This window comes from Opisthocomus hoazin, chromosome 4, assembly GCF_030867145.1.
Source record: "Opisthocomus hoazin isolate bOpiHoa1 chromosome 4, bOpiHoa1.hap1, whole genome shotgun sequence".
NCBI lineage: Eukaryota > Metazoa > Chordata > Aves > Opisthocomiformes > Opisthocomidae > Opisthocomus > Opisthocomus hoazin.
The window spans coordinates 83,321,250-83,465,428 of NC_134417.1; the positions used below are offsets into that span (position 1 = coordinate 83,321,250).

The 144,179-nt window shown below is 40.3% G+C and overlaps 1 protein-coding gene and 1 long non-coding RNA gene across 2 annotated transcripts; both read left to right on the top strand.

The window, feature by feature from the left end:
• Window positions 1-25,509: 25,509 nt before the first annotated feature.
• Window positions 25,510-90,779, top strand: VIPR2 (vasoactive intestinal peptide receptor 2). The gene is made up of 13 exons (XM_075419749.1): window positions 25,510-25,668; window positions 28,697-28,799; window positions 41,970-42,077; window positions 45,844-45,941; window positions 64,324-64,421; window positions 68,890-69,031; window positions 71,919-72,069; window positions 72,963-73,023; window positions 74,316-74,385; window positions 79,516-79,607; window positions 82,857-82,986; window positions 83,073-83,114; window positions 84,808-90,779. The coding sequence occupies exons 1-13, from the start codon at window positions 25,618-25,620 to the stop codon at window positions 84,979-84,981; spliced, it is 1,320 nt and encodes a 439-aa protein (XP_075275864.1). The 5' UTR covers window positions 25,510-25,617; the 3' UTR covers window positions 84,982-90,779.
• Window positions 90,780-101,146: 10,367 nt separating this feature from the next.
• LOC142361196 (uncharacterized) lies at window positions 101,147-108,212 on the top strand. Its single transcript, XR_012763807.1, has 3 exons — window positions 101,147-101,215; window positions 106,641-106,706; window positions 108,134-108,212. It is a non-coding gene; the product is annotated as an uncharacterized LOC142361196 (long non-coding RNA).
• The last annotated feature ends 35,967 nt before the right edge of the window (window positions 108,213-144,179 follow it).

A 144,179-nucleotide genomic window follows, 5' to 3' on the forward strand; every position in this document is an offset into this window, starting at 1 on the left:
TCGCTTCATGTTTAAAGGTATAGTTCAAAAAATCGAGGGCGCAGACTCGAAGAGGAATGGTCACGCCTCGGAGGTGGGTAGCCTTCGGGATGGAGGTGTGTTTTGGTATTAAAAGGACATTAAAACGAGCAAAGTTCACAAAAGGATAGCACTTTGGCAAGGTTTCGAAAACCTGTTGGCTCAGGGGGCCAGATGAGCTGCTTATCAGTTCTAGACAACCATTTCTTTCCACTTTATCATCACGGAGCATGGCCACAGAATCTCCACTCTGCTCCATCCTCTATGGTTTGTTGCAGGGAGTTGCTGTGTTAGTGGATTCCTCGCATGCCTGCTGCAGCTGTGTCCCATCCTCAGAACTCCTTTTGATTTTGTGCTTTTCGTCAATGGGTGAACAATGCTACGTTTTTCATATAAACTTTAATTTTCAGATGTAAAACCTTAATTTTACTAATATTTCCACACGTGCACAGGTGGTATGATGAGGTCCACGAGACCTAAATCTCACTGGAGAACCTAATACTGAACTCTCATTATTGCTGGACTAATGAATGGTGCCAGCTGAGCTCGCTCATCCCACACAGAGTGGCAGCTGATGGTAGCAACATGTACGCCTGTCCTGCCCTGTGCTTTTCACAAGCTCTTTTTGGCTCTGGTGCCAGGGTGCTAAGGCTGGAGCCTACAAGCAGGCAGAACCCACCTTGTAGTCAAGCACCTCTATGCTCGGGGTGCAACTGTATGATCACCATGATGGCTATTCCGTCACTATTTTCTTCCTTATACTTACACATATCACCCCATTTATTTTTCGCTTGAATTTCCTTCCTTCTTCCCTCTCTCCGCCGCCCCTCCCTCCCTTCGTCTTCCCGCTCTCCTTCACCTCCTCCTGTCCTCTCTCCCTGTCTCCTGTCCTCCTGTTTCCATGAGTCCCTCTCCAGGTAACTGTGACATGCTTTAACACAAAGCAGCATGAAAAGCATAAGGGGAGTGATCTTTGCTCGGATAGAAATACCCATACGCTTCTTTCATCCCTCATCTGTTTTCTCAAGCTCCCAATTCCCAGACTGTACATTGCCAGGATGCTGCAAAGCAGCACAGCAATGCACGGCCTTCGCTGCCCACCCAGAGCATCTCCCTCCCATGCTGGGTTGGGAGCACTCGTCCACGCATCTGGGGTGGCTGCAGAGCGTGATGAACACAGACGAGAGGGCCTTTGCTTCGGATGTGGTCCGTCATCCCTTTTCTGAATCTCCACCCACAAACTTCTCTTCCCTTGCTCCTCTTAAAATTATTCTCACAGATAGCTCTGTCTTGGGACTGCTCAAGCTCACCATGCTCGAGAGGGAAAGACCCTCTCTTTATACGAAGTTTATGCTGGTTTCCTCTCCATTTCACTGCTTACATCCTGATGAGAAAACAAGGTCTGACAATCACTTATGGACCCTCCGTTATATTTATCACAGGAATATTTTGGCCAAAAGACCTTCCCAGACCTTCCTCATGTCACGTCTGAAACCAGAGCTGTGTAAGCTGAATGATGAGCACAATCAAGAGCTTGTGTGTTTGCAACAACCTGGTGGACAAGGGTGCCAGTGGTGAAGGACTGCTGCACGCTGGAGGGGTGGCTGTGCTGTACTTCGTTCAGTATTCTCCTGTTTGAGAGTGAGTCGCCGTGTCTTTTTCTACCCAGTTCAGTTTTGTGGGAAGAAACATGTTATCGTTTTGAGCTGAAGGTTGAACTACGAGGAAAGGGAGGCTTGAGCTAGGACTTGGTGGTTGTCTATTTTGTGGCCTTGGGTAACAGAGGAAAGTGGCTCCCTGGTAGCAGCAAAGCATCAATTAATATTTAAAGGTTGTTATAAGGCGTTATTTTCTACAGTCACCTGCGACTGAGGAGACCAGAAGTGTTCTGTCCTGCCCAGTGCAATAACAGTTTATCTCCCAGCTATACCCCCCACACACATAAAAACCCGTGGAAGGTTGCCTGACTGCTGTGACCAAGGGACCATGTGAGGTGCTGATGTGTTTTGTTGGCTTTAGACAGGCACGGAGGCTTCCTGCAGGAGGTGACATCCAGTCCCTAGAGGATGATGTACATGGGTCATGCTGGTAGGCCTGAAGGCCTAGGATGTCAGAGAAGTTCTCCCCATGCTGTCCTTCAAAAGAGCTGGGACCACGAAGGAAAAGATTTGTCCCTCTCTGGCTAGTAGTCTGTAGGGGCAGACAGGCCCTTGGAGGTACAGTGGGAATAAGCGGCATCACAGACACTGAAGTTCAGTCTGGCTTCCTTCTCTCCCTGCTACAAAAGCCTGGCTGATCCTGTCAAAGGCAGGAGGCTGTACCTGCTATGCCAGGCTGCACTGCAGGTCACGGGGTGTGCAGTGTGGAGACGAGGGGCGTAAGCGCTGCAAAACCCTTGCTGGATGGTAGAAAGGTGGTGGGATAGACGCCTTTCTGGGAGCATCTGTCTGCATTTGATGTTGATTTCATTGGGACTGCCTGAAGCACTCTCACCAAAATGTCTTAAAATTTCAGTTTGTAGGTTACTAGAAAGCACTGTAGAAAGTCCTAAGCAATTAGGCTCTGGGCATTTCAGCTTGAAACACAAAATTAGGTAGTTAGATTTTGACCTTCGTCTCTACGTCCCTACAAAGGGCTAATAATAATGTAGCACCTCAGCTGGGCACTGTGGAAATTAATCCATCACATTTGTGAAGTATCCAAATACTCTGAAACTGAGCACATCACCACAGCCGTTGAGAAAATTGACAAATCTCTGTTCTGAGGAGGGTTTGCATAGCTTGAATTAAGTAAGATCTCTAGGGTCACATACTGAATAAAAATAAAAGGAAATATTATATAGCCATGCACTGAATGAGGCAGAGACACTGGGGGGAAAATATGATCATGTAATGAAGGTCTGAATCGTAATGCACACGCCAGAAGGCCAACAGAAAGTTACAGGCAACCTTAAGTCTTCTGTTCTGAAACTTTTGAATGCTTGGCTTTGCAGCTTTGATGAAACATTTTTTTTTCATGTCCTTCCTTCCTGGCTTCCTTCCTTCCCTTCCCTTCCCTTCCCTTCCCTTCCCTTCCCTTCCCTTCCCTTCCCTTCCCTTCCCTTCCCTTCCCTTCCCTTCCCTTCCCTTCCCTTCCCTTCCCTTCCCTTCCCTTCCCTTCCCTTCCCTTCCCTTCCCTTCCCTTCCCTTCCCTTCCCTTCCCTTCCCTTCCCTTCCCTTCCCTTCCCTTCCCTTCCCTTCCCTTCCCTTCCCTTCCCTTCCCTTCCCTTCCCTTCCCTTCCCTTCCCTTCCCTTCCCTTCCCTTCCCTTCCCTTCCCTTCCCTTCCCCTTCCCCTTCCCCTTCCCCTTCCCCTTCCCCTTCCCCTTCCCCTTCCCCTTCCCCTTTCTTTCCATTGAGGGTCAACCCCAGCCGGCAGCTCAGCCCTGCACAGCTGCCCCCTCGCTTGTTGCCCCGCGGTGGGATGGGGGAAAGAACTGGCAGGGTAAAAGTGAGAAAACTCGTGGGTTCAGATAAAGACATTTTAACAGGTAAAGCCAAAGCTGCACATTCAAGCAAAGCAAAACGAGGAATTCATTCACTACTTCCACTGTCAGGCGGGTGCTCAGCCGTCTCCAGGAAAACCAGGCTCCATCACACCTAACGGTGACTTGGGAAGACAAATTTCCTAACTCCAAATGTCCTCCTTCCTCCTCCTCCCCCCAGCTGTTATTGCTGAGCACGGCGTCATATGGCTTGGGGTGTCGCTTTGGTCAGCTGGGGTCAGCTGTCCCGACTGTGTCCCCTCCCAGCCCCCTGTGCACCCCCGGCCTCCTCGCTGGTGGGGTGGCTGTGTGAGCGCTGCTCAGCGATAGCTGAAACTTCCCTGTGTTATAAGCACTCTTATGGTCACAAATCTAAAACACAGCACCATATGAGTTGCTATGAAGAAAAACAAATCTATCCCAGTCAAACCCAGTGCACTTTCTTTTTTATTTTTCCTTTCTTTTCCTTTTTTATTTCCATCCTTCCTTTCTCCCCCTTTTTTTTCTCTCTTTCTAGTATTGCATTTTCGAATGTAGTACCTTTTCCATCACCATGAAAGTGACTTCTGCACATATAACTAACAACTTTTTAGAAGGAAAATACTTCCAAGCATCTCAAATTGACTGGATCGTTCCCAGCTTTTTAGAGCTTGGTAACATCCAGAAAAAAAACTGAACACTCAGATGTTTTCGCTCTAACATGTGCTGAGCATGTGAGTCATCTTTACTGTGCACTGAGGTCCAGCAGAACTTGGATTCAGGACTTAGAGAACAACAGACCAAAGTGACAGTTCAGTTTGTTGGTTTATGTTTTGGAAAGGAAGAAAACTCCTAAAACAACAAGAGAGATTTTGGGTTGCTGATCCATAGAGCTACACTAAGTGGCTTAGAAAATATTTCAAAACTATAATTGCAACCAGTTGCACAGTGCCAACGGGCAGAGTGATGAAAAGATTAGATAATATTGTGACACTGAGGTATAGGGTGGGATGAAAAATGCACTTGTACCTTGTAAAAATCTTGGAAAAGGAGCTCATAAAAATGAGCTCTTTATAATAAGCTCGTTTGTGCAGTGTGACCTGTACAATTACCTCTCCAGTGCCTGGCCAAACAGGCAGGCAGAGCCAGAGCACCCCGTGCCCGCCGTGAGGTACGCCAGGAGCACACCCACGCTGCCGCGGGCTCTTTGCCGGGCAGTCCTGCGCAGGAGACAAAGCACACTCGTGAGCAGCCATTTCAGAGACCACTGCCTCTGAGCAGCAAAAACACAGCCCCAGCCTCCACCCTCAGTGTTAACAGGTACATGTAGAGAGTGTCTGCTTGCTGTGTGGTCACTTCATTTGTTTTTGCCCGCAGTTCTTGAAAGCACGAGTCTGAACGGTGCCCAGCAGCATGGAGCCCAGTGCTGGGGCTGTCATGGGAGGTCTCTAGGTGCCACAGTAACACAATAACTCGCTGTTAACTTTAGAGCTCTGTTGAATCTTTCTGCAAATGTTTGGCAGCATTTGCAAACCACTAGTAATGCTTCCTAAGTATTAAAAGCTTCCATGCCACTGCAAATGAAGCACCTTATACCGAAGGAGCTGGTGAGAGCTCAGCAGTTCTCAAAATCTGCATGGTTTATTTAAATGATTACATAGAAGACTAGCTCTTCTTGTCCTGTCTTCTTCCCGTGTATTTTTGTGAGCACTTTAAGAATATTCATGGTAGCACAATAATAACTAAAAATAAGGTTCATATGTTTTAAAACAAGAATAGTCTCTTCTTAATATAGATAATCTGACTTCTATACAGGTGACTAAAATTCTTTGTGCAATTCCTTCACCAAGTCTCATTTCACCTACAGCATTTATTTAAAAAAAATCTGATCAGACTAACATTGTTTTTATGTAAAGATATCTATCCCCTTCTTAAATGAACTATTTAGTAGATGGTTATTAGCACTGGTCAGAAAATACTTTTTCCACTGACAAATAAGTTTGAGGGTGGGGGTGCGATTCCACTTGGAAAAGCCAACATAGAATTACTGGAGAAATGCATTTCAAGTACATTTTGCTCTTATTCTTTTCCATAAGCCAGGTTACCTGCTTGAATTAGAGCTTCCAGGATGCACTGTGGACTTTATTCTACTCAAAAGAAACATATAATTGGAGAAAAAAAAAAAAAAGGAATATCAATTGCAATGCAATTCCAGTTCCTGGGTGGCAATATAATGATTGTACCAAAGCCAAAATATTTTTCATGAGAAATTTATATTCAAAACTATGTGTGAAACCAAAACATGGTAACAAATACAAAAACTGTATATGACAGATTATATTTGACCAATATAATTTTTTCTCAGTTAAAAATACCAAAAAAATACACTCTGTTCAAGGCCACAGAAGACAGCTCTATGACTGACAGCCAGAAGTCTTCCAGTTTTGCTTGAACGTTAAAGTAATGTATCATGTTCCAGGGAGTTCTTCTGCCTCTGAATATCAAGAAAAAGGAGAAAAGCTTGATGTTGATGCAGAATTTTGGAGACAGATGTTCAGTTTCCTCCTTCACAGACTTCCTATATAGCTCTGGCATTTGGGTCTCGGTTGCAGCAAAGGCTCAGACAGCCTGACACTGAGCCTCACAATGCTTAACTACCAGGTTCCTGCTCTCCAGGGTAGGAGTCAGCCACACAAAGGTACGTCCTAGTTCTCTCTGGTGCACAAAGAAAGCACAAACAGGATCATGACTGGCAACACACAAAGCAGCAGGCTGCCTGGAATAGTCAACAGGCTAGAGCGAACGTACTTTGAATTCTACCTCACGCTAGGTCCTTGCTCAGGGCTGCAGAGAGGTGCATCTCTTAAGACAGAAATAGTCCAGCTAGTTCCACCACCTGGTGTGCCAAAACTCTTTAATAATTGTTTGGGAAATATGAATGATTTTTATAGCTGTTATTGTGCGAATGATTTTTACAGCTGTTATCATGCTCACTGCTACTGTTATCTCTGAGATCCAGATTTAGTTCCTTCCTCTGCTATATCTTTCATATCTCTGGAAGTATCCTAATCAGCAACTCTCAGCTATTGTATGGCCTGGGACTTTTTTGTTGCCCTAGCAAAACCCTACAGCTTTGCATAAAGAAGGGGTTAATCGGGTAAGAGACAAAGCCCCTAAAGGTGAGCCTGCCATGGCAGGCTAGCAGCTGGGGGGAAGAAGCCCCGCATTTCAGCCCCTGCCCTGACCACTGCTCATGCATCCTAGCCGAGAGCTGTTCTAAAACACAGCAGCGGTGTTCAGGCAAAAGGCATAAACAGAATTCTGGGACTCAGGACTGTCTTTTGAAAATGTTAACCTGATGAATAAAAGGGGCAGCTTCTACTTGTGCTTTAAAAGAAAGAGCAGACGAAATGGATTCATTTACTGTGTTTTTCTTCAGGTTTCCAAACACAGGGGCAACAGATGAAGATCTGTCTAATTCATGAATCTGGAATGGCCTTTGCGACAACGTCTCTACAAGCAGCTTACCTCTGTTAAGACCAGAGATGCTACGGAACATTTGCAGAAGTAAAGCATCGCCCATAATCAAGAATGCAGAACCTGTGAGGTTTTGACCCCTCCAACAGTAAGCAATAGCTGAGTCGGAGTTTTGAGGATCACAGTTCTGTACTTGCCCTCTATTTTCCACACAACTGCTTTTTCCTTTTGTTGTTATTTCACTAGTTATTCTTTTGTCGTTTAATCTGTTTGTGTCTCAGTCTCTCATCTATGAAACCAGGGGGATGGGCCTACCTGGACTATCAGCTGAGCTCTGAAAGCAAAGGCTGTACAGATTTTGAGTCACTGTAGCTGTCATTAGGATCAGACAGCTAAGGCAGATGCTTTAAATAAAGCTAAAGGTAAAGGTATGCATTCTTATAGCTGTATAAATCAATTCTCTCACTTAAAAAAGGTCATATCCAGAAAAATATTTTTGGTTAATTCCATTTTTTCTTTGCTTACAGTGGACTTTTACATGCAATATAGTGTACTGAGAACAGAGATTTTGCATTCCAGTACAACCCCCCCAAAGACATACCACCCTAGTTACAGTGGAAAGATAGATACTAAGTTGCCAGATACTTTATGAAAGTAGCTGAATCAAAAAGGAAAAAATTCCATCAGCCTATCAATCCCCACATGGGAGAAGAATGCAGTAATATTTCAGGCCTTGCTACAAAGAAGAGAATTCATGGAAGACAGAAATGTTCAAAATATTCTAACCATGGGAAAAATCTCAGTGGGAACTTTGCCTTATTAGGCGCTGATGAACGCTCTCCTCCCTTAAGATTTTTCTTCCATGTGAGTTCCCTGCACTAATGTTCTCACTTAAAGCTAAACACAACTCCTTTAAAAACCTGTCTTCTTCCAGTGGTTCTGCAATTACTTTTTTTGTGGTTGACACAACTTAGATTTTAAAATTCTAGGAGCCTATACTTTTCCATAGAACAAAAATTTTGTAGTTTGGAAGATCTGGTTGCCAGTTTCAGTAGCAAGTTTTAAGCAATTAAAACAATTATATTAGATGCTTATGGAAAACCTCAGCTCTTCCTGTAGGATTTGCTCTGCTAGATAATGCAAGCTAAAAGACAATTTCCTCTCTATGTAGTATATGGGGTTTAATGAGGTTGCAACTGAAAAAAAAGCTATATCCCTTTTATTCTAACACGGGTAGACTCTAAAGTCTGGAAAGATTAGTAGAACAGTGACATATCATAGATCAGAAGTGAAATCCCAAGACCAAAGGCAGGGAAACTAGAGCTATTCAGAATAGAAGGATTTTCTCTCATGCTAATGAAAATGTTCTAGGTTTTCATGGTTCTTTATTATTCGTTACTTAACTTCAGGAACTGAACTAACTCTTTTAAAAAATATTTGACATTCATCACATTTGAAAATAAGATATTAACAGATTACAACAAACTTCTTTACTTTCTCAAAACAATGATCCAACAAAACAAGATAAGACTTGATATTTATGGGATTTTTAAAGTTGGGGGGTGGGGTGGGGGACAAATCAACCCCCCAAACAATCTTCTACCCAAATCCAAATCCCTATTTTTTATGAACAGTAGGTAGCAGATGTATATCAGCAATGTGATCGCAAAGGGCTCACTGCCTTAGGAAAGCAGGTACATTTTTAACAGATTACATTTAAGAAAGTGGTTCAAATTTCCAGTCAAGTATCTCCAGTAAACCCCTTCATTTTAAATCTTAGTATGGGAGTTCATGAGACATGAGAAGTTTTCTTACTTAAAAGGCTGAGACCTCCGTTGATACATGGTTACAGGCTGCAACTGAACAGGTGTTTCTCTCCATGTTCAGCAAATGAAAAGTATTATAAAGAAATGTATATACAACTATGAGTCTAAAATGAAAATTTCAGGGTAATACTCTAGAAAACGGAACTATGAAAACAGTTGTTATTACTAATTTGAGGTCAGCTGATGTGAAACTGAAATAACCTTTATCAAAATTACGTTGACATGGTATTTCAACAAGTTCATACCATCTTTTTCATCCAGTTATTTTAATACAGCTTGCTTTCATATCTTTATGCATTCCGGGTCAGGAGGTGGTGGAAGATATTTTACTAGCTGGGGTGGGAAGTGGAGGATATCTTACATACCAAGTTCATTCACATGTGTGCCTATGCATATACAATGAAGTAAAGAAATAAAAGGCAGTAAATGACAGATACTACAATCTCATTTTGGAAACTGTTAAAAGAAGGTCTACGTTTTCTTTAATTAGTTATTGGAATATACAAAAAAAGAGAATAATTGCATATTTCCTGCCCTGTTGGTTTTCTGGGGAAAGCAGTAACTGTATCTGTTCAGGTTTTCCTCAATATTTTGAGCAGATGCCACAATTTAATCTCAAGGAAATTTTAAGTGGAACATCACTTCATTTTCTGCAGCCGAGGAGACCAAATGCTGCCTTCAGGCTCAGGAGAGTGGAATTCAGCCCCTGGCCCATGGACTGACCTCAGGAAAGCCACGTCATCTCTCTGAGAAACCTCAGCTTCGCTGCTTGTTTGGGCTGGCTGGAGTCCTGTGAATGCCATGCGTGGAGGTACAACTTCAACATGAGAAATGACAAGTGCTCCCTTGCAGAACAAACTTTTTCTGAGAGATGGGCTAAAGCCCCATGACGTAAAGGAGAACGATGCTCCCCTGCACACTGATTGGATACCTCAGTTCATGGCTCAGGAGCAAAATTAGCATTTTCCTCTCAGTGGACTCTGCCCCAGGGAGGTCCAAGCAACGAAGTGCCTGCCTGAGACCCTGAGCTCCAGTGCACCTACTAGAGTGACAGAGACGTCTTAGGTCACAGATGTGTTTTCTAGAGGGTGATTTTGGCAGTTCAATCTCATAGTGCTGGCTGTCGCAGTTCTTCTGAGATGTGACAGTTCCCCACGTTCACTTCAGAGGCACTACAGAGAGAAGAATAGAAGTTGTATTGGAGGTATTCAGAAATAAGAATGACTTGATCAAAACTTTTGGCATAGCATAAGTCTACTCACAGGCATATAGACTGGGGAGAGGTCAAGAAGAAAACCAAAAGATCCTAAAAGATCTTCTCCTAAAGAGGAGGATCAGAGATTAAAGTAAAAAATGAATTCTCCTAGAACTGCTATCTCCTACGCTGGTAAGCCCCCCCTACAGAGTGCTCAGTGTATTCAGTACCAATTTGGAGGCATTTCTTAAACTTTCTTATGAGACATATTGCACGTAGAATCACAAAAGAGAACCTGAACTTTGTCACTTTGCAGTCAGACTTATTTTAGACAAATAAAACATTTTAAAGGGGTGCCTTTTTTATATGAATTAAATAGACTACTATATAGCAAATTGCTAAAATGAAAATTTTGCAATACTCATTCTGTCATATCTTTATTTGAAGTAGGTGAGTGCAGATGCAGCAGAAAGGGATGATAGCCATCCAGTGGCTAATATTTGGTCCCATAATCAAGCATCAGTACCAAAGCCTTCAGAGTATCTGGACTATTTCACTTCATCTGGAATGAGGAATTGGAAAAAAGGCTGTGCTAGCATTCAGGAATCTATTTAATTTTCTTTGACCTGATACCCAATTACATGTTTTAAAATCGGGGGGATAAATTCTCCATTTTGTGTTTGTGGATGGAACTGGTTTATAGCTGTTTATCTGATTTGTTTATAATTCAGCAGAAATGATTTGGAAATTAGATTTATCTTCCAGAGAAATTATTATAGAGGAATGAATCAGTTTGGAACAAAAATAATAAACAAGTATATGTATTCATCTTCGCAATAACGACCTTGCAGAAAATGAATTTGTATTTCTGTTTCTGGGTAATTCCAGAGAAAACTTTACTAAATAATGCACACCTTATTACTGAAATACCTTTTGTAAGTGTAAGTATTTGGAGTTAACTAGTTTGAGCATTTGTACTGGGACCGAATCCAGCCTTGTGGTGCTAAGGCTGCTCAGTCTTCACCTAGCAGCACATGTTTAGGATGGGATCCTACAATCGTAGCCAAAGTCTAGAAACACATTGACACATGCTTTTGGAAAAATCGCAGTCTTCCAGAAACATGAATAGGAGCTGGCAACTCTTCTCATCAGGGCAGTCTGCAAGTACCAGGATTGAGCCTAGAATTTTCTGAAACACATTTTTCTTTTGTCCACTAGCAATTTGTGTCAGGGCTTATAATAGGACTGTGTCCTTTTAAAACTTTCCTTTTAGCCATTCTTTGGCCAATATTTTTTAAACTTACCCTCTGACAGATTTTTCTTGATCTAAAAAAAGAAAATTAATGGTGAGAGAGATCTGGATAGTCTTTAGAAATAACACAATCAAAGCCGGTCATACTGTCATAATGAAGATTAAAAAATGACCATTAAACAACATCCTATCATGTATCTTAAGATGGCCCTGACATACAGTGTTTCTACAGGAATTAGCACAGTATCCATACACACCTAATGAGATTCAAGGAAGCAAACAGTTCTTTCTGTGTGCACAGTTTTTTCCAAAATACTCCATAACTACTTTGATGCAGTAGCCATACCAGCTCAAACTTGTGAGCGACGTTAAAGTCTGTGATGAAGTATCCCACATTCCCATACCAATATGGCAGCAATTGGTTCTTTCTATCAAGCTACTTATCAATCACTGCAGAAAACTACATGTTCCCAAATAGCTAACTGGCGTTGCTGAAATGGTTACCTCCCATTTATTGGTAACAGCAACCACAAGAATCTTTCTGAGGATGACATTCACACACTATCCCAAATCATTGATGATATTCATGTGAGGATAGCTTCCCTACAGGAGACAATCTTTGGGGATATGTGTATACACACAACCATGCTCTTCAGCCAGAGACTTTTCAGTTTGAACAGTACCTGCAACAGATGTTCCTCCTTTCTGTGTTCTATACTCGAGCTGGGAGGAAAACTGATTCTCCTAAGTGTTTTTGCCTGTAGTGTTACACTTCAGAGTATCATTCTTATCTTCCTCATGTACATTTACTATTCTTTCCCTCTGCCCCTTTGCAAAACAGTATATTAGTTTTCTTTTAGAGAGGTATATTGTCTTTTTTCTTTACATTCTGCCTTTTTGTTCCCTCACTTTGTAATGTTCAGCCTGTGTAAGGGGTTGTGTTAAATGGACGTTTCTTGTATTTGTTTGGCTTAGGAGCACACGCTATACCACAGGAATATCATATTTATGCTGCCAAGAACTAACAAAGAGCATCTTGGAAGATCTTTCAGTTCTACCTCTGACACAGGCAAGCGATGCTGTAGACAGTAACTGATTGCTAATGCAAATTTTGTTTTGGAAGTAGTGAAACACTGTGGATTGATACATTGCAAGTCTTTGGAGCTCCTGTTGTGGATATAACTTTAGACTTCAAGGATGAGGGGATGAGGTATGTTGTACCTGATCAATTTATGGAATAAGCGGTGTAAGGATCAATTTATTTGGCAAATAAAGTATCAATCAAAATGGATCTTTTGGTGCTCACTAGTTTGGGAACACAGTGTACCATGGACTTGGCTACTACACATTGCTAGTTGCTGTTTCTACCCTTTGACAAAATCTTTTGCAGTTGATAAAATTTCAGCTTTCCATTTCCTTACAATTAAGTGGACACCAAAAAGTGCCTAAGCAAACTTAAAATGGTAAATATAGTCTCATAAAAATTATTATTAATCTGGCCTGTCAATAAGAAATAAATGTGCGCTTCAAACTAGTAAAGAAGGGGTTTACACGCTTACACAAAGTGTATAAAAATCCAAAGAGCAAATTAAAACTAAAACTAATGTGAAAAAAAATTAACTAAAAGGCAGAGTTTTGATGTTGAGTGCCCTTCTCCTGTTCTTTGCTTCTTTATCTTTCAGTTTCTTCTCACACATTTTGGGTAGAGCTGTAGAGGAGTTGAGTAAACAAGGATTATTTGCCTCATTTGTTCATCTCCCAGGGAACTGCTTCTAATCCCAGATTCTGCGCAGCTACAGATTACTGGGGATGATTTTGAAGAAGGAATTTCCCCTCTTCCTGTTAACTACTTGCAGAAGAACCAGCAAACGTACAGTAAAGATTTGCTCATTTAAACTGCTGGAACTTACAGTCTAACACCATCAGGACTTCTACACTAATCCAACACCCTGTCTCTGACAGCAGCAAACACCAAACATGTAGAGAAAAGTGTAAAAACAGGACAAAGACAGTTGGTCATTCATAAATATTCTCCCAGAACCCAGTGATTTACATTTAAAGTATTTCCTAAGCCAGAGGCAATATCTTTGTATTTAACCATCTGTGTTTTGTTTTTTTTTCTGGCAGTTCATTCAGTGTCTAATCTGTACACATTTTCAGGAACCCCAGCATTGTGTGAAAAAAGTAGCTTGGCAGTTTAGTTTGATGTCCTAACTAGATTTGTATTGAGAGAGAGTACCAGCAATATTTCATTACTCATCTCCAGGCCACCCAAACACGTCCCCTGGAATACCGTTTAAAAATTTGTACCATATTAACTCACTGTCAATCTGCACCTAAGATTTAAGTGAGAAATTGCACACTATTGTTAGCAGCTCAGTTCTTTCACTTGGGAATTCCTTTAGGATCCTTTGGGAATATTGTCAGACCTGGCAGTTACTCTTCTTTTTGTCTGTTTGACAGAGACTGATTTTCCTGAAACATCACATATAAGCAAGGCTCTGCCAAGGTGAGCTTTCTAGACTCCTTCACTGTGACCACAGATGCAAAGAATCCATTTCATTTTTCATCTATGACTAATCTTTTTTAAAATGTTGATGTACCTTGATCTTCTATTGGTTATATTGACGCTCCAGCAGACTTGCTCCTTCTGATGTGTTTGAGAAAGACTTTAGTATTAGTGCTGATGTCGTTTGGAAGCTCATCTCCTGTCCTATTCTGCTTTTTCACATAAAATATGTGAAGTTTTATGATCTTTCTGGTTTTCCTCATTTGGGCACACTTTCAGCTTTTGAAAGGTTCTTTCTTTCTTCTAATAACTTCCCCTAGCCTTCTGTTCAGCCATGCTGGATTTCATTTTATCTTTCTACGATCGGATGCACTTGCCCTGAATTCCAATACGCTGTCTTTCAGTAGTCTCCTTGCTGCTTGCCAGGGTTTTATCGTTTGCCTACCCCTTATACTGAGCTTCCTCCTCTGTATGTAATTCTTCATTTTGAAAATAAGAATAAGAGGAGTGGAATTCTTGTTTGTGTATCTCCTACCACAACTGAAAATTAAATCAATATCTAGGTCTTATTCAGAGACATCACTTATCCTTTAACCTAAGAGGCTCAGAGGCATCATACTCCATAGAAAGTGACAGCCTGTTGAGTACCATCCTATAGACCTCTCCATACTTTATCATCCCATGAACATTTATTGCAGTTCATCATTCCATGAACAACCTTCTATTTCTTCAACTTTGTGCTACCTCCTTGAATTTGATCCTTCCCTTATGCATCCTTTCTGCAGCGTCATGTCTGCATCTTTCTTCCTATCAGCATTAACATATTCAATGCACTCAGTTCTTGGCAGAATGGCAAGTCCTTCATATTTTAGAGCAGCTACAAGAAAACAGAAAAAAATACCATTCATTTTCAGAAACACATAATTCTTTCCAGAAATAACAGAAAGGCTTTTAGTTTCCTGGTGACCTCTATGATCAATATATTCAAAATAAAGTAGTAATGAAGTTGCTGTGGCTATTGCAGTCAAAATCATAGCCGCTGGGTATTTTGAAATCCAGATATTAACTAAGGATTGCACTGCCCAGGTAAGCTAGCATCATGGCATGACAAGCCGGAGCTGGCGAATGACCTTAAGAAGCTGCTGAGATAAAAAAGAGTGAAATTACTACCATATGCTATCTAGTGTCCAGCCAGTACAAGGTGGACAGACAGTAGCGCAGAAAGGCCAGGTGACAAAACAACTAACAGTGAGAACATGAGTAAATGACACTTTGAACCTGAGCCCTGTAATTCATCATCATACTACAACCAAAATGCAAATCAGCAGCATAGGGTGACGACTAGCAGTTAAGGGACAGAACTGCAGCAAAGACTTACAGGATGTGTGAGGTGAGGGCTGTTTCAGTAATGGAGAAGAAATAAATGAGTAACATCAACATGTGAGTTTAGTCTTGCATGAAAGCTGGTGTTAGCATTTGATCTCACCATCTTTCATGTCTTCTTCTGCCACTACGGACTGAGATACTTCTAGTGAGTAGATGCAATCAGTTCAAGCATAATGTAATTTAGAACCCATTTGCTTTTGAGCAGTCCGTGCAATCAAAGCTCTGTGATGAAAGCTGTTTTTCAAATAAAAAACATCAACATTAAAGGTTTGTTACCAATCGGCATATGCAAATGCATTTAGAAATAGGGGGAAAAATTGGAATGACTAGAAAGGGTAAGCACACACTGTGTGCTCTCACTATGTGCTATTTGGACAGAACTTCAACATTTTAATCCAGTCTTTAAAAAAAAAAATAAGGTAAACCTTAAAAACTGTGCAGACAATTGCTCATAATCATCTTCTAGGACATTCTGAGCTTGTTCCTTTGTTTTGGGTTCTTGTCTTGTTTGAACTGCTTTGTGCCCTGTGTCATCACTAACAGCTGTGGGAGGAATATGTAAAATACCATTAAATTTGGAAAAATAGGACATTACATCCACTTCAGTCATTTAGCTCCAATGTAAATCACTGCATAAGGTGCAAGGCAATAAAGAAATAAAGACTGAGCACCATTGTATTTCCATAGCCTGACCTTAATATTAAATCCTGTGACTGGTGAGTCAGTTTCTGTCTGGTATTTTGACATTTGCCTCTCACTAATCATTCTGCACAATTCAATTAAAAACAGTATATATTAAAGCAGAGAAATTACATCTCTGAGGATTAATTTTGAAGTTTCCAACCCAAAATAGCATTGCGACTGGGAACAAGTTGAACTGGCAGTTCAGTATGGGAGACTTGGTTAGCTAATTGCTGACATATTTAGTTAGTGTATATCATTCCTCAATAGCTGAGGTGCCCCACACTATAGCCAATATAATATACTTAAAAAAGGAGGACACCGTGCCATCATTTCTCTGATGATCATAAGCCCAGCCAGCTATGTGCTCACCTCAAAACCAGCAGTGTGACCTACAGAAATTTTAGGTTTAAGCAGTATTAAATATTTAAGCAAGATTTCACAGCCAAGTGCTTGATTGTGTTCCCAGCTGAAGCCAATGGGACTGTTGTCATTGATCTCAAGGTGAACAGCCTCGGGCCGCAAATGCAGGGTTAAGGCTAACAAGCCAATACTCAGTTTCTATTGAGGGTTCAATGATTCCAGTCTGAGCTTCCTCAGCCTCCACTTCAGCTACACAAACCCAAGGACACTCAACATCTCTCTAGAACTAGAACAAGCAATTTTGGCATTAGATTCTGAGGACTTAGTTAGCTCTTGTTAAAGAATGGTTCAGGAAATAGGGGGCAAGATCTGGCCCACAGACACACATTTTTACAGCAAAATGTAAGCATCTAGGGCCTACAGGCACTTTATTATGTCTACACAAAGCCGTAGCTGTTAATATCCATCTTTTGCATAATACCACAGCAACAAATACACCTTCCCGGGAAGTGGGAATGTAGGTTTCCAGGGTCACATAAGCCTCACAGGATTAGAACATACAACTCCCAGCTGCCTGGTCCACCAGCTCTCTGCTCAAAGATGTCCTCCAGGTGTCCTCTTGAAGCTGGGCTGTTATGCAGCCCTGAATCTGGCTGTCATTTTCTATCCATCTAGTTCTAACAACTTTCAGACCAGGTAGCAAAGATGTAATGTCTAGAGAAGGACAGAGTACACATCTGCTCCCAGTATTTCAAATTGCAGACAGACACCTGCTCACCCGAATGCCCATCTTTCTTCACCCACTAACATAGAATCATAGAACCATATGTTGGAAAAGACCTTTAAGATCATCAAGTCCAACCATCCACCCAACACCACCATTCCCACTAAAACATATCCTGAAGTGCCACATCTACACGTTTTTTAAACACCTCCAGGGATGGGGACTCCACCACCTCCCTGGGCAGGTTGTTGCAGTGCCTGACCACTCTTTCAGGAAAGAAATTTTTCCTAATATCTACTCTAAACCTCTCCTGACACAACTTGAGGCCATTGCCTCTCGTCCTATTGCTAGTTACCTGGGAGAAGAGACCAACACCTGCCTCACTACAATCTCCTTTCAGGTAGCTGTAGAGAGCAATAACGTCCTCCCTCAGCCTCCTCTTCTCCAGACTAAACAGCCCCAGCTCCCTCAGCCACTCCTCGTAAGACTTGTTCTCTAAACCCCTCACCAGCCTTGTTGCCCTTCTCTGGACACGCTCCAGCAACTCAATGTCCTTTTTGTACTGAGGGGCCCAAAACTGAACACAGCACTCGAAGTGCGGCCTCACCAGTGCCGAGTATAGGGGCAAACACTAGCAGCCTGTGTCACAACTGCCCTGCCTTTTCCTGCTTTTCACACATTTTCTGTTTAACTTGGGCATCTGAAGTGGGTGGTATTGATTTTGTCTATGGAACATTGCTGTGGATTACAGGGGCTTGTTTTGTCAACATGTATTTCTTTTACCCTCCTGTTGCGTGGGAAAATTCTTCATGCAAACTTCAGTAATCCACTCCTGATTCAGAGTGTCATTTGGATCACATTACACTGGACGACTAGGCTTCACTCAGTACCTTACGCTGTTGATTTTTTCTCTTAATGGAGACAGATATTTAAGAGTGTTACAAATACTCCTAGATTACCAAAAAATGAAGAGCCAAATTTATTTTTTTTAAATTGGCCTAAAATGTACTTTATACCAAGAACAGGTTCCACTGAACAAAAGATCTTCAGAAAGTAGAATCTAGTAGAGACCTTCTAGCAAAATTTATGGTTGTTTTGAAAAGCTCCAAATGGAAAAATTTATCCAAAAGATAAATATTTGTATTTCTGCCAAAAATAGTAATTTTTTTGATGGAAAATAGAAATTTTCCACAAAGGTGGGCACTTTGTACATAACACAACTTTTTCTGTGTAAAAATACAAAAAATCTAGCAAGCAGCTTTCTGTAGAAGAGTCTTTTTTAATGGAAAAGTTTGGAGAGGAACTATTTATCACAAAGTAGGATAGGGGCTTGGAAAAGACCTCTAGAAAAGCCTGGTCTACTGTTTGTGCACAGAGCCACAGTACAAAATCCTTTTCACTGGCTGATCAAGTTTTGTCTCGAAAAGCAATTTCTTTCTTTGCCCTCACTGTTAAAATATTTGTCCAGAACAGCCACCTGGATATCAGTCCATGCATTTACTCTCACCTAGGCTAATCCACCTGCTTTTCTGCCAAATTTCTTTTACTATACATAGTTCCTTTCCTGGTGACATATTTTGTCTCCGTTTATATTTTAGCAGGCTGTTGAACCAAGCGTTCTCTGAAATCCTTAGGTCATTATTTGTTTCCTCTGCGCCTACTGGATTCACCTTTCTTGCCTGTGGATTGCTAAATTTACATGCAATGCTCCAGCTAAGATCCAACCAGTCCTTTGCGTGCTACCTAGCTTCATTGCTTTTGTAACTCTACAGCAAGTATCTCTGCCATATGTCCTAAGATCACATTTATTTTTCACAGCCATGTCACATTAATACTCATATTTGCCAGACACTGACTTGTACACACAGGACTTCCTGCTATTGCCCTTTAGCTTGTGGTGTAAACACTTGTTCATTGTTCTTTAGCACAGGACCTTCCATTTTGCTGTATTAAACTTCCAACTTTTTTCTAGCACTTTTTTCAGTCGATGCAGTTCTTTAAGATATCCAGATACTGCTCACTATTGACAACACCTTGAATCCTTAGGAAATTTTGTTTTCTCAAAAACAAAAATCATTACTGAAAATAGTAAAGCGGGACCCTAGTCTTACGTCTGAGGAACTTCACTGTTATTTCCTTTTATCCTCCTATTTCTACATCAGTTTTATTTGTCAGGTTCATTTAATCACATTTTGGCCAAATAAATTTTTCATTAAGCTCCATCACTTCAATTTAACTAGCAATTTATATGGCACTGTATCAAATGCTTTACTGACAGCTATCTAGAATAAATCTAGTGTCATTTCTTTGTGTAGAAAAGATGCCTTTGTAAGGGAAAGTATTAGATTAAGCTGGTACTGACTCCTCTTGATAAATATTTTTATTTTATTCTATTTTTCATTTGTGTTCCCTTCTGCACTTACTCTTCTCTACTTTTCTAAAACCTTGCCTGTCACTCTATCAGTTCATTTTTTCTGCAGTTTTTGAGTTTGATCTCCAGAGTTTTCTGGCAAAGTCTATCTTTTACTTTAAATTGTACAAAAAAATTATCATCATAATAACTAATCAATACAAAACCCCTAAAACTAATGGGGACAATTTTCCCCTAATTGTATCAGAATAAAAAATGCTTCAAATTTTTAGAATAAAAAGATTTGATTTCTTCATATCCAGTAAAAGACTCAAAAATCACTGATCAAACTTGAAGCTTTGTAGTAAATCATAGCTAAAATGACACTAGCCAAATATTTTCCACTATGCCAGATACTGAAATCATTTGTCTATATTTAAATCATAAATTTAAAAGATCAGATTCTACTTTATCTAAACATATGGATGTAACAGAATATCTATTAATGTGTTCAAGAAGTACTAATGAAAAGACCTGCTTATAATGGAAATATGAAGAATAGAATACCCTGGCCAAGAAATTGGAAAGGTTCATTATACTGAAGGGACTTCTCTCACTCTTTGGAATTACAAAAGAGCTGAGAGTCTTCTAAATTTGAGAGAGAGAGAGCACAAAATTGCATACTTTACACTAAGCACTATAGACTACGCTCTGTGTCTTTGGTGAACAATGTCCCTGTGCCATACCCTGACAGAAGACTTCACAGTTACAGACATCTCCTTAAACAAACCATTTAAAAGTCTGTGAGTCCTGAGCTTAACGTACCAAGAAGAAAAGTCTCTTTCTTTTCATAGAATTTCTCTGTATTTCTAATCTGCAGAAACGTATTTACGAGTAGCCAAGCTACTTGCACTTTATAGAAAGATCACGCCGAAGTGTTCTTCACATCAGTATGTTGTTGGTTAGGAACATGTGCTGTTCGGATACATTTGGTATGCTGATGTTAGTAAACTGCCATTTCGCAGGCCAGAGCACAAAAGCAGTTTGTGGAGCACTTTGAGCATTATCACTAGAAGACACAAATTCAGCTACAGCCTGAAGCTACTCTTCATGCCTACAGACAGCAGTGCACTGTTGGTGATGCTGAAATGGAAGGGAATGAAAAAGCTGAGGTGACATGTGAGGACAGCCTTTCCTTAGAAAGCTCTCCCTCTGCATGGTATTTCTTCTTTGTCAAAGAAACAAGCATAGGGTTCAAGAGATTATGTAGACATAAGACGACCAGTAACGACAGCAAAAGTTCAAAATAACTAGGAGGGCTTTTTGAAAACCTGGTGAAACTGCAGATAAAAATGTTGATGAGTTTCTTCTGTTTATTCAGGACATCTGCATTTCACCTTCTCCTCTTACTGCAGCTACTACAACATTTGGTGCAGGAGGATCAACTGTTGGACAGTAGCAACACTGTGCTGCTTCTCAAAGGGTGGTGGTGTAGCCTGTCATGGTTTAACCCCAACCAGCAACTAAGCACCAGACAGCCGCTTGCTCGTTCCCCCTACCCCGGTGGGACGGGGAAGAGAATCAAAAGGATAAAAGTGAGAAAACTCATGGGCTGAGATAAAGACAGCTTCACAGGTAAAGCAAAAGCCGTGCGCACAAGCAAAGGAAAAGAATGAATCCATTCACCACTTCCCACCAGCAGGCAGGTGTTCAGCCATCTCCAGGAAAGCAGGACTCCATCACGCATAACAGTGACTGGGGAATTCAAATGCTGTAACTCTGAACGTCCCACCCCTTCCTTCTTCCCTCCGCCATTATATGCTGAACATGATGTCATGTGGTATCGAACATCCCTCTAGCCAGTATGGTCAGCTGTCCTCGCTGCATCCCCTCCTAGCTTCCCCTGCACCTGACAGGCCAGCAGGAGAAGCTGAAAAGTCCTTGATTACTTAGCAACAACTAAAACATCAGTGTATTACCAACATTCTTCTCATACTAAATCCAAAACACAGCACTGTGCCAGCTACTAGGAAGAAAATTATCCCAGTCGAAAGCAGGACAGAGCCGTATGTCCCCTGGAGCCAGCCCAAGGTCTGAATTCCCATTGTCATGAGCAGGACACACACTGTTTGCCCCACTCAGGCCTGGCACCTTCTTTGTTTTGCTTCCATCTAATCATTGAAAAAGGCTCAATAAGATCATCAATGTTAATAGTTACTGGTGCTAAAACTTTGGGGAACTTTAATTTTCGCCGATACAAAAGATCCAAACAGCACACACAGGAAAGTCACAACTGCTTTTTTCTTGGAAACCCTCTCTAACGTCTATTTCCACAGCTGATGAAATCTCCCCTTAAATATTCAGAGTGCAGAAAAACAAAAGCCTGACAAAATACAGGATGATATTAGAGAGTGCTTTTGGGAGATTTAGGCATATTTGATGAAGACCTAGTGTTAGCTAAGTGTGAAGACTTAGGAAGGGCATCCCTTTTGCAATGAGACAGTACAGCGTTCTGCATACAGTGAAAGCAAAAAATTTTTCTGCGGTCTAGAAAGCAGTACTCAAAATATGTGAAATAGCTTGAGCAGCTCGAGAGATAGCCACCTTGAAAGAGGCATGTTGTCCAAGATGGCTTTGTACACATGCTTTGAGGGAAATCCTTCTAAGTGTTTCATGCAGTTCTGGTACTTTTGGCAACTGTGTGCTATGCATTGTGTAAACAATAACTGTTAGATGATTGAACAAATTGAAATCTTCTTTTAAAAAATGAAAGCAATGTTTTTTTAGGCTTTCTACGTGTGACAAGAACATGATTTGTAGATCAAATACAAATTGTCAACACATCTTGAACTCCACAAACAATTTAAGTAAGGATTCAGCTCAAAGGGGATTGATGTTATTGCTTCAGTGTGGAAAACTGTCAGCTGCTTCTCCACAGGCCTGACCAAAATCACATCAGCTACTTATTGTCAACACCGTGTATTAGAGGAGTCTGAGGAGACAGATGGCTGGGCAGAAGGTACTTGTTATTTATAACTCTCCTGGCACGTGCCTTTCCTTGGTAGGCAGGCTCTTCCAACAGCTGGAATTGGAGCGAACCTTTTGGCTGCCGCAGTTGCTGTGGCAGCAGAGAGCCTGCAGTACCTCGACACCGCCTGCCACTAGGTCCATTACCGGCCGCTGGATTTTCCATTTCCGCTTTTACTGCGCTCTCTATAACACCCAGGCTCTGGTGATCCAAAATAATATCTATTTCAGTCAAACTGCATTTTCTTTTCTACCACCTTTATTGTGAAGAGGGGATGAATTTCTCTCCATGCTCGACTCCATCCTTTTCCTCCCTGTCTGTGCAGTACTTCTGTGCCTCACGGATACCTCCACAAAATCTCTCTGTTCTTTCCTCTGAATTTGACAGGCACTCTTGGAAATGGCATCAGGTCTACACTGACTGTCTAAATTTATACGACTCCTTGGTTCTTTCACAGCCCTATCCATTCTTCGCTGCGTAAGATTATCAGTCTCATGCATGTACATCTCTATATATCAACAGCTGTTTTAGTTTCATTCTTTTTTCCCCCCTCAACAACTGTTACAACAGGGTACTGAACTGTGCGCTGTTTAAGCCAAAAGAACGTGAACCACGTTTTCTGGGCTTCATCTATCAATAAATTGTATTCTTTTCAGGCAAAAAAACCCACTTAACTTTATCTAAACAAAAATACTAGTACTTGATGCATCTCTTTCATCTGTTGTCTCTTTCATGTCAAAGAGTCCTTGGGAATAGCCACAGAAGAAATGGCTGGGAAATAACAATATTTTTCTTTTTGCCTTAATATACTGATTTGTTGAAAACAAAACATGCAAAACTCAGACTCTGAACAATCTTCTGATGGAATAGACGCCAATTTCAAAAGTTCTTTACCAGTTCTGGGACACGTGGACTGCCTACTACCCAAGATACTAGTTTCTGTCATTCCGCAGAAGGAATAACGATGACAGTTCCCAAGACTGTTTCTACACAGAACGTTAACACTAATTTGTTAATTGGTTTCCCAGGCTAGTCAGCTTCAATAGCCTAATGAATCATTTGCTCGGAGAATCCAACAGTGAGTTTTGGTGTCTGGCAGCTGCTGTGTCCTCAGCTGCTGGGGCAGTCCTGATGGTGGACAGCCTGCCTGACGGCTCCTCTGTGCAGGGACTGCTGTTGGGCTTACTGCTGAGGAACCCGAAGAGCCTTGGTGCGTATAAATATCACTCACGAGAGTGACTGGATTTAAAGACTGCTTTCACAGCAGAATGCCAGTCATCATCAAGTGCAAGAAATAACTTCTAAAGAGACAAGACAGACTTTTCCAAAGCCTTGCAATAATGATAGGACATCAGATTCCTGTAAAATACAAGGTTAGAGAAATGGTTTTGACATTGCTATTTTGGAAAGACCTATAGCTCTTAAGAAATGGCTAAGAGCACCCCCAGACTGCACGTGTCAATAACCAGGAACCCAAAGAGGAACCCTGGACACTGGCCTCAGGAATCAGGAGGGCTGCATGGTGCAATTCTCCGTTTCCGGGAGGTTTGGCCTGAGACCCTGCCCGGGAATCTCAGGTCTAGTGGCATAAGGGAGAGGGACTTTTCACAAGGGTGTGTGGTGATAGGGGAAGGGGGAATGGCTCTAAGCTAAAAGAGGGCAGATTTAGATTAGATATTAGGAAGAAATTCTTCACCATGAGGGTGGTGAAACACTGGAACAGGTTGCCGAGAGAATCTGTGGCTGCCCACTCCCTGGAAGTGTTCAAGGCCAGGCTGGATGGAGCTCTGAGCAACCTGGTCTAGTGGAAGGTGTCCCTGCCCATGGCAGGGGGGTTGGAACTAAGTGATCTATAAGGTCCCTTCCAACCCAAACCATTCTATGACTCTATGATTCTATAACCAGGTTCTTCTCCAGACCAGCTGTTTCAGAAGTAGGCGCAAATTGGCATTGCAGTCCACCTGTCACATACAGATCAAAGCCAATCCAAAGGGGAACAATTTTCTGTTACACCGAAACAATATTTTCCATATTTGATCACACGCCGTCCTACAAGAAGTTTTTCTATGTTAATGCTTCCCTCTGCTCTCAGCATGCAGGTTGTAACACTGCTCATTACGGTTTGTAGTATTTATTTTTAATGACATAACAGAGGTTATAATCAGGTCTCTCTTCTCAATATGTTAAAAGATATTTGCAAATGCATTAAAAAATATGAAAATTCTCCTCAGCTTTTTCCTAGAAGTGTCCTTGGTTTTGCTCGTAGCTGGCTATTTTGGGTGACATAAGGCTATTTCAGAGAGTCTTATGCTGCCCATTCAGTCCCTTTTAATATATAGTACTTAATTACAGCACAGGGGAAAGACAGTGGAAAGATGACTATGATTTATTCTCATTCTCAGCTAAAAGCCAGCATATAAACTCTGTGTTTTCTGTAACAAAAGACATGGGCTAGCATGAATGTCACTTAATTATACATTTTATAAGCTTTGAGAGGCAAAACTAAGATTCACGCCTGGTGTAAATCATACGGAGTTGCCTTAAACTGTCAGTCCCCTGTTGAGACCTTGAGAAAACCAGCTGGGGTGGGGGGGTGGGGGAGAAATATTTTGTAATACAGCTGCTGATCTGCCCGGCGGTGAGACTGGCCCTGCCAGGGACCGCCGCGCCTTCCCCACACCTGTGTGCGGGCTTGCGGGTGCGTCTGCCTCGGAGGGGCCGTGCCTGGCCACCTCAGCGCCTGCCCGGGCAGACGGGACCCCAGCGCCGACACCGGCACCGGCACCCAGCCCCTCCGCCGCGTCTGCAGCAGAGGAGAGGAGAGGAGGGGGCTCCTCCGGCACCTCCAGGCAGAGGGACAGGGGTGAACGCCCCCCACAACCCGTCAGGCGCCCGGGCCGGCGGGGGAGCACCTGCGGGGCGCGTCCCGGCTGCGGGGACCGGCCCGCACCTCTCGTGGGGGGGAGCACCCGCGGAAGGGGGAGGGAGGAGGAGAAAAGGGAGCCAAGAAGAGGGGCTGAGGAGCAGCGGGAGGGGAGCGAGCCGGGGTCGAGAGGAGGAGCCGAGCGCGGCGGCGCGCAGGGACTCGGCCGGGCCGGGAGCTGAGGGGCGGCCGGGGGCAGGCGCGGGAGCCGCCTCCAGCCGCGGGGCGGCGGCCGCCCGCGGGGCGGGGGGGCTCGGCTCGGCGCCCGGCGGCCCCCGGGCCCTATGGTGCCGCGGCGGGACCCGGCTCCTGCTCGGCGCCTTCGGAAGGGGCCCGCGGAGCGGCGCGGGGCAGCGGAGCCCGCCGGCGCCGGCACTCGGCGGGCATGAGGAACCTGCCGATCCTCCTGCTCTCGCTCTGCTGGAGCCTGGGGCCGGTAAGTCACCCTGCGCTCGGCTCCCGGCCCGCCAGACCGCGGACGGGGTGACACCTCCGGCTCTTCCCGCCGCCCCCGTCCCTCGGGTGCCTCTGCGGGAACCCCCCGGGCTGGCGGTTCCCTCGCAGCTTTCCCCCCGTCCCCGGAGCGGGAGCCGTAGCAGGTGCGGAGACTTCGGCCCCCGCCGCGCTCCCTTCGGGAGACGGGCGCTCACCGGGTGTCCCCGGGCGGCGGTCCCGCAGGGGAGGGGGCTCCTGCCGCCGCCGGTCCCGCAGGTCGGAGGGGCGGGGGCGCCGCCCCGCAGCCCCAGGCGCTCCTCAGGGCCGGGACGGCTCCGCCCCGGCGGGGCAGCGCGGGCCGGGCCCGGGACCCGTCCCCGTCCCGGCGAGCGGCGCTGAGCGGGGCCGGCGGCCGGCCCCTCGTTCCCCGCGGCTCCGGCTTCCCCCGGCAGCCGGCGGGCACCGGCAGTTTGCGAGGAGTTCGGGCAGGGCGCTGCCCGGTGCGGCCGGGAGGGAGGGGAGGGTCGCCGGCAGTCGTGGTGGGGGAGAACCTGCCCGAGGGATTCCTCTGCACTGCGCGCAGCCGGGTAGCGGCGTACAGAGCGCTCGGAACGTTAAAGTCTTCACATGTGGGGCATCTGCTTTTAATGTCTTTGTATTATCAAGCGTTTCTACACTTGTTTGTGGAAGTCTGTAACTTTGCTGGAAACATGATTTATGAAAAATAAAATCTGCCCTCTAAATTTTTCCTTTTTTTGTTATTGTAAATTTACAATAACAGATGACTTCCACCAAAAGTCAGGAAACCATGCTGAAGGTGAATGTAAGCTGCTTGTCAGAAGAAATGTTTTTCCAGTCAAATTGCTGGTCTGGGTGCCTTAAAAACCGTTAAGCTACTGGAAACGCGGAGAGACTCCTCGCTGGATTTCCGGCTAACTGTGTACCTCTGCCATGTGCAGCACGGCACTGGCAGCTCTGTGCTCAGTGGTTACAAAGGGTAACCTACCCGTGGTAAAGCAGAGGAAAGGGTGGATGAGCACCGGCCCCGAAAGGGGGTGAGTGCCCTCGAAACCCATTCTGGGGTTCTTGATGTGTTTCGGGATGTAGTCAGTGCCACATAGTCTTGAACCCTAACTCTCTTTAGCTTGGTGAAGTACATCTGAATGAAACTGGTGTACGTATTAGAACAAAGTATATTACAGTTTGACACGCATCCTGGGTTTGAAAACTAATGTGGGGTTACCTTTGGGTACTAACAAATTTATATTCTCAGAGTAACCCTCGCTATTAGATCACCGATACCGACAAACTTGCAATTCTTTTGTAAGTATGAGACAGAGAAGTCACTTATTCGACAGGTTTCTTAATTGCAGTAGCTGCTTTGATTTACCCCTCATTTAGTTAATGTTTCCACTTACTGGAACCTACCTTTGCAAGACCAGTAATTATAATACTTTTTGCTGAGTAGGAGATCTACTGTCAGTTACCGAATGTTTGCAATTGGAAAAAAAAATATTAAAAATCTGTTATGTGAAAGGAAAATGCAATGAAAAACATTATGTATACATGGGACTTTATTTTACACAGGAGCTATCTGAAAAGTAGGTAATACATAACAAAATAGACATTTCTATTTCTGAACTTTCTATTATAAGTGCTAGAAATCCTAATTTATTTCACTTTAATTCACTTTAGAAAGAAAAAAAAATCTGCCCTGAAATCATGTAATGTCAGTAGACAATATGGAGAAAAGATGGGGAAAAGGAAGTAAGGTTCTGATGTTGTAGATGGTGAAATGAGACATGTGGAGAAGAGACAGATTTTCGTGATTTTTCATAACAGCTTGTGCTGTTATGCTTATGGCTATTACGCTGTATTTTTAAAAGCTGCGCAACTGACTTGCCTGCAAGGAGACAGCAGAATAACCAGGTTCTCAGTCCTAACTCTGGCTCCTAGGTTCTGGGTCCATGATCACAGCTTGATTAATTAAGTATTGCCATTGAAAAAAAATCACATTTCATGAATCAGATACTGTTAGCAGATTCTGCTATTAAATGTCTTGTAGAAAAAGTAAGAGAGAGAAGGGGGGAGAGAGAAGGTTGGAGAAGGACCACTCTTGGTGGTACAAGCGTGGGGATGACTGAAGTACAGCACAGTCACGTTTCATTTCATTACCATGTTATTTCATTCGAGCTAATCTCACTGTCCCTTCGGCTCTGGGGCATTTCCCATTTTCCCATTTGTCACCTACCGCAGTCATGTCTCCCATGCAGTCTCTTATGGACTCTGCATGTTTCCCTCTTGGGCTCTGTCTGCCCCTGTGAATCCAACGGACTTCAGTAGACCTTCCCAATGTCTTGTTTCTCTCCCAAATACTGCTACATCCCCGTCTCTTCCCATGGATGTAAATAAGCTTTTCTGAAAACCAAGGAACTGGGGGCAGGGCTATAAACGAGTAAAGGCAATAGTGCTTTCATTTTTAAAGGAGTGGGGTATGCTTCCTGTGTAGCACTTGCTTGAATCAAATAATCGGGGCCTGCAGGAGGTAAAATACACATGGTGGAAAAGGGAAGAAAAGCAAAATTTACCATGTCAAAGAGAATGCACTTTGATCGGTTTTCATGTTCTGTGATTCGTATTAAACTTTCAGCTTTGTCACTTACTATGAAAGCAAAAATAAGCAAATGTGTTTACTTGCTTGCTTCAGTTTAGCTCTCAGTTTTTCTGCAGGAAAAAGTCTCACGAAACGATATAGGTGAATGCACTAGAAAGTTAAATATTTTCTTGTAAATGACAAATGGCCTTGAAATACTACAGGAAGGAGCCAGTGAATGCTTATTTTAACATTTTATTTTGAACAGTCGATGTGTGAGAAACTAAAATGGGCAATGACTGTGTCTGTAAAATGCCTAGCACATGCTGAGGCAAAACCAGTGCCGGTTGTGGATTTCATTATTGGTAGCTGCATCTTTCATAAAGCATTGTAATTGGTGTTTCAAGACCCTGGCCTGTTTGTTAATTTGACACAGGTGAATGGTGTCCATCCAGAATGCAGATTCCAGCTGGAGATTCACAAGGAAGAAACAAGGTGCATGGAACTTCTGAAGAATGCAAAGCCAGTGGACTACAAAGGTAAGAAAGGATAAGCTGTAATGTAGAGTCAACTGGAGCACACAAGATTTTCTCCCTTTACCTTCTTTCCTGTTGTGGTTGCGGTTGCCGAATTTGTCTGTACTGTGCTTATAATTTTATGTATTTTAGAATTTAGGCAGATTTTGCGTTAAAGGTACAGCTGCAGCAAGCACGTTGTGAGAGGTGTGCTAGGTGCTAGGCACACACTGGGTAGAATGCTAAATGGGAGCAGATGCATTCTCATGTTTTAAGCTGTTGCTGCTAGTGTTTTCTGACTGGCAGAGAAGTTGCAGGCTGGTGGTGACAGGACCAGCAGAAAGAACAAGTGTGAGGAAAACTTGAAAGCCCTGGATCCAAGCATGTCTCTCTAGCTATGGTTGAAAGTGAAGTACCAGTGGCAGGAATGATCTCTGGGTTTCCCAGGCAGAAGATGTTTCAGACAGAAGATCAGATTCACCCCCAGAGTACCACAGAGTCATGCAAAGGAAATAATGGACAGTAGCGTTACATTCAAAAAACAAATTCTCTCTGTTACTTTATTGTCTTTATTTTCTCCCTACATAGGAAGATAAATATAGAGCTACAGATATGGCTAGTTCTAATTTAATAGAAGAGAGAAGGAAGAGCACATGTAGTTTATTATTGTTTACTTTAGATTTTACTAGATTTCCTTGTTGCATTTTCATAGGAGTGAAAATTATGAATAAGATTCTGAAAAAAATGACATCTTTCTTGTAAGTTGGAGCTTCTGGTAAAGCCATTTGCTCAGCAAGCAAGATATAAAGGCGACAGATAAATCCAGACAGCCAAATGAAAAGCAAATCTGTAACATTAAAGTAGCTAGGGCGGAATTTCGTTAAAAGTTTTTGGTTTTTTAGGAAAGCTGGAAGTGTGTATTTATTTATTTATTTTATTTTTTAATGACAAAGATATTAATCATAGAATCACAGATTAATATTTTATGATTAGTTATCTTCTGAAAACCATGTGCCAGAACTTGAGCTGAAGGCAGTCTCTACTCATCTACTGGTGAAAAGGTAAAAGTGCTTCTTAGAGTGCTTCATTTGTGTACGTTACCTGCCCAGCGCTCCTCTGGCAACATGCAAAATATTGGAGGGAAGGGTGGGCTTTCAGTGAAACAGAGAAAAAGGGGAAAGAAATTTTAGATCTGAAGGCAACTGAACATTTTTCAGTTCAAAATACAATTTTGGCTTTTACAAAGCAATGTCAAATATAAACCTAGTAATTAAATTTTTGTTGTAAAATGATCATTAAGTGGCTGGAAGTGTTTAATTTCAAATTAGTTATACAAGGCCCTAAGCCTTATCGATGTCCTGCCTTTTGGTATGGTAGTCCTGGTATGTAGTGTCTCAGAATAACTGCTTGGAACACTACAGCTCTGCAGTGCGGTTGTTTTCCTTTGACTGAACTATGTGCTATGTAGTGTATTTGTTTTTTCATATTTGGTCTGTTTTGTATGTGCTCTGATGATTATGGTACCTCAAGGACCTGCCATCTGCAGTGCCCTTTGAGCATAAACAGGAGTCCCAACTCACAATGATTTCTCCACCTCTCTTCTTGATTTAAATACAAAACTCCCTCAGTGCATACTCTAATATCAATTAGTATACAATAAAATAATTAAAAGGATCATCAACAGTTTGTATTTTAGTATAATTTCTCCTATTGATTAATCCAGATCAGTAATTAGAAAAATTATAATAACAGTGAATAATTTACATGGATATCTCTCCAAGCAAAATCTTACTGGAATAATTCATCTACATTTAGATTTTTTTTTATTCACATGAGTGGTGAAGAGAGACGGCTGTTACATAAATAATACTAGTGTGAAGCCAGATGGAGAAATAATTACTAGCCCAGCTTAATGAATTAGATCTTGAATTAATAAATTCACTAATAGCTATTATACGGCTTTGAAAGTCAAGCTTTCTTCAAGATCCACTTTTGTGATCCAGATGTTGGGCAAGGGTATCCTTGTGATGCACACCAGTTTTGTGTTGGGTTCCCTAGGGGAAGAACGAAGTTTGCTGTCAATATTTTCTTCACAGCCTCTTTTCACCAGAAGAAGGGTGCTTCCTGAAGGCAAGCTGCTGTGTAAGAACTTCGTGTCTTGGAAGGAGACAGTGTTCCTCACAGTGTTGATTCAACCCTGCAGGTAGTGATAACACAGCAGTGGAAGGATTTATACATTTAATTGAATGCCTGGCTGAAACGAAGGAAAAATCCATTTTGTAGGAGACTGGAATAAAGCCCCTGTGGTAATGAGCCTTTAAGAACTGTATACTTAATGTTATAGGAGGATTTATCCTATGTTTTGTGTTACAGATACTTTTACCAAGAACCTGTTCAGAAGAGCCTACATTAAATATATGTATTTGCATTTCCAAAAATTTCCATTCTCTATGTGTCCTTATTTTCCTAATAAACTATCTGTATTCATACAAAGATGTAGGGAGTATTTTGAACAGAGACTTGCAGATTGTCGTGGTGGTACACTGACTGCTGATAAAGAAGAATTACTAATGGAAATTGGCAAGCTGGAACTAGTCCAATTCCTAGGTCCACACCTAAAACTTGTAGTACACTTGAAACATAATTCATTATAATAAATCCACAAAACCTATTTCACATTTTCCTGAATGGGAAAGATGGTTGTACAGCCCTTGTCACACTTTTCTAGCTTTGGTATGTGCTACTTGCCTCACAAAAGCTATAACGAAATCTAGTGAAATGAAGGTTCACTAAGATTTTCCACTGGAGGCTTGTGCCTCCATTACAAAATCAGTGGAAATTTTTTATTAACTTCTTGAGCACCTGAGAAGCCTTCACACCTCTGTGTAACATGCTCCAGAATTTGGCTGCCGTGCTCAGCTACTGAATTTGGAAGGATCCAAATTTTATGGAACTGGCAGTTTCTCCTTTGGCGTAGATGGTAAATATGTATGGAATACCTTATCTAATACTTCTCAGCTCCCAGTTAGGGAGACATAAAGGAAAGATTTAAAGGTGATTGTGATATTTTTTCTTTTTTACTTAATAAAATGATGTTATAGTCATCTTTCCTGAGCTGCCTCATAACATGGGCTGAAGAATTTCACTGAATAATTTGTGTAGTGGACCTAAAATCATTGACTATGAAGTCTGTGAAGGACTTGCTCACTTCATGGCTTCATAAAGCAACAGTGTGTTTTGCAAAAGAAACACTGTATAAATACTGTGTAAATATCCTTTAAACAATGCTAAGGATATATTAAAACCACAGAACCCAGTTTGTCTAAATTCTGCTCATTTGCCAATGTCAAGCTGTGAGACATCCAGACTTCCTGCTTTGCACCCTTCGGGGGATTTTCAGACATTAGCACATACTCCTCCATCAGTGGAGAGCATTGCGTTCCATTTAGGGAAGAAGGTCACTCTCCAAAGATCCGTGGCAGTGTCTTCCTCTCTGTAGTGCACTCTAGCAAATCTAGTTGTTTACATTATGAAGACTGTATTAGCTTCCATCCACATTTGTTTTCTTCTTTCCTCCTATAATTTGACACCCGAAGTATAGATGCACCTTAGCTGGAAGCGTAGGAGAGGATTTTTTTTTTAGCACTGTCATTTTTAGAGGGCAGATTAATTCCATTCTAAATAGCTCATAATAGCTAGAGACTTTGAGGTCCATGTGGGAAAACACTAATTTATCTTTTACCTACTACGCGTGGGTAGTCTTCTTAAAAAAATAGAAAGCTCCCAATAAAAGTCATGAAAAATACATAAAAAATGGCCAACTGCAAATTTCTGTCTTTTTTCAGTGTTTAGAATTTTAACTTATAAAGTAATCGATTCATTTCTGTTCACCTTTAAATGAAAAGTGAAATCTTGTAGTCAAAAATGTTAAAACTCAGTCAATAGCTACAGGGCTCTACAACAGAAAGTTCCAAAAAATCAAGTCTAGGTTGCGGTTCTTTTTTCATTTTGGACTGAGTGGCTGCACGGTTAAGTAAGTCCTTTTGGTTTTTGCTGTCCAAAGTGTGTTTTTGTGAGACCCATATGCCAGACAACATTTTTAATTTTAGATATGGCATCTTAACTTTGAGGAAGAGATGTAGACGGAAAGAGAAATGGCTCTGGAAAGAATTTCATAAAGCTCTCAAAGAGAGGCTTCATAATGCAGCTAGTAATGGGAAATGAAACCAGACAGGACTACCAAAATGATACTCTCACTTATTCATAAATTTAAAGGAAGAGGGACCAATTTCACTCTGTAATCTAATCTCCCAAATTAGACTGCCAGTAGGATTTCACTCAGTGATTCCAGCACTAAGCTCATAATGTTGTGGATAAAACAGACCACATCTTTCTGAAGGCTCTTCGGAAGAGTGGGATGAATATTCAGATGTTGGACCCACAGCAAGTTGTCCAGAAGTTAGTTTATCCAACTAATCTCTGCTGTTCAGGCTGTTTCTCCAGTAAGAAAGGTGCCTATTTTGCATTCTAAACCCACAGGTACACTTATGTGGGAAACTGACGTTTAGTTCAATTTTGTTATGAACTCCGTGAGTTGCGAAGTTTCTTTCTGCATGTCAACACACACACATGCAGCTCTGTATCGCGCAGAAGGAAGGACTGACTGTGAGTATAACTAAGCCAACCTGATGATCACTCTCTCCTCCGCATCAGTAAATAGGAGACTTGAACAAAGCCAGATGAGGCCTTTCTTTTGATACGGTTCTGCCTTTCTCAGTCCTCCCTATCTCTACAACGTCTTCGATCAGTTTTTATTTGGTTTTGCAGCTGTTTTCTCTGTAAAATGAGTCAGTAGTTCAGACTGCAGTGTTGCTTAGAGTTATCCAAGGTAGCATTAAAGGTAGAATTAAGTGAGATAGTGGAATCATGGATCTTCCTGTCATGCAGCACCAGTAACACTTGGCAGGGCAACTTTAGCTTTGTTGAATCTCTGCGTTGCTGCTTTTCTAGCTGTGGTGCGGACCTGCTGCTACTTCTTGGTTCACGTGTTTTTGAACGAGGGGTTGCTTTGAATGTTTGTCTGGTTTTGGCTTCCATTAATTGAAGTGTCATTGTTAATGACACCACATAAAACTGTCCATCCTTGTGGTGTTGGATAACATCTGGGCTTTGTGGAAGTTATCCTTAATTACATGAGGGCAGAAGAGAGGCGGAGCTGGCTCGTCTTACAGGGAGGCTGGGCGATAGGTGAGAAAGAACCCTGAATGAAAGGAGGTATGGGAAGTGTAGTTACCTACTGAAGCATGAGCAACAGGAAATTAATGGCAAAGACCAAGAAAATGTCCTGATCAGCCTCATTTCAAATCTCACAGAATAAAGGTTAGTAAGAGTGACAACAAACTTTCTTGGGAAGAAGAGAAATAACATGTGGCCACAGATACATTCTACAACTTTGAAGGTCTGAAATTTCTACCCCTCCCCAAAGGTAAATAGAAATTCAGCAGTAGACATTAATAAATGGCATTTGGAGCCCTGAAAAAGGAAAGTGCGCAGCCATAAGTGAATTTATTGTATTTTTCAGAAGATTCTGAAAGAAATACTGCCCCGCATAGTTTTGCGCTTGAGCCCTGATCAAGACAGCTGTGGCCATGGCATTCTACTCTCCATGACAACCAAAGTTCAAATACCACAAGGAAGCAAATCTTGAAAACCAAAGCACTCAAAGAGTTCCAACTAATACAACAAATAGCATGTGGGTTAGACATAATCCAGACTAACAGAAATATACGGTCCTAATACTTTACACAAACTTTTAATATTTTGTAGTGGGGTTTATCTGAACAGGAGATTGATATTAAATGGTATTTTATGAAGAATGTATGGCGTGTCTAAATTGGGGCAACATGAGGATGAAGGTACCTCTTACACTTTAGATTGTACATCTATGGATATCCTTCCAATATAATAGAAAATGATGTTCTTATGGTATGTTTAGAGTGCTGTCCAGTCATACAAAAGTAAACGCTGTTGTCCCCAAATAACATTTTGATTAATTGGAAAGCAGGTTTTACTTGGTAGAAAATTTGGATGGAAATTGTTTTCTTTTTCAGAGAGCTTTTTTCAAAGTTTTTAGCTGGCAACTTCCATATTTCCTCACAGTACCCTGAAAATATGTAAATTACATTAAAAAATAAAATTGGCATGTAGGTTCTTGGTTCTCTGATGGGAAACTGTGCTTCAGCAAGGAAATGAGGCATTTCTTCTGAAGTGTTTCATGCAGTGAAAAGCCAGTAATACCCCAAAAGTCTCAGTAGCAGTATTTTTGCCATTCCTGCTAATAGGACTGGCTTGTAAAAACCCATAAACTGCAAACATGTTGCAGGAATATGAGGTGAACTCTACTGGTTTTGTCATTCTGTTTAACTAGTTAAATCTGGTGTAGACTGTGGACTTCCCAAATTCTACTTGCTGTTCATCAGTAGTTTTTGTTGATCTTTAATTAAAAAAGTTTACATTTATGTTTGCTGAGTATTTCTGAGTAATCAGAGCTTGTATACACTTTATACAGTTTCACAACAGTGCTGTAGTTCAACATGGGCATATTGTTGTTGTCGAGTTGCTTCTCGACTGCCATCATTTTCACACCGCTGCAGGCCGGCAGCTCCTTGCAGAGGGGCACTGGGGGCCCCTGGGCAGGCAGGGCCTGGCAGGGCAGGCAGAGCCCGTTCCACTCCAGCCAAGGCAGGCATGGGCAACCCCAACTCCGGGCATCGCACAGCCCCTGGGGTGGGGACAGCCAGGGACATCAGCCTGCAGGAGGGGGCCAGGGTCTGGCCTGGTGCGGGGAACCGGGCCAGACACTGCCGCGGGATGGGCGGGCAGGACCATGGTGGTGGATTGGGTGAAGCCACGTGCACCCACAACATGGCTGAAGGCCCAGACCTGAGCTTAGATGGGAGCCTCGGCAGGGGCGTGAGGCTGGACGGGGCCATTGAGGCCTGTTAGTACACTCAGGGCCCTGACAAAAGTAGAAGGCAAATAAGTTTAGCAAAGTAGCTTGGAACAACAGTGTGCTTGCTACTGTCTTATTCCTATTACTGTTTTAAACAGTTCTGCTGTGTGTTTGCTTTGCTCCTAGTTTGTTAGCTCGCAGTTTCTCTAGCACCTCTTTTCTTTCTTATGACTTGTGTGAAAATGCAGGAAGAATTTTAGTCTGTATATATTCATAAATTCTCATGCAGCCTAAACTACATGCTGCGGCGTTCAGACCTACAGTCCAGAAAACCTTGCCCGTGAGAGGTGAGACTGCTTCTGCTTTGTCGAGTACAAAAATCAAAATGTTTCCCCATTTGAAAAATAAACCCTGGAGTAGCTGATAACTTTCTGGCTGATTTTCAAAGCACTTTCTCTTTGTTTTATGTATCATGCATGCCTAGACATTTTAAAAAACGCTAAACCTCTCTTCGAATTGTCATTTTTAAAATCCTAATGCAAAGTGCCACCTGGTGGTGAATGTACGGGTGAGACGGATGTGTGAACACAACTTCCAGGACAAACTCAGTGTTACACATTGTTATAGATGAAGAAGCACAGGTGGGTAAGCAAAGTTGTTGCTCAGAGACTGGATCTCAGCCAGCAGGACAAGGAACGTAATGGCGATACTTATGTAAGCTGAAAAAATGAGAAACAAAATATAGTTTATAGTCTATTACGTTTCCTTTCACTGTAAAGTATCTGCAAATGCATCACAAGCATTAAAGTCCAAACATTCAAATAAAGTAAGTGATCTCATTGAAACTAAGAGTAGCATCTGCAATATCACGTGGAGGAATGGGAGGGAAGAGCAGTAGAGGCGTGACACCGTGGCCACACTTTTGAGCGAGTCATTGAGCAAAGGTTTTCTGGGAAGATTGGTTGCTTCCTTGGGTATGCTGTGAATGATGCCCCAGAGAAATAAATGATGCAAATAAAGAGGTTGAAAAGAGATTGTTATATGTAGGATGCAGGGGGGTTCTTCTAGACAACACAGAAATAAAGATGAAGAACCTATGGTATTTTGGGTGTTTTTTTGCTAGCTTTATTAATAGGTAAAGAAGGAGGTAAAGAGTATAGTAGTAGAGATGCACAGGAATAGCTGGGGAGCTAAGGCAGATCAAGAGCTAGGCTGGTTTTATATGTGTACACATCAGGGTGAAAGGACAAAAACATTCAAGGCTTGAGAATTTATTGAAGCTGGATGCAAACAGAGACTAAATTAATGAATGAACATAAAAAGATATAAATGTACATTAAAATACTTCTGGGTACTTAAATTTATTTTTTTAAATATGATAAAATAAACATTGGAGCAATTTAAGTTTTATTTAAAATGTGAGATATTTTCTATAGAGTTATTGGTAGAATTGTTACTAGAACTAAAACAGTGACAGTCCAGAAATCCTAACACTGAATGAATTAATGGCTAGATAGAGAGTAGTAGAGAGTAAGTGAGCAGAGAATAAAATATCAAGCTTGATCAAGCTAGATATTCTATGTGCAGAGACTCATTTAACATAGCATTTATCCCACCTTCATTTTCCAACAGTGTAGGTACCTATAGCACTGTAGGCTGCTATATAGTCACTGTGGAGAAACAGGCAATTGTTGGGAACAATTAATCTGGCCTGTTTTCTTGTGGTTTAGAATGAAGTGAATCATGCTCTGTCACCCTCTGACAATAATTCAGATGTCATTGTTGTTGTAAAAGAATACTATGGTGGGTAAAGAGCAGTAGCTACATGAAGACCTGTGAAACTCACCAAGGTCTCCAGATGTGCCACATTTTGAATTTCCAGAATCGGTGGGAAATTAATTGCTAGTTTCAGTTGTGCACAATTAAGCTTGTGCTGTGCAATAGAGATATGTTGTTGTGGTGGAAGAGACAAATTGATGCAAATGTAGTAAGATTGTTAACTGTATCCCACCTCAGCATAAGGGTATGCTTTGCTAACAGAAGAAAAAAGCATATAACTGCAATATTGTCAAAAATCTGTAGTAATAAGAGGAGGGGGAAGTGAGGAAAGGTGTGAGTTGAAAGCCCAGAAAAGTGCATATTGTTTAACAGATGTACTTCTAACAGGCTCTAGCAGCGCACCAGAAACAGAAGCACACTGTAGTCATTCAGTGACTATAAATACCTCCAGGACATTTCAGCAGTTTTCTCAACTATCCTGTACCGTAATAAATAAGCCTGTAAATATACATAAATTGAGGCTTAATGTTCTTCTTGGAATTCTGATGACAGCCACTGAAGTTTCACTCTCATGATTGCTGATGCATCTGAATGTAGTCTAGAGGTAAGACATACGTCTTTTCTGTTATTTCATCTATTTGATTTAGGGAGTCTGAAAAAGTATCATTCTCTCCTGTGCTATAGATGCCTGTAAGGTCCTAAAACACTGAGTAGAAACTGAGGTAAAAAAAAGAAAAAAATGGATTCCCCGGAAAACATTAGTGACTTGTAACATTTTGAATGTCAAAAACTTGTATACTGATTTTCTTCCTGCAAGCTAGCTTCAGGGCCTGATACAAATTGTGTTGGCTAATTTTAGTGAGAATAGGACTTGGACCTCTGTTTTTCTGTACAATATTTCACGTAAGTGAAGCTGAAGTAAAAGTTTTGTGATTTTTTTGTGGAAAAGGTGCTGATCAAGCTCTGAAGTCCATGTTGTTCAGCTGCCTTTTTAGCAAAACTTTAGCCCAGTCCACACAGCAGTGTAGCAAAAATTTGTAAAGGCTTCCAAACTGTTTGCAGATTGCTGTAGCAAACCCACCATTTTACAGAGAGTATACTCAACAAAGGGGAAAATTTGTGAAAGTCATCAGCTTTTAAGGGTGTACGTGAACATTTTCATGACTCATCTCAGCTCTTACTTGTTAGTGGAAACGGGTATGAACTACAAAGGTCTGAAGTCGCACAAGATGCTAATTATTCTTGTGTACTCGATGGCTTGTTTATGCTGGCTCAGGCAGTACATCCATCAAAGTCAGAAGAGTTGCATTTTGTCGCTATAATTCTGAGTGCTGGCAGATGAAAAAATAGTTTCTTTGTCTTGTATGTCACATTGCTGTTGTTGTTTGTGGCTTAAAATCAGTTGGAAAGGAAGCATGACTTCAACTGGCTGAAGTAAATATTCTTTTACTTTGCGTAAGCCCTGGTGTTGCATCATAGAGATGTAGGACTGGATTTTAATCCAGTACAGCAACTCGGGAAGCACCTAAGCATGTTGAAGTTTCATTGACTTCAAAGGGTATGAAGATGACTTGCTCAGATGTAAACCTCTTAAATTATATACACATGGCCAAGTCAACATCACTTCAGAAATATTATTACTCATGCTAAAAGAAAATCCACAACTGCTGGAGGGACTAGCAGGTAGTCAGGTAGAACAGCATAGAATAACACTCATGAGTTAATTCTTAAAGAAATGTATGAACCAGTTGCAGGGGCAGATACACTAGAAGGGACACACTCTGTAGGATCATCAGGAAAAAATGAATTATTATGGAGTTCAAATAATATTACATTCTGGGTCAGTTGATAAAAACACTCATTCAAGAGGTAAAGGCCATAAGCCTGAAAAGAGTGAATTGTCAATGGGTACAGGAACTTCTCAGCCAACTCTGGAGTACAGATAAAAAGAATGCCATTTTCACAGCTCCTAGTCCTAAGTAAATCTCCCTTACCCTAAGGTAAGGCTAACAGAAGGAATCCAATGTATTGGTCTAGGAGTCAAAGTTACTGAAGGAACCAAAACAATTAGTCCTCTTCAGGTGGCTGGAGGACTTGACGGGCTGAGGTTAGTCACACAGTATTAAGCAAATAAGGGTGTGAATGATTGAAGACAGGTACCTACACTCTATATTCTGCAGCTAAATCAACTTCAGTCTCTCTTGGGAAGAAATAAGCATTTTTTAGGATGAAATTCTTCTGACTCATTTTAGGTGCTTGCTTTAGAAATTTATTAATTTAAACAGGAGTTGGCAGTGCATGGTTACGGAGATGAGATTTAGCTGTATACTCTGCTATGTTAGCAAACTGGGAGACCAAGAGAAGCAATTGTCTGTCTCTGGCTCTTGTGAGACTGCATCTCAGCACTGTGTCCAGTTTTGGGCTCCTGTGTACAGAAAGCCATCAGTTGGCTCAGCAGAGAGCATGGAGATGGCACTAGAATATGCAGCATATAATGACCGACTGAAAGCTGGGTTTGTTCATCTTGGAGAAGAGTGATCTGATTACTGTCTTCATCTACCTAATGGACTTATAGAGAAGATGAAGTCAGGCTCTTCTCAGATGTGAATAGAAAAATTCAAACAAAAGACACAACAAGAAGCAATGGAAGTGACCTGCAGCAAGGGAAATCCAAATCAGATGCATGGCAAAATTCTTTGTGCAGGAATTGTGTGTGCGGGTTGCCAAGAGAGCTTGTGATAGACTGGCAATTTGGAATCTCCAAATCTCTTTGGAGATTTTTGGTGCTTGACTGGAAAAGGCATTGAAGTGAGTATGGGTGAGTGCGTGAGGTAATGAACAGTAATACATTTGTTGCATACCTCTTAGGAGGTTGGTACAAGGCAGTAGAGAATAAGGCATTACTTGTTATTTATCCACACAGTGTGAAGTGTTCCCATAGTAATCACTTTTTTTTGACATAATCTTTCTGATTATAGAACTGATGCTGCATTTAGAGGTGTATAATCATAACAGGAGTGAATAAAGACCTAGTCCCCATGAACAAGTCACTCCTCTGGAGAACAGAATTTTGCTTGGGAAACTGCATAAGGATGACTCTGTGAATTGGTGACCACATGCAGATTTTAGACCATAATCCTCCTCTCATCTTCTTTTTCGTCTCCAAGCCCTATTCTTCTGTAATGCGCTCGGGATCCCTAGTTTAAATGTACTTTGAAAGAAACTTAAATGTTGAAAGTAGGATGCTAGTAGACACTTTAAGTCAACACAAGCTGTCCAAGTTTAATTGCGTTAACATGGTTTAACACAAATACAGAACTTTTAAATATTCCTTTTCCAGTTTCATTTAACTCAGGTGGCTTGTTTTTGGGCATGACCTCATTAACATGAAGTAAATAAATAGTGAATTGCTAATTGCTAATACTATAATTATTCTGAAGAATATTATTATTCATGGATGTGAGCAGTTTCTAATCCAAGTTTCATTTTCTCCACTGAAAGGAACAAACTGTCCCCGATACTTTAAAATAATGTTATGGAGATAATGCTGTTCGGATAAAAGTTTTGTTTCTCTCTATGTGTTAATTACAAATTTAGATTGTCAGTTGTCAGTTGCCTCATTTGAAGACATAAATGCCTAGAATTTTGCACATGATTTTTTTTTTTTTGAGATAACTGGAACTGAGATAATATGACAAACATTTCCTTAATTCTTTGTACTCATAATTCTTCATCAGGCTTATATTCAGAAACCTTCATAACTCTTTCCTTGGCTTAGAAGGCATGCATTGTAAGTAGTCAACTTTAAACAAATAGAGCATCGTTGGTCCAAGTGCCTATAGCAGGCCGCAGGAGGATTTATGCTCTTTCACAAGGTACTGCTTTTGAGCCACATTTATATAGACATCAAGCATGGGCAAAGCCGCAACAAGTAGTTATTCTGTACTAGTAACAAGTTGTCACTAGTGCAACTATAAAACATGCGCATAACGTTTTATGACCTCCCTTCTTGAAATCAATATACAGGATCATTCTTTGTTCAAATCTCTGTTATTTAGTTTAGGAGAGGTGATTTTGTTAGCCCATGTCCTTTGTTCCAAAAATTCTCCAGTCACGATGCGCTCCCACCGTATTTGTGATGCTGAGTCCAATGAATTACTACTACTTTTTTTCGTGTTTTCTGATCTTTTCTTAGCATGATCCCATCAAAATGACATAGTTTTAATGAGACATTTTGCAAACAATGTATTAAGTAGCATAAAAATAATGTGGTTAATCAGCAGACTCTTATGATTCCCTTAACATTTTCATAGAAAATACTATCTTTGCAACTTTCTTGAAAGAGTCTAATCTTTCTCGAACTACTCATCCACAGCTTCCACCAAGTCTTTATAAGGTAAATACAGTAGGGTGATTCAGACCAGACTGAGCTTTCAAGTTGGTTACTGCTGGTTTTGTTTCAGGATGTGTTGGAGTTTGGGATAACATCACCTGCTGGCGTCCTGCGAAGATTGGAGAGACTGTCACTGTCCCTTGCCCAAAAGTATTTAGCCTTTTTTCTGGCAAACCAGGTATTTCATTTTAATGTGGATTTTTGCTGACCTCTCTTTTGTATTTTATAACATAATATGCTAAAAATGGGAGGTGGGGAGGTGTTGCAGTTTAAGGTGTTTATGTTCTTTTTAAAGAGTTTAAATAACAGAATCTTAACAGAGCTGTGCATGATACATCGTAAAAGGACCAAATAATTGTCTTTGTGATCCATATAGTGTTCTTTGAGACAAATACTAACTATATCACTGATATAGTGATACTCATCAAGGCTGAAGACATTGCTTGCTCTTTTTGACCAAATTTTGTTAATTATTAAGTAGCTGAGCCTGACTGACTTTTTAACAGTTGCCAGCAGGTCACATGCAGGTTGTTCCTTCTCTGCTTAGGAGGGGGGCTCTGCCTTGCCTTCATGAGAATAACGAGCCAACATTAGCACATAATATCTAAAAATAATCACTGTTGCAATTTAAGGTAGTTATTATGAAACCTTTTATTGGGCTTTTAAAAGAACTTGAAAAAACCTCATCTGTGTCTCAGATTGCTGAAACATTTAACTGTTTTAAGTCTACTGTCTCCTGCACCATCTTGTCAATATAATATTGACATATAATAGACCACAATACTGTGGCTTAATTTTGCACTTTGGGTTGTTAGTGGGGTTTTAAAAATAGATGATGCACCCATAGCATTTCATAGATGTATCTCAAAATGCAGCAGGAAGAATATTATCCCCATTGCTCAGGTCAGAAAACCGTATCATAAAGAGCTGGTGAAAGGCACAAAACTTATCACAGTGATCTAATTCTGCTTTTGAGGTCTCTATGGAGAGCTTTTTAACAATATTACTTTTAACATAGAGGCTACCTTGCGGTGTGACTAAAATACCTTTATTCTCAAAACAGTTGATTAAGTCTTGTTCCAGTAAAAAGTAGCTAACTAAAACAGTCTACAGGTGAGCAAAGATTTTCATTCCTGGAGCTGGTGAATCTTGATTAGCTTATCGTCAATAGTCTAAACAGTTTATAAGGGGGAAAGTATGTGTAATCTTCACTAAATCTTGTGAAGTCTATAAAAGTATTTAAATGACTCGAAGATATTAAGGTATTGTCATAAGACAAGGCAAACTAGTAAATATAAAAATTCAAAATCTGAATTAAATCACACTGCTTCTGTCTGTTTGCCAAAAGCTGGAGCATGCACCCTCTCTCTGGAGTTTGGATGTTGGATATTTAACAAATGTTAGTATCTTATATTACAATAACATTTTAAGTTTCCTATTAAAAACTGCAATTAATATTTAAGTCTGAAACCTTCACAATACATTACAACTCTATGGCCCTTGGGCATTAAGACTGAAAGATCACTTCCTTTTTATAGTTTGCTCTAATTTTCCTGTATACAGCTTTTTTTCATAGCTACCTGTTTAATTCTTGCTTGTGGAACTAACAGGGTAGGGTTTTAGAGGTACTGGTTCAGTTAAGAGGATTTTTTAAGTCTTGTCTTTCTATGATTTCAGAGAAGGAAAACAGCAAACATCTTGCATCGCTGATTCAATTAAGATCTAACTAAGTATCTCAGCACCTTTATAATTTGATTATGCTCAGGAATATATAATTTATTTAATTCATACACAGTATATTTCAAATTCACTTGGTTCTTATGGCAAGAAAATATAAAAATATCTTTCAACAAGAAATCTAACTCGTTTTACTTAGCCAGATTTGTGAGATGTATGTTTTAGTTTTTTTCAGGGTTTAAGAGGAATTAAATTTCAACTACAAGATTGTCTAGATTATGTTACTTTTTATGGAAGTATTCCCAATCAAAAGCAGGCTTTTAAATACCATCAATTCTTTAAAGGATTTCTTAATTTAAACTGGAAATTAAAAAAAAAATATTCTTCTCATCTTTGCAACTTTTGGACAACTGGCTCTTAATTTCTTCTGTGATGATCAAGGTTGTCGTTTAAGCATACAACATAATTAATTCTTAATTGAATATTAGTCACTTTATATTAAATTACTTTTTATTGTAAAAACAATCATATTATCCTAAATATTTTTTGTATTATACATGACAGTGTAAGTATATGAGTATCAGAAAGTTATTCTGTGAAGTTTTGTATTCAGATGTGTGTGTCAAATTAAGTTATAGGTTTTAAGGAGGTTTTTATAGGTTTTAAGGAGGTTGCCATCGGAAATATTTAATTACATGGAAAGATAGTGTAGAAATAAACAATGTCTTCCACAGAACATTGCCTAACTGTCTTTAAGTTAGAAGGCCCTACAATACTTACAGAAGAGAACACTTCAGCATCTTGAGTACATAGGGTCTTTTTCTTGCAAAACTGGCTTTGATGTAATTTGTGGTTCTGTTAAGACATTCCTCTGCTCTGCCTAATTAGAGAATCTTGACGTACTTTTAAAGTGAAGACTTTTCAGAGTGTATAAATAGGTTACATTTTCTTTAAAAAATGCCATGTCTATGCCAAATGGCAGAAGTGGTCCTGTTCTTTGAGGAGACACTGTGGTTTGAGGTCAAGGTCTTGTTATAAGCTAGAAAGATTTTGTTGTTGGTTGATCAACCATTTGTAGGATATTTACAACTTTCCACTGAAGACTTTATACAAAGAAGAAATTCCAGTAACCGATGAGCAAGACTAAAGTCACAAAACCTTTAATTTGGAGTGTATATAAACACATTTGGTTATTCTTGGCCAAAGTTGATCTGTGACACATAAGTTTGTTCTTGTGTGTTGGAAAACAGGCATCTTTAACTCAGTTAAAGACCAGTGGTAAACAATAAACCAAAGCAGTATGTTATTATCGATTTCAAGTATCATGGATATAAAAATTGCTGTTAGAAAGGTGAGGGGAAGTTGCTTATGATTTGACATTGTAAGAGTAAGTTATAATAATTTAGTGCCTATACTTTATTCTGATGTCAGACTTTTCAGTTTTCCCCTACGGAAACTGTTTTATATTGTGTGAAGATGGTTCATATTAATTACATTAAGGAGCAGAATCATGGGTTGCCCCCATCTCATCTGTGTGACTTCACCTTGGAAAAAAAACAATTACTTCTCTCAGTTCCAACCAAAAATCCTTTCTGAAATTAATAGATGTTCAAAATTCCTTTCGAATCATACTTGCACATCTCCTGTACCTTCCTTGGTCTACATAGTTTCAGTGATTGGTTCAAAGAGCAAGATTCAGCATGCATATTTATTTCCTTGTTCTTCAACCTATCACATTATTTGGCCTTTAAAGTGCATTACCAACTCTACCGTTCATCACCACAATATCTAAGAGCTTTTATAACTCTTCAGTTTAGCATTTGGTATTGCCTTCTCAGAGAATCTTAAACAGGAGGTTAGAACAACTCTCACTTAAATTACTTTTCTATCAAATTACTTTACCACAAATTATCCCCTTTATAGAGCAAGATGAAAGACTCCCTCCAGAATACTTCAGATAAAAGAGCAAAATATTTCAGAATTTTGCACATGTAACTGAAATAGCTGTTACACCAAGGAGGAAGGCTGCCATCACTGCTTGGAAGTACTTTTGGTTTTCTTCACTGCAGAGGCAACTCAGAGCAAGAGTAAAAGCCAAAGCAATATGAATGAAGAGCACATCAAAGGAAATGGCTGGGTAGCTGTAACAGGAGTGCTAGGAAATGCAGCATGTTAACAGAGAATGACAAAGTTAGGTTGTCTAAAGATTCATCGATGAGAAGACTTTCAGATCTTTCTGATTCAAAGTCTCAAATTTTGCCTTACAGGAAATATTAGCAAAAATTGTACGAGTAACGGATGGTCAGATATTTTTCCTGACATCTTAAGTACTTGTGGATATAATGACTATGAGGATGATTATAAGGTAGGAAAAATACTTTTTCTATTCATTTAGATACTGGTGTTCAATACAGCTATCAGACATCCTCTGCTTCTGAATAATTCCCATTTTACTCTATCAGAATTAATGGAAATCTGTAGTAATTTCTGGTAGCATTGATTGCCATATGCTTGGATTGCAAATGTCATATAAGATAAAATCAGAAATGTAGAATTCAGTAACTGTTTGAAACTCAAGGCTATAAACAGTTGGTAATTGCAGTAATGTGTCTGTACTTCTAATATTGTGGTGTTACTGGACTTATACACAGTATGTTTTTCATTGTTGTGTTTCTAGAAGTTTCTATTATAACAAATCCTAGTACTGTAATAATCTGTTAACAACACATTCACCACTTGATTGCTGGTATGTGTTTAAGTAAAGCAGAATGAATTCAGGTCATTAGATTTCTTGCCAATTGATATTGTACCTTCAATTGCGTTAGCAATACAAGTGGTTCAAAAAGCTATCAAGATATCTTAAATACAGTATAAATGGAAAAACTAATTTGTTCACTTTGCAGATTGTATTTCTTGTTCTTTCTGTTGAGTGAAGTGTGTTTTCCATCACACGTTTTACCTATTTTCTGTTTGTTTTTTCTGCTGAGGCTAAGAGAACAAGATTTTGTTTACAAGGATGAGCTTATAGTGCAAGTAAAACTCTTGTTATCATGAACAGATGAAGTTCTCTCATGAATAAAGATACTTGGCTGGTTGGGTTTTTCTGGATGTTAGCATGTATAGAATAGCTCTAGCAGAACTATTCTGTCTGGTTTGCAGAGATGTGTCAGCGTTCTAGCTAAGACGTGCAGTTCTTGCCATCTCTTTCTGTGTTTAAAAGCCCAGGCATTACTGTAGTTGAAAACAGATAATAAAGAAAATGGACAGAGTATGTTGTTTTCCCAACTTTTCTGAGGACGCATTCTAAAACACTGGTATCATCTGACAGCTCGGGGATGCACATGCATTACTGCTAAAAGAGCCATTTTAAAGCACGGTCATTCAACCCAGACGTTGTCGTGTGGAGTGAAAATGTGTCAAGACTTAAAAGTTCAAAGTAATGAAAGAGAACATTTCAAGTAGTGAGAAGTATTTAATTAGCAGATGAACTAGTATAATAGAAAAGCAGTTCTTGTTTGACACACTCATTAGTAATTTGTAGAAGAAGGAAATGCAAGTTCACTGTACTTGCAGGAATGAACCTAGAGAAACTGGAAATAGGAAGTAGTAGCAAGATTTACAAAAGCCTGGAAAAGAGCAAAATGATAAGCCAGTGAGGAAAAGTATCAGAAGAGAGATGTGGAAAGCAAGTACTGAAAAAATGATTAACGGAAGTACAAAGGGGAGATAGAATATCATAGATATCTGACTAGATAGTATGGAGAAGAAATGCGTAGCATGTTGCAGGGAGGGAAAGGGGACATGCAAGCTCTGATTGCATTTCAAGCAACATGGCCTGAGGGCCCTGTCCTTTTGTCTCAAGTACCAGTGTCATTGCTCAGGGAATATTCTTTGCCTGAAGATCATAAACTGGTTGTTTCAGTGGGACAAGACAATAGTTCTTTTCTAACTTTAAAGCTGATGAGTCAAAAAGTGGATACAATGCTGCTGGCTTGTCAGAAGATAAGCTGTTCCTGTGCAAATATTACACATTTTTTAGTTAAAGGAAGGACAGAAATTATCAGAATAAATCTGAAAAGGGAAACAGGAAAGCATATGTTTAAATTCGTCTCTTCATGGAAGACAATATAAAAAATGCAAGTATCATGCAGTTGTGAGATTCAGGAGGCATTTCAGGTTCTGCATCAGCAACTGTTACACAGAAAGAAGGTGTTTTCTTGAATTCAGATCTTAGAGGTCAGTCATAGCACCTCAAAACAAAAAATCTTTACTCAACAAAAATCAGTATATTTCATTTTTATTTGACCTGGAATTTCAACAAAAGAACTAAAAATGAAATCCCAAGTATTTGGATGCAAAATGTTTTGGACACAAAAATATCATGCGACAGTATGCTTTGCAGGTGATGTGTGAGATTGCCTTCAAAGTTACAGTAACTAAAATGATCATATTGTAGGCAAGGTGGCAAAATACTTTTCTTATGGTAAGTTTTAAATTTTCTTCTGTGTGCTTTCTCTGAAGACAGTGTTAAAGGAGTGGGTAGAAACTGTTTTTGGTGTCAGTTTGGTGCCTGCATCTTCACTGCTGAATGAATTTCCATTATTCCATTCAAATATTTATTGCTTTTTTTGCTGTCTTTTAGGATATGGACTTGTATCTTTACTTCAAAGGGGACTTCTTTCTATACATATATTATATTTATTTAGCATCCATACAAACAAACATATATATCTCTCCAGATAGGCATCTATTTGGGGCAATTTAGAATATTCTAGAGAAGGCTTAAAAGGTAGAGATTGGTGAGCAAATATTGAACAGGCAATTTATCAAAAGGTACCAAATTTTTGTGCTGAAATTACAGTGAAATGAGAAAGCTTGTTTAAAAATACCGTAAACATGTCATCTATTATTTCTCTGCCAAGTGCACAGATATTGTTCAGTGTGACAGAACTTGTCTGCTTCCATAGTTTGCATTGATTTTACTCAGAGTTAGAACATTCAATTTTTATTCCATGTCAAATGGTATATTTGCAGGTTCTATAAAAAGAGACGATTTCCTTAACATTTTGAAATTGACTATAAGCTCCTGATACAGCCCCCTTAAATGGAATGTTTTACTGTATGTTAGATCTTCTGTTAGTATTCTTTAGTGCTCCTGTCTGTATTTATAGGGGACCAATTTGACAAGTATGACAGTGTCTGAACAATCTCTATGTTGTTATCACATCAATTTGTGGATCTAAACCTTTATTATATACTTGCAGTCTCTTTCCTTCATTACTGCTAATCTTCAAGATTGTTTCAGATTCATCAAAGAAGTGTCCTTTTTTTTCCTTTTATATTTCTGTGGATGTCGTGGCAGCACAATGGGAAAATTAATAGCTTGATTTGACCATGCTAAAAACACACGTCAAGGTGTGTTAACCCAGTCCAAGCCTCACTGCAATCTTTCCTTTCATGTGGACATATTTTGACATCTTCTGTCTAGAATGAACAAGCTAGAGATATGTCCTAACTGTCCTGTATTAGGATATTAAAATCTCTGTCAACATTATTAATATACGGCAAGATGCCTGATGAATGTAAAGGACTGAAATGTGTCCACTTTACTTACAATAACGACTGGGTCAGTTAATACAGTGTTGCCTAATCTTAGCGTGAATTGGCCTGAGGTTTATTAGACCACACAAAAAACTATATATACAAGTTACAGGCTGTGTGATTTGAATGCGTATCGCCAGAGAATGACAAATTCATGGAGAGAAAGATCCTCAGGGCTGTTAAATGTGGTGATACTCTTGCAGCTGTGCGTAAGTAGAAACGTCATCTGTGGAAGAAGTATTCCACAGTTTGACCCATTTCCTGAAGCATTCACTCTCAGGCTGCTGTCAGAGATAACGTCCTGGGTGTGCTACTCACTACCCAGTACGGATACACTACCCAAGACAAGTGGAGGCAAGGCAGTGAGGTCAGGACTGACACAAACAAACACTGTCTTGCATGTCTGTAGCTACCCTCAGAAAACAGACGCATTACTACTGTCTGTGAGGTGGATCACTGCACTGGACTAATGGATTGTTTGTTTCGAGTCTAAATTGAATCCTTCCCTCTCAACAAAATGTAATGCACGGCAGCCATCTACCAATGCTTCTTCTGTGTGCCTAGAAGTCATGCGGCATTTATTTACATTACAGTCTACATTTTTCATTACTTGATGCTACTATTGTGAAGAGATACTTAAAGCAATACTGGTCTCCTCTTTTTTTCGGTAATGTTTAGGCTTAAGGTGAATTGAAGGACAAACATGTCAGAAAAGGGATATCATCAATTACTTGCATAAAGATTTTTAAATACCATGAGGAATACCAATTCTGTTACATATATTTTTAGTAAATTCTCTTTTGCTCTGCACCGTTTTAAAAAGTGTAGGCATGCCTGATAAAAAAGTAAATTGTCCACAACATGTAATCCATCTCTTTATCTTTTTTTATGTTTATTCTCTTAGAAGTAAGTACAAGAAGATTTTATAAATGGCTACTGTGTTGTTCATTTTGCAAAAGGAAGGAACTAGGGTTCTTTTATCCACTTCTATTTGGATTTACTCATTTCAGTGTTTCTAAAGAACTGAACTCGTTTGCTAGGCCCAGTTCTGATTTCAGAGTGTTTGTGTAGTTTCAGGTTTTCTGATATGTTCTTCTAGTATGAATATATGGATATTATGGAATGTACTCTGAAACATGTATCATGAAATTGAAGACAACAAATTTTACTTGTAAATAGTCTTATCTGTGAATACTAGACTCTCTTATATACACTATTACAGCAGTATAGTGGCCCACAGAATAAACAAAATGAAGTCTCACCTGGGATGATAATGACCATAAATACTTTAGTAATGTTGAATTATATTTTCGGTTAAATGAATGAAGAGGTGTGGGTTTTTCTTTTATGTAAAGAATAACATCTGGTCCATAGTAAAACTCCTTTGGACAAAGAATCAAGCCCTAACCTTCCTTGAGAGCGTTTTGTCCTGCAGCACTGAATTGCCCTCTCACCTCTAGAGGTCCTTCCAAACCAAGGCTGAGGGTGAAAGAGCCGCTGGGTGATCCTCAGCTTGGCCTGGGCAGCTTCGGTGCTGTGTCTGTTCTGTAAATAGCAGAAGACTTCTGTCTCCTGAACTTAGTAAAAATAGCATGACACTAACTGTGAAGGAAACATTAGCAGAACAAGGCGCCTGTTCAAAGAAAACAAAACACAAATGTGTGTAAGAATAGATTTTACAAAAAAATATATTGAAAATAGCACTAATTACACAAACTTGTACAAATCCAATTTATTTTCTTATGTATGTTTTTTCGTACCCTTTTAAAACCTGCTAACATTAGGTAGCCACAAAAAAAGAGGAACCATATTAGGATTAGAACTTTATAGTCTAGAAATCACTTACGGATTCTGTAAACATTTCCATAGAACTGTTCTGACAATCCTAAGCCACTGATTTTTGCTATGCCTAACCACTTATTGACTTCAGTTTAGTGATTGTAATTTGAATATTTTCCTCAAAACTTTTAAATTAAATTATGGGATTTCAGTTTTGGAATCAGTATTGCTCAGATAATCATGTGATAATTTTGCAGACACCGTCTGTTTTTACTACTGTTGTGAAAGCACTGTTTTTGTTAGACTTGCAGAAATTTCATGTCATTTCAATTCCATAATGGCATTTTAATTTCATATGCATGACTCAAATCAGTCTACAGTTACAAGATCTAAAGGGGTTTTGATATTTATTCTGTGTCAAAATCTTTTACAAATGTAATTATAATTTAGTTTTAAATTCCGTTTTGGTCAATCCATACCTTCTTTGGACTCACTCCTGCCAATCTTGCAAATTTCTTATTAAGTTCCAAGGTTAAAGCTGAAGTTTAGTTGAGAACTGGCTAATCATGGTTCACATAGAACAGTAAATGAGAAATAAGATACGCCCATCTTACATAAAATACATTGATTTTTATGTGCTATGAGATTTGGTATTGCTTTGCCTGTTTCTTTTGCAGCAATACAATATAAAGAGTTTGTTTCTAAAAGGTACTACATAAAATACAGAGTAGTGACAAAGATTTAATAGCTATAACTAAGTCAATATTAATCTAAAGTAATTTCCTGGTTTTCAACTACCACAACACAATGCAGAATTTAATTCTTTGTCTTTATGGGAGTCGTGTGTATATTTAACAAACATATTATTTCAGGACACCATTTTCCAATTTATTTGATGAGTCACTAAGAGTTATAAAGGTCTTACAGGCATATTAAGACACTTCTATTTACGCTCATACAGGAAGTTTAAGTAGCACCGTGATTGTATCCACTTTGATGCTGAGTCTGATAAAGTGCTTCATGCTAATATCTAAGACTTTTTGCTTGTTTTTAAAAATCACTACACCTGAATTTAAATAATTATATTTTTTATATAATGGATTCAAAATGTAGTAGTGTTTACTTAGCTTTGGAATAGTTTGAGAAGAAGGGTTAATTTCTGATCAGTAGAAAATTTTAAAACATTGAAGATTTCTGACCATTATAATACTAGATCAGTAAAATCATAGAATCATAGAATCACAGAATTATAAAATGGTTTGAGTTGGAAGGGACCTTATAGATCACTTAGTTCCAACCCCCCTGCATGGGGAGGGGCACCTTCCACTAGACCAGGTTGCTCAAAGCCCTGTCCAACCTGGCCTTGAGCCCTTCCAGGCCTGGGGCATCCACAGCTTCTCTGGGCAACCTGTGCCGGTGCCTCACCACCCTCAGTGTAAAGAATTTTTTTCTTATTTCTAAACTAAATCTACTCTCTTTCAGTTTAAAGCCATTAACCTTTGTCCTGTCTCAATGGCCCTCTTAAAAAGTCTGTCCCAATCTTTCTTATAAGCCCCCTTTAAGTACTAAAACGCCACAATAAGGTCTTCCCAGAGCCTTCTCTTCTCCAGGCTGAACAGCCCCAGCTCTCTCAGCCTTTCCTCACAGGACAGGCATCCAGCCCTCTGATCATTTCTGTGGCCTCCTCTATACCCGCTCCAACAGGTCCATGTCTGTCCTGTGCTGAGGGCTCCACAGCTGGATGCAGGACTGCAGGTTGGGTCTCACCAGAGTGGAGGAGAGGGTCAGAATCAGCTCCCTCACCCTGCTGGCCACACTGCTGGGGAAGCAGCCCAGGATACAGTTGGCTTTCTGGGCTGCGAATGCACATTACTGGGTCATGCTGAGCGTCTGGTCAACCAACACCCCAAAGTCCTTCTCGGCAGGGCTGCTCTGAATCACTTCATCCTCCAGCCTATATCTGTGCTTGGGATTGCCCCAAGCCATGTGCAGGACCTTGCACTTGGACTTGTTGAACTTCATGAGGTTCACACAGGTCCACCTCTCCAGCCTGTCCAGGTCCCTCTGGATGGCATCTCTTCCCTCCAGCGTGTTGACTACACCACTCAGCTTGGTGTCACTGGCAAACTTGCTGAGGGTGCACTCAGTCCCACTGTCCATGTCACCGACAACAATGTTAAACAGCAGCAGTCCCAATACCGATGCCTGAGGAATGCCGCTCATCACTGGTCTCCATTTGGACATCGAGCCATTAACTGCAGCTCTATGAGCGTGACGTTCCAGCCAATTCCTTAACCACTGGGTGGCCCATCCATCAGATCCATGTGTCTTCAATTTAGATAGAAGGGTGTCATGCAGTGTCAGTGTCAAATGCTTTGCACAAGTCCAGGTAAACTGGTATGAAAGAAGGAAATGTGCTCATTAGCCACAATTTCATATGTACAATAGAGAATAATTAAAAATCTGTGACAAAATAATGACAAAATAATTTCAATTATGTACTTATTTCTTATTGGCTTGTACTTTGAACAAAATGGCCGTGGTCAGTATTAAGATAATGTCAAAGTACTCTTGGTTGATTAGCTTCAATCCTGACTTACACCTCCATGTAGCTTTTTCATGTTCGTCCATTTGGCAGATGAATGGCCAGCAGATAGAGCCCTGCTGACACTGACAGCTGTTGTCCTGGACTAAAAATCCACAGGATTCTTGTTTTGATTTTGGTCAGACTATTTGTTGTAGGGGTCAGGCATGTGTACAGAATGCCAGAAACATTATTTTAAATAGTGTGTTTTTTCTGGAGGAAGACAACGTTTTCTGTTCTCCCTAGTGGGTAGAAGTGAGGAGAGTCGTTTTACATGCAGGCTGCCTGACAGTTACTCTCCAGTTCAGAGCACATAGCTAGAAGCTAAATCAAGTGCAGTTACATCAGTGTGGCTGGACAACTGATGCTTTATTAGAAGGTTCTTGCAGGGTTTCACCTTTTTTTCCTTCATTTAAGAATTCTGAAATTGGATACTAGCAAGACAGGTCCAATTTCAAAAGATTTGGTCAATGGAGTTTTTCTGAAATCAAATCTAGACAGATTTTTCAAGACAGTACACCTGCCATGCAGGTTTGTTTATAGACAGCAACAATTTTGGTAAGTTGATGAAGTTTAATGCAATTTATGCATCTATAGCCACAGTTGGAGTTATTAGACAATAGTCCAGCTCCCAACTTGAGTAATGGGGTTTTTATGATGCGTTAAAAAATTGACAAGGTGAAGCAGCTTTCAACTTCCAATGCTATGAACCTAGTAAATATAGCTGGTATAGTTCCATCTGCTCCAAGAGGTGACACGTGGCTTATATACAGAGGGCGTGACTCTTGGGAGAGTGTAAATACAGTGGCTCCTGAGTTTCTTGCCAGTGCTATAGAATTGGCCGTTAGACGCTTTCTGAGGACTGAGATCATCTCAGTTGCAAATTGATAATATCTGAAGCATGAGAGAACTGGAGTAAAGGATGGGAATCCTTTATTACCTTCAGGAAACTTCTGGACCATTTACCATTCACTTTTGCAGATGCTTTTACTACTGAGTGGAAATTCACTCCTTACACATAAAAATAATCTCAGAAATGTTGTCAGATAAATTTGTGTTGAATTCTGAGACTGCCTGCAAATCCATTTCAGCTGCTTTCATTCTCTTTGAATGTTTATGAACAATTTTTTAAAAGAACATCCTTCATTTTTTTTCTTCATATGTGTCATGGATTAGCCTGGCTGGATGCCACGTGCCCACCAAAGCCACTCTGTCACTCCCACTCCCCAACTGGACAGGGCAGAAAACATACGACAAAAGGCTCGTGTGTAGAGATAAGGACAGGAAGAGATCACTCACCCATTACCATCATGGGCAAAACAGGTTGAACTTGGGGACATTAGTTTAATTTGTTACCCATCAACTCAGAGTAGGATAACGAGAAATAAAACCAAATCTTAAAACACCTTCCCCCCCAACCCTGCTTTCTTCCTGGGCTCAACTTCACTCCCAATTTTCCCTCCCTCCTACCTCCCGAGCGGCACAGGGGGACGGAGAATGGGGGTTGTGGTCAGTTCGTCACACGTTGGCTCTGCTGCTCCTTCCTCCTCACACTCTGCCCCTGCTCCAGTGTGGGGTCCCTCCCACAGGAGACAGTTCTCCATTAACTTCTCCAATTTGAGTCCTTGCCATGGGGTTCACTCCTTCAGAAGCAGCCTGCTCCAGTATGGATCCCCCATGGGGTCACAAGTCCTGCTTTGGGCATCCTCCTGCTCTGGTGTGGGGTCTCCCAGGGCTGCAGGTGGAGATCTGCTCCACCATGGACCTTCATGAACTGCAGGGGGACAGCCTGCCTCACCATGGTCTTCATCACGGGCTGCAGGGGAAAAATCTCTCCTCCGGCACCTGGAGCACCTCCTTCCTCTGTTTTTTCACTGACTATGGTGTCTGCAGAGTTATTTGCCTCATATCGTCTCACTGCTCTGTTCTGCTGCAGTTGCTGTTGCTCGGGGTTTTTTTTCTCCTTCTTACATTATCCCAGAGGCACTACCACTGTTGCTGATGGGCTCGGCCTTGGCCAGTGGCAGGTCTGTCTTGATGCCGGCTGACACTGGCTCTGTCTGGCACAGGGGAAGTGTCTGGCAGCTTCTCACAGGAGCCACCCCTGTAGCTCCCCCTGCTACCAAAACCTTGCCATGTAAATCCAATACGGTATCATTCCTTTTTTTCTGTTTATTTGATGCCTTTGCAAACTGACAACCTCCAAAGTGGTTAACTCAGCAGCGTGATGGCAGATCATGGTCTAGCCAGGCCAGTCAAGAACAGACTCAAAAGGAACAATTTGTCCACTTAACCATGAGAACCAAGGGGTTATGAATTAGATATAAACTCTCCAGGAAATGGTGGAGGCATTAGTACAGACAGGTCAGTCAAAAACTTTGTGCAGTGTACTTTGTTGGTAAAACCAGCAGATAGTGTTTTCTTCCTAAGGAAAGGAGGCCATTAGTCAAAAAATACCTTTCAATGATACTGCTGTGTCTCCCTCTACCTATCTGAGTTTAGATTCACATCTCAGGAAATCAAGGGTACAAGTCAAAAAGGCAAGTTATATGGTGAGGTATTAAGAGGAGACATAGCTCTAAGACATTGATTGCAAGATAAAAAATGTATTTGAGAAGGGCTTTTAACTCTTCATGTTTTTATCACAGCTTTTCCTCAATTGCCACATGGGGATGCTATTAAGAAACAACAGATTTGAAACAGACATCTTGGTTTTCTTTTACATACTATAAAATCATTCTGCAGTACTGTCTTCTGCAAGATGCCCTTTAAGAGAAAAGCACAGGATATTTTGAACAAAAACAACATTTGGAGTTTACAGCAGCTAGAATTGGAGCTGTACTCACAATGTGCTCTGTGCTCATTTTAGGTCTGGTGAGGGTGTCAACTCCTTTTGACCAGTGTCTCACTTTAAATGGGTGTAAATTGCAGCAGAAGCAAAAGAAAGACTAATTTGAATTGAAAAGACTAAGGCTCAAACTCTGGCTACCCAAAAACTTCAGTCAATTTAACTATATGGTTTTGAAGTAAGCTGAATTGATGAACATCGTCTTTAAATTTATTTGACTATGTTTACTTGAATTACCTTAGTTTCTTACTGACTTATAAAATATACATCATCTGCGTGCACATGTGTCTGTATGTACATATTAAAGCCCCTATCTATTGAAAGAATGGTGCAACACCATTAAAACTGATTAAAATCTACAATTTTTATATACTTCTGTGAGAAAACAGTATTTAAAGCACAGCTTAATCAGTAGCTTCTGACACTTCACCTTTCAGTAAATTTCCTTTTAAAAATGCCTCCTCCCTCACTTCCCTGTAATTTCCCTGTACCAAGCACTGTTGGGTTCTTTTTCATTAGTCTGTAGTAAGTTTGAGATGCATGCTCATTGTTGCACATTGGCATCACTAGGACTATGTGCAGTTACCACTAATAGTGGTCACACTACCAGAGGCTGCTAATGTACGGACACATCACATAACATAACTGAGATTTTTGAACAGTAAGCAAAAAATAAGTACTTTTATGTGACTAGAATTAGCACCCAAATGAATTTAATCTGACTAGATTGTACCTATCTGCATTTAATCCGGACAGCCTATGCCTTCTCTGTAGTTGAAGGAGATCTAGTCTTTGGAGCCTGCATGGAAATCATATTATCCTAATTTCTTTGAATTGCTACAGCCACAGCAAAGCACATTGATCATAGTGTAGAAGAGTCTGTTCTCTTCCATTAACTCCCCCTCTCTCAGGGGACAATGACTAATTCTGTGGAGTTCGCTACCTTTTAGAAAGATCATATGCCACTCTTACATGTCTGAAGCTAAATGAGTCTTACCTTATTCATTTCACCTGGTTACCAGGAGTTATTATAAAGGTTTTAAAAGAATACATTTTTTCTTCATTATATTATTACTGAGAAAATACACTTGTGGTATCAGAAATCCCATGAGAGTTGGACCTCAGTTGGAAAAATTCCGAATAAAAGTGAAAGCAAATGCCAGACTTCAAATGTTGGCCTTCAAAACATGATGGAAAAAAAGAGGGAAAAGTCTTAATGGAAATAAAAAAACAAAGTTCTGTAATGCTTTTACTGCCTGATGGAAAGCTGACCAAATCAGTGGAGAAACTGCTGGGACAGAGTCATGCTGTCTAACTTTAGACATCTGTCATATGCACCTACACTAGTCTCTCTGTGTTCCATTTGTATTTAATGAAAAAAATGTAGGTGTTTTTACTTCACTATCCTTCTAAATTATTATAGATGCCTGCCTTAGGATGACATGAATAGCACTCTGCTGCTTCTATTTATTGGTTATAAACAGAATGATGGTACCTAGCTCAGATGTCCTCATCCCTGCAAAATTCTGTGGCTGTTAGTGCATCTCTCTCTCTACTGTACTGTCCTGCACTGTATTCTAACTTGTCTTGAGGCAGTAAACAGGAACTCTGCATTCCTGGGCATGGAAAACATTTGCAGGAAGGCAAAACTGCTTATCCTAAAATTAACTTTATAGAGATCTCAAAAAAAATTATTCCACAAAAAAATTGAACAAACGCTCAGTTGAATTACATAAACCAGATAAATTTCAGTGTTGTTACTCCATGTAATGGATTCCAAGAAAAGAGGAAGTAATACTGAGTTCAGATTGTTCTTGACATGAAGCAACGCAGAACATATAAGCAGAATCAAGGCTTTCCCATGGGAACACTGGTCTGACTGCAATTTCCCAGTAATGACTTCTGGTCTAGAATCATTCCTATAAACAGCTTCGTGCACCCCATCTGAAGCCTGTATTGACTGTGGATCGTTAGAATCTGTAATCTATTGATTCTGGGTTCTCAGTTTATGGAAATATAAAAGGTGTTGTGTCTAGGACAGGAATGAGGGAAGGAAAAGAAAGTAGGAGCAGTGCAATTCATTCTGAAATGAAGATGGGCAAAAATATGGAAAAAGTGAGCAAAGGCATTGCAGACTAAACATGGATATAAATTTTATATACTTGGCACCAAACAATTTACATATTTCTTTGACAAAAATTTCCGAGGCAAGACAGAAATTAAGGAGAATATGTAATCTCTCTCTAGATCTGGTATGCCTGGGCCTTTTAAAGCGTTAACATCGTAAAAATACAATACATAAGTGAGAGAACAGTATGATAACACAAGTGGTGACTGTTTTATAAGCAGTGAACTTGTTGAATTGCAAATAATTGCATCACAAGAAATGATCAGAAGACGAGAGATTTGTTCTTACCTGTTCAGAATAGAAGCCGATTGTGAAACCTTTCATCTTACACGGCAAGTTTTCTTATCTGGTGGGAACTGACTCAGCTGTATTCAGGACATCAGAGCAGGTGCTGGAACAAATTTCTTCGGTCTTTCTGTCGTGTTAATGCCAACACAGTCACCTACATCAAATTCTTTCTAGTTGTTTACATTCACATGCTTACCACGTATTTTAAAACCTGGAAGGCTGAAATTCAACTTGCAAATCAAAATTCCTGTTATATACTTGAGATGTAGGTGTCTAATCACTAGTGTGTGGAAACAGGGCTTGATGTAATTACCTAAACATAGGTATCTAGTGCCATTTGACTCACCACTTCCAATCCAGCAAAGAGGTCTTTAGTCACATCTGCCATGCAGGTGTCTTGGATACCCTAGGGTATCTCAAGTAGCACTAGATGACTACGTTTAGGCAAGCAGGTATGGTCTGTTCATTATGTCAGTGGAACTTGTGTTGACCAAATAGTGATGTCTACTGAAGGGTCAATGGACTGTCTCTCTTGACTGCTTTTTTTCAGCTCTTCATTCCATAAGCAGTATCTCTGGCTGTGTAAGGAGAGAAGCTAGTATGTCTGTTGCTATGAAATTCAGAAGTTGTGCAAACCTTTTGGTAATGTAAAATGTTGTGTGATCTTGACAGATGAGGACAGATCTCTATCCTCTCTTACTTGGTGATAATTAATCATCCATGATAGCCAGCAAAGCTGTTCTTACCTCATGTACTGATCTGAAACCAGCTGGTGCTAGATCTGGCATGTTCATTTCAGTGTAGTGAGTTTGTAGCTTCACTGTAGTTAGTCTCGCCAATAAAAAATGGCGATTTGATAATGGAGGTGTTATTGCTTAGATATTTTATAGCTAGAATGATGTTATTCTCTATTTGGTTTTCCTTTAGGTATTTAAAATGAGAGAATGAATATCAATAATTGAGGTATTCTATACTGGTGAGCAGAGTGCACACTTCTAACTTGCATTTAAGACATTAAATGTAAAGGTGCTGATACAGCTTAACTGAATCATTATGTGTGATAGTAAGACATGTAGTATGTTTGCATTTGTGTATGTTGTACAGCCTGGATTAGTCACTCAGAACAATAAGAACATATACTCATAGTACAGTCTTTGAAATTCACTCCCTGCGGTAGATACAAAAACCCTCTGGGTGAATTAATAATAAAGGATGTTATGACTCATTTTTGAGAAATTAATGTTATATTCAGTGTCAGGTAGAAGCCAAGGACCTCAGTAATGAGTTCTCAAAAATGTCAAACATGTTCAAGATAGCTACTTTATATTGTTGAAAGGAAACGTGCAAGTTGAAATTACTTCTTATAGGTGCCAGACAGTTTGATCTCTCATGTAAATATGGGATAAGTAGTTACTAGCAACAGAATTATATAATCAAAATTGCTAATAACTGTATTGTAAGCTAATTGTATTTTATTGATTCAAATATTTGTATGGATCCCTGCATCAAAATAACAACATTACTAGTACTGTCAGCTTCCTAGTAATTGCTGTGTATCATATGCGTGCAGCGTTCTTTACAGGATCTGCAGAAAAATGGGTTCAGGGCTGTTACATGTTAACTCCAGCCAGCAGCTCAGCCTCGCACAGCCACTCACTCACTCCCCCTCAGTGGGATGGGGGAGAGAATTGGAAGGGTAGGATAGAGAAAGCTCATGGGTTCAGATAAAGACATTTTAACAGGTAAAGCCAAAGCTGCACATTCAAGCAAAGCAAAACGAGGAATTCATTCACTACTTCCACTGTCAGGTGGGTGCTCAGCCGTCTCCAGGAAAACCAGGCTCCATCACACCTAACGGTGACTTGGGAAGACAAATTTCCTAACTCCAAATGTCCTCCTTCCTCCTCCTCCCCCCAGCTGTTATTGCTGAGCATGGCATCATACGGCATGGGGTGTCCCTTTGGTCAGCTGGGGTCAGCTGTCCCGACTGTGTCCCCTCCCAGCCCCCTGTGCACCCCCGGCCTCCTCGCTGGCGGGGCAGCGGGAGAAGCAGAGAAGGCCATGATGCTATGTGAGCACTGCTCAGCAACAGCTAAAACATTCCTCTGTTATCAACACTGATATGGTCACAAATCCTACAGGCTGTTATGAAAAAAATTAACTGCATGCCATCCAAAATCAGTACAAATGCCTAACCCAAATATCAGCAGTGAGTCAGCCAAGAGAGTTTTGAATGAAGCAAGGTAACGGGAGGAAGTTTAATGTCTATCCAGAGAGAAGTAATCTTAAGTCTGGAGTATAGAGACCATGGTAATTGCAAGAAAAGCATACAGATGAGTCAGTTTAGTCATCTGTTTAATAACAAATGCATGAGTTGGCATGTGTCAATCTCACACACTTCTAGTGTCAGGAGTTATTTCTTCTCCTTAGGCAAACCTAAGACTGTCTTTGGAGCAGATCTTCTAATCAACTCATAGCACACTTTGGCCACCCAGCAGCAGAAAGGGACCTCACAGCTGCTTTACAATTTTCTAGGACAATGAGAAACTGGAATAGGAGGGACGAAGTCGTTTCTACTGGGCACCGTGAAGGGCCAGGACATAATTTACATTAGAAGTCCTGGTTTAGGTGCTTTCCTTTTCATGGCTGTTAACAAAGGCCAATGGTTACTGTAGCATGTCAGGATTTGTTAAGCTACTTGGTAACTTCCAGGATAAGAGTGGTGTAAAATTGTGCCTGTGTCCACTCTTACCAGGTGTTACGTACACAGCTTTAGGGTACCTGCAGAGACCCCTGTCTCTGCTCTGCAGTAATGTGATGTTGAACTTCACTGTTGCTATTGAAAGTGTATCTCTGCCAATCAATTTTTTCTGTGAAAGTGAACAAGAAATCTTCCATTCAGTATTTAAACAACACAGATTTATTGTCATTGCAACTTCTTTTGCAAATGACATTTGGCTCCCTCATATTTACAATATTTACATGGTAGATGTTAAGAATTTTTGATTTACAGGCCATTCAAACCTCTGTTTGTGCACTGGGTAGAAATATACTTGGTAGAAATGGGGTCCGCAGATACCAACAAGATGATAACACATGGAACATGTTGTGGAACCGCTGTGCATGATTTCTAAGCTTTACACTATATTTACAACTCCTGATGTGCTCTAGGTCAGGAAGTAAAATTCCTTCTCCTCCAGAATACTGTTGATGGGGACATGAGGCTGCCAAATTGTGAAGTCATTTAAGTCATTTATCAGAGCATCCTTTTTCTACAATTTTGCAGAGCAGGTCAGGTTGAATAAACGAAGGCGGGTGCCCAACGTATTTGCAGTGTTCTTGGTGCCATGGGCTGTTGTAATTGCTACTGAGAAACTGTTCCCGGGAAATTGCCTGGACAGTGGCTGATATTCCTTTTGCTATGACAGAAGCCAAATATGAGAAGCGTAGGGGTGGTCTGCAGTGCTTGTCTGTAGGCAAAGTTTTTAGAGCTGTCCAAAAATAAGCAAAACTGGGAGTATAATTCTGCTGTTCTAGCAGGGAATTGAAGGGAAGTTCTTCAGAACTGATTTTGTGTGAATTTGTGTTAGTTTTGAAGAAAGGGTTTTTAGAATTGCATTTGAAAACAATTCTAGAAACATTGTTCAAGAAACATTGCACTACTTAGAGTCCTATTCAGAAAATCCATGTGGAAAACCAGGATCTTTTTGGGGTATCCGTCTACATGCGAGCATTTGTACACTCTTACTAGCTACACCTGAATAGGTCACTGTGGGGCCTCTTCATTGATCTGTAGAAATATATGCAGTGAAGTCCATGTTGACTGCTTACATAGATACAAGAAGCACTTTCTAGAAGGCCCTGTGAAGAGACCCTGCACTGCCTTAGATGTTTATTCTTGCAGTGTAGACATCTAACACGAGGTGAAATAGAGCCTACGATTTATGCCCACAGAGTCCCTAGGAATGCAGTGGGGCTTTGCAAATATACAGCTGACTTTATAGAGAGCACTAAAGTAATACTTTAGGTTTTACTATTTTAACCACCCAGGGACACCAATTTTTTTTAAGAAAAGCAATATTTATTCAGGATTTTATCCAAGGAACTTTCTTATGGTCATGCTAACGGCACTGTAAACTTCATTAAGTCCATATTTTCCTTCTTTATCTTTGCAGTAAATGAATATTATGTAAAGCAAACAAAACATTAAAATATCAGCACTGTTGTCAAAAATGCCATCACAGCTTACTTCTGTAATTAAGAAAATAGATTTCTGTTTCCTGTGACACCTCGTATACCACTTTTAGCTCCTAACATGCACAGTGGTTGCTGTGAATACTGTTAAGATCTATGGCAGTTATATTTCCTGTATTTTTCCCCTTTAACCGTAACTATGATACTGCAGTTTCAAGATTCTTCATTTTATTTGATATTTGTTTTGGTCTTTTCCATGTCTGTATATTTGCTAAGTGATTGTCCAGCTAATTTCATCATGAATCAGGATTGCTAAAGTTACCTCTTGGCCTTCTAAATGCTACAAAAGTAAATATATTAAGTGGTTTGCTTTTCCTTTTGCTATGTTTGTTTATTTGACCATATTGCTTCCTTGCTACTTTTTACATTGTTCGAGAAGGTGGATGATATAACCATGCGCACTGAATATTGAAATTTTGTTTTTTATGCATAGCACTTTCTACACTGCTATTAAAAACTTTAATTTCATAACTTAGTAAAAAACTTTACAATTTTAATCTTTTATCCAACTTCATTGGAAAACAATGTCAGTCTAATGACTTTGTGTAGGCAGAAAAGAAGAAACAGCTTGATTCTGAGAGTATTTAGCATTATTTTTCTTGATGTTGACATTCAGAATAGGATTTAGTGTAATATGTAGCTGGTAAATGTACAGATAACTGCAGTTAATCAGTGGACTGTGCACTTCAGTCTGCTTTTCCTCTGCTGAAAATTTCCTTTCCAAGTTTTAGCAAAGAACTTTACTAAACAAAGAAAGTGTTGTTTGGGTCACAATTTAATAAAGTATTTGAACATTTGGATTAGGAAATTAATGAGACTTACACATGTCTTTAGAATTAAACTCATGTGAATGCATTACGAAGTGCACAAGCAGAAGGACTGAGAGAGATTCTCTCTTTCAGAGATAATCCGTTCTTCCAAACTGTGGCTAATTCTTCCTAGTTTGATTGTGTTTATGGAAGTTGATGAATCGATACTTTCTTTGAACTCACTGACATGGGGTGATCAGCTGAAATTGTACCAGCTTGTGTGTCTAAGTTTTGAGTTCCTGAGGCTGATTTTTCTACTGAGGTCAATTGGCTTCAGATGTTGCACTGCAAAAATATGTTGGGATAAAGATGATATCTCATCATGTACTGTAGAGCATAGAGTGAAAGTAAGGCTATTTATTTAGCCTTTAGAGCTAGTTAATGGAAAATTATATTATTTCGCAGTCAATTTTATGTATCAGTAAGTGCTTTCTGTACATATATTTTTCTGTGCAGGTCAACTTCTATGTAAGAGTGAAGGCAATTTATACCTTCGGACACAGCGTATCTCTGATTGCTCTTACAACAGGAAGTATAATTCTTTGCCTTTTCAGGTATGTATTTTTCGTGAGTAAGTATGAACAGTGATAAAATGGTTTTAACTGTTGATTGCTCAAATACTTGGAAAATACATTGGTTTTACACTTTTCTCAATTAAACAGCTGACAATAATGTAAAGCTAACTTGTTTTTTGCTAGCACCAGTCATAATAAAAAATTTCAAAGCACTTTACAGACATGTTTACAGACATTACAGCCCATACAAGAAAGAATTGCCATTTAGGAATGGATTATATAAAGCATTTTCTATTTCATTATTAAAATTGACACCTTGAATTGCTCTTGAAAATCAGTAGGATGCTGGTCTCAAAACTGGACAAGTGGGCAGCTGTGTTTTGCAGAAGCTTCTGAGTGGTCTTCAGGGGTACTGTAATCAAAGTTAATCATTAATTTGACCAAGTGGGATTGTAAAGATATGGCTAATTGTGCTGAAGGATGGTGCTGCATGTGCATTTTTTTTGGTGGGCAGTGTTAGGAAAGGCAGTACTGTCTGTTGGTTTTGCCTAAATTCTAGGAGTTATCTGAGACTGAAAGCAATCACCAATTGGTAAAAGAAGTTGCAAAATGGTAGTATCAGTATCATAGCTTTTCTCAGTCTCTCCACCTTCATGCCTTTATATATCACCTGTCTAATAGAATAGCCTTTATATTCTCCATCACAAACTTCACACAACTTTTCTGTTCCACTCTGCACCAAGAAAAACAAGAAAATGTGTCTCTCAGATTTGGTAGAATAGAAGTACACGTAATTTGTAGAGGACAGCATGTTCTTTGTCAGAGCCTCATTCCTCTGATCAACTATTCCTCTGGCGAGTTCTGTAAGCCTTTCAGTCTGCCATCAAATTTTCTCAATGTTTAAATATTCAGAGACTATTCAGAGCAGATACATAACCCATAATTACATTTTGGAATATCTTTGAAAAAATGAATGGAGTGACTCATGGTTATCTTCTTTCTACCAGCAAACACTACAGGGCAGATGATTGTGCATTTTCAAAACTGCTAAAGCCTAGTAACACATTTAAAAGCGTGTGTTACAGACATCTGAATGTTGTCCATCACCAGAAGTCACGTATAACAAACAGATCAAGAGTTTTAGAGGTGTACACAAAACCTTCAACTTCAGTTTAAATATCCAAGCTGAGAACTCCCCAATCTCTCTGCTGAGTCAGTGGAAAGACCCAGGCTTTTTCTTCAGAGGGGAACACAGGGTCTTCTAAGTCTCCCCTTGAATAAGCCTGTTTTTCTGTTACCTGCAGGGAGCGTAGGGGCCTCCTAACATAGTGAGTTGAATTAGGAACCCAAATAAGTTGTGCAAATACCCTGTTCAGTATGTAGTTTCCCAGCAAGCAGCCAGTTATTACTGAAGGCTGCAGCTGAAGCAATTGTACACTGACAATAATAGAAGTGAATGCAAGCGGCTGTGAGTATGTCTGTCTCTCAGGCGTGTTGCAGGGCATCCCATATATTGTGGTCATTTTTAAAGACAGGGTTTCGAAAATAAGAATGTTTCTGTACACTTTAACTTTTCACTACTAAAGCTGGCAACACCTCCTATCCAAGAAACATACTTTGCCCTCCAAGGTCCCGGGGTTCTTTATAGAGAATGTCAATATACTGTTTATAAAGTTCAGTCACCCCTGAAACACGTTGACCTTTGAATGTAACCAGCAAAGTTTCACCTTGCTGTGTTTAAAAAGGACAGCAAAGAAGGACTCTTCTGAATGAAACTATCTAAAGGAGATTCGGTGATTAATCACTGAATTAAAAATCAGAAGTTACTAAAGCAATGGGGCTGTCAAAATCCTGACTTCATCCAGCAGGATTAGGATTTGAACTCTGGATATTAGTAGAACCAGACATTATTAAAATTGTGCATTGCTGGATTTGTGTATATGTGCTTCAAATTATACTGCCTTTAATCCAGAATACATGCAGTATTTTTAATGAAAGAAAACATGGAATAATGTGAAGTTTAATTTCACTGTGGGTAACACTTTCATGGCAAGAAAGTGGAAATTCTTTTTCAAATATTATGACTTAAGTTCTGCAGTCCATTATAGAATCACAGAATCATAGAATGGTTCGGGTTGGAAGGGACCTTTAAAGGTCATCTAGTCCAATTATATATTGTTATGTACTGTCTGGCAGAGCAGATACAGCCTCAGGGCTTTGCAGTTGTTCCGTATATCAGCTCTAAGCAAATGAAAGGCAGAACTGTTGGTGGAGAAAGAAGAGTTGTTTCTGAAAGTTTCCGCGCAATTGCAATATTCTGTTTTGCATTTCTTCCAAAGAACTGGACTTGATTTTGATCTTTGCAGAAACATTAGATGGCTTCCCATTATTAATATCTGTAAAGGACACATTTAGAAATGTTGTAAAAGGAAAGGATTTTATATATGGCTAATCTTTTAATCTCAAAACAAACCCATAAAATGTGAATATCTGTAAATACCTTGCCAGACTAAGCTGACAGCATTTTTCAAGTTACTGTGGTGCCACTCCCCACATAATACTCCATGTGCTTATTATAATTAAAGCTATCTGGTAACTTTCCAGCACAGTATTTTCGTGGTGGAGTTTGCCAATTTGTCAGGCACATTCTTGCTTCTGCAAACTTCATTTATAAACAGCAAAGCTAATAGTTTTGCTTTTGTCAAAAGAAGTTGCTTTACCCTGCTTAGAATGCAAGTTTCTGTTTCTTCATTTTGAATGTTGAAGTTTCAATATATCATAAAGTTCTAGAAAAGTGGAAATCAAAATTATAGAAAATAAATTGTATTTTTCAGTATTTTAGAAAAGGTTGGTTTCTTCCAACTCAGAGTGAAAATAAATTGAAGAACAGCATATTTTGCATAACACTGACATTATAGATCTTATTATAGATCCTAGTATACGCCCATCGGGGTTACTGCTGTATAACAAAATCTTCCCCCCAAAAGTAAATTTCTCTGATATGTGTTTTTTACCAAGGAGAAAAATATGAATCTTCATCATTTCTCTAAGATGTGCTCTCATGTACATCAACTGTCTGTAAACATTCCTCACATGATAGTTTTGTATGATGAGGCAGTCTAATCAAAGGAACAAGCATGATAGCTTTTGTTTCGTTGTTAAAGAACAGCATTTCTTTGTTATTCTGAATCTTCATACATATCCCAAATAAAAATAGTTTCTCGCCCACTACCTCCAAAATGTTGGTTTGACAGTCTTGTATAAATTCAACATTTATTATTTCAGCTACTGAATGGGATGAAGAACTAATCATCTGAAGTAGTTACTCAAAAAAATATTTTCCTCCCTTTTGCAGCTTGCCTGTATCTCTGAATTCCATAGGAACATACAATGCAGTCCAATGTAATTGCGGTATTTCAGTATTTCTCACAACCTGTTTCAGCCAACAACACGCATAGCCACAGAAATCACTGGATTTCTGACAGCTGCTTTAAGTTCAGCCTGCTATTATGTCCTTTGCCAAACTGGGGGCTAGCAAGATGGATCAGTTATTTATTTCCCTACACTCACTGTACCTATCCTTGCTTTTATAGTTTCAGAATGGATTATTTAGTGTTCTTCAGTAAAAATCAAAACGTGAAGACTACTTGGAAGCTGCCACTGCACACCACTGTGACATCTTGTTGCATCTTCATTCTTTCATTGCTTGTACTTGCTAAAATGCCCTGGCTTCTGGCATATTTCCAAGTGCAGTTCAAGGTGCTGCTTTTGACCAAAAAACCCTCTTAGCGGTTTGGTTTCTGGGGAATCGCTATAAAAAAATTCTGTTAAATGGGAAGATCTTCCACAGAATGTCTTTAAAGTGAAAAGCCCTCAACTTATAGCTTCCTTCCCCTAGGCACTCATTCACTTACTTGGAATATTTAATTTGTCATTGGTTTGTCAGGCTTTCACGTGGCTCCTGGACTATAGAAGAGAATTCTTACATCTTGCTGGATAGAAAGGATAGGAGATCTAATGTTTTGAATGCATTTTTTAATTCTTCCTGCATAGACTCACATCATAGGATGAAAAGCCATTATATAGCAAAATGCAAGATTTAAATAAAAAATGAAACCAGAAAATAATAGGTAAAATTTATGAAATATATCCAGGATAATAGTTTTATCTGCAAGAAAAGCACTGGGATGAGTGCACACACGGAAGGATAAAATAATCTGTGTTTATTGTCAGCTTATGTTAAATGCCACTGGGATCTTTTGGTCTGTGGTGCTGAAAAGGAGTAAAATATACTTTATTTGTGTATTTTGGACAGCCTGTAATGATGATGAGGATGATGATGATAATAAAAGAAAACAGCAAGGCAGCACTGATAGTATGACAGAGGAGGAAAGGGTAGGCTCCTAGTGACAGTTCATATTACTAAGAAACGACCGGAGAGTAAAAGTCTGTTCAAGAGTTTTCTGTCTCAAAATCTAAAAGTGCCTGTTTTTAAATCTCTTCTTAGAAAACTTCATTGTACTCGGAACTACATCCATCTGAACCTGTTCCTCTCTTTCATTCTAAGAGCAATCTCTGTTTTAGTCAAGGATGATATTCTCTATTCCAGCTCCAACACAGCTCACTGTCCAGAGGATCAAACCTCATGGGTAATCAACCTCATTTGCTACCTGGTATAATACTGTTGTGTCACTAAATTTTCCTCCCTGGTCCTTTTAAATGTTTAGGAATACCAAGCTTTCAGTGTAGACAATTCTGTAGAGAACATAATGACTAGCAAAATGTTCTATTAGAATTAGCCAGAGAAAGAAGGTTGCAGCACAAGTAAGAGAAGTTAATGTTGTTTTCCATGTCCATGAAGGGACAATATGTCATCTGCCAAAACAAATCATGACCAGCTATAGCTCAGAATAAATGTGGCCACTGCATTCATCAGCTGGGAGAGTTGAAGACAAACAGCAGTGCCATCAGCTGGGAATGCTTAACGGCAGCTCATCTGGAAATGTTCCAGCAGCTGTGTCAGCGGTCTAGGAATTGGACAGGTATCAATGGAGGGAGAGAAATGAGTTAGGGAATGAAATATTTGCAGGAGTTGTCTTTATTAACTCCTCTGTACTTTCTGGCTATGACACAAGTGTTGTCATGTGCATTCTTGGTGAGCTAATATGTTTACTGCATTTTCATGCCCCGGGGTTAAAAAAAGTCTTGCTGTTAAAAGACTGACCACTATATGATATACCCTATTCTCTGCCTCTGCCCTAGAAATATTGCTGAATACCTTCTGAATTTAATTTACTACGATTTAAGCTTGTGAGAAAAGAATAGAAGGAAGATATTTTTATGTTGATGAAGCGATATCGTCCCAAAGCATAAAATTCTTTGCAGTGACTATCAAGCTGTATGTATGAATTAGTAATCTTTAGTACTCTTCATTTCTAATGAAGACAAACAGGCCCTGAGTTAGTAGACTCAAAGTAGGCAAAGTAGTTAATAGGCAGACTGCCAGGGGTAATCAGAAGTTCTTAGGTCCTTGAAAGATTAGTCAATGGACCTTCAAAATACTACTTGATTTCTGCAATTGCTTTTATTCTCCAGTTATTCTTGGCTGCAAAGTCTCATACTTTCTTATGTGAACATGTCCAGTTTCATAAACTGTTGAGTAATTTCTGTTGCATTATATGTGGGATGATCTGACACCAGCTTGGCAAGGCTGTTTTGTCTTGCATTGGCTGGGTGCTATCTTTCTTATGAAACAGCACGCAGGGTTTGCCCCTTTCATCACATGTGTGTGATGTTCCACAGTTCTGCTGCACGCACGGATGTCTGAAAGCGCACAATTCAAAATGTGGTGTAACTAGGTCCTGGGTCTGAATGACACAGAGCCAGAATTTCAGCTAACTCTTCACTGACAGATACCTTCGCTGTTCAGCATCTAGAAATACACCTCATACAGGATTAGCTGCAGGAGGAAGGGATAATATTTTGATGTGAGGTTTTGGTATGTAAATCGAGAATATAATACAGGGGAGTATTGGAATTTGAAAGAGATTACAAAAGTTTTACACTTTGACTACTAATCTGGTTGTAAGTAGTCATAAGCATAATGCATTTTGAAATGTTAATTCTTTTCTCCGTGTTAAATCTTCTGGCTCATTACTGGGTCTGCAATGGATATCCCTTCAGTGGATACAAATTCCAGAGGTAAGGTTAGTCTTACCAAATGAGATGACTGAACTCAGCTGTTTCTCTGGGCTTCTGTCTTTCTCACTGAACAGTTTAACTCATCTGCTTGAAGACTTTCTCTGGACATGCCTGTCTCTTCATGAGCAGTATAAGGAGCTAGCTGGCTAGTAGCTGGCTAGCTTACACCAGAAAACTTGCATGTGGGCAGCTAAAATTAGGTGAAATCAATTCAATCCTTTGGGGTCTTAATTAGTTGTCTATATAGGCATGTACACAGACATAAATATTGGCATGTATGTTACTTGGGATGCACTAGCTGAGACACCACAAGGGGTGATGGATGCAAAGAAGTATCTCTGGGAGGTCTGTGCCCTTCTGGCTTAGCAGCTGGAGACTGCATCTCACATGACTGTAGACACCTGTGTTTGAACAGAGGAATCAATCCTTAAATTAGTAAATTACCTACTTAGGTACTTGGAATTTTAGCAGAACAGTGGAGATATGATGGGTATTTAAAATGGGGAAGGGAGAAAAGCAGGGAGAAACTGGAAGTTTTATTTAGTTGATTTTGTTTAGTCTGTTATATTCATCATATCATCACATTTGTCAGCTTAGTCTCAGCAGAAACATTTTTATGTTCAATTTTCGCATCCCAGATTTCTGCTGGGAAATGCCAAGGCAGCAGCAGCCAGCACTGTGGAGCACCAGCAGCACAGACATCTGAAAATTAATTCTGAAGAGCAGCACACAGACTATAAGTATATTGGGACTTCATTTTATGATACATGCTTAATGTGTTTTGTTAATTAAGAAACACTACGGCATTTTCTAAAGGGAAAACATAATTTTTTAAAATCCATTCAACTTTTTAAGTCTACTTAGAGTATTCATCATGCAAAGATATTTTTCACTCAGTTTCCCACTTAGCCTTGAAAAATTCATAAAGCAATTTCTTTGTTAGTTTTTTTGCTGTGTAGGAAAACAGGTGGGATTTTAATATATTTATTAGCCACTGAGTAGATGATGATTTAATCTAGTAGCTGTTCATTAACTAACTATTGTAAATGTGTGCATTTATTGATAACCACCACCTTTTACAATATTTATGCTATTATGTTTTCAAAATTTCTGAGCGAATTTGCTATGAGTGCCATCTAATTTTTTTTTATAGTTCAGTTTGTTTTTATATACACAGTAACATTTACAATGTCTCAATTTGCTTGATTGAAGAAAAAATTTCTACTGGACCTGGGTCACTAGTATTACATGAAGAGTTAAGACCTGTAGAATATGTTAATAACAGGATAATACATCTCTCCTGCAACAACTTTGATCCCTATTCTCATGTTTCAGGTGGGCTGCAAGGCTATTTTGGTGTTTTTTCAGTATGGTGTTATGGCAAACTTTTACTGGCTCTTAGTTGAAGGACTTTACCTCCACATCCTCCTTGTGCTAATATTCTCCCCCAACAGACATTTCACAATCTACCTGCTGATTGGATGGGGTAAGAATTTAAACATCTTCTAACAATACTCCTTTTTCTGTATGTATGTATTAAGTCACTGTTTCATACCAAGCTAGTCATGCTGTTTCTTTTGGGTGACTCCTCAGACTCGCTGGTTCCTCAATTCAGCCCCAGCGTGGGTTGCAGCTGCTGTGCCATGGGAGGGAGTGGGCACAAAGCTGCTGGAGCATGGCTGCTAGCTTGCTCCTTGGCGTGGCTCTGACCTGTGCCAATCTGCACAATGCCCAGGGGTTGTGCAGGATATTGGATGGTGGAAGGACTGCCGCCACAAAACATGATTCAGGCTGTCCTAATTTGAGAGGAAAAAGAAAGTTTGGCTGCACAGCCACAGGCCTTTGAAAAGCCCGATAGTATTGTCTGTCTGGTTTTAAATACATGTATTCCTTTCATTTCCAGAAAGTGCAATGATATTTATACAGAGCACTTTAAAATTTCTAGTAATAGGTGGTCATAAAACATTTAGGTATTGCTGGGAAATGGGAATAAACCATTGTGTGGAAATGGTTCCTTATGAAATGATTTACACTTCAGCTTTATATTGTAGTCCTTGGAAGTGCATTGGGAATGCATAACTTATATCTATCTCCCTGTAGGTCACTCTGACAGCTTGAAAGAAACCCAAAAAAGGCATATTGTTTGTGTATTAGTCATGATGGCGTACATTTTCATGAAAAATAAACCCACTTCTCCACAGTCTTTGTAATACATTGCTTACATCACGTAGTTCATCAGATGGGCCCCTCCCTCCATTCACTGAATTGTTTACTATATATTGTATATTTGGGGAAGAATTGGTTACTCGCATGCTGGACTTTTTTTTTGTGGACTTATATTTTTGTGATCATCCTTTAAACCTCTTTGGGTTTTTTCAGGAATTCCTACCATATTCATTATTACATGGACAGTGACACGGATCATTTTAGAGGACACTGGGTAAGTACATGGAGGAGAGAAAGCTTAAAGCCTCCAACTATGCCAATACAACCCTTGCCTTGGATGCGGTGGTATTCACACAAAGGTAGTTTGCAGTTCTGAGGGGACGAGCACTGAACTGAAAATTCAGATATGGCTGTAAAGGGACATGTGTTTAGGAGGTCTTCAGCATGCTGTTTATGGTTGCTGTTTATTTGAAAAACTCTGAGGGCAGGAGAGGGCAGAGATAGGTTATGACTAATGTCACCTTTTGAGACCCACGTGGAGAGCGATCTGCTCTGGAAGTCAAAATAACACTTAAAATATAGTAGTGGTGGTGCTTGGGGTGAGTGCTGCAATACAGCTCAGTACGATGCTGGGAATTCTGATTTGCTAACTAGCAACTCAAAAGATTGAAATCTAGATAACTTCAGGTATATCTAAATTACATTCCCAGAAGTGAAGCAATGTGATGTAAACATATGTAAGATGCATGTATTCAGGTAAAACTATGGCTGACTAGAGCTAGGCCTGGCTCTTGGTATGGAAAAGGGAACTGGGGTAAGATTTTTGTAGGAAGATCAGACTTGCTGCCTTTGCTGACCCCAAGGAATGGGAGAGCGTTTCTAGCTAGTGGGGCAAACAGTTTTCACACTCCTTTTTTTCAGCCTGACTAATATTTTTCAATTGATTCTGTAATTAAACAGAAAAATCATGTTCTACGTGATTTCTGAATTTCCTTTGCAAGACCTCTAACATGTCAGCTGAAAGCTAACTCCTTTTTCCATTGTCATTATGATCACAGTTAGAGGAACTCTTAAGGGTATTGCCCTTGCTTAAGATTAGTCTTTCAATGCACTTATTCTTGGAGTATTTGGACTAAAAGTGCTGAGCCTACAGTGAAAATTAATTTTTCAGTAATTAAATATCGCAGAAAGAAATTATGTCACTTCAATTGTATCTGTCAGTTGCTTTAGATCTTCCACCTACCCAGGGGCTGGTGTTCAGTGCTTATTAGAAAAGTGTCCTTACACGAAGTGAAACTAAGCTTGGTTTCCCTGAAGGCAGACATCCTGCATGATTTCTGATGGTACAGTCTAGTGTGCCTGATGTTTTAGCTGATTTGAATATGCATATTAAAACCAGGGAAATAAAATTAAAAACAGAAAAAGATTGAATGCCAAATTCTAGGCTAGAACAGGCATTATTTTAGTGTTTGACTTGTATATAGGAAATACTTCTCCTCTTGGGTCTTGCATGCCAGATGATATTAATTTCAGCATCGTTTTCCCTCTTTTTTTTTTTTTTTGCAGTTGCTGGGATACAAATGAGCGTGGTGGTCCCTGGTGGGTTATACGAATACCAATTTTAATTTCTATTATAGTAAGTAAACTTTGAAACATGAATTATAGATCAATTCAGCATTGTGCAGTGCATATAGCCATTATTCTTTACTGCTAGTTACAGATAGGCAAGAATACTGTTTTAATGAAAAGAAATTGCGCTGTAGGAGAAACGTTAAACAGATGCCAAGGCCATTAAAATTTGTTGCCTTCAAAATTTATCTGCCTCCTATTAAATGAGCAGTTGCTTTTGTTTGTATGTTGTTCTTTCTTTAATATCTCTCCTGTTTATGAGCCTGGCGGAAGCAAAAAATCTGATTATACTTCTCAATGAATTGCAGATTTGGTTTTGTGTGTAAATAGATATCCTTGCAATTGAGAATCTGATATTATTGCAGCCATAAAAATATAGCTGTGTGTATCTTTCTTTAATTGGTAACCTACTGAAATAGACATTGAACTTGAAGTATTTGCAAAAGAATACCATCTGAGAATATTTCATGGGGCTTTTCCTGGATGGAGCTCATTAGAATTACTGGAGTAGCATAATAAAATTCCTGTTCATTGTGATGGTTGTGTAATTAACCCTGGGCATGGTATACTATGGTTATCTGTCCATTTCTGGAAAAAGTCACAGTGCATATTAATATGTTTCAGATACATTTGCTTTATTTTTAACATGTTAGAAAAATTAGAGTCCAGACAAGCACAGGACTTACACTTGGGCTTGCCTTTCAATCCGTGCCTGCCAAAATCCATTTTGAGAGAACTTCCTATCATCTTCATGAAAGTGAATTCTACAGTGTTTAAAGAGAAAGCAGAGTAGGCATATGTGTGAAATGACATAAGGTAAGGACTCACAGAAAAGGTGTTTTAGGACATGAAGAAATGGGCATGCAACAGAACTATGGTGTGAAGAGAATACGTGTACCTCAAAGGAGCTGGAGAATGGGCGATGGCCCAGAGTGAAGAAAATATGCTGACAGATAAAAGCAAAACAAACCACCTGGTGTTTACAGAAAGATGAAAGTCTGTTCTTTGGATGTTCAATTTAAACAGCTATCTGGTAGACAGCTGAGACTTCATGTGGCAGAAAGCAGTGCTTCTCCAAAAGAGTCCTAGACCTGGAAACGGAAGTTATCCAAGTGCTCATTGTCAGGCTTGAAGTACAGCTGGGAAATGAGTTGTGAGTTTAAGGAAATGGAGTACTGGTCAATCAGCTAAAGTCCAGTGTATCATACAATGTGCACCAGAATCACTGTTTCAGGCAAAGGAACAATCGTTCTCCTTTTGTTTTCTTAATGGTTCTATTACTGATTTGATACAGAAGCATTGTAAAACATAGGGAAACACTTTGCAAATGATCTGGTTTTGGCTCTCTGGGTGCACGTTTTTAAGATCTACTGTCTTCTAGATATGTTTCTTCGTGTTTTAGGGATGAGAGCAACTAAAGATGGCCAAGTGATTCTGCAGTGTGTACTGTGTGAAGCCACTTACTTCTCCAATTAGATGATTCTTTAGCTGTTCGATCAACTACATTTTGCATTTGGGAAGTAAAGCTGTGAAAGGAGAATTCAGAAGTACGGGTAGTTATAAAAGCAGTGATACTCACCCTTTCCTGCCATATCAGTAACGTATCTTCTTGGAGCATCAAACTACAACCAGGACATTCACTGCGGCAGCTCGAATGCTATGCAAACCTACTGCTGTGCAAAGTAGAGTGTGCATACCTAGAGGAATGTCATGTAAAATTGGTCATTGACTACTGAATAATGCTACATTTGGATAGGTGTTGTGAAAGAGTCACGGTGTTTCTCAATAAAAGTATGGTGCACTTACAGCATCCTCACACAGTGCCTTCATTCTGTTCTCAAGAATGTAGGAAGACTGGAAAACATGCAGAGAATGGTGACAAGGATGATCAGCAGTAGAAAATGGCTTCAGTAGTAGGAAGGACATCTGTGTATGTAGTCAATGAGGTGAGCACAGGAGATCTCTGAAAGTAGCTGAATTTCAGGAAAATAAAGGAGAGCAGAACACCTGAGTTGAGAACTCTCATCGACTGTCTTATGTAACAGCATGAAAGAAAGCCCAGAGTATGGCTGACATTGAAAATCTTAAAGAGGAGGTAGAAAAGTGAAGAAAAGAAGAGTAGAATGGCACTGGATTGTGAGGATGATATCATGATTATACTTTTGAAAGAAGGAGGAAATCAAGCAAAGGTTTTAAGGAGCAATGGTTTAACCACATTAGATTTAATAGGAAGTCTGCTCAGTCTTCACGCCGTATTCATTCTCTTCCATTGATTTTTGTGTTGACTCCAAACATTTCATTGTTTAGAAGATTATATTTTCTATGTTTATTATCCAATAGAAAATAGTATTGTGAGAGCAAGTTCTGAAGTCACTTCTCGAAGTGGGAATGGTTTCAGCTGATTCAGTGTGTCAGAAGCCTTCCCTGGTATCTACTGTCAACTTTGGCTTGAGAAAAGTTATTTGGCAGGCTTCCACACTTTATGCTGTACACATTTCAGAGCTGTTTAATTGGGGGTAACTATTCCAAACTGTTAATTTGCTGTACCACACATATTTTCCATGTGGCAAAGGCCTCCACAGCTGCCTTCCCCATCCTTCCACTTGCATAACCTGCTCTCAGTTGGGAAGGCGTGGTGTTCAGGTGGAAGCAGTACTTCTGTCACATCAAAGTACCGGAGAAATGTTTGGCTAGTTACCTCACATTGCAGGTAGTGTAAGGGACTAAATAGCAAGAAAGAAGCAACATGGAGACAGTTTAAATGATACACGCTCAGGCAATGCGTTTAGACTCAAAAACTTACTTTCAGAAGTCAACCAACAGAAAAGGGTATCAGCAGCATCCTACTGTTACTCCACTGAAGAGGCATCATTTGTCATCACTCTCTTGCAGTTTCTCTGCATTAACATTATTTTCTCATTTTACTGTTTTTAGATATTCATTCAACAATATACATATTCTATTCTATTTAAAGACATTATGCTGAAATGATTTTATGGGACTGAAAAGCTACAATACTAAAAGTAAAATTCCAAGGCACTACTTCTTTCATGTTTTATTGAAACATCCTATCCTAAATCAGATATATACTTCAAAGGATTTTAACAAATGATCAATTCAATAATAACGTTACAGAAATTAATTTGCTCCACTGTAGTATGTCAACAGCAGTTGCCACCTTTAGATCTTAATACCCAGTTTCCACTGGCTGAATTTACAAGCTCAGTAGTGCTAAGAACTATTACAAACTTCAAAGAATATATATTTTTCATTAATCCAAGATTGTGTTTACAGAAAGAGATGTTTGAAAACAGACTTAAAAGTAATACATGAGTATCAGTGAAGAATGTGAGTCACCTGCATGTAATTTTGCAGGTGATTTGGTGCCTCAGAAACCAAATGGATGACAGCTTGTTCTGCTACAGTAGAAACTAGGGATGCCTGTGAAGAACAATGAGTTATTCTGTCAGTCCCTTTCCAGATACAGGATAAAGATTTTTCCTTCTCCTGTTTTGTGGCTAACAAATATACAAAGAAATGCGAGCTCTCTCCTTTTCCAGTAATACTAGCTGCAGTGCATATGGTGAACTAAATGTATATCCCTTGGTCTGTACGCTCTGCTGTGGTAAATCTGTAGATACAACCAGCAAGAATACTGGCTGCTGCCTGTTATTTTTATAGGAGACTTGCATCAAGGAAAACTTCAAATGTGTCCTCTGCTTGAGAAATGTATAGTTACTTCAGTAAAGGCCTATATTTTCAAACATTTCTTTTTTATTCATCTTTATGAAAAAATGCTAGATTTAATTTTCCTGATTTTTTATTTAATCCCTGTCAGTTCCTGTCACCTCCCTTCACCTGTCATTTCAAACAAAATATTAAATACAGAGGGGCATGTAGTCGTTATGATCATAGTTTATTTGTTAACATCACGATTCGTACTGGGTGTTTCAGAGAAGACACAGAAATTCATTGAACTTGAAAAGTTTACAGCCAAGTTGTTAAGACTGCAAAAAGGAGAGCTCTAGCTATGCATCAAGGCAGAGAGAGACTGAAGGTTTACAGCAGCGAGGCAGGCGCTGTTTGTTTGGGTACCCAGCCTCCTGATTTTGGGCTTTGGGTTAGTTAAAAACAATAAAATGCTCATTTTCACAGTGATAGAAATTTTTCTCTAGGTTGATTTCTTCTAAAATGTGTGCATTTAATGCAGCTGTTTACTCAGCTGTAGCTTTTAGCCCACATTGTTGCTATGAAGGTGTGGATTCAAAGTGTTCCCTCACTTTAGTACAGGCATGCTGTATTTAATTTGCAGGTTTCTAGACCGCACCAAACAGTCCAGCACCGTAGCAGGTGGTGAACACAATATGCCAAAAGCTAAGGATGGAGAAATGATGGGTGTGAGATTTAGGATCTACTGAGTTTTATACTTCGATTTTCTAGATTGGTCAGGGTCTGATCATGACTTTTTTTTATGCATTTGCCTCCATTCCTTTTCTGTGAAATCAGATAATACTACCGTTCTATCTCAGAGGGCTGTTACAAGAACAAAATGTTAGACTGTAGGGATTCAGTTGCTTTAGTGATAATGTCTGCATCAATACCCAAGACAGTCAGAGAGATGCTTGTGAGAGGCCCTTTCATCCTTGATGGGAGTGGACAGATCACCTGTGCAACAATCTTCTCTTCCCCTGGCTCAGACATGAAATATTAAAAGTCATGGCAAAAGATAAGAGAAGGTCACAACCATGGGACTCACATTTTCCTTTGTCAGTCACGAATCCACACAACAATTTAGGATAACGCTTGATTGCACCAAATCACATCCCATGTCCCATGCTGCTAGGAAACCTGTCTTCATCTGTGACTTTGGAAGGAGGACACTCCTGACAACTGGAGCTTTCAAAGGCTTTTGCCAGCCAGAATAGAACTGGTGGCCATGCAGAGGTGCACTGGACGTAACAAACCCGGTGAGGCAGGAACCAGATGATAGGTTTGACAGTGTAGAGCTTGATGCGTCCTGGCAGGAGGTACACAACACCTGCTGCTGAGCTGGTTTGTCTGACTTGGTAAGCGTTTCTTTGTGCTGCGTATTGAGTGGAGAACTCAGAAATCACCATCAAGTTTGTTTTCTCTGCAGGTGAATTTTATACTTTTCATTAGTATTATAAGAATCTTACTGCAGAAGTTAAGATCGCCAGATGTTGGAGGAAATGACCAGTCACAGTACAAGTGAGTTATATTTTTAGATATTATACACAGAACCAAAATAATCTCTGTAAGATTTGCTCTGCTGAAACCTGCTGCCAACAATTGCTGTGATACTATAATTGCTTTTAATTCAGAACTTTTTTAGATGTGGTTCAGTAAAGATCTTATCACTGTGCTGAACTAGAACTGAACATAATTTTTTTTGTCAAACACTAAATTCAATAAAAAATGTACAATTTCATAAAGACCAATGAGCTATTCTTGAGTTTGAGTTTAATCCAGGAGTGAATATGCTGGTACAGAAAACATGGAGAGAATAGCTTTCTTCTAATGTATAAATATTTCTTCTTGACATAACAGAAGTTTCAAGATCAAAACACTTTGCTTCAACCTCCTAACCTAAAAAACCAGGGTTTTTTAAATTTTTCATTTTAAAAATAATTTTTGTTATAATATTTACGTAGCTTTTAAGAACTGGAAAGAATTTACATTGCTCACAGAAAATATAAAAAGTGAAATGTAATGCTTTATGTTGATTTAAAATAGCATCTTTATTTTTGTAGAGGAAAAGAAGTGTTTCTAATTTAGATCAACTTCATTTCTGTTTAGGATTTCTTTTTTTGTGTTTTGGTTTGAACATCAAATCCTAACATCCATTGTGATGGATCATTCTGTGATTCTATGATTGCTTCCACAGCTTTAGAATCAAGGAATGTTGGGGGGCAATTTAAATACATTGCTAAAATTGGATTTGTTCTTTATTGCATTGACACACCAGTTATTGTCGTTATTCAGTTATTGCTGAATACTGTAATCCAGAATCAAGAGTTTGTTGTAGTATTATTTTAAAGCCCAGATATAGACACTGAGTTTGACTCTTCAGAAAGTTCAATGACAAAACCTAACATGAACACTGAAAATTCAAAACCATGCAAATGGCCTTTGAAAATGTGTTCCTGGATAACACCTTTTCTTAATTTAAAAAATACTGAATTCCTGTCCTAAAAGCAGATAAAACATGGTGTGCTAAAGTGAAGTATATCTTTAAAGCCGAGAGAACTAGGACCTTAAGTATTTTGTAAAAAACATGATACATCTGATGCAAAAAGTGAAGAATCCTGATGTGCCATGGAAAAGGCAACACGACTAGACTGACATAAGTCTTTGCTTTGTAGAGTTACAAGGGTCTTTTTTTTATGTTTGCTGCTTGAATTACCTAAACACACATGAAAACCAAATCAATCTAGATGAAATTATGCAGTTGCCACATTATTATTTAGCACAACAACCGACCTACGGGCAGGAAATCCCCTCAAGCTTACTTCTTGTGACAGGAACTTCTCTTTGTTTCTGTGTGGTATTTATGTATTTTATGAAAATGAGGTATTCCCTTCCTATCAGTCCCATCATTTTCTGCACTTTAGTGTAGCGCTTCACAGTATAAAATGCTCATTAATAGCAACCTTGTCCTTCATTATTCAGCCCTGTGAATTCTTTGCTTTTAGCATTTGATTGCCTGATTAAGTTTGGATTGGATAGTCTTTAGCTGATACCCATGGGAACAGTAGATTAACCTCCTCAAGAAATACTGCATCTACAGAACAAATTAAAGGTCTGGAAGGCTTGTTTTTCAAAATGCAAATGTATTTGCTAAAATACAGAGAAGAATAAGGCTATTTTGTCTCTTTCCTTCATTAAAATGTGTGCAGTATAGAGAAAGTTACATCAGCTAGACAAAAATTATTAAAACGAGAATGGAGTGAAAGTGAAATATGAATCTAAAATGAATACTACTCAGCCAAGTCACCATTTTTCTTTCCTTCCTCTGTCCCATTTGCTCGTTTGTGGTTCCAACATTTTTGTTGCTCATTTTACTTTTGCAGTGGGTAAGGTTAAGCTGAAATAAAATCAGTTTTCCATTTCACATGGGAAACGAGGAAATTCACTGCCATCGTCTTCTCCTCCAGTGGTAAATTAATTTCTTCTGCTAAGGAAATCCTATTTGTCCCGCTTACTGGTATCACCTTTAGATGTGAGAGGTTTACTATTCTGAAGAAACTTTGCTGTCAGAATTAATTATTTACATATAAGCAGATGCAGCCTCTGGGACATTATGAACAAAGAAAGGCCATGAAGACTGACACAGAAAAAAAAACCTGCTTGAAATACCTTGACTTTTCTGTTAAAATAGGTGAATTCACAACAGCATCCTTTCATTGTTGAATCAAGTTATATTCATCAAGACAGTGACGAATTATGGGACTCAACATTATAACTTCTTGAATTTTGTCTGATACCAGACATCAGTAATCATGCATGACTGGCCCTGTATAATATATAAAATTGATGTTACTGGAATGAAATAAGTGACAGATAAGGGATAATTAACAATTCATCATTTCAGTGGCTTCACAGTCAGTTGTCAGAGCTGCTCGCCTTAATGATTTAAAGTTCTTCCTTAACTTCAGTAGTGTCTTGTGCTAAAATGTATTGTATGATTGACAACATTCAAAATTAGTTAATGGTTATGCTTAATACCATCAGTATAGTTATGAGATTTTGGTATTTGGGAGTAAATCTGAAATTACTTGTGAAAATCTCACAGTTGGGATTATTCTGGATTACATTTCTGAGGTACTGTTTGCATACTGTGTATGTGCAATGCACAGACTAACCATACAGCTGCACATTTAAAGAAAATTAGCATCAAATATTTGCAAGAGACAGATTTTACCTTCCACACAAGAGGATCTGTCAGTATGGCTTTGCACTCTGAACCCTTTATGCCAGGTGAAAAATATCTTGAGATCTGGTGGTAGCTCATGACACTTTGTCTAATGTGGTCCTGTGGAATAATGCAGTAAAACCCCACCTGCAAAAACCGTGCCATGAAACCAGCCTGGGAATGGGTTTTGTGTCAAAGAGCCAAAGCGGAAGGCAGGTCCTATGCCCTGCTGCTGTCCAGAGGGCAACTGGAAAAGGGTCTTTTGGTTCAGAGAGGCCCTGCAGCCTTTTACCAGCTTTTGGAAGAGTGCAAGGCCAGCAAGATGAAGGGTAACATGGGATTGCACACGTTAATTTAGGAGGCTACTATGTGCCTCTCATAGCAAGCCCTCGAGGAAAACAATTTGCAATAAATGACTCTTATTAAGACTGTTTGTATATCTGAAGTCATACGAGGTTTATGTAAATGACATTGCATCAGGTTCGCATCGTAGTAAAACAAGAGCTAACCACTGAATTCCAGTTTTTTCTCCTTTATTTACCCAGGAGACTTGCAAAATCCACATTGTTGCTCATTCCATTATTTGGAGTTCACTACACAGTGTTTGCTCTATTTCCTGACCGCAGTTCCAATAATTACAAAATAATCTTTGAGCTGTGTTTAGGATCTTTTCAGGTAAATTTTAAAGTTTTTATTGGAAAGAAGTTTTATTGACCTTGGGTGGTGCTGCCTGCTAACTAAGGAATATTGTCTCTTTCCAGGGGTTGATTGTTGCAGTCCTGTATTGTTTCTTGAACAGTGAAGTAAGTCTCGCCTTTCCTGCTGAGGATGTTAAATACCATTTTCAGTAAATGAATAAGTGCCGCTATAATTCCACTCTGATAAATGAAGCTGTTTTAGAAGATGGGGGCATTCCTATTTATAGAATACATATGTGTCAGTTTCTCTGCAAGAGGAGAAATTAGTGTATTTGGGTGAAGAGTCAAGAGCTGTTGGAAATCTATGTCCTTGCAAACCGAGGTGTTAGTAAGTGTCTTTTCTGTTATTTACCATGATCTAATTCTAGCTCTGTTACAAGCAATGTGGATTGTGCAAGTGAGGTGCAACAAATCTAGAAACGTATGCAAAACTTGAAACACCATTTGATAAGTATTTAGGAGCAATCTTCTGACAGAATCTAACCCCTAGAACAGGAGCAGATTTTCAGACATGTTCAGCATGTAGCAGCTTTCCTAACCTCAACTGAGGAAGATGGAGGCAAATCCTTCTGGTGCCAGCCACTTTTAAAGGTAGAATATACATTAAACAGCATGTAGTGTCTGACAGGAGGAATCTGTTGGAAGAAGACACCTGTCTGCACAGGGAATTGACGTTCAGGTCTGCCAAGTGCTATTCTGGTCTTTGATGTTCATGAGAGGCCTGATTTTGGGCTAATCGTTTGATTCTATGCTTTAAGTACATGTGATTAATGGCTAGACACCAAAAGCAAATGTTGCAGCACAAGTGATACAAAAGTGATTTTGAAAGTGGCCTTGGGGCATTTCCTTACAGACAACGTAGACACGGTCTTCGCCTCAGTTTTGTAATCTTTGTAAAACTGACTGGCTACTCTCGAGGGATGGGATGCCACCCAGAGGGACATTGGCAGGCTTGAGGAGTGGTCCATGCAAACGTCATGAAGTTCAGCAAGGCCAAGGGCAAGGTCCTGCACCTGGGTGGGGACAGTCCCCAATATCAATGCAAACTGGGGCACGAATGGATTGAGAGCAGTCCAGCAGAGAAGGACTTGGGGATACCAAGGGATGAGAAATTGGACATGAGCTAGCAATGTGCGCTTGCAGCTGAGAAAGCCAATTGTATTCTGCATCAAAAGAAGCGTGGCCAGCAGGTCGAGAGAGGTGCTTGTCTTCTTCACAAGTAGGCCATGGCCCTGTTAGGGTGAGTCCAGAGGAGGGCAACAACAATGATCAGAGGGCTGGAGCACCTGTGCTGTGAGGAAAGACTGAGTGAGTTGGGGCTGTTCAGCCTGGAGAAGAGAAGGCTCCAGGGAGACCTTAGAGCAGCCTTTCAGTATAAAAAGGGGGGTTATAAAGAAGATGGAGAGGGACATTTTACAAGGGCCTGTAGTGACAGGACAAGAGGTAACAGTTTTGAAGTGAAAGAGGGTAGATTTAGCTTGCGTGTAAGAAAGAGATTTTTTTCTGTGAGGGTGGTGGAGACACTGGAATGGGTTGCCCAGAGAAGCTGTGGATGCTCCATTGCTGGAAGTGTTCAAGGCCGTGCTGGATGGGGCTTTGAGCAACCTGGTCTAGTGGAAGGTGCCCCTGCCTATGGCAGGGGGGTTGGAACTAGGTGATCTGTAAAAGTCTCTACCAAGCCAAACCATTTTATGATTCTATTCCTAGAGGTCCCCATTTGACAGCCAATAAACGTGGAAAAGTTCCTCACGTGACAGAACATTTTCAGCTCATCTTGTGCATTTTCTTTTCAACACAGGTGCAAGGGGAGCTGAAAAGAAAATGGCGGAGTTTGTGCTGGAAGCAGACAGCAGGCAGAGATTACAGACTCCACAGCTCTTCGATTTCTCGAAATGGATCAGAAAGCGTTTCTCAGCTCCACCGGAATTCAAGGGCTCAGTCGTTTATGCAGACAGAGACCACCATGATATAAATCATCTAGGTCCCCCAAAACATGAAAAACTGTGGGAAATATCATTCATTATGCAGCTTGATGTGATATTTTGTAAGATGTACAGTTTAGTGCTTTGCTTTTCTATATGTTGGTATTTGGGAAATAGGTTTGTGCAGCCAGTCAGGTAATAACAGAGACACCTGCCCCATGGATGCTTTCTGTTTTTTTTTTTTAATGGTATTCGTATTAATTCTGATGTTCTCTTGCCGTTTACTAGCCATAACTATTCAAAAACTCATTTACTGTAATGGTCCCTTTACCCTCCAGCATGTCTACAAGATAGATATATGGTATCCTGCGCAATGGAGACTGCTTTGGTACATGCTGAAAAGGTTAAGATGAGAAGCAAGAAGATTTCTGACATTTTGTTTATACTTAAGGAAACATATCTTTCCTTAAGGATTAGGAAATTCCTTCCTAATTATGGAAAACAAAATAAAAATAGAGAAATGTAAGGCTATAATTAGCCACACTGGGAGTTAGTGTGCTAATCTGGTAAATCATTATTTGTACAGAGGGAAAAAAGTTAGTACTTCTTGGCTAGTTGTATGAATTTCAGAGATTACTTTCCACAGAGTTTGATTCCAATTCTTTTGTTCCTTTCAGAAGTGCCTGTTTTTATGTTTAGGTGCAGAAAGTAGGGCTACCTTTGCAGTCCATACAGAAAAGGCTACTGTAATAGTTTTGATTAAGACATCAGCATTTTCCGATAATGCTACTGCAATCACCAGTTTTTCTCTTCTGTTTAAAATCAAAGAGATTTGTGTTGATCTTTTATTAAGTAATTTTCTGAAGAGGTGCTTTATTGCTAGAGCAGTCTGGCATAGGATAAACAGCCTTGGATAGTGTATTACCCACTGAAAATATCACTTTTATATAATATTTTCATTGAAATACATCTCTAGAACTAAGTACTTGGCAGCTAAAGCAAAGAATATTGCAGCAAAGTTACAACTCCCATTTAAGGAATAATGTAAATTCTTTTAGCTTAATTCCATGCTGGATCTATCTGAGCTGATTTAAAATTTAGTCCTGACTATAACTCCAGCAAAAAAACCCTAGACAGAATCCCTAAAAATTACCATAAAAGGCATAAATAGAAGGAATTATTAACAACACCAAGCCTCTTATGTAGCCACTTTATAAGAAAAGACATAAACTGACAGATTCTTACAAACATACACAGCACATTTGCACTCTTTAAAAGAAATGAACCCAGCGATGTTTACTTCTCATGACATGTTTAACCATGTCCACTCTAAATGGCAAGTGGGAATAATTTGCATGGGTACTTCTGAACCATGAGAGCAATCGCCCTGATATTTCAAATAACAGATTGTATGGAGCTAAAAGAGTCCAAGGTCCCTAATATTGCCAGGGAAAGGGAAGAACAGCATCAAGGGCATGTCTTGGCAGGCATACATGTACCCTCTCAAAAATATTACCAGCACTGGGAATACAGCTGGCAGCCGTCGAAGTACACCTCTTGGTCTGATTTAATTTAGCTATTTATCAGTCAAATGCAATTTATTTTAATGGGATTACCCTGGAGGGATACAAAGTTATGTCAGACCAAAGGTAGAAAATGCCCCGTGGTTCACATGAGTAGTGCAAAACAGGTAACTCCATGAGTGTTACATGTCACCAACCTCTACACAGTAAATCATTAGAGTTAAATAATAATCACCTGATGAATTTTTGCCTTGGCAAAACTGACTTTAAAGAAGTTGTTGATCACCTCCAGTCATGCAGAGTGTATTCTTCCGTCACTTGGTGAAGTACCTGTGAGAATCTGGAGTGAAGCAGACTGCTCAGTGACAGTTCTGTGGGGTCTAAAGTAAAGCCTTACCCCTGTATTTAAGCTATATGTATTTCCCAAGGCTTTAGCCTTTCTATAGGTTCATAATCCAATGCAAAACTTTAGTATTCCTCCTGGATCTCTGAACAACCTTATCAACAAACTTAACTGCAAATATATGGAGACGCATTGGAGCTTTGGCGGCTGCTCCTATGCCGAAACTAAAAACGCCTGTGCTCCTTAAGCTGCTTTGTCTGAAGTGGCACTGGGACTGCTCAGCTCCCTGAGACGCGACGTGCAGAATGCAATTCTTCCCCCAAATTTCTAGGGTAGAAAGGCAACATTTGGCAGGCAGTCAAATGTACTCATCCTTATGTTCAAAGGAGGTTCTTTGAGTGAGTTGACACAGAGACAGAATGATTGTATAGAAATAGAGATTTCAAGCAGTCAGTTCCATCAGTCTGTCCTGCACGGTGTAAATGTGTTTGTAATTCATTGTATCCCAGAGAAAACTATCTTTGTTCTAACTGGGTGAGCATAGATAAAATCTGCATTTTAATGATTATTGGACTGTGAAACAGTAAAGCTTAAGTAAGAAAATACATTTTAGGTTGCAAAAAAACCAGAATAGTTTCCTTTCACAGGGTGTAGATGCATTTGAACTTGATGCTACTTTTCATGCAGGAAGGAATGCCATCTGAGGCAATGAAGTTGCATCAGTGGGAGAAGATAGACTTTATCACTGAGTTTGTAAAGGACAAAGCAAAGAATGGCACACAAAGGGGAGAGGTGCTGCACATATTTTTTTTCCAAACCACTGAAAATTGCAGTACTTTGTAGGACCTCATCCATCAGTTGACAATCATAGACTCTAAGTAAAGAAAACATTTTTTTCTGTGAGACAGTTTAACTTCATACTGCTTTGGGAAAGAATTTTCATATCAGTAAAGGCCCAGAAGGCACTGTGCTCACTTGTTTTTATTCCCAGAAAATTCTGATTTTCAGAGAATTATATGCAAAGTTATAGCATTAACCCCATCATCACCTGTTTGACTTCTGGCTGCCTTTTCACACACAGGTACACATCATATTAAAATCTATGTAAAAGCTGCAAAGCAATTTGGCAAATCGAGTACTTGCTCAATGTTTTGCATCTGTACGACACACAGAAGCAAGGTTGCTTCTCATGGCTTTGGCTTTCATCACATTTTGCACAGCACTGTGTGGTTAAACAGTCCTGCTCTGTGCTGTGGTGACGAAGAGTCAAAAGAACCAGGCAAGAAAACATCATTTGGCCTTCTGCTGTCCCTAAACCTAGTTGTCACTCATTCCTAGCAGTGTCAGGGGAGGAGGTGGAGGCAGCAAGACAAGCGTATGCTTTCCTGGCACAGCCTTGTCACGAAGTGCACCTCCCGTTCTTCATGCCGTGACTGCCCTGCTCCCTTTGGTTGCATCAGGGTCCAGACTGAGGTGAAGTCTTCGGAGCAAGAAACCTGCGGTTTTGTCTCCACTGAAAAGCCAGTAGCACATCATGTAAAATTACTGGGCAAGAATGGTAATTCAATTTAGTTTCTTACTGCCGTTAATTGTTGTACTTTACTTTCCTTGGAGCTGCCAGGGCAGCACCATTCATTCTGAGTGTTTTTTATCAGCACTACTTGCTGCCGATGCCTGAGGAACACGGTGACAGATTACTCTCCAATTGCTAAACATGACCAAAATCTAAATGTATAGCAAGCATTGACTTACATTTTCCTGTGCAGAGTCGATTTCAGCTAAGTGCTCAATAAACTCAGGTGAAATCTATCTGCCCTGATTTCGGTATCTAAAAGCTGGATGTCTGTCTCTGACCTAAAGACTCTTTCGAAGTGCCTTCCGTAGTCATTCTAGAGAAACAGGCACTCGCTGAAGATGTTTCATCCCGTGTTCTGCTAGGCATCTAAGGTAGATAAGCTGAATCACCTTTTTCTCTGTACTTACTATAAAATGAGCCCGGGGTAGCTGGCTAGTACTTAGATTTCTCACTTTACATCTAAAATCAGGTAAAATATATCTCTCCAGAAGAGGCCATTCAGTTGTCTGGCTAATATTACCCAGGTACTCCTCAAGCTGAGTGACTTGGTTTGGCCAAATTTATTGTCCAAAAAATGTTCAGGGTGATTCAAAAGCTCAGGCAGTGGAGGATCCCTCATTCGTTTGGTGGGGTGTCCCCGTGGTTGACTGCCTTCTGTGATAAACCCAATAGCCTTATGTCCCGTTTTGATCTGCCTGGCTTCAGCTTTCAGCAACTGTTTCCTGCTTTGGGCTAGGTGTTTGGTTTTTGTCTTTTGTAGAGGGGTCATATGCTATAACAAAGTGCTTTAGACTAACAGAAATTTTCTTTATATGAAGTCTCTTGAAAATCACTCTTTAAATCATGTCTTGATTTCCTCTCTGAGAAACCAAACATGTCAAATATTTCGAATTCTGACAGCAAGGCATTTTCTCAAATATTCTTCCTGATTCCTATGGCCCATTGCATTTGTAATAGCTTCAGCCAAGATAAGCAAAGAAAGTATTTGGTATCTCCTCCTTTAGGAGTGCACACACCGTTGACTGTATTTCTCACTCCCGCTTGCAGCTCACCTTTGAAATCTTTGACTTTACGTACTTATTTCAATTAACCAGGAGCAAGCAGGTGACATGCAGTGAGATTATTGCTGGCATGTTTGTTGCCATATAAACAGGTACCTTTTTAAAATATGTTGCCCTTGGTGCCTGGGTCAGGTGCATTAATGTGCTTTGCAAAGTAACCTTAGGAATATGGAGAACGCCCCTTAGACATTAGTATGACGAAGAAGAAAGCAACAGGCATCAAACCAGAGAATCTGTCTGGGTCGGCTTGATGAAATAAGGAATTCCCAAGCGCACGTCGCACACTCCATGCATAAGGACTGAGATGAGTCATTTGCATTATTTGTCTCCTATTTTTGTGAGTTCTAAAAAACATCTTCTGTTGACTGTGAATTTGTCCGTTTCAGGAAAGCGATTGTGAATAAAATCCAAATTCACTTTATACAGAATTTTTTCAGACATCTTTAGTGAAAAATCAAGCATTAAATATGTCTGATAAAAAGGAAGAACCAGCAAGTAACCTACCGAGAAAGCTGCTATGTATATAAAGGTTGTTGTCTGAGTGATTACTGTCTGTGCAGAGGGATACAGGAAATACTTCTACTGACAGACGTACCTTCACACTACCGTGAGTGCCTATGTAAGCTGTGGGCTGTCAGTATTACCCTGGCATAACTGAACAGCAGGAGTTAGTATGCAGTGCTATTCTGTTGATAAAAAACGATATTCGTAATAATGTGTTCTAACACGTAAGTTATGAGTACATCAGGAGAACACTTAAAAGGAGCATTCTGTGATATGGTTTAACCACTCTGTGTTGAACCTGGTTCTGTCCAACGACACCAGTACGTAATTAAATCTAAGTCAGTAACATTTCCATTGTCAGCTAAACCAGTGGCTCAAATGTCCCAGCCCCCTTCATTTCCCAAAGCACTGCAATAAGTTTATGACAACCTGCAGCTGATTTTTTCCTGGCACATTAGTATGAGTATTGTTTTGAAAGTCTCTTTTGTCATCTTTACCAATAACTTTTTATCTGTCAAGTATGGTAAAAATTAAACATGATGTAAAAGAATGTGATTATTTTTTACAAAATGTACAGACTATGATGTTGTATAGATTAATGTGTGTAAATAGATTTCCTTTTCATACTGTAATTCACTATATGTTTCTTCTGGTTTTGCTCTTTTGTTCGTTTCTCTTTTCCATTTTTAATGTCACGTACCTAACAGCCTTCTCTGAAATATGTTATATATAAAGCTGTGAACAAATAAGCGTTTACATCTTTATGCTATTAGAGATAATAGTAGTTAATAACACCATAATGGATTGAAGAAGAATCAGAGAATAAAAATTTTAAAGGTTTTGCACAGAACATATTTTATTTCTGTGATTTATGCACTTAAGAGATGCACTCAAACCATATTTTCGAAACTGAAAATGATCCTCCTGCCTTGGCAGCTCAGCATTCCTCAGCAAAGTAATTAAAATTTAATTGTATTGCAGGGAAAACAAAGTCTGGGGCAGCTCCTGCCATGGGAATGGGCAGAGGGAAGGGACACGGGGCAGCAGTGCACTGCCGGTGGGGCCAGCGAGGGAGGTGAGCCCGTGGAGCAGGAGGTGGCACCTCAGGAGGTGAGCCTGTGGAGGAGGAGGTGGCATTTCAGGAGGTGAGCCTGTGGAGGAGGAGGTGTCACCTCTCGGGGCAGTGCAGAGCCCCTGCAGCAGCACCCAGCAGGGACAAAGGACAGAGTGCCATTTTGTGGTGCCCCATGGACCAGGGAGTCTGTGCCCTTCTGTGGGTATCCTGAGTTATCACAGAAGCTACGTCACCAGGACAGGCCTTCTGACCCTCTGAGACACCCAAGCTCTCACACTCTCTCACCTTACATGTGTGAGCTGCGTGTCAGTCCGAACCCTTTTGCATTCAATTGCATGACTGCAAAGCACGTCAGTGTCCTTGCCCCCGTGCACGTCCTCTCGCCCCCGTTGCTCGTTGGGTGGCTCCACAGCCAGATCTCCTTGGTGTCTGCACATGAGCTGCTTTAGGGCTGATGAGCCCGGACGTGCAGCAGAGCCGGGGTGCAGATGAGCAGGGGGCTGGCAGCTGGACCCGTTCCCAGCAGTGCTGGCAACAGCACCTGCAGGTTTCCACCGCAAGCCGGAGTCCTGTTGAACACAGAAAGTGGATCCCTTTAAAAAATTCTGGATAATTTTAACACTATCAGTGCTGACAGACTCCTGTAGCTAGAGAAATGGATGTCTCTAGGACAAAAGCCAGCGTCAGTGCATTGGGGAGGGGAGAGAGTAAGGGAGCCTGCACTCATGAAGCAGCTTAAAGAAGCAAATGCTTCTATTACAACTTCTGCATGGTTATGCTAGGCAGAATCCGCTGCAGGAGTCTCTGCTTAGCTCTGCAGCTGCAGCCATTGGCCTGCAGGAAGGCTTGAATAGAGCACCAAGCTCCCTGTTTTCTTTGGTTGTACCAAGGAGCTTCTAACTGGGACATTTGAAAGGGTAAAGGAGATGACCCTGGAAGTGTTCAAGGCCAGGCTGGATGGAGCTCTGAGCAACCTGGTCTAGTGAAAGATGTCCCTGCTCATGGCAGGGGGGTTGTAACCAGATGATCTTCAAGCTCCCTTCCAAGCTAAACCATTCTATGATTCTATGAGCACCTGGGATAGGGAAACAGCCAGAAAGGCTGGCTGCGTTCCCCTCCTTCCTATCTGTAAGAGAGCCGAGCCAAAGAAAAACAACAAAAGAAAAGGTGTTGCAGGCTCTGTGTGTGTGTGTTCACATGTGTGTGTGTAAGCTGGGGTGTGGACTGTAGAACGAGTTTGCTTTCATCGGATGTCTTCTTTTCCCTGGGCAGCGCGTCAACCAACTCCCAGCCTAGCTCCCAGTTCCAGTCCTGTTGGTTTGTACCCGGGCAGAGGTCGGCCCTTGGGTGACAGAGTGGCAGTCTAAAAGGAGATTTGCACAGACCGTGAGGAGGAATGGGGCGCTCGCCAAGGGCCCCGAGGGCCTCGGGAAAAGCCGCAATCCTCGCCACCAGCCGCCAGCTGCTGTGCAAAAGCAGAGCCTGTGCGTACCTCCTGCCGCGCTGCGCTGCCCACAGAGCCTGGGCTGAATGCCACTGCAGCGGCCCGAGGCACGATGGAGGCCGTCCCAGTTTGCAAAGGGGATTCCTTGGGCTGCGCAAAGCTAGTGAGTCAACACAAAGTTCCAAATAATCGGCCCCTATGTGTCCAACTGCATAAAATAAAATGCTTCCTGCTAATTCAGTTCTGTTATTTATAACTGACTGTATCTTAGTACCCTTACCTTTCCTTAACAACATACCCTGGGACATTTTGGGAGCTAGCTGAAATGAAATTTGGGTTGAACTACTGTGTCTAACAGTTTAGTAAGTAAGTATGTGTTGTATCAAACTACTTATAGATTTTTCACATAGGAAAAATTAGTATTTTTCTAGTGATATCCTACAGAATGCAGTCAGTGCCACAGGATATTCAATTAAATATGAATATTGGATTTGGAAGACAAAAGTAATCAAAGCGAAGAGCTGTGCTTTATGCTGAAGCCCTGCTGTATTTCTCAGCTGGTGCCTCTGTAATTGAGACTGCTTCTCAACACAATCCTGTTAAACTGTGAAATCCTCTGTTCGGAAAGGCTTTATCTAGCAGTAGCCCTCAGCCACTGCTTATCCCTGGTTTCCTGCTTACATTCTTCACCTGTGCTTCATTAGTGCCTTCGGCTTTGGCTGCCTGCCTCTATAGGGTACAAAAAAATACACTGCACATAATGAGGGATCAGTAAGCAAGTTTATAACAATATAAGTAATAATGGATCCTGACTACTAGGGGACATTTTGTAATACAGAGCTGTATTCATGAGAAGCAATTTGAAAATTAAAATATAACCTGAGTGATACAGAAAATTGTGCTGTAGAGGATGGTTTTCTCTTAGCCAGGTGACGAGTTCGACAATATAATCATTCCTGCAGATTCTGACTTCTGTTCTTCAGATAAGTACCCAAATCATATGGCCTGTTTTAAAACCCACTTAACTTGACCTTATTACTCAACAATAAAAACATGAAGAAAAATATAGTTTCCCTGAAATACACAACATCTTTAAAAAATCATTTTCATTTTGCCTATTAAGACCATAACATCCTGTTTCTTGGATTAGGACAATAATTTATCAATTTAGACACTCAAAAGTACCCTTTTGTCTTGTAACATGTGGAATTAATGTCATTAATAAGTTTTTTTAAAAATCCTTTAAAAGCCCAGCATATATCTTGCTCAAGGTATAGCTCCGGTTACTCATCCTGATGCCCCAAATATGAGCTGGCTCCAGGTTGGAAGGCATAGGCAATATTTGTTTTTTGTCATTTAGGCGTAGTTCATTTCTATCTAACTTCAAACATCTCAGTTAAGTGTTCTATTTATAAATCCCCTTTTTGGCTGAATGCACAGCCAAAGATCCAGGCCAAGCGCTGATGCTGTGGCTGGGCTATCTCAGGCTCTTCCCGGAGGGAGGGCTGCGCTGCAGACCTGCCTGATGCTGGCGAGGGGCCGCGGCAGGGAGACCCGTGTCCCTGAAGCGGGTTGACCCGTGTCCCTGTAGCAGGGAGACCCATGTCCCCGTGGCAGGGGCACCCATGTCACCACGGCGGGTTGACCGTGTCCCCACAGCGGGTCCAGCATGCCCTGGCAGTGCTGCTGCCCCTCACGCGCACAGTCCCCTCTCTGGCAGGCTGACAGGCTTGTGCGATAGATACGCTGAGGTTTTCCCATTCTTTCAGCTGCTTATGAAATCTGAATATTAATTTAAACCGGGTGATTGCTAGTTTTATTGTCCCACTCCCATGACATTCAGTTAGGAAGATACTTGCTTTACAACCTTCTCTAGCTTCACTGCAGTGAAATATTGAATTTATAGCAATGCTTTGAAACAGCCTAAAGAGGAAGGGGAGGGTTTTGTTTAAAAGGAATAATGCTGAGTAACAGCTGTTCTTGGATGCATAAATATTAGCAGAAGGAGGTTTTTATGATTCTGCTACCTATGCAAATTTCCATACAAAAGTCAAATATTGTCTGGCATCGCATAAACTGAGCCTGGAAGTTAGAAAGTTGTTTGTAATCACCAGAGGAGTGAGGCTTTGTAAAAGCCTCATGGCATCTAAGGAAAATTCCACTTTTAGATTCCTGTTTATACAGCTTAGAGGGAGTAATATGGTACGAGCCTAAAACAGCAGGGGATTAGACCTCATGACCCATGTACTTATACTTCCTACACTCCCATAAGACTATGGGATCTTAACTGCATTCATATGTCCAAAGTTTTGGAAAGAAATAGGAAAAGTTCGAAAAAAGTTACAAACTTTTCCAAATCTGAGAGTGTAAACACATAAATGAATCACAGAAATCCTTAGGTTTTGATCTGTTGTCAATTGCTATCATAAAACTCTCTATTAATGCTGTTTCAGTCACTTGTTTCAGCTGTAGATTCAGCCTGACGTGGCCCCATTGTGCCTGGATGAAGAGAAACTGCTGTTGACGTAGATACTTTGGAAGAAAATGTGAGTACTATAAAGAGATTTTTAGTCTAAGTTCATCTTCTCCCTCTATAGTGCTCTGCTTTCATCCCTAGCCTAGAAAAGTTCTTCCAATTGCCTATTCATATACTCGTCCATGAATAGTACAACTGTACTTCTATATATGTTCTCCAAATATCTGGGCTGAATAGTTTATTTCCTCTGAGTTGTAATTATTCATCTCGACATTTGACAATGTTTTTGAATGGTTTTAACTTTCCTCATGCAATGTGTCATCAGATTTAAAAAATAGTGGTTTCTCTGGACAATCAGGATACTGAAGAATTTGCTTGGCTCGTCGGGTGGAAAGAGGCTTCTGACCTTCACAACTAACTTGCAGTCGACTGCTTTAGTACATTTTAAAAATTCAGATTAACTCATAATGATAAATTAAAAGAAAAAAGTATGGAAAAAGTATGAGAAGTGGGGAATAAAATAGGGGTCAAAGCTAGGATCTTACTTTGAGGAAATAACATTATACTCTAGGAAGATGGAAGGGCAAAGGGAAGCTTGGTTTGGGGGGCCACACGTCGCACAAGGTGGGTGGAAAAGGGTTGTGGCAGCAAGTCTGAAGCTTTGCCGAAGATCCCGCTTGAGTCAATCACTACTCGGGGACCATTTTCATGGGGAACTGTGAATGGTCGTCCAAAAAACTTTTCATTCTATATGTATGACACTAAACTAGAAGCTGTATTTCCAGAAACGTACACTGCATATAAAACCTGAGCAGTTTTGCTCCAGTTTGCAGCTAAGTTACCCAGGCTGAAAAGTTCGGGTATTTAGGTACAGTCTACCTATCAACTGATGGTCTACATTTCTGTCCTCCTAAATAGTAGCTTTATATATTTTAGGTGACATGAAGGCCATTTTTTGGCTCTCTACATATGACAAAACGAAACCTTTTCTGAAAAAAGAGTAGAATTGGGAAACACTGATTCATCTGCTAAGATAGAAAAAGCAAAAGCCTTTCACACCACCAGACCAAGAAAGTATTTTTACACCAACAAGCAGACAAGGTAATACATTTGGGAGGCATTTATTAAAAATCATGATTCTTGGTCTCATTACCAAATGTAAACACTGTGGTTTTAACTATGTCAGCTGATGGATTATGTCTGCTGTGATTCCCAAAGCCAAAATCAGTAATGGAAAAATAAAATTCTCTAGACTTTCATATGGCTTGAATTATTTCCACTGTATAAAAGATTTTTTTCTGGATCCAGCATGGCTTTATTCTTCCATTCTCCCAAACCAAAACACAATAATTTTGGCTTTTGCTCTATCACTAGTGTGCAGTTTGTACCTGTTTAATGGCAAATCATTCACTAATGGTGCAATCCCAGTAGCCAACAGACCGCTAACCATCACAGTAGAGCTCAAAACCAGCTAAGCAGAATGCCAAGTTTTAATGATGATTCATTAATTTGCCCTTCAGTTTTCTACTTGTGAATAGTTAAATTTTGTTCTTTATTAATACAGCTTAAAGTTGCCATCTGTCTTTGCAAAGCCGTAAATTTCAGACATGCAGAGTCAAATTCCTGCAAGGTAACTATTGTCTATCCCAGCCTCAACTATGTCTCTGCTATTCCTGGCATATGCATCTCGTCTGCTCTTCATGTCCCTCAGCAACGGAGACTAAATAAGCTTCCCAGGCAGAAATCCCAACTGGGAAGATTTTTGTCCAGGCTGTGGCTGGTGAAAGACCTATGCTTAGTGCATAGCCCTTCCTCAAGTGGGATCCACAGATGTCCTGGTATCACAGTAGTTCTTTGCAGGAAAATAATTGCTGCTCTAAAACAAATCTTCTGCAATAGGTTTTAGTTCAGCCTCTGCAATGAAAAAAACCCCAAAACAACAAAAAGCACCTGAATATCTGTTTACCATAAAGTTTTATTGCTTTAAATATTCAAATTTTGAACTACTGCTCTACTGTATCTGCTGGGGATATATCAGTGACAATATGGTACTAGCTAGGAGTATATGCCCGTCTGCTAAAAAGGAACTTTCTTTCAGGCCCATTCAAATATCTATGATTTCGAGCTTTAAGCCTTTATTTAAGTCCTAAAACATCAGCGCATCTTAAGGAGCCGTTCTGGGGTTTTGCTGACCATAAACACAGTTTAGAGCAGCAGTGCTTCATCTTCCCCTGCTTATGCTTCATGGTTTCTGTTACGTAAATTATACATGATCTAGAGAATCCCTTAACAATACTTACCGATCTTATAGCATCTGTTTGTAACTGAACTTTCACTTTTCCTCAGGATGCAGTTTCTTCTTTTGCAATGCTGTGAATACTTTATGATGTTGCCCATATTTCCCTTTAATTTGTATAGACATTAGTTGTTTGCTGGCATTGGTCTGCACCTTATTATTGTTTCTGCATACATTTTCAGAATCTTTATGGCAGGAAGAAAACAAGATCAGAGCTATAGCTAAGACGAGACAGTCATGAGACCCCTCAGGGCAGGAAACTGGACCAGTAAGCTAAGAGGGCGAGTGCCAAGGTAGAGAGCTGGAAGACCAGAGCATGTCAACATGCTGCAGCGAAGAGCCTTGAGCACCCACCCTGCCGTGGGCAGAGCCAAGGAGATACAACCAGAGCCTCCCACAGACTGGTCTGAAACCTTTCCTAGTGAGCTTGGTATTGACATAAATTGGCGCTTCCCTAGAAGAGCGTAAGAGGAGGGCTTGGATCAGCTGCATCAGTGCTAAGGGAGCATTTTGAAGGCTAAAGCTTATTTCAGCTGGTGATTTCAAGGGACAGCAATGTCAGCTGGGGCCACTGGGCAACAGTGCAGACAGTTCCACACTCGCAGGATGACCTCCCAGTTCTGGGTTCCAGAGGAATATCTGGCTCATATATCAGAAAGCCTCGCTATCATTGCTCGAGATTTCTGTTTATTATTTCAGATATCTTCTTGCAAATGTTTGTTTTAACTCCTGGCATGGTGTTTAAAGTTCTGAGATGACTGTTAATTACGGATGTGATGTATGGCTTCAGAATATCATGGGAGTTACTTAAACGAAGATGGCTTTTATCATAGTTAATTACTAAGAACTTGAGAGATTTGATGTAGCACTACTTGGAATAGATTCTACCAGGCCTATAATTATGTTACAGTGGAAGGAGAGAGCCTGAGTAAATTAAAAGCAGTTTCAGATTTTGAAGATATAGGACGCACTGTGATGTTCATGAGATGTAAGAATGACCAGCCATTAGGCCAGACTTTGTTTCTGCATTTCTTGGTGAATAACAACTCGGAGCTAGCTTCTAACTGAATTTCAACTGTCATTAAACAAGTGAACACTTATGCAAGTCCATCTAGGTCCCAGTGTCACTTACTGTTCTTTAGAAATCAGCCTTTCTAATGTAGATGAGGAATTTAAACAAGTGAAGAGGTGAGCCCACTGGATATTTCTTCTAATCTCCAAAGCAATCCTATTTTTAAAACTGTTGTACGTTCTGGATGGATAAGAAGAATAGTAGTCTTCTACAGCTGAGTAATTCTGAATGACATTTACAGTAATTCCTGCTTCTTTCTACAGCCTTGTTTCTCATGCACAGTCTCTTTCATCTTTTCTCCCCCACATAGCAATATTGATTGTGATTTACCACATGCTGGTTTAGTACCAAATTTGCAGACCTCAGAGATGATGACTGGACACTGGCAAAAAAAAGGATGTAACTCACTGACACAGGACACTAAATTAGTGCAGAGGTTTCTGTGCAATTAGTGATTGTATTTGAGTATGTTACGGTGTATTTGAAGGACTTAAATATCTCCAGTAAGTCTCACACCATCCAAATGAGATAATTGTTGTTAAAGTCAAGTCTTTGATGGGGAAAAGTAAGGAAGCTAGAACTTGTGACTTTTTCCAAGTTCAACAGCAATATCAGTGATTGAAAAACAGAGGTTTGCCTACAGACAAAATTAGTGTTCCAGGAACAGACAACTATGTGAACTTATAAGTGAGGGCTGACTTTCTATTTGTCTGCATATTGTCAGATCCAAAATTTACTTCAAATGCCATTTTACTTCACAAATCATTCAAATGGACTCTATGAGATGTCCCTGCAAAGGGAAATAATCAGAGTAAAACAACTATGAAAGCTGCAATGATCTGTTATAGACTGAGTATAGTGTATATGTCTGCTCATTTTCAAGAGGGGTATTTTTCCTTGTTTAGCTATTTACAAACGTTTGTGAATGCATTGCTATATCATAGGTAGTAGAGTGTGGCATACTAGAGCAAATCAATAATCTTACAGTCACCTGTACCACACACTTCAGGAAAAACACATCTAAACATTGTTACTGAACAACCTCTGATTGGTTTCTTTCTAACCCAAAGTGTTTGTGATCTGCACCTGGACACATGCAACCCCCAGCTCCCTGTGCTGCAATTTAACTATCCCATAACACTCCCCCCAGGACTTTTTTCTTTCTACTGCCACCCCACCATAGACTGTGCTTTCTAAAGGGCAACTTTCTTCTTAGCTATGGTTGTTGAGATGAGCAGTGCATTTTCTAAGTAAGTGCAATGTTTCTGTGCTATATAATATAATATTTCCAGTAGTCTAAAGTTTCCAGGCTAAGACATTGCATTTCCTTATTGGCTTCTAGCCTCTGGGTTCAGGCGTTGCTCTGTGTTTCTCCATGCCGCTTTGCTGCACACCGAGAGATTTTTCTTGCTATTGCTGGTCACTGGGAGATGTTCCTTCCCCTTCCCCAGCCCCTAAGATAGCAATTTCCAGGCTGCTTACGCAGATGAAAATGCTGTGATGTACCAATGCTTTTTCTCAGGATTCCCACTCCCAGAGGAATGGAAAGCTTTGTCACACATCAGATTTCTCAGACTCTGCTGGTTCATAAACCTCACAGATTTGCAAGAACAGATACAATTGCAGAACAGCAGTAGACTGTATTTAATAATAAAAGCCTTCCTTGGTTGCTTTCAAACCAGTTTCAACCAAGGTGGAATTCACCCTGTGATGTTAAGATGAAGTTTTAAGATTGTCCAGAGCAGAAACTTCTGCCTGCCTCCCCTTGCTTTTCTCCCTCTTTAAGGACAGGACCCAAAAGCCAGAATTTTCATGTGCTCACACAAGCTGGAAAACCTTGTTGTGCCCACTGTTCTGTTATAAAACTTTGCCTCTTACTGTTGCAAAGGAACACCTTATGATACCTCTTTTTCAAATAAGGAAAATTGTGTAGTATTGCCCATTTTATGCTTCCATTCACATATTTCTGCTTTCATCTGTCATGTCCTTTCGAAAATGGTCTAGCAAAACCTTTTGCATCATCATATGAATAATTTTCAAAGCACATTTTTTTTGCCAGATTCAAAGCTGTTTTCTCCCTGTGAGGCTGTAAAAAGCTCTAAAGATGATCTCACAGGTGGTGAAACTGGAACAAAGCTACTTAATTTGACTAATAACCCTTTCCCTAATACATAGTGTTTAGGATGTCATTCCCCATTCATAACCTGTTCCATTCATGAATAAATGATGGGCATATTGGCAGTATTTGTGGGTTTCAGCTCCCGGTATTTATTTCTGAGGGTGACATCCAGAATTCAAATAATGCAGCATACCCCATGTATTGCCAGCTCTGAGTGATTTTGTGTAAAGAAGTGCAGCTTACTTCTCTACGGAGCTGGAAAGAGCAATTGAACTGGTTTTGTTGCAAAGGAGCAAGACTGTGATCAGACAGTTAATTAAGTAATCAAAGTGTTTTGTTTATGATACTGCAGGGGCTGTCAATTCACATTATTTGTTAGATTAGCTTCTCTGGAGTGGAGTTGAGAGCTAAGGACTTGGTTTCTGTTTCTCTCCTGGAAACCAGCAGCGATAGCTGGTGCAGAGCAATCTTCAAGTTCCTGGGCCAGCAGGCAAGGGAAGGGATTTGCAGTATTTTAGCACAGACATGAGGTGTGCTCCTAATCAGTCTGACCTTCCCTCTCTGATATTTTGGCAAAGGCATCATTCTATCTCTGTGCATCTCTATCACAAAAAGAAATCACCCTGAAAAATAGGATTATTTTTAGCTTAGAGCAGTTCCCAGCTCTGTTTCACCATGCTGATGATACAAAACTGGGAGGAGTGGCTGATAGACTGTAAGGCTGTGCTGCCATTCAGCAAGACCTGGACAGGCTGGAGAGCTGGGTGCAGAGGAACCTGATGAAGTTCAACAAGGGTAAGTGCAGGGTCCTGCACCTGGGAAGGAACAACCCCATGCACCAGTACAGGCTCAGGAATGACCTGCTGGAGAGCAGCTCTGCGGAGAGAGACATGGGAGTGCTGGGGGATGACAGGTTAACCAGGAGCCAGCAGTGTGTCCTGGCTGCCAAGAAGGCCAATGGGATCCTGGGGTGCATTAAGAGGACCATGGCTGGCAGGTCGAGGGAGGTTCTCCTTCCCCTCTACTCAGCCCTAGTGAGGCTCCAGCTGGAGTATTCTGTCCAGTTCTGGGCTCCCCAGTTCAAGAAAGATGAGGAGCTACTGGAGAGAGTCCAGCGGAGGGCTACAAAGATGATGAGGGCACTGGAGCATCTCTGCTATGAGAAAAGGCTGAGGGAGCTGGGCTTGTTTAGCGTGAAGAGGAGAAGGCTGAGAGGGGACCTTCTATATGCCCATAAATATCTTAAAGATGGATGTCAAGAGGATGGGGCCAGACTCTTATCAGTGGTGCCCAGCGACAGGACAAGGGGCAACAGGCACAAACAGAAGCATAGAAAGTTCCGTCTGAACATGAGGAAGAACTTCTTCACTTTGAGGATGACGGAGCCCTGGAACAGGCTGCCCAGAGGGGTTGTGGAGTCTCCTTCTCTGGAGATACTCAAGACCCACCTGAACGTGGTCCTGTGCAGCCTGCTGTAGGTGACCCTGCTTCGGCAGGAGGGTTGGACTAGATGACCCACAGAGGTCCCTTCCAACCCCGGACATTCTCTGATTCTGTGATTCCGTGATATGCTGCCTGGCAAATGGTTAATTTGGCACAATGAGAATTGGTGTAAATAGAGGAGTGGGGGTGGGGAAAGGGGATCAAAGGCTGCTTAAATCAGAAATAAAGACTTGTCACACTGTGCCCATGTGTGGGGATAGTTTGAGACCTTACCTGTGGCCTTTCAGAGGAGCTAAAAGTTGAGTTTTCTCTGGGTGGGAGTAATTGGTAAAGTATGAATGTGGAGAAATTTTAGTAGCTTCAGGAGAAGGGACCAAAGAATGAATGAAGAAGAGACAAATCAAAGAAAATTAATTTTATCAAGTGAAAGATAAGATTATGTCAGTATTGTATGTTTAAAATCTGCAGTGCATGAATAATTTAGCCTCCTACCAAGAAACAGAATAAGTTCCAGACATAGGCACCCTGTAATGCACAGTGATGACATATAATCCTCTGCAGCTCTGTACTGTCTCAAAAAGTGGGTCAAAGTGCTTGAAAAATATCAGCTAATAAATTCTCCCAGTTTATTAGCCCAATAGATCTAGCTACACTTTTCCTAGGAGGAAAACTGAATATTTCAGATATCCTTACTTCATAGAGGAAGTGTGTGGTCCAGGATATAGTCCAGACGTTCTCCATCCCAGCCCTGCTATTTAGCTATGAATTCAGCTTTCCTTAGACTTGACTGGTTTTGAGTCACATCTCATGATCTAAAATAGTCTCCTTCCCCACCAAAGTTTTCATTCAAAAGAATTAAGGGTATGATGTTGGGGTGGATTTAGGAACTTTTGGTGAAAAGATGCATGCAGACAAGCCTCAAATTTACCAGTAGACAGGCTGGCTTGATGCTGATAAAGAAGAGAGAACACAGAAACTTTAAGAATAGACATTTTTGAAAGTTTTAAATTGGCATGCTGTAGAGTTGCATGTAAAGAGTACTAAGATGAAGCATGCTGTCATTAACACCATCTACTCCTTTTCTGGGTAACAACAAGGTCAAAGCCATCATTTGTCTGCCCATTTTCTCCTTTTCAAGAAATACGTGCAAGTTTACTAAAACCGTTGTAGACTGTCCTAGGCAGTTACTGTGAAATCATTCTAGAGAAGACAGATAGTCCATGCAACGTGATTTTCTTCAGAGCTGAAAATTCTTGCTCTCCGTTCCCTCCTTACCTGCTACCACAGTATCAGCATGATGGAGTCACTCGAGCTGTACAGTATTGTGAGCTCTGGAAAAAAAGTAAGACCATAACATTGCAATGTGTCCCGCAGTCCAGATTGCAGCCACCCCAGAATACCCTCTATATTAGGTTTCTTGAGCTTTTACTTCTATCTTATTTAATTTTGAAAATGTTAATTGGTCAAGGTTATCTTCTACTAAAGTTTGACTTTGTGTTTAAAACCCCCACAAGTGTGTTTTATGATGCACTTCTTAGAATTAAAAGGTCAAGGTAGATGCATCCCAAATCCTGGCTAACTCATAGTCCTATGTTGGTCTTTTAGCACCTTTTAAAGTTAAAATTGATCTTTCCTGAGCATAGGTTACTACAGCTGTATAAAGCACCCCACTTGGAACCAAATCACTTCTTATTTCTACAGGAAATACCTTACCAAACACCTGGGAGTGCAAGTTCTTCCTGAGAGTAGTGCTGGCAGTTTGTAGTCAGTGGTGTTACTAATACGTCAGTCTTTCATTCTCTCATTCATTCTTGCAGAAAAATAGAAACGTGGTTGGAAAAGATCTGTGGGTTCCTGGTCCAGTCCTCCTCTCAGCGAGAAACAGTTGCCAACCTGGATGTGGAGAGCCTTAGCTTTGTCTAGCCAAGACTTGGAGCCTCCAAGAATGGCACTTTGGTTCATAGCCAAAGTTTACAGTAGCAGCCCTTTGCACAATGGGCTTCCAGCTCACGTTATGTTTAACACCATTTCTAACATTTTTATCCTCCAGTGCCATGTAACTGTATTTTTTTTACACAACAGAGCTCTCTATGAGGATGATTTTTCTTGACTTGGCATCATCATCAGGTTTCATTAGTAAATCTCTAAGTTTCTGGACCAAGACCTTATGGATTTCATTCATGATTGCTGTTATATAAGATTAGTCTCAAGACTGATTCCTGAGGAATTCCTCTGATATCTCCTTCCCCCCTACATAAGATTGCTTGCCATTTCAGATTTTTTTCTACACTGCTTATGCTAATCCCCATCTTCTCTACCTAACTCACATTTTTAGACAGTCACATGCCAAGTGTTTTGCACTAATTCAAGTACATCTAGCACTCTCTTTGCTGAAGAGATCAGCTGTTATCAAACAAGGAGATCAGTATTCCAGCACAGTTAGCTGTGGCAAAATCATATTTGATATTCTCCCATTTTCTACTTATTCTATTCTTTAGATTACTTTTTCCTTAAAAAGGGACATGTTTTAAAGCTTTGCATCCCACTCAAGTCACACTACTGTTGTAGCTGTCTGTCTGATATTCTTTTCTTCCATATATATATGGTTACTACACCTGCTATTCTCTAGACGTGATACAAGTCTGGTGTTTTGGACTATAGACTTTTTGCTAGAGGACTTAGAGCTTTGCATGCCAGTTAGTGATATGAATTTGTAGCTGGCACTTCTAATGGCAAGTGACACTCTGACATTGAGCTGACTCCTGTGCTGATGAATTAATTCAATCGATTTAATGCAGTAACTCAAATCTATTTCTCAGAAACATTTATAGCTACATGCTGATAACTATTTAAATGACTAGAAATTATGTTTCTTTTCTGGCCAGAAAGGGGACACTTTTTAAGTCTCTAGCTCCACATTCTTGTTTATAGAACTCAGTAGAAATGTCCCTGAAATGTATGCTACTGTAAATGAGGACAGAGCTGGTTTTCCAGTTTCCATGCAGCTGTGGCTATGGGAGTATTTTGCTGGAATACTTGAAGTGTGGCACTGCTTCTGACCCTGCAAGCTGCACCCCAGATATTTCATGTGGTCAAGAGCTATCAGTAATATTCCACATATGCTAGATAAGTAAAAAGAAAGGGATCTCAAAAATTATGTGAATGGGTGAGATCATAACATCTTCCATGGCTTTCCCTATTTCCATCCAGTCTGAGGTTTTTCAGCATCCTATGACAACATCATGACTAGTCCCACTAGCTGTGACTCGCTCTTTTCCACCCAAAAGCCGCTCAGTTTATCTACCAGCCCTCCTGGCAGCCCTGTGGTGCTGCCCTGGCATGCAAGGACACTCAAGTGACTTGATGACTGAGTGCAGCTTGAGAGCAGTCATCATGATTTTTTAATGTTCAGGTTATAATTTTAGAAGCTAATTGAAATAATATTTGAATGTCAATTTGTCCTCCTTTTCTGCTTGCTTCAACTGGAAAACATACAGAGCTCTACTTGTCTCCAAATGGACCAAAGTCAAGGGCATGTAGAACTGGAAGCATACCTGAAAGTATGCACCTAGCATGATTCTCGACAACAGGGCAGCCTCGCAAGGGAGAAATTGCATGGCAGCACACCGTCAGCTAGTGTCTGAGCTCACAAGGTACCTTCGTGCATCTTCCAGAACCTCCTTTTCCTTTCTGGTCTTGGTGCCTTTTCTCTGCTGGTCATATCTGGCCTTCCCGGTTGAGCTGGACTGAAAGCAAGGGGCAGAGAAACTGGCAAGCTGTCTGCGAAAGGGGTGCATTCCAGCCTGAGGAAAGCAGGAGTTCATCATTAAAGACGTGCTAAATAATGACCCGCTCATAAAGAGCAAAAATGGAAGTAGAATATCTTGGAAACTCGTGAGCGTTCTGAAACAGCAGGAGCCAAGTTACAGAACGTCTGAAATACATTTAAATTACTATAAATGTTGTGGATCAATGATCACTAAACTGCATACTGGAAGGAAACTGGTGATATAAAAAGTAATGAGAAAAGCCAGAACTGAACATTAGTAATTTTCTTCATAAAAAGCAAGTTTCCATGACTCATTCATATACTATCAATTACATGTGTTTAGAGGCTGAATTTTAAGATTAAAATAGTCAACTAAATTTAACTGTGCCATTATCTTTATGTTCTTGCAGAAATGTTTTGCCCTGGCAATTGCAGAGAACACCAAAGTGATCGTGAGCTTGGGTTATGATAACATCCGCCCATAAACTGCATTTACTGCTTATATAAATGCGTGGATAACGTTGAGAGTTTTTTCCATTCTTCTAAATATTTGCTTGCCAAGGTGACACTGTTGAACTCACATCTCCAAAGAGCTTTATTTTTACAGATGCATTTTTAGTCTTTCCATAAAGATGTTCTTTATGTGCAATGTGAACTGAGCTTCCTAATGTCCTGGACTGCGATGTTCAGAGATTATTGCGGCCGTCCTGGCTCACATTAGGCATGACAATTTCCACTTCCTTGGTCTTGGTTTTTGTTCACCTGTGAATAACTTTTTTGAGAGTAAGAACATAAATGCCATACTATATCAGTCCAGAGATAAGCTCAGGTGATTAGTCTGACAGGAATTTGTGGTGGATGCAGCACGAAAAAAGATGGGAAGAAAACGATGGATAAAATTATTTTTTCCTGCCCGTGCTCTCCCAGTTTGCATCTTATAGTAGTCTGGGAATATCCTGAGTTGAAGTTGCATCCAGCAACTGCTGATTACTTAATATTCACTCTTAGGTTTGTCCTTCATGAATTGGACTGAACACAATTATGTTTTTTTGACTGCCACAGCATCCTCAAAATGTGAGTACTAAAATTTCACTATGCATTGTCTGAAAAAGTAATTATTTTTGTTTTATTTACCTAATAATTTAATTGAGTGTCCCTGAAGTTTTATATTATGAGAAGTTGTGCATAATGCTTCCCTTGTTGCCTCATTCATCAGCTGACTGTAGGGTACCTCTCTGCAGTCATTCCTCTCCTCAAGCAGGGAGTGCCAGGCTGCTCTCCTGGGCTTGGCTGGGACGGAGTTAATTTTTTTCATAGCAGCCCGTAGGGTGCTGTTTTGGATTTGTGACGAAATTAGTCTTGATAACACAGGAGTGTTTTGGCTGTTGCTGAGCAGTGCTCACACAGCGTCAAGGTCTTCTCTGCTTCTCCCGCTGCCCCACCAGCGAGGAGGTCAGGGGTGCACAGGGGGCTGGGAGGGGACACAGCCGGGACAGCTGACCCCAGCTGACCAAAGGGACTCCCCATGACATATGATGCCGTGCTCAGCAATAACAGCTGGGGAGGCAGGGTGGGATGTTCAGAGTTACAGCATCTGTCATCCCAAGTCACTTTTATGTGTGATGGAGCCCTGCTTTCCTGGAGATGGCTGAGCTCCTGCCTGCTGATGGGAAGTAGTGAATTAATTCCTTGCTTTGCTTTTCCTTGCATGTGCAGCTTTGGCTTTACCTGTCAAACTGTCTTTGTCTCAACTCTGGAGTTTTCTCACTTTTATCCTTATGTTTCTCTCCCCCATCCCACTGGGGGAGAGTGAGCGAGCGGCTGTGTGGGGCTGAGCTGCCTGTCAGGGCTAACCCACAACAGCTGTTCAATCTGTCCTGATATGGTAGATGCTCTGTCCCTCTGATCAGGTTCTCCTTCGCCCTGCGTACCATCTCTAGCTTTGCTGCATCCCTTTTCCAACAGGAATCAGAGCTGCGACAAAGTGGCTGCACCATTGATTTCTACAACCACTTAGTGATTTCTGTTTGTTAAGAAATACATATTAAAGCATCTTAATTACAGATCCTTACTCGATATTCAGTTTTGACTTATGACTATCACTGAGGACCAAGACAGCATTTTATCAGAATTATCTAAAGGCACCTTTCTGAGTGGCTATAGGTCATGTATATGTGGCTGTAGCCAAATAACTAAAAACAATATATGTTACAATAGATGCTATTTTCGCACTTTGTTTTTTCCTATATCTAATACTAATTTGGTGGTCATTCCAACACACGCTTCCTATGGCTACTCAGATTTTGGCTTTTGCATAACTGCAGTGCACATGTGTCTGTAGCCACGTACACATACAGCTAGGGATTTTATTCACCATCTGCATTCTTTTGTCAGGAGTAGCTTCCAGAATAGAACTGACTTAAAGAAAAATGAGCCTCAGGAAAGAATACATCAGAAATTTCTGAATCCCATCCATAACATATTCAATTTCTTCTTTTCAGAACACCCTACCTTGAAAGATTTACAGCACAGAAGTCCTATGGATTTACATGAAATATCTGAGAAAAAAGAACTATTGAACACAAATCTGAATCCTTCTATCAGCTGAATATTCTTTTCTGTAACATTTGATCTCTCTTTTCATTATATGGCATAGCAGGAGTATTTTGAGTTGATTGAAAAGTAATTTATAATCAGTGGAAAATAGAACATAAAAAGCTGAATTTAACATCCATTTCTTTTCACACCCAGCTCCCAATGAGCCTCTTGCTTCTTTTCTCACATGGTTTTGCCCTGTCTTAGGAACTACTGCAATTATAGTCAAGTAAAATCAGTGCAGCCCTTAATTAGAATAATTTGATTCCAAAGGAAAGGGGAAAAAAAAAAGAAACCAAATAACTAAAAACAGTTTCTGCAGCTACAGATTTTTGGTATGGCTGTATTTGGAGAGCTTGTAACAGAATACTTCTTCCTTCAATAGAAATAGTTTTATCTAAATGAATAAAAAAAAAGAAGTTCTAATTCTCAAATATTAGCCATAAGTCCTTTTCACTAACCATGATGGTCAGAAATGGTTGAGATGGTGAGAGGAATTTTAGTTAAAAGCAAGTAATTCTTATTAGTTTATCATGGATTATCAGAACAGTTTATAAAATTAGAAATAGGAACAGGTGAATAATCTCATGGAATTTATTTTTATTAAATCAGCTGAATAAAAATAATCTAATGATGGACTTTTCTAGAGAGACATAGATTTAATGTTTGCTCGGTGTTTTAAACCTAACAGAAATCATGTCATTTTTCTCTTTACAGATATTTAATTATTAATAATAGGTAATAAGACAAGGCTATGTCTTATCTTCAGGAACATCTGAGAGCCTAAAGCAAGGCTTCCCAAACTCAGTTTTACTCAATGACATGATCAATTTGAAAAATATTATGGTACATACATGTTTCTGGTTGCTTCCCCTCTCTGCCAAGTCCTGATGTCCTTTGGAGCCACTGAACTGCAAGAGCCAGCACTGATGTGGGTGAGGAGGTACTTCTTTAATCACTGTTATTTTGACTAGCCAGTGCCCATTTGCCAGGGCCTCCCAAAGTCTCGTTTAATAATGAAAACAGTGTTTTTTCCATTCTGCTTCTGTCTTCACCCTTTTTTCCATGTTACAATATATTATGTTTTTGCACTTTGTTTTTTCCTATATCTAATACTAATTTGATGGTCATTCCAACACACGCTTCCTATGGCTACTCAGACTTTGGCTTTTGCATAACTGCAGTGCACATATAATAACGATACTTCATAAAATCAGATCTTGTGAAAAACAAACCTGCAATGACGGAAAGATCATTTTTCTACAGGAGAGGGAAGAATACAGACTTCAGTTCACTTTTTTGTATAGTTGACTTAATAGTGCATTTGGGGACATTTTAGTCATTTGTTACTTTCATTTAGCTGTTTGTTGCTTATTTTGCCATCGCACCTACATCAATTCAACTTTTAACAGGGTAAGATTTTAGTGCTGTACACTCAAGTGACTTTAAATTCTCTGACACAAAATACTCCATTTCTTCTGTGCTTTTGCAATAAATATTTCTTTCAAAACCCACATTTTGAGGACATGATGGGCTATTTTTCTCTAGAGGATTCCCCAGTCATGGGATAAGAAGCATGGCACTCAGATCAGCGTTTCTCAGAGGAAATGGCTCTTCCTCGTGGTCCCTGAAGGACCTAACTTCATACCGCACTATTCCCAGGGCAGGGTTTTGTCATTGGGCTCTTCTCAGACGTAAAGGATTTGCTGCTATCGATGAAGCAGGGTTGTGATTTTCCCCAACACTAGATTATTTTATACTGCCTTCGCCATTTAGATGAAAATCCTTAAAGCAAATTTAAACTGGCAGTTTTAGTTTATCTTTTAGTCTCTTGACTCTCTGAGGCACTTCTTTAATTTATGTGGGGTTTAGCAGCAGTGAAGTTATTTGTGAAACAAATCTGAATGCTATGCTTGTGTTGTAAATAAAATGTGGTTGTCTGGAATTCCTCTGGTGCTTAGTCTTTTTCATGTTTTATTCTCAAATAAAGTTTTTAAATCTTGAAAAATATCACTAAAAACCACTTATTTCTTCCTACCTGCCCTTGCAGGCCTGGTCTCCAGGCAGAGGGTCAGGGCTTTGCAGGCCAGCAGCTCTCTGAGGAGCTGGGGACCACTGGGGCCACTGGGCAGGCAGGGCAGGTAGGGCAGGCAGGGCAGGCAGGGCAGGCAGGCAGCAGCTGTTCCACCCCCAGCCAAGAAAGCTGGGGAGCAGCAGGGGCAGTCCCGGGCATCGGGCATCTGCCTGGAGACAGGGGCACCCAGGACCCACTTCCCACAGCCCAGGGATGGGGACACTCAGGAGCCTCTCCCCAAGCCCAGGGACGGGGACACACACAGCTCCAGGCAGCAGCAGCAAAACCCCAGACATGGGGCTGCTCTCTGGGCTGTGACAGCCTGTTTTTTCTGGATTTAGTAAAGATTATTCTTGGACAATGCCAGATAATAAACTTGCCTTTTAATATAAATTATTTGTAGCGTGCTTCATTAAGAACCACTCCCAGCGTTCAAGGCCCGTTTTCACTTGCCCATTAATCATGTATTATGCATATAGCAAGAGTTTCCAAGCATGGGTTTGCTTAATGAAAGTTTCCATCAAAATGCAACATGTTTGTGAACGTACTCCCAGCAGACGTTTATGAATATTAGCACGTGGCTACTCCAAAAGAATTCTATGAAATGCCTCATTTGCCAAGTACTTCGATGAACTGAGTAAAGGCATAAATTGTCAAAGTAAATAAATCCATTCAGATAAACCCAAATCTGCCTGCCCTGACAGCTTTTAAACAAAGCCTGCTTTTGTGCAATGTCATGGGGTCTGCGGTCGTGTTTGTCATGCGCCGTTTGTAGAGCAAGTAATGCAATTGCTTCATGGATAGTCTCAAAATTCGCTCAATGACTTTAAAACAAAACTCGATTTTATGATTGTTCCATATCTCAGCATTAATAAGATTATTATGAGATCAAACATCCAGGGGAGAGAAAACATTATCAGTTTTTTTCATTACTTCATTAGCTGCTGAAGGAAAGGAAGAGGAACATATGGTTTGTTACTCTCACATTGAGTAACTCATGTTTAAACCCATGCATCCTCAGCAATAAAAGTCCCGGTAAGACAGGTCAGTTTGTGTGGACACCAGACATAACCGATGATGAAGACATATGCAATGTCAGCTGAGTTGCTGCCAGGTTGCTACAAAGCTATTAAAGTTAATTTAATGGCACAATATCCCTGGTTCAGTGTATTCAGTGAATTAGTATTGAATTAGTTCAAGTTACAAGGAAGTGCCTCAGAAGCCAAGCAGCATTAGATGATTACCATTATGTGCTGACAGGATAATGTCCTTTTTTTTCATAAACCTTGACTAAGCAAATCACTCATGTGCCTGCTTCCCTGGCAAAACATTTACATTCGATTAAGAATCCCATACACATGCAGCACGTGCCTGAGATGCAGGATGACCAGTCATCACCTGTTTTTCAAGAGATTTAAACAGACTTTGGATCAAGTCCCAGACTGCAGTGGTCTCGTTCCTTACATCGCTTTCTGTACTGGTAAGAACCTGGAAAGGTCCTGAAATTTTATTTTATAAGTGCTACATAGCTTGACAGAGTGAAGAGAGGACATACAACACTCCATAAAGTTAAGTATTAGTGTGCTGCTTCCTGGCCCTGCAAAAATTATTGCATATTGCTAAAAATATTCTCTTCCATTGCTTCTGTTTTCCAATTCTTTGTGCTCATGGTTTGGTAGTAAAAGCAGGCCACAATAACAGGCTGAAATGTTATTTGGACACAAACATTCAATATATGTGTCACTCAAGCTGGGACCTTTTCAAGCAGACTAGAGAAGTCAGCTCATAGTTATAAGACATGCTTTTACGTGTGCTAGTGCACAGTTTACAGATGCAAAGAGCCATTTGCATAGTTTACATGACTCAAGGTTGAAGGCCTTTAAAAATGTCACCTTCATAGAGCCTAAAAGGAAAGAAGAATCAGAGAGTTGCAAATGACATCAAGAGATTTTCACTAATAGTAACTGTGGTATTGTATTTCTGCTACAGTCAAATAACAAATGCAAGAGTTATTTCCTTTGCTATTCTTCATATGGGATACGTTGTTAACACAATACTGAGCGTATGTGTGAAACTAGCCAAGTCATTTCACACACGGCAGTCATTTAAGCTGCCATTTATTTAATCTTGATAAGAAGTACAACCCACATCCTTATGCCGCTGAATTAAATTGATTTAATTTGTCTGTTCATCTTGCTGCTTTTATGTTTGACGTTTTTGACATCCACAGAAATGGATGACTTTAGGCACGATGCTCCACTTAGTCTGCTGTAATGAAACAGCTCTGACCTACACGTGTGCCAGCAGTAGCATCAAGAGCACTCTACAGAGAATAACAGAAGTTCATTTCCTCCTATTTTTGTTTGAAAGTTGTTTGAAAATGTTTGCTAGGTTGTTGGTAAAGGCTTATATGTGTGTGAAATGCTTCTTTTGTCAGTTCTGGTCATTTTTTTGTACCTTGTGAGGCTGCCTGTCAGTTCTTGGTTACATCTATACTAAAGGTTTTGTATGTCTGAGTCTGAAGATTCATCATTTACAGGGCAAATGGACTTTTGACATTTGTTTCTGCAGAATAGACTATAACCAAACCAGATACGCAGTACAATTTAATGCAATATAGCTATACCCGGTATTAAATGCCTTTTAGTTAATATGCTAACAAGCACTCCATGCAGTCTTAGAACGGTGACACAGATAAGAAACTTGTATCCATAGCAGCAATTCACAGTAACCAGTCTCTATTTCCACTTACTCTTGACTATAAGGAAACTGCATAAAATGTTCTGCTCAGCAGGGAGGAAAGACACTAGTATCCCACTTGCTGCTTTTGTTAATAGGAAAGTCGAGTGATTAATCATTGAGGAACAAAATGTAATATATTTTGTGGGAACAATGATGCTAACAGTAAGAGCAACACTAAGGGCACCTACACAAGTAGCAAATCCATGTTAAGCAATGTTGGGGATTATGGCATTTCAGATAAAAATCAAGACTGAATTCCTAACAGTTTTCAAATCTGTGAATGTTTTCTATTTTTCTGACTTCCATGTGAGCGTCTTGAGGTACAAAGAACATCCACCACCTCTGAAACCAAACTCTCGAACTTTTTTAGTGATTTTTATTCCCCCTTTAAAGAGTGGGTTTACCCTGCAACGTGACAATATTCAAATGATCTTATTCAGCTTGCCAATTTACTCAGCTGTTCAGTCCCAGAAGCATATTTCGATACCATACTGGCCATGTGTCTTTTGGAGTTGTCTTTTCCTTATTTCTTTCAGTCAGCTAGAGTGTTTTATGAGTATTTCTACAATGGCAGACCAAACACACAAAAACCATGGGCAGTTAGAGAAGAAGCAGAAGGTATGCCAAGACAGTAACTTTTAGTGCAAGAACTGAGGTTGTTAATTAGTTCTTTGGGTTGGAATCATGCAGCCATTTGGTTCCTATTTTGTGACTCTCCCTTCCCATTTCAGTCTAATGGCTTAGCTTCACTAGGAGGGGTGAAGGGCTGCCACATTTTACAATCTGGTGTTAGTCTTTAAGCAAGAGAATGATAGCACTTAGGTGTGTGAATAATTGTCTAATTAAATCAAGTCAGTGATGTACAAATAAGTTTCCCTGTGTTACACCTACAGCTCCTTCTGTAGTTGGCCAGGTGCAGGAACAACAAGAAGACTTTGACTCTAGGACTGTCTCCTTTCTGTTGTCCTCATGAAAACAGGAACCCCTGGACTCACCTTTTTCTGGGGCATTATAGATCTTCAAAGAGATTCTGTGTTTATCAACAAGCTCTAGACTAATTTCCATCCTCCAGTTTTCCTGAGTTCTTTTACACTCAGGACCACCATGACCTTGAGCAATGACATCTGCAGCTGGGTAGAAGAAGCCACAGGGTTTAGAGCAGGTACTATCTTGGCACATTTTCTTCCTTTCCTAGAAATCTTTGGTTTTGTAGTCTCCAAAGCATGGGAAGACATCAGGGATACCTGTTCACTATGCTGATCTGATGCATGCTTAAGAGACTGGTTTAAATTCGAGGAGCCTGGGAACTCGTTGTGTTATCTATTTGAAAAGATAGAGTAGTTTCAGTAAGTTTAAAGCGGAACAGACATATCTTAGTTGTAATATTCTCTGGGAAAGCACTTCAAAGAGCCAGTTCCTGGAAGAAGAACATGAAGTCACAGGCGATAAATCCAACTAATGTTTATAAAATATGTGGAGTTTTGAAACTACTGAACAAAATATACTCACAGAAAATCACACAGAAAGAAGACCTTTTGTTCTTGGCCTTATGGTCTTTTTGGCAGCACAAATGAAATGTGGGGTGAGGGACACTCCCACTCTACCAAGGGCAGGAGGCGAACATTTCACTAGTGTTGGAGTGGGCTGTCCAGAGTCGTGTCTAGGGTCTAGAGCAAGAAGAAGGTGAGAGAGTGAATAATTGTTTTTTTCCGAGGCCCACAGCACTTCTCACTGGTCCCGAGTAGCTCATTATGCACCAGGTCCTTTCTGAAGATGTAGATATTCCTAAAGGTTTTCTGTTAATGAAAGTTCAGAGCAAAAATTTGCCCATCCAGTGTCCAGCTGAGGACGGAGAGGTCACTCTCTGCCCATGCACATTTGCAGACTGAGACACGGTATGTCCAAAAGCAGTGAGAGATCACTGAAAGGTGCTGCCCAATGAGCTGAGGCTTACTGTAGACCAGAGGAGTGACATAACAGCTTTTTCTCCATTTTGTCCTTTTTGCCCAAAGTAGTCCTGTACTGGATGTATGGGACCAACACACACTGTGGCTGTAACTAAGATACTGGCCACAGGAATGTTTTCATTACAGCCTCTCATAGGGATCTTCTTTCTGAAGATCTTTTATCTCTTACTGACTCTGAGGCTGTCTAGACAGTGAACAGCTTTTGAAGCCACTGTTTCACTGTTTTGTATCAGTAGGTTTTTGTGGCCTTTTATTAAACTGTAAAAATCCTTATTCTTCCTAATACCCTAAAAATAGCAATTGAGTTTCTTCACCACCAGACAAGTCATGTCTCCTAGCGAGAAGCTGCAGCTTCTCAGCAACATTGTTGCTCAAGTCATTTGGCAAGGAGTCTGACACTGTGACCCTGGAGATACATAAATATGTTATCAAGTGCCAGTGGATGACTGAGACCCCAGAGAAAAAACTCAGCTTTCCAGATACATAGGTACCACTGATGACAGGAAGACAGTTCAGAGAAGACAGCAGCTGAGATGATGTGTACTAAATCACCAAAAAGTTCTGATGGAATGTTAAACTTTTAACATATCATCAGTGACTACGTTGCAGTGGACTCTAAACTGCACCACTCCAAACCCTGCCACCTCTTCTCCCTAGAACACCCAACAACCAGCCCATGTGTTCTACCTGAATCAGGACACACCACACTTAGCAAGCATGTTGCAGCACATACACACCCTATAGTGATGGGATAAAGTCTGTTATCCATCATGGCCATGCAAATTTCTGTGCATTGAAGTAAAGTATCAATATCTGAAATATAATTTCCATGAACTGCTACAGAAATATCAGCCTTTAAGCTCCTGATGCAGAATGCTGTTCTACTTTTATTTATATATACGTATATATTACTGTATATTCACAAAATACACACATAAACTCCCTTCAACAACGGAAAAAAAAAACCACCTACATGCAACAGTTGGTTTCTTAATTCCTTTTTTTTTTAGTAAAACATCTACTTAAATAAATAATAAATCCTCTTGAGTCATAATTTCTTCAAGATAAAAAACCAGGTTGCAGCATAGTCTCTATTAATTAATGGAAATACTAATAAAATACTGCAGCATCTTTAATAGCAGAAAAAGAGTTGAACCTAATAATTAGTTGTAGTTAAATGAAGGGCCACATAGGAGACTTGTCTTGGAAATAACTTCTACATAGCAAACAGACAGAGTAAGCCAAGAAATCCAAAGAAAGAGAAGCTCTATACACAGCTCACAGTTCAAGAATCTTTTATGCAGTAATCAGTGATAAATGTTTCTTCAGAAATATCTATCTCTGCAGGAGGGAAAAACATCTAATGGAATATATGATGCTGTACAGAAAATTAATGGGTGAGTGAATTCTTTGAGTACAGACATGCCATACATAAAAATGAATCAGCACACAGATACATCAACACCATGATATTGGTATTAGCATAAATATACAAGAAAAGAAAGATAATTTTTCAGTGACATCCACACTGAACTTTGAAAAAAAATCCCAGAAAGATGATTAGCAGATTTTTCTAGTTCTAGAGAGTTCTGCCTTGTCATTTTTTTATGTTAATTTGTCCTACTTAATTTGACTGGTTTTGTAAATAGATCATAGACTCGTGGAACTCCAAACATTCTGTAAGAAACATCCAGAAATCAGCTGACTTGCAATCTCTGTCCTCAAGGATCAGCTCAATCTGAACCATTACTTCAGCATTGTTGTGGCATGAAAACTGAAGGACCTCTCCTAATAAACCTTGTTAAATGATTTCTGAAGCACACTGCCTCACCTGTACTAAATATCTTCTGTTAACAGAAGTTCATAGAGTCACTGGGCAATATGCTTAGCAGCCTTTTTCTTTTCAGTCTGAAGTTTTCAACATCTTTCAGGCTGTTAGTCCCCTGATTAAGTCATTTTCTGCTATAAGAGAGATAGGAGTTTACACTCAGAAATGACTGTTTGCCATTAAATTACATTTAAGGAGTCCAGTGTACAGTTCATTTATATTTCATTATAAATTTTTATAGAAATACCAAGTGGCAGCTGCAATAGAAGAGATGGAAACCCTTTCTTAAATCATGCCTTATTGTCATCCCATAATATTTCCCAGGATATAATAGTTCTGCTCACTTTTAAAAATCTCATTAGAAGAGGAAAAAAGGGAACAAATGATATCATCTTAAATTTCTCACTGCTTAATTGCTTTCACTGACATTTACATGGCAATACTTTTCATACATTTCAGTTTCCTAAATGCAGAACTGTTTGAGAAAAATCACTAAAATAATCATTAGATCATTATTGCCATTCAAAGACAAAGCATTTAAAGTGTCATCGCACTGCTTATCCCATAAATAAAGCACTCAAAGACTGAGTAAAGTTTCATGAGGGCCGAGCATTATTTTGCAGTTAGTATACTTTTCTGACAATGAAATGTAAAAGGGCAGCCCTGTTACAGTCAGAGATGTCTTTTGTGTTTTATGGGAATATGTTCTGTATCACTGCCACGGCTTGACTGTTCTCTGTGTTAAACTAAACTAGTCCATGCCTGCTTAATGACTGCTATTTGTTATACTTTACTGCTTGCTCTTGGATGTAACAAATATATTATATATATCTCCCAGACCACTTGAAGAAACACTGTACTTCCCATGCAATCTTCCACCGCACACAGCTCTGTAGCCACAAGCTGAGGACATGTTTTATCTTTTTAGACTTCACTTTGAGGATTTCCCTGCGGAGTTAGAGCTCAGCTGGTCAGTACCACCAACGCTCCCACGGCCTTCTCCTCTGCACCAGAGATGCTCTCTGCATTTGCTGTCTCGTGCCTGTGGAAAGCTTATGTTTGTACTTCACACTAATCACCAAGTCAACAGATTACGCTGTGAAAAATTGCTCCATTGGGTAGCATTTACTATCATTTCAAGTAATATTAAATGCTAATTTCTGCATTGTGCTCTTCTATTTTTTCTGTCATATAATTCTTTAAAGAGATGATGCAAGAAATAATACTTATGTGGGGAGATGACAGCTTCCAATATTTTTCATGGCTGATGGTAGAAGCAACGACAAATTTACATTTGTGTATTTTTCCTACCAGTACAAAGATGCGTCTGCGTAACTGGTGAGAGAAGAGTTGATTTCAGCTGGCTCTGTCTCTGGTCACTGACTGTCCGCACCGCTGCTCCCTCTGACACAGGGTCCGGGCTGGGGTCACTGTGCTCCACACTCAGGTTCACTCTCTGTGGCTGGGGTAAACTCAGCTGTGAGCATTTCCTCCCGGCTCTGAGCGCCAAAGCCCGAGCCCAACCTGAGAAACTTAGCACATGCAGAAGTATCCTTGTGAGTGCCCTGGGTCTGAGACTAAATCTGAACCCAAGTGTATTTGCACCCTAATGGCGTGAATGGTAAAGGAGGCTGGGCTTTAGATCAGGCCTGGAGGTACATTTAACCTGTGGTATAAGTGTATGGGAGAGGAAGAGGAGCAGAGAGTCTGGTCTGAATAAGTTTGAACGTGATATCAACAAGATTAGTTCAGTTTGGAACGAGAAAGCATTAAAGAAACCTTTTTCAGACATGGAGTTAACCTCATTTCCCTCATAAGCTTTAAATTTTGTTTCCCTTCATCTACTGAGGTGATAATTACTTGGGACAGGCTATCAGAAGTTGAGCACTAACTTTTTTTAGATAGTGCTCCTTTCTCAGGAATGTAGCTGCAACCAGCATCACACACTCCAGTGTCGTTAAGGGCAACTGGCTCAGTGAGAAATGACCATTCTGCCTAGTAGCAAACCTTCCATTTCCTTTGTTATCCAGACAGCTTCTTTCCACTGTGGCCAAGGACTGTGTGTTCAGCCATGGACAGACACATAGTGCAGGCCTGCAGGAAGGGGAAGATGCATAATTTATGCTGCAAGCCAGCACAGTGTCTCGCACACTATAAAACAAGCACTTCCTATTTCATAACTTTGGCCAATTCCACAGCTGGAGAGAGCTTCTGTCCCACTGCACATAAGCCTCCTTTGCATATTTCAAAGTCTTAGTTCTATACCAGAATTTCTTCACTTAAAAGGAAATGAAAATTTCCTTCACGCTCTCAGCAATCTCAAGCTAAATGTCTTTCTTGGCAGGCAGCTGCAGAGATTCAGTGCCAGTCCAGAAAGGGAAATATATACATCTTGTTCCAGGTACAAATCCTAATAATCAGAGAAATCCTATCCTCCTCTCAACAGCAATTAATCTTTGAGAGGACATAAGCATTTGATTTTCCTTATTGCTTTGTTGCACCAGGTGTCAGTTCAGCCCCAGTGGTACCTGTAACCTTGCTTTGCTGCCCAGTGACGCTTGTAGAGACGTGAGCCTGATGACCCAGCAGAAGACATTCAGATATTAAAATGCAGACAGGTTGCATTTCAGTCTACTTTTGCAAGGCTGTGATACCTGAAAGATGCTGTCAGTACTTAGGGCAGAAGATAAATCAGGATTAAATGATAGCCGGCATAACTCTAAGACTGGTTCTTTTTCCTCAGCAGGAGCCAAATAACACCACCCAAACTAAAGCCATGGAAGTTTCTTGCTGGATTGGAATGGTAAGAAGGCAGAGAAAAAACAGAATAATTATTTTACGAATCATCTTTTAAATAATAATATATGAAGTGGTGCTGTATTATTGGGAGTGGGTCTGTCCATGACAGATTTGCTTTTCTCTGTACTCAGTGAGGATTGTGATAGGAATAGCTAATTGCATTTTGGATTATTTTTATTTTCAGTGCAAGTCATTCTACATTTCCATTCCCATTATACAGCTTGATTTATTTAATGGAGACTTGTTGCTGTAGTACAGCATTTTGCACTGTACATTCACTTAATATTCTAGACAAATGAGAAACTCTTTAGAGGAGAGAAATAAGATAACAAAAACTTTAAAAACCTTCAGCCTCATAGAAAAAGGTGGAATAATTATCTTTATTCATTCTAGAATAGAGAAGTGTCACAGAAACTTGATGATTGTCTTCATATACATGCAAAGATTATTACAGAGTAACATGGTTCTCATTTCCACCAATGTGAACCAAGATGGAACCAACTCCATTTGCAGCCAGAGGAGTTGGGTTAGGAAAGCAAGTGTGTTACAGGAACTGATAAACCCTACATTAGATTGCCAAGGGAGATGAAAGAATCTCCAACAGGTAAATATACATTAATATTTATATCTTGGGTTGTGCGGTATATGTGCATGTTTTAGACATACACCTGGTAAAGATGGGCTGGTCTTACATCTGTAGAATATGATAATTAAACAGCAGGCCTTTCCCAGTCCTCCTTTCCATAATTTATTTGAATTGATAGGGAATATCAGGACAGAATGTAGCCCACTCAGCAGTTAGCAAGGCACATGAATAATAATAAATCTTCTAGAGAAGATTTCTAGCTTTCACTCTCTAAACAGTATCAATGTCTAGACAGATGCTGAGTGACCAAGAAATCAGCTTGCTGGTTTTTTTAAGCAACATAAAGACATGAAAAAGTTGTCTATGCTGCACCTCCCATAACATTTTCTCTAATCTAAATATTTTAATTAGTACTGATGGAAAGGTCAAGAAGGGCAGGTTGCTTTTCTTAAGCTGAAGGCACTGACTGATTCCTTGGTTTCCCAGCTACCAACTGGGAGAGCAATGGGCATGTTTTAAAGTAGAAAGCCACCCCTTGAGTAACACCTTCTCACTAAATTGTGCCAGGTTATCTCAGAAAGTTCAAACTGAAATCTTACCACCATTGAACTTGATGGAATTTTTCCATGAGCTGGAGCAGTACCACGGTTTTCCTCTCACGTCTGGGTTGGATACCTTCCAGAATGGAGGATGTTTAGCTGCGAACTGTCTGCACTAACTTCACTTTCAGCTGTGGGAACACAAGCTTTCTTTAAACTAAATGAATAATCTGAATCTCTGGAGTCTGTAAAAGCTCATCTGACCAGACATGACAGCTGTGAAGTACTTTCTCTGGTTGAGATAGGGAATACCGGGCCCGTACATTGTACCATCAGGTTCTTGTTTTGAATGTAGCCAAGCTGCCAACTTTTGTAGGCAGTGGCTGCATTTGGAATAACTTCAGAAAGTCAGTGGGAGCTAAAAAGCTCTGGAAATCCTCCTTAGCTCCCTTACTGGCCCCTAACACACTCCTTAAAATCACACAGCAGCTCCATGCAGGTTCGCATACTTCTTGCATTGCCTCTCATTTCCTAGTACCCACCTCTCTCCGCTGTGGGATCACTCATGCCGAATGACCCAACCTGGGTGTCATGCACCCCTATGTACAGCAAAGATGCATCCACTCAAAAAGCAATGTGAGGTACCACACCTACCACCACCACGCACCTGCCTTCCTCGTGTATGTCAACTAATGATTCATGCAGGAGGCAAGGATAGTTTCCTTCATCAGATATAAATTTGTTTGATCGATCCTCAATGCAGAACATGCTGCCTGGCACTAAGTATGCCACTGGCCTTTAATTCTTTACCAGGGAGTCTTTTCAGGATTTCACCCAGCATTTTCCTTTCTTATCAATTCCAGATGTCCCAGCGCTTGGAAACAAGTGTGATTTCCAAAACGTGCAGCTTAATCAAACTGCTTTTGAGTCTGGAGAAATACCATGGTATTCACCTCACTGACGTTTTGACTTTCTTAAACATTCCTAAGGATCTGACCCCTGAAGACACATATTCCCTTCGGTGGCGTTCAGGCAGTCAGCAATTTCTGCCAGATGCAGTAAGCACCTACAAGATTTTCTTCTACCGTCCTCCCCAGCATGGTATAAAAGTGAATATTTAAAAAGATTTTTCCTTACTCTAAGACTCCCCAAGATGCTGTGAGGTGCGCAGAAGGCAGACTAACACTGTATTTTGCTTCCAACATTCTCAGGAATATTTTACTGACTCATTTTCACATTTAAGCTTTCTATGGTCATATAGACCATATCCTAACCATAATCTCTTGTACGCTGTTTGAGCTCTTGATTTCTGCCTGAACTGGTATGCCTGCATGCAGTGATGTAAACCTTATTCACTCTAACTTTCCTTTTCGATTACTTACCGTCATGTATTAAGATGTTCATAGCCATTGCATTATCCTCTTGAATAGCTCTCCTTAAAGTCTACCTCCGCTATGATTACTACAGGCAATTTAACAAGAGTTATACAGATGGAGTCACCGTATGTAATTTATAAATAGTGTTCTATGAGAAGCTATTTTTATAATTAAATGTAATAAATCTTCAAAGGTCAGCTTGGCAAAATAGTGTCCCGATGATGGAACTCACTAAAAGAAATACGTGCAATCAAGCGAAGCAAGTTAAGATAAAACTGTAAACAGCATTTTGCTGGATAAAAATAACCATCCAGGGCTCTAGTAGATATGCCAATTGTAGAACAAAGTAGAAGGAGCAGAAACCGAGCCAAGTTAATAGGAAAGTATTGCTGCTGATGCTGGGCAGCTAAAATAGATGTGAGAAACCTTGATAAAGGCATTTTGAAAACAGCCAGACACAATAGAATACTGTAGAAAGGACCTTTCATTTTAAAAGTGGTTACTGCACTTTTGAATTACAATATAATGAAAAAAACATCATAAAGAAATTTCTTGCAGGACCCATATGAGTTATGAGGTCACCTGGTTCTTAATCAAAAACTGAGAAGCCCAGAAAAGATGCAAACCCACCCCAAAAAAATTTAAGATAGCCTTCCCATCCCTTTGCTGTAATAAAAAAAAAAAATAATCACTATGAGTAAATAATTATTGAATTTCCACACCCCACTGTTTCATATTTCTCTGCTTGACCTTACTGCATTTTCCTCTGGGATGTCCTGTAATCATCAGAAACTGAGCTACTACTCCTTGATGCTGCTCCACCTCCACAGAGCTGCTGAGCCAGTGCTTGCTTTTTGCCTACCTGCAAAGTGAAAGGAGTCAGCTTAAGCCACCTGACTTGTCACAGCACCTGTGGGACAGTCCCAAAAGGCAGTAAACTATCAGTTACAGAAGCTGAAATCTGCTTTGCTGCTTGCAGCTGAGGATGTAACGTGAATAGCTCCTCTGATGCAAAGCCTGTCCACATGCTCAGCATTTATGAGTTCTCATACTTGTTTGAAAAGAGGCATAGGCTTGGACTATTTTTCATATGTGAACTCCTTTGGATTTAACCCTGAGTACTGCCCATCTATAAGAGCTGAGCAGTATTGTTTCTTCTGGGAGCAGTCTACACAAACTGCCACCATGGCTACCAGCAGTAAGGTAATGAGAGGAAGCTTGTCAGATGACTTCAGCATGGGCAAAATTATACATAGTTAACTAGTCTGTTCTGTCGTGCTGAAACACAACCAGTTTTGCACCAAGACCGTGACCTCCTTACTGTCCCTGCAAATTATGTGCTGGTTCATATTCAGGCTCCTCTCTGGCACAGGTCAGGTAGCTCAAGGCAGGGAAATGTGGCTGGAACTGGAGGCTGGAGCTCCCAGGGCTTTCTCCTCTGTTTGTAGGATGGGTATGACCAGCGGTAAGGTACAAAAGCAGCTACACTCTCTTGAGCAGAAAGATGCACCAAAGCCACTTGGCAGAGAATTGGAGAGCAGTTCTTCAATAGCAGAGAACAAGCAGTGATATGGCCATGCATGGCTGCACATTCTTGCTTTCAAGGGAATGCTTAAATCCACCCTGAGCCAACAAAGTTGAAGTTTAGCAAGGGTTTGATGAATCCTTACCTGAATTAATGTCAGAGAGCCAACTTCCCTCTGAGGTCTCAGAAGGAATTGAAGAAAAATGTGTTCTCCTTTCCTGCTACCCAGACCAATTTTTGTGCACAATAATGCACTGCACTTTAAAAAGGTGTTTGACGTGTTGCACAGAGCAATCCTAGCCAGGCACTGGTTGTGACAACCTAATACAAATGTGCAGACATTCAGGATGTAGCTGTTTTTCAAATCGTGGCAGTGATCAATCATTGTTACCAGCCACAAAAAAAAGCACAGCTGAAGTAGTGTTTATGCCCAGCTTGGCGTTTGCACAGTGACCATTACTGCGTATACGTGTGCATGTGTTGTGCGCAAACTGCACACAGAACTGACAGCCAAAGCAAATGGGGCTTAACCTCACTCCCTGACTCTGTGATGAGTTCATCCTTAATAGCTCGTGTTGAGCTTCTTCAGTTTTTCTTTCTCCTATAGTATCACCATCCCCCAAAGGCAGCTGATGGGGTTATGAACTCTGCTTGTGTATTTGGGCTATTTCTGTTCTGCCATAGGAGCACACAGCATCGTGTGCCAGTTGCCCACTCCTGGGAGTCTGTGGGCTGGAGGAAGAAGACGGACAGGAGCACCATACTGTGCTCTCCACCGCAAGTGTCGAAAGGCATTTAAAAGGATACTTCATTCCAACCTGTACTGCTGGGTGGTGGAAAGCATTGAGCTGAAAAGGAGTGGGCTGACCTATGCATTTTTTTTTGCAGAGGGAAGAATTTCAGCACTCAGCAGGGTATTAGGCAGCAGTTCTGCATAATTGGTGGGTGAGGCACAAATGTGGCCAAGAGGAATGGTGATGACATGAGTGAAATCATTTCATTTATGGCTTCAATCTATCAGCAAGTACTGTTCCCAGAGAGACGAGCAAGTGGCACACTCGCTGGCAGCAAATTGTGTACATGCAAGCAGAAGTTACTCACACCACTTAACCTCACTTTCCCAAAGGAAAAATCTTTTCCGAGTTGTGATGGACCTGAATTCAGAGCCACACATGAGTTGCCCAGATGACCAGGTTTGGGATGTGAGAAGTGGGATTAGCTGAGTTCAGCCACCACACTCTGAAAGTGACGTTCTTTCCTGTGCTCAGCTCCGGAGTTGCTCCCCCGTGACCAGTAGCCAAGGCAGGTCCTGCATCTCACCATCCTCTGTCCCTTGGGCAGAAGCTTCAGAGAAATATATCAAATCACAATCTCACTGATGCTGATGGAAATCTCTGGAATTGACTTTGTATTGTACCTATGGATTTCAGAGGTCTTTCCAACCCTACTTACCATCACCTGGTTTTCTGCATTTGTAGCAAAACTGAAAATAAACCCCACCCTTTTTGGCCATCTCTCAGAAATCTTGTGCCCAAATTGGTCTGAATTTGGGGTGACTCCTACTTGCTGAGATCTTCATGAAATAGAGGGTATTAAATAATAATCCTAATCTTTAGTTTCTCTCCATGTTGATGTTCACTACGTGAGATTATTACCAGGTCCATTTTCCAGCCTGTTCAAAGCTCTTAAGTACCATTCTGGCAATTCAGGGCCACATCCTCGATCTTTGTGTTATCTTGGCATTTCGGTTTCCATGAAAGTATTGAAAAATTAAATAAATGTAATTTGTTATTAAAAGGTTGTCCATACTTCTCAGTGCTTCACGAATGCAGCCTGACCTTGGCAAGGGGAACTCTGATGTTACCCATCTGACACAGAAGGTGAATGAGATTTTGATAGTCAGCAGGGAGATGTGAGAGGATAGTTTGTCCTGTCTTAAAGAGGTGTTGAAGATATCTCCTCCCTTCCTCACTCCACCTAATGAGATCAGTATTTGTCTGCTTTAAATGTCTTTTTTGCAGTGCTTTGTTCCACCTGACAGCGGAGTTGCTTGAAGTGGCATGGTTCCACCTACAAGCAAACAAGAGGAATGAAGGAAATTGTGCTGTGTGACTCTGATATTACCAGAAGAGAGGCTATCTCCTGACAGATGAGGTTAGATGCAGCAGTTGTCTTCTCTGTAGCTGTATTTTTTAAAGGGAGAGATTTATAGAACTAACAACACGATGCTTTATATTTCATTGTGTATACATGAATTTACTTCACTCTTTTCCAGAACTTTGGAAAGCTGTGGCCTGATTTTAGCCATGCAAGTGGCCAAGGTAAAAGAATAGCAGAACAGGCTTCTATGTGCACAAAGACAAGCTACAGCCTCAGCACATTGCCAGCCCTTGGAGACCAGGAGCCTTGGGTTGCTCTCTTGACTGCTCACCCCGAAACGAGCCCTTCACCTGCCAGATCCAACAGGGACACCAGACACTTCACAAGGGTTGTAAGCTAAACAGGACTATTTTAGACAATCCAAGTGTAACTGCTACTGTCTTTCACTCTTCTGACCCATCTGGAAATCTGCACGTAGCTGTAAATAATGCCTTTGCTGCTGGGAAGAGCCAAAGCTGGAGGAGTCACCATCACTCAGGCACAATATACGGCAGCCTGGCAGCAGTCCGAAACCCTCCTCTGGGACTCACACCTCACACAGACTGAGAACAAGGCAGTCCTCCTCCAGCTTACACCCAAGCAGTGTTTGCATGAACACATTCATTTTTAAAAACTGCCACAAAGATATTGGCTGGTTATTGAAAATAAAATAAAATAAAAAAATAGCTAGAACATTTCAATTCAAAAAACATTTGAAATAATACTTTTCAAACAGCTAAATACTCCTCTGAAGTCCTGATCTCTTCCTGTTCTATCCTAGAGGGCAGATAAATGGTACTTAGTTTGCTTTATTTAGTTATTTGGAGGAGCAGTGTAATACAAGGTGCATGCATTATAAAATGAACAGTAATTTTTCACTTATCAAAATATCAGTTACATATATTTTAGAATATTACCATTTATTTAAGAATATTACCACTTCTACAGGCATTAATTTCCCCTATTTATAGTAATATCTTCAGACACAGCCCATATAATAGGCATTAATCTCTGGGACTGGGTTCACCTTGGAATACAATCTCTCCCTTCTGGTTATGATGCTCAGAGGAAAGTCCTGTACACCTCAGTCTTTGACATGTAAGTACAAAAGGCTGGTGCAGGGATGACATGGATAAAGAAGAGAAGATGTCAAAATTCAGCCCTCCTAAATGATGCCATAAATCAAATATTGTTTTTCCATATTTTAGCACTGCTTGAGTTTGCAGAAGGGTGAGGGACGCATGGTGTCCCCCCACCAAGCTTTGGGCCAAAGGTGCTGCAGCCACTGGTGTTGAGCTGATGCCGGTGGACACTGCGACCACTGTGATTCCTTCTCTCAGGAAACTTACAGCTATAAACTCCTCGTTTCAAACGCCAGACTGCTTTCACCATGAGATACATGCATCCAGCACATGACACAGCAGCATTTTAGGTGCAAAAGTCAGTTTAATTAAAAGCATTGAAAGTGACACTTGAAGAGAAACCAGAGGGACTGAGTTGCATAGGTCCGGTAGAAAATGCTGTTAGGTGACTGTTGGTACTTTGAGAGGTCTGCAGACCTCTTCCAATCTTCTAAGCAGTGGTGGTGCTTTTGAAATGGCACAAAACTCACAGAAATGCTTTTGAAACTCCTATCTGCTTTCACCTACCCACCTCTTGTGCTTGCCCAAGCTCAAAGAAAATACTTTCTCTGCCCACCTCCAATTTATCACAAATTTTTTCAGTCCCAGAGTCATTAAATGAAAACTAGTTGTCCTAAAAATTGAATTATAAGCCTGTTCAGCTGGCTCTGTTGTCAGCTGCTGCTCCAGAGCTGCACTCAACGTTCTTGCTAAAACAGAAATGGATGGCAATAATCCAACCAAAGTCACTGCAGGAGGCATCGCTGGAGCTGGCACCCATCCTCTCCCAGAGCATGGCTCCTCTGCCTGCAGGCATCATGGTGGCCCCAGTGTCCTCCACCCCTCCCAAACACCTCCACTCTCAAGCATTTGAAAAACACATAATAAACATTAACGTGTAAGTACTGTCAACCAGCTTCCTTCCTCCTCAAGATCAGCTTGCATAGTTTTGAAAATATTTTGAAGTAATTTCACCATAACTATATGTTTAATTAGTTCAGCCATTTTGGTGTGTCGGTTTCAGCACAATTAATTGCTCTCCATTATTCCAGCTATTCATGACAGTGACACAATTTTTGCAGATAAAAGGTTCTCAATCACAGTTTGTTAGGTAGGCAAGTTCAGTCAAAGAGCAGCTGTCATCAGAGAAAATGAAGCACAAAGACTGCCTGTCTGGGAATGTAAATGAAGCAAGCCATACGTATGAAACACAGGCAGCACCACATCAGAGCATGGAATCGCCCCTCTCCACCTCCGTGTGCTGCTGCTCCCACAGCTCTCAACCCGCAGAGGCTGCAAGGAAGACACCAGTGTGAGGGGAGGTCTCCTGCACGTGGCTCTTTCCCTGTGTGCTCTCCGATGATTGAACCCTTGCTGGCTTCAGAAGCTAAGGACAGGTTTGCTGTGAGAGTAGATGCAGGATAAATGTGTTCTTTAGCAATCTCGACTTCAGAAGCAGGTCACAAGGGTACCGGGATAAGCCAGACCTGGTGCATTGAATAGATGATGTCCGTTGCTTTGCCAAACTCTCCCTCCTGACACTGCCCACCTGTGCGCAGGGAAGCAGTGCTCTTCAGCTTCCGCTGAGCTGCCTCCTTTTGTCGCTCCTTGTCTCCTTCACAAGCACTTGCTGGGCACAAACTCGGTCTTTTTGCTATAGCTGAGCCTGGGAAACTGCCCTCCACCCATCAGGACACACTTACACACCACAGTAGGCACTTCTCCCACAATTCCAGCTTTCCCCACACTGCATACTTACAACTCATTTCCAGGAACCTTAGTAGTTGGGACATATAAGCACAAACTATTTTTATGAAGGATTGTTAATTAGGCTTTCTTTCCTCTTGATATCACAAGAAATTAATTGGATCCAAGCACACACCCATGCGCCAGTTTTAATTTTAATTTCTTTAGTGGTTGTCAGGACTCAGGTTTTCCTGTGAAGTTTCATGTTCCCCCCCACTGAACTTCTTTCTTACGTTTTTTACTGGAATATTTCTCTTCCTCAGCTCACATCAGCTTTCTTTGACTGCTCCTATCATCAATTAGTGTCCCTCTCCTTGTAAAGACTGTGCATTTGCTCTTCAATGATGGCTTTTCCCCTCTCCCACAGATAGAAGGGTGAAGTGAACCTCAGTTTGGCTGCTCTCTTTGCCCAAATAAACCTGGTCAAGTAAAATGAAATGAAAATGCCTGTGACTGTCTCTTGTCCCTGAAAATCCTGTAGGAATACAGAAGAAAGGAAAGGCAAAGGAACTGGGGTTTAGCTAATACAAAAGGTATTTCCACCCCCTCCTCAGAAAAGGCACTAACCCACCAAGACTCACATCCAGCCCAGCGGCACAGAGGGGCAGGAAAAGCATGGTCCATCGTCCAGGGATGCCCAGGGGCGTAACGTAATACCATGGGTACTTCTACGCAGATTGAGTGGAAAAAGGTCAGTAAGATCTGCAGCAGTGATAAGCCACTGGATTGTGGCACTTGTGCCACTGGATTGTGGCACTTATATATTCAAAATAGCTGAATATATTCAATTCAGCTATATTGAATTTGATAGCTAATTCAAAAGCTATCCCAATGCTTTTGATCATTTATTAGCATTTTAATAAACAGAAATGATGCAAACACAGGTAAATTTACAGCTGTTCGTTATGTGCACTCTTTTATAGAACTAGCCTTTAATCTTGATGACATCTATGCGATATCCATAATGTACGTACTTCCCAGAGCTGTAAGACTGAGCTGGCAACAGCCAGTCCTTTGCATAAGGTACCTGTTGTTTACTGTTCCCACTCAAGCTCAAAGTGTCACAGCGGGAGCTTTCCTATAGTAGAGCAGCAGCCCATGCCAGCCTTCACTCTGTGCTTCTGGGCATTATTTAGGAGAAAATGAACAGGAGTATATTGTGAACTTCAAACAAAAGTCACCCTCTAGCTTTGTTCAATGGCCCAGATGCAAAAGGCTACCACCATTGCTAGTTCATGGCTAAAGCTTCAGGCATGAGGCACAGCTAAATCGCAGCAGGTCTGAGGTGGGACACAGCTCTCCCTCCAGAGCTGGGTTCTTGTGACCTTCTGTGGATGCCTAAAAGTTAGATATCTGTAACCTAGGGCAAAGCAAAAAGGTATTTAGGGCCCTAAAAGCTCAGCAGAGACTATGGGATATCAAACCCCAGGTGAGATGAAGGTGGGACTCAGAGTCTAAATCTTTTTTCTCCTAACACTTAGTGGGACTGGCTCTGTCTCTGGTTCCTAATTCATTGCAAAGTCAATCAGTGTCACTGCTAAAACTCAGAGAAATGAAACACAGTGCCTGCTTTGCACAGCAAAACAGGTCCCAGCTGCCTGCTTTCCACGCCAGCCCGTTACAGGAGGATTGTACCCCATCACTCATCCTTCTATCATCACCACTTACTTCAAGATAAACACGTGTCACTTTGGTGAACGGCACAATCCTTGTCTTCATTACTTGTCTAACAACTGCCAACTGATTGTATCAGACAGACTGTTACAGTGCCATCATTTATGGTACTATTACTCTGCCTTAAGCTTTTTCCAGCACTTTTGGCACAAATCTTTGTAGCCAATGATTTCAGGCTGAGCTGTAATAAAATGCTGGAGATCTCAAGGTTTTGCAAACACTGGCTCTGCCAGAGGTTATGTTTTTTTTAAGAACTGATTTGCTTTCAGCATAAAAATGTATTTTACCACTTAATTTCAGGCAGATGCAATCATCCACCACCCTCTTCTTACTGGAAGAAAGACTGTTGTATTAGATTGTGTCTTGTAATAACTGCTAATGTCTCCACAGATGGCATGTATTATTAGTTACATTTTATCAGTGCTAAGAAGATTGTGAGACACTGAGTTTGGGGATGAGAAAGTGGCAGAAAACTGAAAAGCTCAAAGAATTATTGGGCATCAACACTCTAATATTTAGAAAATTCAGGGTTTGCTAGTGAGACACGGATATGCTGTCTGTACAGCTGGGTATTGAAAAATACTGATTCCCTGTTACAGAATTCAGCAGCAGGCTGAAGCTTTTCTTCAGGGTGAAAAAAACAGAAATTGTCTATGTGCTGTTTGCAAATAAGAGTGGCAATTTCAGAAAGGGGTTGCTTTATTTCTCCCTTTTTATATCATCAGAAATTATTTACCTCACAAAATATTGCATCATCAGAGTTCTCAGGAAGACTTTTCCTTTTTTTGGACAACTTAATTTTTTCATCTATTTATTTTTATGGAGGTCAAAATAATGGCAGTTCAAAAAAGTGAGAGGATGGACTATTGTCATTATAGCTGTATGGAAGAAGAGGACAGACCAGAACTTAGGGCGTCATTGGCTTCATTTGGACAGACTGATTGTGAGGATGCTTGGAGGATGCTGTGGAAAGACAACTGCCAGGTTTGGGGCCAGACTGACAGACGGGATGGTGGTACGCAATGTGCTGGTGCAAGGAGGTGGCTGAGGGAGGGAAAGGTGGGAGGAGGCAAAATTATGAGTGCGAGTAAAGAAAACTGCTGTTCAGCTGAAAGAATTATAGGTACCAGCCCAAAGTGATAGGCTGAGGAATTGAACGGAAGAGCTGAATCCTGCCAAGCCCAGCACCCATCCCCTCTTAGACCTTGTGTCCTTTGAAGGCCACCAACAATCATAGGTCCTGATCTCTCAGTGCCTTGCACCTTGTCTCATCCCTCGCGTTCATGCAGAACTAGAGGAAGAGAGACTGGTGGAATTTTATGCTTGTTTTCTACTTATTTATAGGTACTTCAAACTTATTTCCACAGATGCAATACTTAAATTTCTGGTGCACGTTGTTGCAGCAGCATAGCAGTATTGCTCTAAAACCTATGCTTAATTATTTTCACAGGCTCACAGCTGGATGGTCATCATGGAAAACTGGATTCAAGCAGCAGGGATGACTGCGCTGTTCTGTGTAGTCTTTAAAGGCAGCTGTTTCCGTGGTGTTTGAGCATTAAATACAGTAAGTGAGGTTCCAGCAGCTCCTTGCAAGGCTGCTGGGCAGTCACTGCAGTTAGGGGTTGAAAATATAACAGGCTTTTGATTCAGATGATGCTCAAAATTTATAAGGCAAATAGAAAACAAATTCTAGTAAATCCACGTTTTTACGCACGATCCAGCATTGCAGTCTGTTTAGTCTGTGTATATGTCAAGACACATTTCGCTAAACTCCAAGATTCTCTGTGGGCAACTTTTTACACTTGGATATATCTGCCTATCCTTTAAGCAACCTGAATATAATGCTTTTATTCTATGTTAGCAGCATTTATTACAGAAATGTTAAGTGATATTATTACTACTATTGCAAACTTCTATACGTGCTGCAATGCAAACAGCCTGTGGGACAATCACTGTGCTTTTGACTACATTTTAGAGCAGTCACAGTGATTGTTAAGTAGGCCATTATAGATGTTCAAGTTTTTAAAATGTATCGATTTAAATTATGTATGTTAATGCACCTATCAAGATTACAAACATAGTTTGCAGCAAACTGCTTATAATTTATGAATGACAAGCCATAAATAATAACTATGTCTGTAAGTTAAATTACTTTATTATGCTGCAAAGATGAACTCTAATTTGGAACAGAAAATTACTTCAAAGTGATTTCAGCAACTGATAATGTTTTTAGAGTAGCAGAGCTTTATGAGCCATAGTCTTCTTTAAGTCAAGCACCAAACTTTCCAACAAATGTTGCGCACTAACCTGGTTTGTTGGGTATTGCTATGCCCTGAATGCAATGGGTGCAACAGGCTGACAAAATAATGAGTGAAGACATTAGTTAACCAAAATACGGAATTGCTTTAATACAAAGACATGAATGCTTTGCTGATAGAAAATGAACAACTTTTGGTTGGGTCTCAGCGAGAGCTAAGCTCTTAGAAGGGCCTTAATTTCGAGAGACAACAGAGACCCATTGTTTCTAAGGAAGTTCCAGATACCTTGGAATTTTTGAATATCCACAAAGAAATAATGATATTACAAAAGAAAAAAAACCTATAGCAGAATTTAATATGAGGCTCTGAAATACAAGCTGAGCAGAAATGCAATGCTTAAGCACTGCTCTCATCATGTCTTGCATTGCTGGTATAGCAGATTAGATTCTGGATGAATTTCAACAGATAGACTAACCAAAAATAGCTTACCAGACATGGACTTCTGTACCCAAAAGCTGCTTTGAAAGTTTAGAGGTACCTAAATGGAATGGGATAAGGCTGTGGGAAAGTACTGGAGAGCTTGTGTTCAAAGAGCAGTGAGCGTTTTCTGTACCTCCCCAGTGAAGTACTGCACCTGCCTTAAAATCAGAGGGTAAAAACCCAGGAGTGTTACGGAACACGGTAATGGCTCAAGGCTTACCTGGAGCTCAGGGCAGTGGTAGCACTGCTGTATATCCATAAGGAGACTCCTTCTCAAACCTTCTTGGCCCTAAGGGCTCCCTTGATACTTGCTGGGACGTGTAGGTCCCTTGGGGGATCTACACTGTGACATTGGTTTTTGTAATTAGTGAGCTTCTTCTTTAGAGTCACCAGTAACACACACCGGGCAAGGGCAAAACAGCAACGATTCATCTGGGCTGGATGAGCAATCAGATTTCTCTTTGCAAAGGGATAACAAAGAGACACAAATAAACAAAATATAAAAACAACCCCAGCTTAAGTCTAAGAACTGTGGGTACTTCTGTTTGTTTGGTGCATTTATTTTTTTTCTCCTCCAGTGTCTCTAAATGTCTCAGTTATTGCAGGTGGGTTCGGTGTCCACCTCTTCCTTCTGAATTCTGCCACTAGGTCTGAACTTGTACATTTGTTGCTCTGAAGCCAACTACTAGGCACGTTGGGTATGGGTTGTTTCCACACCCCCCCCCCTTCCTCTAGTAAATGCAAATGCTGGAAGATGGTGTGCTCATGCATCACAAGACGTTGAAGAATTTAACAGTGTTTCAAGTAAATGGGACTTGCTTGTTTGATGTCTCAGCCTGATACTATAACTCATTCAACAGCAAGATTTGTTTTTTTAATTATATTTTGATTTCTCCTCTTCAGGATGTGGTTGGTCAAACACTGGTTCTACAAAGGAACAAACCAGAAATTTGGAAAGCTTCATCAGCCATCTGTGGGTTTGAGTTTGGGCAGTTAAGAGCATATGGCAAGATGCAGAAACGTCTGGTGTGAGAGGAAGGAATATGCAGCATGAGCATATCCTCTCCCTGTAGCACTGGCTTGCCTTCTTGATCCCTCCTCAGCTCCCCAGCTTCATGCCCGTCCTCCTTCAATGGCAGCTCCCCAGAGCTCTTCTGTCCAATGAGGAGAGTAAGGAGGAGAAAGGTCCTACGAACCTGATCCCTTTCTACAGCAACATGGGCACCTTTCCTCTCACTACCTCCTGCCATGCTATATGGAAGCTTTGATCTTTACCTTCACCATGAGATGAAAGAGATAAAAGAGGCAGAACAGATGCCTTGGGATACAACCTGTAGGTGTATCCCTGCTACACCGTTGGGGTCTTCATTGGCTTTTCTCATCAGCCATTGCAACTATATCACGGACAACAGCCAACCTGGTGTCCTGAGATTCCCCTCAGAAAAGTAGAAGTATTTCAGGCAGCGCTTTCAGAGGAGAGCTTTGCCAGATGTCTGAACAGAGGTGCTCAGGCTCAACACTCCCAAGGTGCAGTCCACAGGTCACTAGTTGAAGTGTTTTCCGGTGTGATGCTAATGCAAACACCCCAAATCTGTGCTCATTTTTTGTTCTGCTTCTGGGACACAGTAGCACCACTTCCCTCCCCTCTCATGCCCCACAAATTCTATGTTTTGTAATGCAGTCTGTCAGACTAGTGATGGGGGTAAGGAAAATAAAGACTTCAAACCCACATTCTCACAAAGGAGGACATTCATGAAATGTATGTACCTACTAATTTTGCCTCCCTGTTTCATTTCATTTGAATCAGGTCACTTTTACTAGAAACTTTTCATGACCATTCTTGGAGATCAGACATTGAGATCCCCCGGGAGAATGTGTTCTAAGCTTCACTCAGATGCTGAATGATGCAAGTTACAGAAATATTGCAAATGACTGTAATAGCAACAGCCAGAGCTGCATAAGCCTGACATTAGACTTTCCTTACGTCAGCTGTCAGCCTGTTAGATGCCATCCAGCCCATTTGCTATGTATACCTACAGTGCCAGCCCATGGGGATCGCATCAGCTTCAGCACAGGCTGGCTGAAGGGCAGAGCAGTGAACAGCATAGCCCTTTCTGAGGCAGTGCCAGTTGCTCTACACTGCAATGTTACATATTTTATCTCTAAGAAATGTGTTGCAGAGAAACTACTAAAACAATGTTTCAGAAACTGGCTTCAGCAGTTTTCCATGGTGAAATTTTTATTGTGGAACCGGTATCTTGCCTCTGTTGTTTGAGATCTGGAGGTAAATTGTTATCATTGTAATGAAATCCCTAGTCTGTCAGACTGATGATAGGTTGGGAGAGTAGACTTCAGATCCACGTTGACATAGATGAAGACATTTATGGGATTTACAGTGACTAATATTGCCTCAGTCTCTCTTCACTTCATTTGAATCATGTCAATCACACTGTGCCACAAAAAGCTCCAAGAAATATCATAGAGGAACATTTTTATCCCAGTTTGAAATACATCACCCTAAAGTCCATTGTCTTGGGACATTCCAGGAACCTAAGAGAACACTGAATCCTCACGTTGGCTTGTTTTGCTGTCATGCATAAGTGACACCTCTTGCCTGGCAGAGACAGCAGTGGTGCCTGGCTCTGGCCCAGGATTGAGGTCCCTTGGGTAAGGGCAAGTTCGACGGTGAGAGGAGGTAATGGCCACGCAGGTGGTAGTGTCTACATTTACAAAGCAGCTTTTAAATCTAAATCTAAGCAGCTTTGTAATCTAAATTAGATCTCTAAATTACCTAAATCTAGATATCAGGTGTCTAAGTCTTAGATACAGAGAAATACATATACACATGTTTATGTTATTTCATTAGCATTTATATTTAAAACTTCCATTGATTGGTACTTCCCATATTCCTTTCTCATGTCATTATTTTACTAGCGTATTTGAAAATGTGTTTTAAAAAACAAGATAACTATCTTTTGTCTTTGATTCTTTCTAAGGAATTGAATGTTGTCACTGTTCTCCAGAACCTTTTGACTTCAAAGATCAATATTGATCAATGCTGATCAACAAATCATGGTTTTTCTCTACAATTTCCTAGAAACTGTTTAAGAGACAGTTTAATCCAATAGCTGTCAGCTGCTAATGTGTTACACCTTGACTCATTCTGATAGTCTAATTTCCACCTGAAAAGATCCAAAATGGCAATATTATGGATCAAACAAATATTATTTACATTTAAAAGATGCCTACTGAGGCATGATTAAGAAAAGGAGAGTTACTGTCTTCTATAAAGTCAAAGACAATCTGTTCCTTTCCAAATAATCACAACTTTTCCACTGCATTACGCAGAGGACTCATTTCACCCACGGACTCTACCAAGCCTCCTATAACTAGCTCAGTCTTGGATATCCTTTTGGTTTTGTTTTTGTACTTTGAAATGGAATATCCCTCTGGAGACATTGCAAACCAAAACATTAGAACGACACACAAGCTTATTGTTGTCAAAATGATAAAGCTTTCTAACAGCCAGTCAAGAATTCAGCACCTAAGACAAAGTTAGTCTACCCTTTAATAGATGAGGTTCAGTGGATACATGTACAGCTATGCCAAAGGACCATTAGGCGTCACAAGAACCTGGAGTTTGTCTGTCCCTGAGGTGTGGGCAGATTTGGATCCTGTAACTTAGAGTTCACAATACCAAAGTTTCCAGTGGACCACAGGGCATGTATTCCTTGCCAGGTTCTTTAAGGGCGGCAACACCTCCACTCGATTCAGCAATCACTCGTTCTGCCCCAGCAACAATGTTCCTTCCTTTCTGGTCTGCTTTGGAAATCTTCCATCTCTCTTTTCTCATTTCTCTGGGGGGATCAAACTGGTTGACCTGCAACATCACTAGCCTTATTCTATGCCAAAATATGGATTCCTTATTTTAAAAAGTGATCACTGTAACAGTAGTGATGTATTCCATTATTGACCTTTACTGGAGTCAAATAGACTACATCTATGTTGTGCAAGGGCTGAAGCTCCCAGGCTATGCTTGAGGCTAGTTTCAACACACACCTACTTTCCTTATCTAAACGAGTGTCCTTGGAGCAGGGTCTGACACAATTTATTGGTATTCCCAGGCGTGACTATTACAGAAAACACCTTTGTAGTTGAAAATGAGACAACATTTGAGCCCATATCATGCCCTAAATGCAACTCACCTCAACATAGAGATGAATGATGAGTATTTGGAAGAGTTTCTCTAAAAGCATTCATTAATAGACAGAGATAGTATGGGAAATAATAAATTCCCTATTTATTTCCCAGGTAAAGTTTCCCTTTTCAGATAATACAATACATAGGACATAGATAATGAACTGATCAGCCAGTAGGCTTAAAACAGAAGTATTTATTTACACAGTATAATTATTCGGTGGAATATATTGCCATAAAATTTTTGGAGGCCATAACAAAAATAGTTTTTAAAAGCTATTGGATGAATTAATGGGAAAAAATGCCCTCTTTCTCTTAAACACTGTGATCTGTTACCATCTGAGTCAGAAAATTCCTATGCCACAGATTGCCAGAAGCTTGAAAGACATACCATACTTGGAAGAAAAGTATCATTGCATGCTTCCTGTGTCATTCTGTATTTATTTCTTCCACATTTGCTGTTGGCCCATGTGGATGGGATAAGAACGACCTGTTATCTGAATATGGCTATTTGCATATATGGATAGATTTTTTAGAAAGACCTTAAACTTCAGGGATCAGTAAAGACACTAAAGAAGTGAAGTTTTTTGTTTTTAAAGACCTGGATGCAAGGATATGACATGTAGTATATTGTGAAATTCTTATCTTTGTAAAATATGAAAAGAATGCAAATTGGAGCTTAAACAAATGTAAACTACTCTTAATGTCTTTGAAAGTTGTGGATAGGTAGTTTTCCATTGTATCGTACATCATGGACCCCACGGAGCCATGACATAATTAGTAATGTGTTTGCTTAATGAATTGACCTTGCTGAACTGCCAAATTGGTAAGTATTGCGCAAGTAAATGAAAAGCCTAAGGAAACTCAGGGAATGTAAGTAATGTTCTGCCTTTCTGTAACCTAGGTCCCGTGTTCCAACCCCAACAACCCCAGTGAAGAAATGTCACTATTCTCAATGTGAATTTCATCATTTTGGATTAATTAATCTTTAATTGAGACCCTTTGTCACTGTCTTATAACGTGAAAAATAGTTGGCTATCTAAAGTAACCTCAGTAATCACTCATTTTCTAAACAAAGGTTAGAAGGGCAGTTTCAGATCCATTTTTTTCTTTATCCTATTTTTCTGGTATTAATCAGCCTGTCCTTTGGCTCAACTGCATGAGCACTAAGAATATCCAGTTACCATTGCAAATAAATATAGCAATAAAAAAAAAAAAAGTCTTTTCTACCCACATCATATAAGCTCTGTGAGACAAATTCTCTTTTCTCAGTCACTTTTTTCAACAGCGCAATAGAACTTGACTATCTAACGGTTGTCAGAAATTATTCTAGATGTGGAAAGTTTATAAAATTTTTCTCTTAATCCTTTGTCCTTAAGACATGGCTTTTGAAATCTGCAGTACTGAGTGCAGTCATGGTAATTCACATCTTTATGCAACTCATTGTAAGCGTTTATTGTTTGACTCTGCTATTCAAAAATCATAGCAAGTACCTGGTTACAGACTATACACTCTCTAAGCCTCCTGAAGATTTTCTCCATGTCTCTAAACAACTCTGTTTTACCCAGTTCTCCATTCTTCTGTCTCCGAAAAGAAACAAGTGGATTAAAACTGTGGCTTTTAAAATATGTGTCTAACCAGCTGCTGTGTTATGTCTTTTTTTCTACAACACAGAGAAAAAACATTGCAGCTTGAGTTGGAAGCAAGTTACGAAATCCCTGACGTGCAGCAGCTGTGGTCTAGACGAGTTGAATGGTTTTGCCTGGTCACAAGACAGACAACATAAAAGAGGAATAGCACTGAAATTACCAGCTGGTGAAGCAGAAGACCTCTTAAAGAACACTGTAGCCACCTCAAGGTTTGACTAAAAAGACTAATAATATACTCTAACTGCTTTTTATTTATTGTATTAAACCTATTCAGTAGCAACAGATTGTCTGACCTGTGCATGGGATTAGTTTCCAATGAAGCTGTTTTATTTCAGAATCCTAAAAGCAAAAACTACTTGACATCTGGGAGAAAAGGGCAACAAATATATTACAAAACTTAATGAATCCAACAGAAGTGAGGGTTCAACTAAAGGTGAAAAATAATCATGCTATAAATGTCAATGGGTAGTATAGGCTATTACAATATTACTTTACTCCTGCTTTTACTAGGGTATCACTGCTCTTTTCAATTGGGTTGCGCCACTGTAAAACTGGAAAAAAAAAGCTCTTAGGCTGCTTTAATTTATGATTGGATATAAACTAGCTGAAGCTGAAATTCTACCAGTTTAATGGCACAGTGTCAAAAAGTTTAAGCTACATCCATGAAAAACACAGACTTTTCTAACTATGTACAAGTGTTAGTGCTTTTATTCAAGTCTGTATTTGACAATATGTCAATAACCAACACGAAGAAAAAAGCACAGATTTCCTCGTGCTCAAAATCAAGCCCATCAATGCTGCTGAACAATCAATGCTACCAAACAACTGGACTCTAGTCTACCTCCGTAAATCTGGTCTGATGCCATCATGCCAGTCTAAGGTCAGTTTAACTCAAGATCACATTTCACTAAGCCACTGAGATTGATGAACCATATTTTGTGAAGAAATGGAAAATGTGTACACAATGCAGCTCCATCACGGAGGACAAGAAGGCACAAAACCTGCATTTCACATGTTACCTTCGTATCCCATAAGCAGGTCTGATGGAAAGCAGGACGCTCTGAGCTGGCCTTGTCATGCTGCAAACGCTCAGGCGCACCGAGGTCACACTCAATGGCAGCCAGGCAAGAGCAGCAGTGGATAACCTCTGCCCAGCCTGGCCAGGGAAAGCCAGAACTCCCCATAACATGGGAAATCTCCAGAGGGATGGAAATTGAATCCAGATCTCATAGACCACTAGACTTCCTCATGCCTTGTACTCAGGTATGTCATATGGCCGCTGTTAGCAGCGGGAAACTGATCTCACGTACACCTGAATTCTCCTTATTTTGTGCCATTCAGTTCATCCTGAGCATTTTACTGGATTGACAAGTCACTTTCTTCAACACTTATTCAGAGAATATTTTCCCACCTTAAACTACTGAAAATGGATTGAATGCTTTTACCTCACTAAAGTGGCAGTTGTTGGCATCAAACCAATATTAAGGCTGACCGACCAAGAGAAAACAATACAGTTTCTGAAAGCAAACTGAGAGGAACAAAGTGTGTGTTGGTAAAGCAGCAGGGGGAGGATCAGTGCCTATAAATATTTATATATAAATACAGGAAAAATACAGACCTGCAGCAAGAAATTTACTGTCGGTTACTTTTCACAGCCTGTATAGGAGAAACGCAAGATATAGATGGAGACATATCCGATGATTTCGGTTGGCTTCAATTCGGTCCATGTATAAAGAAATTATTTCATCCTGGACTGGTTCGCTATTGCATGCTGTCAGACACAGAGAAAACCTGCATTGCTACCGCCAACGCAGTATCTGCTGCAGAGATAAAAATCTCCAGCTTCCAGTGCCAGCTATCAAACCACTTTAAACCCGTCAAGATGAAGGGATTAAGGGACACCTTTCCATCCCCAGTAGAGTGGGCTTGGGACCAGTGGCTGCAGAATGTAAAAAGGAAAGGCTTAATGGATTACAGCATTTGTAGGAAAACGGTCTGGAAAACATTGCAAAGAGGGAGGGAAGTATCTCCTTCCTCCCAGCCATAGTCAACAGCTATTTGCATAATTGCATTTGCCGGCTTCTTTAAATATAGCTAATGCTGGACATGGCTGATCTAAATAAAAAATTATTATTTTTACCACTTAGAGTATATGTAAACACTTCCCACTTCATGCTAAGCTTTTGCAAAACATAAGCCGAAGTGCATTTGCAATAATTGATATGATTGGCTTTTGCTTGGCTTGGTTTGGTGCCACTCTATTTTTACCTGTGAAATCCCGTGGGATGCAACCATCACTGTGTCAAATGAACTTTGCTTTGGTTTTAACAGCTTAAAGCACGGCAGATGCTGTGAACTACACCGCAACTGCTGAAGCATCAGATGCTGGCAGTGTACTTTTCTCTCCCTTTGTAAAGAGGACATGGTTGGTACCTGGAAGGCTTGGGTGAGGATATCTTCAGCACCTCCCCACAGCAGCAAGCAGGCATCCTATTCATTCCATTTCAGAACAGTCTGAACAATGTCCAGCTTCCAGGATAGGGCAGGCCACCTCTCTTCGCCACCTTTCACATCAATGAGATGTGAATCTCACATCCGCACGTGAGAGCGGAGCAGGAAAGCTCTGTCATGATGCTAACAGGCTCTGAGTAAAAAAAGTCTGAAATACAATCCATACTTAAATAGCTCAAATGGGATATATCATTCTATTGTGTAGCATTGAAAAAAGAAGAGGATAAATAATTGTACACGCTACTTAGTTTTCACAGAGCAGCACATAAATCACCACTTCTAATGCTGTAATATCAAGACGTAGGCCTGTCCATAGCCATTTGAACAACGCATGAAAAGGCCTCTGTCAGGAATTAGGGTAACAGAAATTTTTACGGATATACTTTCTGAAACTTTCAGGAACTGATAGTACAAGAGAAGTTAGCTGACTTTTTTAAGGGGAGCTGTAAATTGAATTGCTGTCTTCCTTCTCACAGCTGAGGAGGCTCAGCAACACGGACAAACAAGCAGTTGTCTATAAACAGAACCCCAACAAACCTAATTAGAAATTCAGCCAGCAATGAAAATATGGCTCTTTAGCTGTTTTCCTGCCCCAGTATCTCTATAACATTTCCTGGCCTGCAGGCCACCAAGCATGCCACTGACGGTCAAATCCTGGTTCTTCCCGAGCGCGTTTCACAGCTAGGCCAGTTCCAACAGTCTGTGTAACCCAACGGCACTTCAGCATTTGCTTCAGTCCAACCAAATTCTACGCCTAGAACAAACCTAGATGGATTTTCTAACTCCTTCAGGAAAAAAACATCTGCCTTTAAAAAGAATAACTATTTTTAACCATGTTCTGCTAAAAATATTCTAGCCAGTAGAATATTGCTTCCTTGCTATGGAAGCTACAGCACTCCTGTATCCTCCAACATGTCTTAACTCCATGACAGCTATGATTAATTACAGCAAAATTGTATTGGGTAGGATGGTCACCTTCAATGCAATTAAAAATAAATGTTCTGGTACAAAAGAAGAATCACGCTATTCCTGTTCTCCCAAGCTCTACTGCAAATATGGGCTGACAGGTTAATAAAAGCAGTTCTAAACAGTTGTAAAAAATCAGCCATCTGATTCAAGAACTCTGTTCCTCAGTTAACTTATTATTCAGCTACTGAAAACTTCATTTTCCCATCTGTGAGATGACAAAATGCAGTGAAAACAGAATTAATAATTGATGTTCTAAATAGAAAAGGCTTTCAAAGCACGTTCATAAGGTGGAAAACAAAAGCAGAAGTTTATCCAAAATTTTCTGGCTTTTTGCATATTTAAAATTTTTCAGCCTTGCTGCCAGAATTTGTTGGCTTAAGAGCAAGAGGTTATATTTTATAAAAGTTATTAATACGGGTGGATAGCAATTCAACTTTAATATCATTTGTATGGTAAGTTTCTATTATATGGGTCAGTTAATTTTAGCTACAGTTCATTCTGTTACGAAAAGATTCCAAAATTGATTGCACACAGGTGGGGAAATAGAAAATTATTTGGGCTATTTTAAATGTTTTGTGACAGTAGTGTTTACCTCCTATATAAAGATCATTTAGAAGAATACGTGTGCATATGTGCACATATCAGTCCTACCAGTAAAATTGATACTGATATGAAAATAATTTGGAATTAACAATTAACCTTTTTCTTTCACATAGAGGGTCACGTTGTTGCTTGCTCATGAAACACAAGCAAAATCCAGTACCTTATGTTAGCAATACAAACTCGACAATCATGAGAAGTAGCTAAAGGAAAAGTCAATATTTTTTTGTTTGAAACAATGTTGTAAGTCCTTATGCATGGAGTACTTCTCTTGTATTGCAGCCTACCAGTACTTCCACCTGCTAAGATTACACAGAGCGTTACTCTTAACAGTCTGCATTTGTCCAGTGACAGAACATGCGAAAGAACAGCAACTTCCACACGTTTTTTCCTCACATTCTCATCACAGCAACTGTCAGCACAGGACACGCTTTCATTATTACATTAGTTTGCAGCTCAAGACTGAAAACTCCTCTTTTAGGCAGGAAACACAGGTCCCGCGTGGGAACCGACTCACACCCAGCTCTCCAGGCAGGACAATCATAACTGGCCTTAAATACTTGAACCTTTGAATTCAAGCATACCTGCCAACAGCAGCTCAAAAGTAGCAACAGGCACTTCTGTGTGAAGGTGGACACCATAATTTTTTCATTTCACATATTGCAAAAAACCCCACCACCACTGCACACAGCACAAGACAGAAAAAACCCAACCATTTGTTTACAGTGTCCATGTGCAGAAGTGGCTGCAGTAACAAAATTCAGGATGGGGAATCCTGAAAGTGATGAAACGATAGTAAGAAAGAGATTTCTTTTGGACGACTAGTGCAATTTCATAGCTTAATTTTGACCTTAAACTGGGGAGGGAGGAAGCCAGTGGAGGTGGGGGTGTCTCTCCCAGAGCGAAAGAGATAGGCTCAGGTTTGGTTTTTTATTATGGCTCTCAGCAGCAATGCTCTACTACCTAATCACCAAGAAGTACTTGCCCTTTGTTCTTTATCTGAATTACTAATGCTATTCTAATTTAACTGGTAGTGTATATTATTACTGTATAAACCCAACAATGAAGAATAGGAGAGTCATTTGTGTTTACACTCATTTAAAGAAAGAAAAAAAAAAATATCTATGGCTGACCAGGGAACTAGGATAGCAAAAATGGTCTCTGAAATATGC

Excerpts from the sequence above, each read along its gene's own strand:
- VIPR2 (XM_075419749.1), top strand. The coding sequence starts at position 25,618 with ATGAGGAACCTGCCGATCCTCCTGCTCTCGCTCTGCTGGAGCCTGGGG. Across the intron at positions 45,942-64,323 it reads ACTATGAGGATGATTATAAG|GTCAACTTCTATGTAAGAGT; the intron begins GTAGGAAAAATA and ends TTTTCTGTGCAG. Across the intron at positions 82,987-83,072 it reads TGTGTTTAGGATCTTTTCAG|GGGTTGATTGTTGCAGTCCT; the intron begins GTAAATTTTAAA and ends GTCTCTTTCCAG.